The 144179-nt window shown below is 42.7% G+C and overlaps 3 protein-coding genes across 4 annotated transcripts in view; 2 read left to right on the top strand and 1 right to left on the bottom strand.

The window, feature by feature from the left end:
- Positions 1-12082, top strand: part of LOC106584472 (pseudouridylate synthase 7 homolog) — a 15766-nt gene extending 3684 nt beyond the window's left edge. Inside the window, exons 6-17 of one of the 2 annotated variants that reach the window (XM_014169839.3) lie at positions 3276-3293; positions 3842-3953; positions 4057-4134; positions 4779-4907; positions 5056-5181; positions 5469-5530; positions 5661-5821; positions 6083-6209; positions 6473-6574; positions 6781-6910; positions 8461-8552; positions 8738-12082. In XM_014169839.3, coding sequence (XP_014025314.1) covers positions 3276-3293; positions 3842-3953; positions 4057-4134; positions 4779-4907; positions 5056-5181; positions 5469-5530; positions 5661-5821; positions 6083-6209; positions 6473-6574; positions 6781-6910; positions 8461-8552; positions 8738-8874 — 1274 coding nt within the window. In that variant the 3' untranslated portion in view covers positions 8875-12082. The remainder of the gene's footprint in view (positions 1-3275; positions 3294-3841; positions 3954-4056; positions 4135-4778; positions 4908-5055; positions 5182-5468; positions 5531-5660; positions 5822-6082; positions 6210-6472; positions 6575-6780; positions 6911-8460; positions 8553-8737) is intronic. The other variant, XM_014169840.3, reaches the window with a different exon arrangement.
- Positions 12083-12774: 692 nt separating this feature from the next.
- On the top strand, positions 12775-31998 carry LOC106584454 (beta-parvin). Its single transcript, XM_082968248.1, is given in 18 exon segments — positions 12775-12810; positions 12939-13004; positions 20579-20635; positions 20871-20993; positions 21109-21268; positions 26596-26638; positions 26640-26664; positions 26747-26849; positions 27103-27243; positions 27532-27647; positions 27911-27978; positions 28094-28117; positions 28223-28244; positions 28247-28282; positions 28941-29030; positions 29558-29630; positions 30405-30437; positions 30440-31998. Coding segments are annotated over 18 exon segments (1257 nt in total). The 3' UTR covers positions 30481-31998.
- Positions 31999-47783: 15785 nt separating this feature from the next.
- shisal1a (shisa like 1a) lies at positions 47784-91289 on the bottom strand. The gene is made up of 5 exons (XM_014169841.3): positions 90930-91289; positions 68550-68735; positions 65679-65892; positions 62083-62394; positions 47784-51393 (listed from the first exon to the last, which is right to left on the bottom strand). Coding segments are annotated over exons 2-5 (594 nt in total). The 5' UTR covers positions 68617-68735; positions 90930-91289; the 3' UTR covers positions 47784-51392.
- Positions 91290-144179: the final 52890 nt, after the last annotated feature.

Here is a 144179-nt window from a genome sequence, read left to right as displayed (position 1 = left end):
ACAAGTATATATTTTTAAACCTGCATATTTAGATAATATTGCCTGATAACATGAATTTATTTTAACTAGGGAAATTGTGTCACTTATCTTGCGTTCTGTGCAACAGAGTCAGGGTATATGCAGCAGTTTGGGTCGCCTTGCTCGTTGCGAACTATGTGAAGACTTTCTTCCTAACAAATGATGATTTTACAAAAGTGCATTTGTGAAAAAAGCACAATCGTGGCACGAATGTACCTAACCATAAACATCAATGCCTTTCTTAAAATCAATACACAGAAGTATATATTTTTAAACCTGCATATTTAGTTAAAAGAGATTCATGTTAGCAGGCAATATTAAACGAGGGAAATTGTGTCACTTCTCTTGCGTTCGTTGCTCGCAGAGTCAGGGTATATGCAACAGTTTGGGCCGCCTGGCTCCTTGCAAACTAATTTGCCAGAATTGTACGTAATTATGACATAACATTGAAGGTTGTGCAATGTAACAGCAATATTTAGACTTATTGATGCCACCCGTTAGATAAAATACGGAACGGTTCCGTATTTCACTGAAAGAATAAACGTTTTGTTTTCAAACTTATATACTGCTCAAAAAAATAAAGGGAACACTTAAACAACACATCCTAGATCTGAATGAAAGAAATAATCTTATTAAATACTTTTTTCTTTACATAGTTGAATGTGCTGACAACAAAATCACACAAAAATAATCAATGGGAATCCAATTTATCAACCCATGGAGGTCTGGATTTGGAGTCACACTCAAAATTAAAGTGGAAAACAACACTACAGGCTGATCCAACTTTGATGTAATGTCCTTAAAACAAGTCAAAATGAGGCTCAGTAGTGTGTGTGTGGCCTCCACGTGCCTGTATGACCTCCCTACAACGCCTGGCCATGCTCCTGATGAGGTGGCGGATGGTCTCCTGAGGGATCTCCTCCCAGACCTGGACTAAAGCATCCGCCAACTCCTGGACAGTCTGTGGTGCAACGTGGCGTTGGTGGATGGAGCGAAACATGATGTCCAAGATGTGCTCAATTGGATTCAGGTCTGGGGAACGGGCGGGCCAGTCCATAGCATCAATGCCTTCCTCTTGCAGGAACTGCTGACACACTCCAGCCACATGAGGTCAGGCATTGTCTTGCATTAGGAGGAACCCAGGGCCAACCGCACCAGCATATGGTCTCACAAGGGGTCTGAGGATCTCATCTTGGTACGTAATGGCAGTCAGGCTACCTCTGGCGAGCACATGGAGGGCTGTGCGGCCCCCCAAAGAAATGCCACCCCACACCATGACTGACCCACCGCCAAACCGGTCATGCTGGAGGATGTTGCAGGCAGCAGAACATTCTCCACGGCGTCTCCAGACTCTGTCACATGCTCAGTGTGAACCTGCTTTCATCTGTGAAGAGCACAGGGCACCAGTGGCGAATTTGCCAATCTTGGTGTTCTCTGGCAAATGCCAAACGTCCTGCACGGTGTTGGGCTGTAAGCACAACCCCCACCTGTGGACGTCGGGCCCTCATACCACCATCATGGAGTCTGTTTCTGACCGTTTGAGCAGACACATGCACATTTGTGGCTTGCTGGAGGTCATTTTGCAGGGCTCTGGCAGTGCTTCTCCTGCTCCTCCTTGCACAAAGGCGGAGGTAGCAGTCCTGCTGCTGGGTTGTTGCCCTCCTACGGCCTCCTCCACGTCTCCTGATGTACTGGCCTGTCTCCTGGTAGCGCCTCCATGCTCTGGACACTACGCTGACAGACACAGCAAACCTTCTGTCCACAGCTCGCATTGATGTGCCATCCTGGATGAGCTGCACTACCTGAGCCACTTGTGTGGGTTGTAGACTCCGTCTCATGCTACCACTAGAGTGAAAGCACCGCCAGCATTCAAAAGTGACCAAAACATCAGCCAGGAAGCATAGGAACTGAGAAGTGGTCTGTGGTTACCACCTGCAGAACCACTCCTTTATTGGGGGTGTCTTGCTAATTGCATATAATTTCCACCTGTTGTCTATTCCATTTGCACAACAGCATGTGAAATATATTGTCAATCAGTGTTGCTTCCTAAGTGGACAGTTTGATTTCACAGAAGTGTGATTGACTTGGAGTTACATTGTGTTGTTTAAGTGTTCCCTTTATTTTTTTTGAGCAGTGTAGTTTCCTGATTTGACCATATTAATGACCTAAGGCTCATATTTCTGTGTGTTATTTTAATTAAGTCTAGGATTTGATATTTGATAGAGCAGTCTGACTGAGCGGTGGTAGGCAGCAGCAGGCTCGTAAGCATTCATTCAAACAGCACTTTCCTGCGTTTTCCAGCAGCTCTTCGCAATGCTTGAAGCACAGCGCTGTTTATGACTTCAACTCCCGAGATTAGGCTGGCAATATTATAGTGCCTATAAGAACATCCAATAGTCAAAAGTTTATGAAATACAAATGGTATAGTGAGAAATTGTCCTATAATAACTACAACCTAAAACTTCTTAACTGGGAATATTGAAGACTCATGTTAAAAGGAACCACCAGCTTTCATGTTCTGAGCTTAAACGTTAGCTTTTTTTATGGCACATATTGCACTTTTACTTTCTTCTCCAACTATCGGCGTTGAAAAATCATAGTCGGTCGACCTCTACTCTCAAGTTTGTGTCTCTTGCTTCAATAAAGAGTTTACATTTCAGAATGGGACAAGTTATTATTGAATGGTTGGAAAGGGTTGTGCTGCATGCCCTTGTTCAGCTTGGCCTCTTGGCTCTCACTGCATGTGGTTCTCTCTGAGCCGAGTAGCTACTGCCTAGTTATGGGATAAAATGCAGGCTGCATGAATGAACAGGTGCATGTTCAAGGTCAACACAACAAACCTGCATGATGATACTGTATGAAGATCCTGACCAGGCCTGTGGCCTGTGAGAGAGCACATGGATCTTGACTTTATCCAAATTTTTGTGAACTTTTAGGCCCAACAAATCAGCAGAATCTCCTCGACTGGCCTATTTTGAAATCAGTTAAGACGTTGACATTATTCACATCAATAATTTCCTGTGAATTCCGTAGCTTATGCAAAAAGACCACAGCACGGTTGTCATCAAATAATTGCTTTGTCATGCCCATGGCACACGACTTGCTGCACAGAAACGGTTTGACACAGCAGCACTCCAAACCTGCATGCTGATTCGCCACCCCTGTTGGTCTGTCTGCCTAACGGTCCGTCAACTTCTTTTAGTAACAGTCTTTTATCGTTTATATTCTATTCCTTTTGCTCTTCTCTCTGTGGACAGAGGTCAAAATCGCTGCAGGTAAGAATTCCTTGTCCACACTGCTCAGAAAAAGCGAGAGGTACAGGCAATTTAAAGGTTTCAGGAGACTCCAGTCCGTAAATGTTGGTAGCCTCACATCTGATTAAATATGAACTCCTTATCTGTCATGGCATCATCAGTCTTGCACGATTGTCTGTATGGTAAATAAATAGTCATGACTATTTTCAGGGTGTGATGAACTGTTATCTTATTGTTCAGGCTAAGGGAACAGAACCTCCGTTCGTTAGTTTATACTTTAGAGCAATGGGGAATGAGTGTTCAAGTGCAGCATTTAAATTATTCTGACATCTTGGGACATGCAGGATGCTCCCGGCATAATTTGTTAGAGAAGTGGTTAATGCTGTATGTGTTGGGGCCCGTAACAATGCTGCTTCCACCCAAACAGATAAAGGAGCCAGATAGTATTTTAAATAACTTATCAAAGGCCTGAACAGTGATGAGGATGTATTCTCTGGTGACAGAAGGTGTTAGATATCTGATTCTCTGCCTGTGTCTCCACCACTTACTCCTTCTGTGTCCCTGGACAGCCCCCAGGAAACACTCCTGGCCTAAGAGCCGTGGGGCCTTCTGCCACTTTGTCCTTTACAAAGAGAACAAGGACACCATGGAGGCCATCAACGTGCTGTCCAAGTTCCTCAGGTAGAACAGTTGTGTTTTTTTCATAGCATTTCTCACAGGATGTGTAAGAGAAATGTCTACTAAACTGTACAACTCCTGACTTTGTGCGGCTGCTTTTCTCTAGGATGAGGCCTAATGTGTTCTCCTACATGGGGACCAAGGACAAGAGAGCCATCACTGTGCAGGAGATTGCAGTTCTCAAGTGAGTGGTGGCCTGCCACTCATCAAACTAACAAACATGTAATTATGTTCTTATTAATTAAAAGTCCAACTCGACTGTTTCTGGGTAACAATTACGTACATTAAGGACTCTACATAGTCTATGCAATGGAACTGCAACAGATCTAACGGAGGTTTATTTACGTAGCTCTACATACTTTTGTGATGCAGGATCTTTGGAACCCGGCACAAACGGAGCTCTGTAGCTCTATTTGCATAGACTATGAAATCACTGTGGAGAGCCTTTACTGTCATTGTTTTCAATGAAAAAGTTGTTTAGATATTTATATATATAAAACCAAAAAAATTGAGCAATTTCTCAAGCAAGAATTTTACTAGGACTGTCTGGGAGTGGTCTGAGTGAGGGGCCTAATTGGAGGGATATTTAACCTGAAATCGATCTTATTGGTCTATGAACTTATACTGCCTGGTGATTGTTGCCAGCCATGCCAAAACTCCACCCATGCAAAACAAGCGGAAATTTCAGGCACTCTTTTCAAACACCTCTTACACTATAAAAGCATTATCATAATTTTCACAGTATTATTCTAGCCTGGAATTGTATATAGAACATGGGGAAATCCTGTTTTTGACTGCACTGGGCCTTTATGTTGCCTGTGACTTCAGGGTCACAGCAGAAAGACTGTCTCACCTCAACAAGTGCCTCAATAACTTCAAGCTGGGAAACTTCTGCTACAAGAAACACCCTCTGAAGCTGGGGGAACTACAGGGAAATCATTTCACTGTGGTCATCAGGTCAGTGGATACTAGCTGCGTGTGATGTCTGTCTTTGCTATAACATTCTTTGTAACTCAAACTACTCTCCAATCCCCATCATTCAAATAGCAATACTTTTTTATCTACTCTGTGTTGCTATTCATTACTGGCTGGTTGTCTCCCACAGGAACATCACCGGGACAGATGACCAGGTCCAGCAGGCCATGACCTCCCTCAGAGAGACAGGCTTTATCAACTACTACGGCATGCAGCGCTTTGGCACCACCGCCGTGCCCACACACCAGGTTGGCAAGTAAGGACAGACACACGCGTACATCACCGGTGGCTGGTGGCACCTTAATTGGGGAGGACGGGCTCATAGTAATGGCTGGTATGAAATATGTGGAATGGTATCGAACACTAACATTCCATCCACTCCATTCCAGAAATTATTATGAGCTGTCCTCCCTTCAGCAGCCTCCTGTGACATGTATAGGGTCAGCAGGCAAGAACATGACTACTCTGTGCATCGTGTAACTGGCCCACGGGTATGGGGTAGGCAGGGGATAGGTGATTTGACTGTTGTTGTGTCTGGACCAGGGCCATCCTGCAAGACAACTGGAATGAAGTGATAGATCTGATCCTGAAGCCTCGCCCTGGAGGTAAACAGCCACTCTCCTTCCTTTGACTCGGTTTTGAATGCTTTTCATGTAATGTCAGCTACCAGATGGCCAGAGCATCATTGCATGATCATGTGTTCGACTTAATTTGCCGTGACCTTTCTCTCTGCAGCGGAGAAAGGTTACATGGTGAAGTGTCGTGAGGAGTGGGCCCAGTCCCAGGACCCAGAGGCAGCGCTTAAGAAGCTACCTGTGAAACGCTGTGTGGAGGGACAGCTGCTCCGAGGCCTCTCCATGTACGGCAAGAAGAACATCATCACTGCATTCGCCATGGTGAGCTGAGCCAGCTTTTACAAACTTACTGGCAAATGCACTGTTATGACTAATCAGGAAGTAATGGGTGACTTTCCAAACATCATGTACATGATTTATTTATCCCTGTGTGTTTCCAATAGATTGTATGTTATTAAATGTAAAGGTGAGAAACAAACTTGGTCACACGGGTCCACTGTTGATTTGTTTGATTAATTCAGTCTGTTTTCATCAGGTTTACTTACGGTGGGTTAACTCCCTGTGTTGGCCCTCATCTTCTAGATCCCTCGTAACAACCGGCTGATGTACATCCACAGCTACCAGAGCTTTATGTGGAACACCATGGTCAGCAGACGCATTGAGGCCTTCGGGCTGAAGGCTGTGGAGGGAGACCTCGTGCTCAGAGGAGGTGGGTCCTATCTGTTTGTCTTGTGTGCATTCGTGTGGGTGTATTTGGGGACAACTCTTTGAGTTTTAAATCCTTTGTTAAATCTTCTGTAGAGGACGAGCACACAGCCCAGAGTGCCTGTCTCACAGATGGCTCTAAAGTGTGATAATCCATGTCGAACAGAGGGCTTCAGACCACCTGCTAGGCTGGACTGAGTTGGTGTTTATTCTATGTAGGGGCTCAAACCAACTAATGTACACATCCTATTCGCCCTCTATCTCCAGGCACTGCGTCCGTGCTGTCTGCAGCCGAGGCGGAGACCCACTCTATTCAGGACGTGGTGATGCCCCTACCAGGGTTTGATGTCATCTACCCCACTCACCACGGTAAGAGAGCATCCTCCCAGCATGTCAGGGCACAGTCCCCACACAACTGCTGTTCTGATGCCTGTTGTCTGTGGGGTTAGAAGCAGAGGAGAAGAAGAATTTCAATCCCTGGACTACTATATCTCTGGAGTAGACTATTCTATTTAGATATGTGGGTGAGGTGTGTTTCAGATGTGATTGTGTCTTTTCCTCCTGTTGTGTAACAGTGGGGAAGGGCTACAGGGAGAAGCTGAGTGCAGATAACCTGGACATTGACAACATGAGACACAGGGTGAGGGACTACTCTCTGGCCGGGGCCTACCGACGCATCCTCATCAAACCCAGTGACGTCAGCTGGTCTGTAACACTCACTATCACCTCAGTATCAAGTAATATAACAATTTTTTGTCATAGCGAACTAGTAAAGAGATATCTAATAGTATTATGCAAAATGTCGTTACACATTCCAAAGACATAAAAAGGAGCTGAGGATTGCTTTATTTAAATTATTTTGGTGCATGAGTGTGATATACAGTACCACTCAAAAGTTTGTACACACCTAATCATTCAAGGGTTTTATTTATTTTTATTATTTTCTACATTGTAGAATAATGGTGAAGACATCAAAACTATGAAACGGCACATGGAGTCATGTAGTAGCCAAAAAAGTGTTAAACGAATCAAAATATATTTGAGATTCTTCAAAGTAGCCACCCTTCGCCTTGATGACAGCTTTGCACACACTTGGCATTCTCTCAACCTGCTTTACCTGGAATGCTTTTCCAACAGTCTTGAAGGAGGTCCCACATGTTGAGTGCTTGTTGGCTGCTTTTTCTTCACTTTGCGGTCTAACTCATCCCAAACCATCTCAATTGGATTTAGGATGGGTGATTGTGGAGGCCAGGTCATCTGAACTCTGTGAAGCATTTATTTGGGCTGCAATCTATAATGACCTTATCCTCTGCAGCAGAGGTAACCCGGTCTTCCTTTCCTGTGGCGGTCCTCATTCAGAGCCAGATTCATCATAGCACTTGATGGTTTTTGCAACTGCACTTGAAGAAACTTTCTTGACATTTTCCAGATTGACTGACCTCCATGTCTTAAAATAATGGACTGTTGTTTCTCTTTGCTTATTTGAGCTGTTCTTGCCATAATATGGACTTGGTCTTTGACCAAATAGGGCTTTCTTCTGTATACCAACCCTACCTTGTCACAACACAACTGATTGGCTCAGCTGATTCCACAAATGAACAAGGCACACCTGTTAATTGAAATGCATTCCAGGTGACTACCTCATGAAGCTGGTTGAGAGGGAAGATTCTCAAATGTAAAATATATTTTGATTTGTTTAACACTTTTTTGGTTACTACATGATTCCGTATGTGTTATTTCATAGTTTTGATGTCTTCAGTTTTATTCTACAATGTAGAAAACAGTCAAAATATAGAAAAACCCTGGAATGAGTAGGTGTCAACTTTCGACTGGTACTATGTATTTTATTTATTTATTAGGGTGACGGGTAGCTTGGTGGTTAGATCGTTGGGCCAGTAACTGAAAGGTTGCTCGTTTGAATCCCAGAGCCAACACGGTGACAGATTCTTCAATGTGCCCTTGAGCAAGGAACTTAACCCTAATTGCTCCTGGGTTGCCACTGATAATGGCTGACCCTGGCCGTGACCCCGCTCGCCGCGGGTGTCTCGGAGTTGGGATATGCAAAAAACACATGTCCAATTCACATGTATATAATGCACACTTGTACATGTGTGATACTGGACAAATATAAGCACCCACCTAATAATTATTGAGGCTTTTGTTAAATGCACTTTAAATAAATTATTTGATAATATGTCCTCAATTTCTTCAGCTGCAATGTTGAGTTGTATTTCTTGTATTGTCTCCTTGTGTAGGGAGGTGATTAACTATGATGACCCTCGGATCTCTCTGGTTCACACTGATGTGGAGAAGCTAGAGGACCAACCTCCTCCGGTCTTCAACAAAGGTCTGTTCTAGCTTCATGTTGCTGTACATTGATCACTCTGTGTTCCTCATCGGCTTGGCTTGTATGTGTACCCCCATTTTAAGTGGTAGAGGAAAAACAAAGAATTCTTGATAGCCCTCTTTCTGGTGAAGTTTCTGCCTCTCACTCTTTTATTTTAATCATCCTTCTCTTCCTCCCACCTCCAGAGGGGAAGTACAGGGCTTTGAGGATGGAGTTCTCTCTGCCTCCCTCCACCTACGCCACCATGGCCATCAGAGAGGTGCTCAAGATGGACACCAGCATCAAGAACCAGACCCAGCTCAACACCACCTGGCTCAACTAACACACACACACACACGGAACAACATTTAACTGAGCTGTATTCAGCGATGTCGAACGTTGCAGATAGAAATTGAATGAATAGAGCTGACACGATTCCTCTATTCGATATGACGATCATATCTGGTCTACACAATACATTTCTATCTGAACGTTCAGTATCGTTACTTTCTCCTCAATAGGCCCTTGAACTGCATATAGGCCTAGACTACTGGGCTGTTTTTATAGGCTGCAGAGCATTCCATACTGTATGTGCGAGTATCTGTAGACTGTGGGAGTGTGTTTGGTACTTTGCCAAGCCAAAACTCATTCCTCTAAAGGTGTCATAGTGATGATGGAAATCATCAGAGCCACCCACACAACCAAGAGCAACATCTCTATGTTGTTATTTCATTTCTTTTAATCAGGAGGTTTTAAAGCGTTCCTGCACTGGCGGAGTTCAGAGATATGATCTTGAAATGAGTGTAGTGCTGCCTTAAGCACTTACAGGTGACGTCTAGGAGTTTCTGAGTAACCCATGGGGGTGTTCTGAGGTAGGGCTGGGACGATAAACCTAAAATGATGATACGGCCACTTTTGCATGCAGCATTTTGCTGATACCATTCATTACCGTAATAGTAGCCTATACTAGAGAAATGAAATGTGCTAATATGGGTGATGGCTACAACAAACTAGTAGTAATACAAAACAGTGGTGCACATTACTGTTCTAATCGTAGTGTTCTATGTATTGTTATCGTATCAATTCAGGCAATCTATTGCAATATCTATTCTCTGGGACTCTGGTAGGAAGATTTCATTTTAAGGGCTACCACTTCGACTCTGTCACTCACTTCCCCAAAGACAAATCAAAAAACTTGAGGCCCCTGCTACTTCCCACAGTACTACGATGAACTGTCCCTGATTGTACAGAATTATCGTTTGCTTTGTTTAACTAAAATGTTTCGTTTATTTTTAGAAACGAGCTCTTTTACAGAGCGAGAATTAAAATGTTGCGTGAAAAGACTGTTGGAGAAGGTTTGTTTCATCAGACATTTGAGATACAGCATTCTGTGTCAACCTGTGCCACTTTCAGAGAATCATGTTGCCTATAGTAACTATTCAGCCCAAGAAGATCAACCCTATGAATTACAGTTCCATCGTCAAACAATGGGAGCATCTACTGTCATAAAACTAATGTTGCTTGACTAAAACACTTTTATTCAATAGGCAATGACATTTATAGTAGTGTTGTGCTTTGGGGGCACTTATTTCTGGTTGGTGGCAGTAAAGATGCATCTTGGCAATGACAGATCAGTTTTCTGTTTTGGGTTCCAGTCGGCACCGAGACAATGCCCCGGTTGCTGCTGGTCATGGCAGGTGCTGTGGAGCTTACCGTCCGGCAGGGTGGCTCTTGCCAGCTTGCTGTAGTTATTGTAGGGATTGCCTGCCATCAGTGCCATGGCTCCAATCTGTGTTTGACTGGATCCAGTCACCAGCCAGTTACCCTGGTATACTGAGAAGGATCTCATGCAGTTTTACTCTATTTTCTGTTATGTCATGCTCTGAAAATAAATCTCGGTAACGGCGCACTTCAGATTTGTTTATATATTTGAATCCGTGTTAGGGGATATGGAAGAAAATCACACTAGCGCATTATTTTTTAGCAGAACTGGTGTAACCTTGTGAGTGACCACCATATTTTGTTTTGTTACATGGCCTAAGTAAGATAATATACCAACTCATACCACAAGGGAGAGAAGTTTTGACTTTTTATCTTTATTACCTCAACATCTGCACGGCACACCATTTATTATTCAATTTCAACCTTAACAAAATTCAAAATGTGTAAATGTCCATGTTCCTTGATATGAAAACCAATCAAAACTGTCCTGTGGTCAGGTGACACAGACATCTGCAATAAATACACAATAAATGTGTTCCTCTAAATCCAATATAAAGTTGTATTGCTCTGCAGCATGTTGTACAGGTATAGCTATTTATATTCCTCAACTTTGCTTTAAAGTTGTGTTCCCGTCCTTCTGTTATTGAAATCCTGACTACTTTGTTGAAAGATGTCTGGAACTGCGTTGATTTATGAGCAGATGACCTGCTACAAACTCCTATGTGAGTCTCCATCCTTATTATAGATTGTTGTTCTATACACTGTGCACTATGGATACTTCTAACCGGTGAGATGAAATGGACTATCAATAATTATCTTTATTGTCCCAATTGATTGTGTAGTGCTGTCAGTGTAAAAAAAACAAACAAGACTGAAACTGACAAGCAGAGGCTAGCTGAAGTGTGAAACCCATGCTCAGCTTTCTTGGTCAACTGTAGAATGTCTACCACTGTGTCAAGCTGACGATAGGGGCCACTCTCCAGCTGGTGGACAGTGTGACTGTAGAACGTCTACCACTGTGTCAAGCTGACGATAGGGGCCACTCTCCAGCTGGTGGACAGTGTGATGACTGTAGAACATCTACCACTGTGTCAAGCTGACGATAGGGGCCACTCTCCAGCTGGTGGACAGTGTGATGACTGTAGAACATCTACCACTGTGTCAAGCTGACGATAGGGGCCACTCTCCAGCTGGTGGACAGTGTGATGACTGTAGAACGTCTACCACTGTGTCAAGCTGACGATAGGGGCCACTCTCCAGCTGGTGGACAGTGTGATGACTGTAGAACGTCTACCACTGTGTCAAGCTGACGATAGGGGCCACTCTCCAGCTGGTGGACAGTGTGATGACTGTAGAACATCTACCACTGTGTCAAGCTGACGATAGGGGCCACTCTCCAGCTGGTGGACAGTGTGATGACTGTAGAACATCTACCACTGTGTCAAGCTGACGATAGGGGCCACTCTCCAGCTGGTGGACTGTGTGATGACTGGGAAAGTGAGGAACGGTAGGGCTCTGGTCAGGTGGGTTTGTATTATGAAGGGACAGGGAACAGAATGTGGGGTGAGCTGTTGTAACTTCTCAAGGGATATGTTCTGTGTTGGACTGTGATGTTATGCCTTTCATAGACTCCTGTTATGTCTGCACCCTAACACAAAGCCATTGTGTTCTGGAACTGTTGCTTGTATAAAATAACTTGTGTAAATAATATGATTGTGTTATCACCTCCCACTATATAAGGGACATGGAACCATTTACTCCTGAGTTCTTCCCTGTGAAATCAGATCTCCCCCCTGCAGTTGCTTGATTAAAGTTATTATTCAATTGAATAGTTTCTGCCTTAATCTTTGGATCAAATTTTCCACAATAATAGGTTAATATAATTTTGGGGGTAAAAAAACATACAGCAGCATGTACAATGTATTCTCAGAGGATAGCACTTACAATTCCCAATTAAAACACTTGTTTCCAAAGTGGTCCTCGATTTTTATAAAGAGATGAGCCGTCAGCTGTTATATTTACAATGCCCCTCGAGGTGTCATGGACTTCATGTATGTCAGTTAACAGTATCTGGTAGTTGGTATTCTCTCCCTCCTCTATCAGACCCCCAAGACACCACAGTCAGCACAGTGCTGCCAAAGGCTTCTGTGTTTTTACAACATAAGCCATCGCTGCCCACTATGCCAAGAAACACTACAATGTCAAGAGGTGAGCAGGACCTGGATAGAACCCACTCCTAACAGATTCCAGTGTATGCCTTTGAAAATAGAATTAGAAATAGAATGTGTGTTTTTCTAAGAGTGCTGTTGTTTTGCCCAGGGTGTTGATAGTAGCCTGGGACGTGCATCACGGACAGAGCTTCCTGTTCTCTTCCGAGTGTCTTCTTTATCCTAACAGGATCTTTTGGCTGCTAATCCATCTTGACTGACACCCCTTTTTGTCTTCCATTGTGCTCTACTTCTGGCACCGCTATGAGCACCAAGGCTTCTGGCCCAACTTGAGGGAGTCTGACTATGACAGTATGGGCAAAGAGAAGGGCGCTGGCTTCAACAGCAACGTAACCTGGAACAAGGTCAATGCCATAGAAGTAGAATTCTAGAAGTCATTTCAATTCTAAGAAGCCCTTGTTTCTTCCTCCGTAGCATTATGCCTTCAGTTCTCATTTGATCTCTTGACTGGTTACAGGTGGGGATGGAGAACAGTGATTACCTTTCCGTCTTCTTCCATGTTCTCCTGCCTGTCGCATATGAGGTGAGGCATTCTCCTGCATCTGCAGCACTCACAAAACATGTCTGATGATCAATCTCTTTACATTTCAATCTCAAATGATGACTGAATTAAATCAATGCTCTTTGTTTCAGTTCAGCCCAGGTTTGGTATTTGTTTGTGCTGGCATTGACTCTGCCATTGGAGACCCAGAGGTAAGGCATTTAACCTTTCTATGAATAACCAATCGAGTGTAGAGGGATTGTAATTTTATTATAATGAATCTGTCTTTCATGTTTTGTCCCAGGGTCACATGTGTGCCACCCCAGACGTTTGTGCCCACCATACCCACCTCCCGATGTCCCTGGCTGGAGGGGAAATGTCTACAGTCCTGGTGGTGACTGTCACTCATAGACTGTGATATTTAACAGTGTCTCTCTCTTAGGAATTGACTGACATAAACATGAACATAACAGGAACTGTTTCTAACTGCTACTGTTCTTAACTCCTCTTTACACTTTAAACTGTTTCAGGGAGGGTACAACTTGACCTCATTAGCCTAATCAGTGTGCCAGACCGTCCAAACCTTACTTGGAGATCCTGCCCCCCAAACAACAGAACTGAACGGCCCATGTGAGAGGTTGGCTAGTTTCTCAATCAAGGCATTTCTTAAACTTTAAAACTGCTATAACATAAGTACCACTTATAAGTAGGATGCTAGACTGTAAGTCGCACTGGAGAAAAGTGTCTGCTAAATGACATAAATGTAAAAATGATGTAGCTTGTACCGTTACAGCACTGCATTGTATCTCTGTATCTTTCTATTTGTCCCTGCAGCGTTTTGGAGTGTGTCATATCCACTCTCAAACACACAGGTACTATATGACATTAGGGCTGTGACGGACATGGAATTTTGGATGACGGTAATTGGCCAGCAAAATGACTGCGATCTCTAATATCCGTTCTAATTGCAAAAATAAATATATATTTTTTTTACGCACATTTTCTCCTTTCCTCCTCTCCTGACTGCATGTTCTGCCACAGAAATAGAATGAATAGAACAGGCGTTCGCATTTCAAGTCAATGATGGCATAATGGGTGAACTGGCGATCATTGCGAGTGCACCCATAGGCAGTGGCGGAGCTAGAGTTTTATACATGGGGTGGCCAAGGCTACTTCAGGGGGTCCATAGACCATGACAAAAATTAGTGTGTAACCCTAACTTGGCATCTAAGGAGCATGAATGAATCCTATGATTGCTGATTAGAGGTAAAGTGATAATTCACTTAACCCGGAGTTCTTCAATGTGGCAGATGGTGTGGTCCAAAAAGGTTACTTCACTAGAATTATGTAACATACTATGAATAGTCAGTGTCTCTACCTTAGATCTGCAGCCTGATTTCTCTCTCTCTCTCTCACACACAGGGACCGTCTAAGTGCCAAATTATCCTTGTTAGATATAAAACAGCATAATTCTGCAGTTCTGGTGAGAACTGGCTAAATGTTTCACAAACTCATCCATGTTGAGGGAGCGTTCCCTCCTTGACTCAACACTGAGAATTCCGAGGTGACAACCTGTCATCAACCATTGTTGTCCTAAGGTGGGTTTTAATCAGTTTTAAAGCTGAGAAGCTTCTCTCGCAAGAAGCACTGCTGACTGGTGTAACAACAGAAATCTTTCTAAGTCAAAATAGTTCATGGAAGACCTCTTTATAAGGTTCTAGAAACACAACAAAGTCAAGGAGAGTAGACGGTCTGTCCCTTCCACTTTTCTCTCTCCTATCAAGAAGCCGCTTGGTTTGATGAACCTTATGTTTGAGGTCCTCTAAATCTGACTCAAAGGTCTGAGAAAAGGCAAACAGATGCTCCTTATTCAAGAATGTTGTATTGTTTGGGTTGAGAAATTGGAACCCTTGCGTTATCTCGCAATTCTTCTTTGAAAAATGCCTCTGTAGCTCAGCTGTGAGTGAGACTGTCAATCACCTGATAATAGATTGATCTTTGGAAGCTCTCACCTTCACTTTGGTCACTATTTTTCTGTCCTACAGTGCTCATCATCAATGAGTCGTGAAATCTTAAGCTTGTTTTAGGCTGTCTTTTACACGCTGTTTGTACACTTATTTTGCAGTGCCCTGCAATCTCTTCAACCTCTTTCCATAGTTCTCCAAAGTAACCCCCACTTCTGTAGTCCTGTAACTTGTATGTAAGGCCACCTACTAGATCCACAGCCCTTGCTAGGTCAAGAGAGCTTGATTGGAGCATGTCAGAAAGACAATTGGCATCACCAAGCACTTTACAAAAGCACTCTCAGAACTGCTGGAAGCCTGTCCCTCAGATTACGGCACGCCATGTATCTGCATGCCCACCTTACATCCGTAAGTCTCTGTAGTTCCCTGGGCTGCTGCTGCTGTGGATACAGCTCTTTCTGAACTGCAAGCCACTTGAGATGAACGTACGAGCTAGATACGAAGTTATAAAGCTTCTGCAGGAGAGCAAAAAAGTTAACTGCCTCAGGCACTGATTTTACAGCATTGACAAGAACCAAATTCAAACAATGTACATTACAGTGCACATAAAATGCAAATCTTGCACTGTTTTTAATCCGTGCAGATACACCAGAATGCTTTACGCTCATGACGGATGCACTGTCATAGCCTTGCCCCACAAGATTATTTCTGTAGACCAGACCTGTCACAGGCGTCGTAGTGAACAGACCAAGGCGCAGCATGTTGAGTGCTCATCTTTTACTTTTAATGAAGGCACTTCACAAAGAAAAAACAAACGACAGCCAAACAGTTCTGTCAGGTATCCTAACATACTAAACAGATTGCAACCACCCACAAAACCCAAAGGAAAACAGGCTGCCTAAGTATGGCTTCCAATCAGAGACAACGAAAGACACCTGCCTCTGATTGGAAACCATACTCGGCCAAACATGGAAAACTAAACATAGAAATAGAAAACTAGAACAAATTCCCCTAGAAACAAACAAACCCCAAAACACACAAAACAACCCCCTGACCATTCTACTATGGCAAATGACCCTTTTCACTGGTCAGGACGTGACAAGACCATGTTTTTCAAGGCAATCAATTATCATTTTTGTGAGACCTGCTGTATCGAAGCTTTCAGCTGACCAAAAGTGTAAAAAGCTTTTGTGGATGGCCACGTTGTAATAGTACCTCACAACTAAAGACATTTGTTATTTTTTCTTTAAATCTTTGATTTCATCTGCAATTACACTATGCTAAAAACTTCACTTTCTTTTACTTCTAAGCCCTAAAGAACTTCGTTCTGGATTTGGTGGCTTGTGTACTTACCATTGCCACATGCATTCATCCTTTTCTCTATGAGAGGGTCATGCTTTCCTATTTCTTCTAAGATTGTCAAAAAATGACCCTTGTTGTGAGAGTCATCAGACTCTCGATGACCTCTGTGCTATATTTTGAGTGGCAGTTAATAGGAGCACATCTGCAATTGTTTTAATGTAAGTACAGGTTTTCCTCCACTTTATTTTTCCAATCCTCATTTATGACAACTAACATTGATAAGTTGCTGTCAATAGCACTTTTATGCTGATTCCAAACATATGATGCTCTGCCTTCGATTGGAGCTTAAACCCAGAATCTTTAAAACAGTGCCTTTTTCCTGTTACAAAAACCTGACTGTGATGTGAAGGCAGATTCAGGTGTATTGGGCAGAGAAAAATGCCTACAGGCGAAACAATAAGTTGAATTTTGACTGACAGAATATTCAAGCCATGAATTGTCCTTATACATTTACATTTACATTTAAGTCATTTAGCAGACGCTCTTATCCAGAGCGACTTACAAATTGGTGCATTCACCTTATGATATCCAGTGGAACAACCACTTTACAATAGTGCATCTAAATCTTTTAGGGGGGGGGGGGATTAGAAGGATTACTTTATCCTATCCTAGGTATTCTTTAAAGAGGTGGGGTTTCAGGTGTCTCCGGAAGGTGATGATTGACTCCGCTGTCCTGGCGTCGTGAGGGAGCTTGTTCCACCATAGGGGTGCCAGAGCAGCGAACAGTTTTGACTGGGCTGAGCGGGAACTGTGCTTCCTCAGAGGTAGGGGGGCCAGCAGGCCAGCGGTGGATGAGCGCAGTGCCCTCGTTTGGGTGTAGGGACTGATCAGAGCCTGAAGGTACGGAGGTGCCGTTCCCCTCACAGCTCCGTAGGCAAGCACCATGGTCTTGTAGCGGATGCGAGCTTCAACTGGAAGCCAGTGGAGAGAGCGGAGGAGCGGGGTGACGTGAGAGAACTTGGGAAGGTTGAACACCAGACGGGCTGCGGCGTTCTGGATGAGTTGTAGGGGTTTAATGGCACAGGCAGGGAGCCCAGCCAACAGCGAGTTGCAGTAATCCAGACGGGAGATGACAAGTGCCTGGATTAGGACCTGCGCCGCTTCCTGTGTGAGGCAGGGAGCTGTTGAAAGCCCTTTTCCTAGTACCATGCTGAGTTCTGGGAAATGTTTTCAAACACGGCTGTACAGGACCCTCTTCTCTGGATCTTGAAATGTCTGAAATACACTTTAAATAGTGTGTCATATCTCTATGGAAATGTATAATTAAGGGATACACAAGATTAGATACTAACAGCTGCTAACTAAAATGTGTAATTTAAAGTATAGGCCTACCGTTGGGTCCTTTTGGAACAACATATCTGGTGCTTGATGCAGTTGGGAGGGGCTCGATGACATCTCCTGGCAGCTCTGGCTCACTGTCTTGCTCAGAGGTCTCTGTGTCATCCCTTGATACATCTATTACAATAAAATAACACAAGAACCATTCATGCCACAGCCATCAAAACAAGAACACACATGAATCAACAACCAACATTTTAAAGTTAGGCTTAATCTGACAAAATCATCTATTACAGGCTGAAGCTAAATTTATATTCTGAACTGGGCATGTAACTTACTGCCTGGCAGATGCTCTGACCTGGTGGTGGTAGACTGGGTCCTTGTGAAGTCTGACCACACTGACTCTGACTAGCCTCAGGTAGGGAGCTGCTCTGGGGTCCGGTGGTGATGCAAGGGTTGGGGTCTGTTTGCACCTGATCTGCCTGTTTGTGCTTCTTTAAAAAGAAGTCTGATATCTCTCCCTTTCTTTTCATGTTTATTGGACCCAATGCAAAAAGAAGACAGTCTATGGTTACATCTAAGCATCCAATTACCCACATTTTAGTCCAATCTCAATCTTAATTACAAATCTCCATTATCATAACTGTACCTTAAAATCAACTACCAGCCTAGGTTGATAGTTAGATCATGGCTAGCCCTACTCTGCAGTAAGTAACTTAGCTAGCTATAATTTCTTACACCTTTACGATAGCAACAGGCTATCTGCAAATTGTGGTAATCTTTTGAGTAACGTTAACAGATTGATAATAATAATTGTTCGTTTTGAGTTCAAGTACGAACATCTGAGTTAATGGATTTCAAATTGCTGAATGTTAACTTTCTGAACACTGTTAACTTACACAGCAACTCAACTTTCGTAAAAGTTGTTCAGGAAACCTAAACCTGTTGCTAAACCTTAACTTACTTCAAATATTATGCTTTTGCCAATCGTGAAAAAAGCTTGTGGAGCTGTGGAAATATTCTCTCTTATTCTTCTTTTGTATGTTCTTCTTATTCTTCTGTATCTTGCAACCAACGTTAATATATTCTCTTACTCGTCCTCGATTTCAAAACGTGAAAATAAATGCTTCTTTCAACGAGGTGAAATGAGAATGAATGAAATTTTGGGGTGGCACCCGAGGTGGCCAATCAGTGTCCAGCGCCGGACACCCCTCTGGCTCCGCCCCTGCCCATAGGAGCAAAGATAGGTTGAAGATGACAAAGGTTAAGACAACAAGATTCTAATATCCCATAAATCTTTGCAACAATTGGACCACAGTCGTCCCAAATTTGTGACGACGTTGTCTTAACCTGTATATGTGTTGTGATTTGTTGATTCAACTCAACTGACATTACAAAAAATACATTCCATTGCATGAGCGACATCAGTTAATATCATTTGAATGAACATTCTACATGACCAATCATGGAAATTATTGCATCACAATACCAGGCAGCCATTGCGAGTGCACCCATGAGTTTACCAGTCAAAATGCCATGGTTAGAGGTTCCCAAAACCATTCTATTCAGCATTTGCTACAACACCTTGCTTGCAAGTTGTTAAGAGCTCAAGTTAAGGCAGAAACGAACTCAACTGCATGATTGCCCAGCCTTCCCGTCTTCAGTCAGCTGCTCCCCCCCCCCAATTATTACTTTTTTATAATGGTTATTTTCTTTTTATCCATAACCGTCTGTTATACGGTAATTGTGCCAGCCCTATATGGAATCACCCTTGGATCACTCTGATCTCATCACTCCATTTACAACATATCAACCTGCATTGCCTGACTGGAACTATTCATCGTTTCTTTCTTCACTCCCTCCTTCTCTCCCTCCCTTCACTTCCTCCTCTCTTCTCTCGCAGGCTGATGAGAATCAGAAAGATGAAGAGGAGGATGGTCAGAAAAAGGAGGAAGAGGAGGTGCAGGCTGATGAGGGTCAGAAAGATGAAGAGGAGGATGGTCAGAAAAAGGAGGAAGAGGAGGTGCAGGCTGATGAGGGTCAGAAAGAAGAGGGGGATTGTCAGAAAAACGAGGAGGAGGATGTGCAGGCTGATGAGGGTCAGAAAGAAGAGGGGGATGGCCAGAAAAAATTAGTAAGAGGTGGTGGTGTGTATGTCACAAATTTATGGCAACAAATACGAGTATAGGACGAGTCAACAAGATTATTTAAGTTAAGACTATGAACCTCTACGTGAGATTTTCACTGGACAGTTACTTTATGATCATAGTTCCTGTTCAAATCACTTTCTATGCTTTTCTTGATAATATGATAATTGATTGTATGAAACATTTGACATTTTTGGTGAAGCTGTCTTGTTTTACAAACCAAGCTTAACTTTTTCGAAGAGCCAGAGGATGAGGAAGCTGTCATGTTTCGCTGCAGTGTCAATGCTGTCTTTGCAAAGATGAAGGAACAAGCGGGGATATATAGCTGTTGATAGCAGTGTTGTGAAGATGACAGTGCTTCATGGTACTGATTCTAAGTAACTTGCATAATACTACAAATGGCATTAATTGTTATTTGTTGCAGATTACACAGTATATTTGCCAATGTTTCTTTAGTACTAATACATCTTCTGTAGCCTCTGTTTGCTTGTGATAAATGTGCCACATTGTTTATTCCTCATGCTCCAGGAATACCAGAGGTTATTGTGTGTGTATTTATTCTCAGCACCACAAGGAGTAGAGAAAGACGGCATCGTGGTCTCTTTGGTTTGGTCTCTGTGGTGTTGTTTTAGCTAACTTGTAACTGTGATGTTAACTGTCTGTCAGATTCATAATGGTCTGGCACTGGTGCCTGACTTCACCGTGATCATGCTGTGTGCCGTGTAGCATGCTGGGATGTTTCTCACCAAACGGTACACAACGTTTATGACCTTTGACCTTGAGTCCTTTCTCAATACTGGACATGCACAAGCCAGCAGGGATATTGGTGGAGAACACTCAGTTGGTGTGTGATTTCTCTTCACAGGTTATTGGTGGTGTTCCTGGGGGATGGGCAGATCCCGGCATACATCACAGAGAACGGGTGAGAATGTTTGTACAGTATGTTGAGTAATAAACACCCTTCTTAACAATAAACAGCTCCTTCATTTCTCTCCTTTAGGAAAGTACTAATGGTGCAGATCAGTAAGGAGCCAGAGGATCAGAAACCCAGATATCATGTTTCTGTTTGTCTAAAAAATGTACAGTAAATTATCCTGAGAAGTAGTCTTACAGTACTCTGAATATATGATTGTCATGTTGCTGGGTCTGCTCATCAGTATGACCCTGGGCTGGTGCTGCTAGCACGGGAGCCGAGCTGCGGGTTTGGGGAGGCAGCCTGGGCACAGATCATCAGCCTGCTCCAGGGACTGGCACAGGGCCACACACTGGCACTCCTACAGGTGAGAGGGACACTCAGAGAGGGCACTGAGGGGCATATTTAGACTTTGCAAAAAAACATGAGAAGACAGATTATGACAGTGGCCCTCAAAGTCTTAACACTCTGTTATATCTCAGGAGGGTGAGGAGGGGGATGTAGGGGCCACGGCAGCCTCTCCACTGGGGGATCCTGCCCTCTCTCTGCGGCCCCTGGGTACCCCTCTCCCTGAGAACGTGGAGGCCATGGAGAGACTGAGACAGAGGCTGCAGACACACTGGGGACTACTGCAGACCGCAGGTGAACAGATGATCACACCCTCTAGGGGAACCTGTTCAGTGACTCCAATGGATAATAGAAATGTAGAAAACTGAAATAGTCCTTATTATTGACACCTTAAGAAGAAACTGATCACTGGTTGTTAATGTATTTTTGTCATTTTAAAGATGCTCTGGGGAAAGAGGCAAAGAACAAAGGACAGAACCAGAACCAGTACTGAAGTAATCCAGGAACTGAAGTGATCTCCACACCAGTTGGGCTTGTAACTAGGGGAGAAGATCCATCTCCCAGCCTTCCACGATTCAACCATCTGTTGGCTATTTCACTATCTCTTCATTGAAAATGTCTGGAACTTGCAGCAATGTGTAATCTCCATATATGATTATCATGGTTACTGTCTGTTTTCAACCCTTCCATGTGTGATGGAAGTTGAGAGAACTTCCTGGTTGCACAACTAAACTTCCTAGTTGCACAACTTACACAACACACTCATGGGGTCATTAAGTATTAATACAGAGGATGCTGTTGGTCAGAAAATATATAGCCTACTGATAGAGCTGTGATGTCTGTAGAAGTTATAGAAATGTGCCTAAAGCAAAACCTATTTTCTATGGCCAACTAGAGCAAGGAGCAAAGGAAGTAGACTGGCTAGTGGTGTTTCTCATGATGTAATAAACATATAGAAATCTAATTCTCTATCACAAGAATGCAAGGTTATTAAGATAAGGAATACAATATTTACTTTCTCTTTTGTTTTGATTAACCTTTGGTCTCCGCTAGTTGTGCAGTTCCACTTTTTTATTTATTTTACCAAGCTATGTTGAAGCCCCTTTCCTAGCTCTGTCTAGTATGGACAGCTGCAAGGTTTGGCTCCTGTCTTTTTTTGTGTATGTGTCCCTCCCAGCCTAGCCTAAGGCTCTGTAAAAGCAGGAGATGGAGGCTAGTCTCAAGACAACACTGATGAATGCAGAAAACAAATACAATTGGTTTTCGCCTGACATGTTGGGACCCATGTCGCCCAAAAAGTCAACTCAAGTTTACCAAAAATCACCTGGAAGCACCGAGAGGATCATCAAGACTCCTACGACTTTGCCATCATTGAATTCTGCTCTGTATCATAGAATTCTACAAGAGAATGTCAGGCCATCTGTCTGTGAGCTGAAGCGCAGCTTGGTCAGGGAACAAGACAATAATTCAAAACACACAAGCAAATCTAAATTAGAATGGCCGAAAAGTAAAATATTTAAGGTTTTGGAATGGCCTAGTCAAAGTCCAGACCTAAACCCAATTGAGACGTTGTGGCAGGACCTGAAACAAGAAGTTCATGCTCGAAAACTCACATGTCACTGATTAAAGCAGTCCTGCATGGAAGAGTGGGCCAACGTTCATCCACATTGATGTTAGAGCCAGGTGAACATCTACAGGATGTGTTTGGTTGCAGTCCCTGCGGCTAAAGGTAGCACAACCAGTTGTTGTCTGTAAGGGGGAAATAACTTTTCACACAGGAGCATTGGGTGTTGCATAAATTGTTTATTAAATCAAATAAGTATAACTTTTTTTGTTATTTGTTCACTCAGTGTTCCCTTTATCTAATGTTAGGTTTTGGTTGAAGATCTGAAAAAAATCACAAATAGAGAAAATCAGAAAGGGGGCAAATATCTTTTCATGGCACTGTAGATTAAGAGAAATACATTTACTGCAGGATTCATTGTTCAATGCATCAGAACAGATTAAGAGCTGAAAGCAATGTTTATAGCATAAGGATGAAGTGGTACACCACATAGTACTATGATAAACATGTCTAACCTAGAATGATAGCCATTTACTGTAGGTTTCGTATGTAGCCTACCTCTGATTATCATGTCAACAAAAAACTGGAACATCACATTGCTGTCAATGTATTCAGCAATAGACTGTTCTCTTATACAGTATAATAGTTTGATCATATTGTGTTTCCATGCATCTTATGCAATACTGATGTTGCTAGATTGGGTACACAAACACAACATGGTACCTGTCAGTGCAGTAGTTAGGAGAATCCATGCTCTCCTTCAAGTCCTGTCCACTGCTGGCCAGTGTTGTCCCTGTAGAGTACTAGGGGTAGTTAGATGGGGTTCTGCTACTATGGCTGGAGTCCTCGTCCTGTCCTGCAACCCCCTCCACACCACTCACACTTCCTTAACTGGACCGTGGGGGGGTTGACAGATATAAACACGTGATGACGCCTCTCCCACTGCCCTCAGCCACACCGGTGGCACATCACACACACTCTCTACCTTTCTACCTTCACTACCTGCTACTCAGCTCTGGGATCCTAGGGGTAATTAAGAGGAAGAAACAAGGTAGTTATATTTGAAATGCAGGGATTGGTTGGGAGGTTTGCTTGTGGCGGGCTTTAAGGAACTCTGATTTATGAACGCTTGCACGGTACCATATGTACATTTTTGGTAGGCCTACTGTGTTGTGAGTTCTGCTTGTGTGTTGCTGTTTAGGAACCTGTTAATGTCTGTATTGTGATATGAGAAACGTATGCTGGATTTTGTCTCTAGTGTTTCAGGACTAACTGGGGACTTATCCAGATTTAGCGTTGGTTATGATCTATTGACACATATTACATCTCTACGGCAGGATTATTGGGCTATATTATTGTTTGGGAGGGCTTTGCCTTAATTGTCGCAAAATCCTTAACACTATATTTCACTCATTGAATTGTAGCACAGAGTCATGTGAAGAAAGATGTACTGGACAGAGGGAGGAAATATTAGCCAGATTGTTCAGCCTGATTGTTAACCTCTGTTCAGCTATTACGTTCCACTCCGTGCCACTCCTGTCATTTGCTAAAGACAGGAGTAGCAAGTATTGGAATGTTAGCTAAAAAGACTGGTACCCAGACTAAATAGCACAATTATGATGAAACGCAGGACTGTAATTATGAAGGAAATGCTGATCTGGTGTGCGATGTGGGCAGCAGAGGAGGCATACTGTACCCTGATGGCTATGGTTTGTGGTTGAGCTCTACACCAGGGAATATCAGATAGGACATCTATACAGAATACAGAGGACTCCTCCTCTCTCCAACATCAACAACATCCCTTTTCTGCATACCTTAAATGTACTGTCTGCTGCCATTTAGTGCGCTGGAAGATAAAAGGAATGTTGCCATTAGGGTTAGCCTAAATGTAGACCCTAGCCATCAAATCCCAGAGGTATAGTCAGTGTGTGTTGTCAGTGAAAGGGAATCGAAGCTCAGCACAGCAACAGAGGGACTTGGCTTCATCTTGTTAGTTGTTTACATCCTAATATCAGAACCAGGTACTGTACAGTGCATTCGGAAAGTATTCAGACCCCTTGACTTTTTCCACATTTTGTGACATTTCAGCCTTATTCTAAAATAGATTTTTTTTTAAATCCCTCATAAATCTACACACAATACCCCATAATGACAAAATAAAAACAGTTATATTTTTGTTTTAATTTTTGCAAATTTATAAAAAATATTAATAAATAAAACTGAAATATAACATTTACATAAGTATTCAGACCCTTTACTCAGTACTTTGTTGAAGCACCTTTGGCAGCGATGACAGCCTTGATTATTTTTGGCTATGACGCTACAAGCTTGGCACACCTGTATTTGGGCAGTTTCTCCCATTCTTCTCTGTAGATCCTCTCAAGCTCTGTCAGGTTGGATGCTGAGCGTCGCTGCACAGATATTTTCAGGTCTCTCCAGAGATGTTCGATTGGGTTCAAGTCCAGGCTCTAGCTCGGCCATATGGATATTCAGCGACTTGTCCCGAAGCCACTCCTGCATTGTCCTGGCTGTGTGCTTAGGGTTGTTGTCCTGTTGGAAGGTGAACTTTCACCCCAATCTGAGGCCCTGAGCGCTTTGGAGCAGGTTTTCATCATGGATCTCTCTGTACTTTGCTCCGCTCATCTTTCCCTCGATCCTGACTAATCACCCAGTCCCTGCCGCTGAAAAACATCCCCACAGCAAGATGCTGCCACCATGCTTCACCGTAGGGATGGTGCCAGGTTTCCTCCAGACCTGACGCTTGGCATTCAGGCCAAAGAGTTCAATCTTAGCTTCATCAGACCAGAGAATCTTGTTTCTCATGGTCTGAGAGTCCTTTAGGTGCCTTTGGGCAAACACCAATGGGGCTGTCGTGCCTTTTACTAAGGAGTGGCTTCCGTCTGGCCACTCTACCATAAAGGCCTGATTGGTGGAGTACTGCAGAGATGGTTGTCCTTCTGGAAGGTTCTCCCATCTCCACAGAGGAACTCTGGAGCTCTGTCAGAATGAACATCGGGTTCTTGGTCACCTCCCCGACCAAGGCCCTTCTCTCCCAATTGCTCAGTTTGGCCGGGCAGCCAGCTCTAGGAAGAGTCTTGGTGGTTCCAAACTTCTTCCATTTAAGAATGATCGAGGCCGCTGTGTTCTTGGGGACCTTCAATGCCACAGAAATGGTTTGGTACCCTTCTCCAGATCTGTGCCTTGACACAATCCTGTCTCGTAGCTCAACAGACAATTCCTTCGACCTCATGGCTTGGTTTTTGCTCTGACATGGACTGTCAACTGTGGGACCTTATATAGACAGGTGTGTGCCTTTCTAAATCATGTCCAATCATTTGAATTTACCACGGGTGAACTCCAATCGAGTCTCATAGCAAAGGGTCTGAATTCCTATGTAAATATGGTATTTCTGTTTTTTATTTTTAATACATTTTCAAACATTTCTAAAAACCTATTTTCGCTTTGTCATTATGGGGTATTGTGTGTAGATTGATGCTGGGAAAAATGCATTTAATCCATTTTAGAATAAGGCTGTAACGTAACAAAATGTGAAAAAAGTCAAGGGGTCTGAAAACTTTCCGAATGCATTGTACAATATGCCTCTGTTGCTGGGTAACAGCAACTCAAACTGTTGGTTGACTTGATGACACTTCTGACCTTCGGGGACGATTGTACTTGTCTTTGCCTCTTTCTGACTGGGGTGATTCCCAGTGACTGGGGGTTACAACTGGGGGTTACGAAAGCTCATTAAGGGTGACTTCTGGGGGACTAACTGTGACTGTGAGTGACCTTTGGTGGATGAGGAAATGAAAGAGCAACGTGCAGAGTACAACACCCTGTGTCTTAGTTCCACTCATTGTCTGAATCATTCTTACGATCCAAGATGAGTATACACTAGTATAGTAGTACACAGGAGAAGTGTACTCTGTGTGTGTGGGATGTTTGTGTAGAGTATAGCACTCTTCGAATGTAGAAGATGATATGTACTACTTCTATGTGTATCAGTTGTAGCCCTCTGGCTTTGCCATTGAGTGTATTCTTCCAATGTCTTTCTTAGAAGAGAATGCTGAGAGGAACATGCTGAACCCAACTCCCAGAGAATACTACATTGAAAGATCTTCAGAGAGTAGGTGACTGATCTCTCAGTAGTGTGTATCCCTTTATTTTGAAGAACAAACACTGATGCTAATAGATGCTGTTGTGTCCAGGTGTTAATAGACTGGATCAACAATGAGCTGGAGGAGGACAGGATCATCTTCAAAGACTTGGAGGAGGATTGCTATGATGGACAGGTGCTCTAGAAGTTATCTGGTAAGGAATAATTAGTTTGGACTCTGTGTAGTGTCTGTGGCTGAGCTTGGTGTTTTTCTGATGAACTATATAATATTTTTGATGCTATCAACATCACTGTTTTCACAGTTTCTTTGATTCTGATAAATTTGTGTAACAGTTTAGGGTGAGTGTTTATAATGCATTTGCTGTGTGTATGTGTGTTTGTGTTTATTATGATGCTCTGAGCGACTGCTTTATAAGTCCCTGTCTGTCTCTTCTCTGCTGGTGACAGAGAAGCTGTCGGGTTGGAAGCTAAATGTGGCTGAGGTGACCCAATCAGAGAGAGGACAGAAGCAGATGCTCCAAACTGTACTGGAGTCTGTCAACCAGCTGCTCAGGCCTCACGGCTGGTCCAATGAGTAGAGCGTTGACTGTGAGTTGTATTTTACAGTCTAAGACCAAACATTGATAGGTGCCATTCAATTGCCAGTCCGAGTGGCTAACACAACATTGAACACACTTAATAATATATTCTGTATTGTGATCAGTTATCTTTGATATCATGCTAACAAAGTATTTAATATAAATCCTAATTTTACCATTGAAGTGTAAATTTACCTCTAGAAAGCACTGCATTAAACAACATTTTACCTTAGTAGTCCCAATTTAAACCTGGTGAATGCTGACAGCTCCCAATGCTGGTCCCCTCCTCCATCCACAGCTATCTATACTAAGAACCTGGTGGCCATACTGTACCTGCTGGTGGCTCTGGCCATGCACTATCTGTCCCTCATCAGATTGCTTGAACACATGTCTGTACAGGTGGTGATGGTCAAGGTAAGGAGACACAGCACATATCTATTATCTGTTGCACATCATGATTGTAAATGAGAACTTGTTCTCAACTGGCCTACCTGGTTAAATAAAGATGAAATAAAAGAAAAAATTATGATCACTCATTGGGAGAATCTCAATTGCATTCATCCTCACATCCTCGCTTGGGAGGGACCTCTGGCTTTCTCATCCAATGGGTTTTGAGAAGGAGACGTGGAGAGAGGACGCGATTCAGATTCTTCCACTGACCTGAATAGATTGTTTAGTTTGTTTTAGAAAAGGAGGGCATACTGCAGACATGTCACGTAACCAAGGAGCTGACGAGCACTACAGAGTAAGTACTATTGTTCACTTTTTGTTAGGTTTCTTTTTTGGGGGGAGAGGGGGGGAATCCTTATTGTATACATAGGTATAACAATAACATTTCTGTTTTCTATTATTTTTTCTAGAATGATGATAGGTAGATTTGGTGAGTAGATGTTGGTTGAACATTGAGGCCTGTTGTAAAATGTGATTAATGCAGAGTTTTGTTATGATCTTGATTTTTTAAAATATTTTTTTTACTGTATCTCTGAAAGGGATGCATTTGACACACTCCTGGAGATCACATACCTGACAAGCTCAATGTTATGAAGGAGGTCAAATATTTCAAGAGAGATTTAAAAGTGCGTTCCTTTACACTTTAGGGATTCGCGGCTTAAGTTGAGCCGTAGGGCTAAGATAAGCCAACCTTGTTTCTAGGAAACCACACACAAAATGAATCATTTGACCAGGAAGCGGTCGTCATTTCATGGAGTCTGTGAAGGAAGAAACCACATGGAAAAAGTGGTAACCAAGTTAGTTCCAAAAAGTAGATTAAACTTTCTAGCTCTCCCTGTAGATTTTGCAGTGACCTAGTGTCCCCATGAGTGACAGAACACTGAGCCAATCACGGCTCAACTACAGAAGATTATCAACCCCTACGCTCTGTACTTTCCGCTGGGCCGCTGAGCTAGGCTGAAACACCTGCATTTTGGAGCTGCCTCACTCAAGAAAGCAAAAAATAGACCATGTTTGTATGCAGCTTTGTTAACTCAATACGTTTTTTTTTTTACATTGTTGCAAACTGATATGTGACACGTATTAGTGCTAAAATAACAAGCAAGTAAATATTACTATAATATTTATTTTGCTAAACCGGTGGGGTTCATAACAGGAGGGGCTCTGCCCCACTGGCTCTGAATGATGGGTCGCCACTGCTTCTTCCATATCCTCATGTGTTGCCAATGTTTGACAACCCCTTGTCTTTGTGTCCAGTTTGCTGATGGTGTGTATCTGGTTCTGCTGGAGGACTATTTTGTCCTCCTCTACAACTTCTTCCTCACACAGGAGAACTTTGAGCAGAAGGTAGGTAGGACTTTTAGAAGTGGTGTTTCTCTGTGAGAGGTGGACTTGTAGAAGTGGTGTTTCTCTGTGAGAGGTGGACTTGTAGAAGTGGTGTTTCTCTGTGAGAGGTGGACTTGTAGAAGTGGTGTTTCTCTGTGAGAGGTGGACTTGTAGAAGTGGTGTTTCTCTGTGAGAGGTGGACTTGTAGAAGTGGTGTTTCTCTGTGAGAGGTGGACTTGTAGAAGTGGTGTTTCTCTGTGAGAGGTGGACTTGTAGAAGTGGTGTTTCTCTGTGAGAGGTGGACTTGTAGAAGTGGTGTTTCTCTGTGAGAGGTGGACTTGTAGAAGTGGTGTTTCTCTGTGAGAGGTGGACTTGTAGAAGTGGTGTTTCTCTGTGAGAGGTGGACTTGTAGAAGTGGTGTTTCTCTGTGACAGGTGGACTTGTAGAAGTGGTGTTTCTCTGTGAGAGGTGGACTTGTAGAAGTGGTGTTTCTTTGGTCGACTGCTAGCAGGTTCATCTTGTTCATTCTCTCCCCTGGTTCCCCTCAGGTCCACAATGTGGCGTTTGCCTTTGAGCTGATGCAGGACGAAGGCCTGAATAAACCCAAAGCCAAATCAGACGGTACAGTACTGACACAATATATTACATCAGTGTTTCCCAAACTAGGGGTTGCGACCCCATGTGTTTTTGCCTGATTTAAAATGGGTTTGTGAGAGAAAATGTGCAATGATGATGTTCTTTTCTGCACAGAATATCATACAACATTATTGCCTGATGATCTTCTGAACTTCCCAATAACTTCCTAATGCATTTCAGTCACTTCAAACCATACTTCCTTCAGATTGAAATACTGTCAAAAGTACTGTCAGACTGACTTGTAATAGACTGTCATAGCCCAAATTAAAAAAGTAAACATTGGCTGTAAATTACAAAAAAAGTTTGGGAACCCCTGCATTAGACGAACAGGGAGGGCGGTAACACATGGGGAATGCAGGCAGTGAACATTCAGTAGAAGAGGGAAGCTTGCTGAAGGTAGACTATCATCGGAATACTCATGATGCTTGAGTATCTTTAATGCCTTAGGTGTCCAGTAGGTGGAGCTCTTGCCTCACTTTAGATACTTGAAAATTGATATACGTCTAAGCCAGCATCTGACCCAAACACACCCAACCTCACCCCGACAGCTTTTGTCTTCCTGAATATAAAGTCTCACAGGATGAATTGTCGAAACAAAAGTGTTCATATTTGTATGTTTGTATACCAATATCACCCAGAATCAGTCAAGCAGCATGCACTTTTCTTTGTGTTTGTGATTTTCCCTCTCAGAGAGAAGTTTGTTATTTTTGTTTTTATAAATAATGAATTACTTCTTTTGGGTGCATTGTTTGGTTCGAGGCATTGTGAACCTGAACCTGAAGTCCACCTTGAGGTGTTGTACAACATTTTCACCAAATACAAGAACTCTGAGTGACGTCTGCCTGCCAGACACAGTCACACGCAGTCACACACACAGCTACAGTGTGAGGAGAATGAAGGCACTGTGCCTGTGCCCACTTTAAGCCTAAACAATGATGGAACCCACGGAATATAGACTAAATTCACCCCTTGTATCAGTGCCGTGGGACTTACAGATACCCCCCGAGGACTAGCCTGAAGAGACAGATTGTTTGTATTTAATCTCCCCCAATGTCAGTATTTAATTCCTCCTTTATGCTAACCACAACCCATAATCCAGCACACTTAGCTGTTAATACTCAGTCAACACTGGAGAATGTATTATGCAATTGGAAAACATGGACAGCAAATTCTCCAGCGTTAAAAACAAAACAAAAATATCACTGAGAGTGTTAAATCCACACTGAAAGTGTTGAGTCTGTGGACCAATATAGACAGCGGAACAGTGTTAAATTAACACACTGTTTTGTGTAAAACCTTGTTCAAATATTTCCCAGAGTTACTTGCATTTCGAGTAAATTTGAGTTACCACCCATGACTGTATTTGTTAGTGACAGAGACATGGTTGTTGCATTCATCCATTTTCAGTCCAATGAACTTAACCAAGTGAGAGCCTAAGTGAGTATGTATCATAAAAAAAAAGCTTTTTAACAAAATAGAATAAGTATTACACAAGGCCTTATTTTGAGGGCCTATTTTTACCCTAATCCACGGGCCAGAAACTCATACAAATCACTTTGAACCAAAACCATCATTATCATATTTCCCAGCATTTTTTTTACTTTACAGGGTACCATTACAGTTGCAAGTGTTTGTACCCCTTTAGGAACAAATCAAAGTAATACAATGGCCTGAAACTCACGCAATGTGTTAATTTAACACTGTTCCAATGTCTATATGGGTACACAGACTCAACACTTTCAATGTTGATTTAACACTCTGTGTTCATTTTGTTTGTTTTTTACACTGGAGAATTTGCTGTGTGGGTGTGTATTTTATGCAAAAAGCCTCTACTGCTTTATAAGAAGATATTTATGTGTGAGGAAAATGCTGTATATTCTATCTCATAAAGCTTTATACAGTATATTATTATTGATGTACTTCTATTGTTCTATTGTATCTATCCTGCCAATGACTGGAATGAATTGCAAAAATCACTGAAGCTGGAGACTTATATCTCCCTCTCTAACTTTAAGCATCAGCTGTCAGAGCAGCTTACCGATCACTGTACCTGTACACAGCCCATCTGTGATTAGCACACCCAACTACCTCATCCCCATATTGTTATTTATTCTTTTGCTCTTTTGCACCCCAGTATCACTACTTGCACATCATCATCTGCACATCTATCACTCCAGTGTTAATGCTAAATTGTAATTATTTCGCCACATTGGCCTATTTATTGACTTACCTCCCTAACCTTACTACATTTGCACAGACTGTACATAGATTTTTCTATTGTGTTTTTGACTGTACGTTTAATTTTCCTGTAACTCTGTGTTGTTGTTTTTGTCGCACTGCTTTGCTTTATCTTGGCCAGGTCGCAGTTGTAGATGAGAACTTGTTCTCAACTGGCCTACCTGGTTAACTAAAGGTGAAATAAAAAAATAAAAAAATCAATTTTAAAAGATTAATTAATTGTAACAGTGCTATTTTAGTATTCTCTGACTGACTATATGGACAGGTTCAAGCCATATTTCTTGATGCCGACCCTGTTGCCTTTCACCTTAAGCGCAATATTATTTATTCTCCTTCTGTACCACAGAGCATCATTGTGTTGACCTGCCCTTCAGATGAGAGAGAGAGCTGAATGTACAGGAGTCCACTCATGCATTTTAGACCATGGGTAAATTATTAAGTGGTCAAGTCTGGATCGCCAAGAGACAGGCTGTTCAATGGAAACAACTCGCCTCCCTTCTTGTATGTATCTGCCTGGACGTGTCTGTCTATCAAGAAATAAATGTTTGAATTCAGAAAGCTGGTGAATGTGTTTAATTATACACTTCACACCAGTGGAGGCTGCTGAGGGGAGGACGGCTCATAATAATGGCTGGAACGGAGTGAATGGAATGGCATTTTACATATGGGAACCATGTATATGATACCGTTCCACTGATTCCACTCCAGTCATTACCACAAGCCCGTCCTCCCCAATTAAGGTGCCACCAACCTCCTGTGCTTTCTTTGTCTTCACAAGTGAATCAGAAGTGTGGCGGAGATTGGAACTCACAACACAAGCCTTCTGGTTTTGGTTTAGCCAAAGGAATGATGGGGTTTATTTTAGGACTGTCTTTATTTTCTTGTCTATGGTAACCATGACTACTTCTCCTTTTCCCTTTTTGCCCTTTCCTCTTCAGGTTGATGGAGTGTGCGTGTTTCCTCTGCTCCTCTGACGTAGAGATGGTGCACATGCAGTGTGTTGTCTCTTCTCTCTCTGTATATGATTGGGGAGTGCTGGAGGACAGACATCACACATGATACAGCCACTGGGCACAGACGTCAATTCAACGTCTATTCCACGTTGTTTCAATGTAATTTCATTGAAATGATGTGTAAACAATGTTGATTCAACCAGTGTGTGCCCAGTGGGATGTTTGTTTTGACCTCCTGTGGTGTGGTTGCCACTTCTATTAGGTGAAGTGACCTCACTTTCACCTCTAAGCAGTTGTCTCTATCCAAATGCTCTAAACTATAAGTCTGGACCACTTGGCTTCATATACATGGTCTCTCCTCAGAACACACTGTGTGTAACACGTTTCTGGAGAAGTGCTTGTCAGATTGGGTGTATTTTTCTCTGTCGCAATGCTATTTTGATTGATTCAGTGTTGACGTTAGTCAGGAAGCAGAGTACAACAGCGTTGTTTCCTTATTCTATCTGTTTGCTGCTACTGCTCTGAAGGTATGATTATTCAATTTGCCTTTTGTTGTCAACCTCATACAGAGAAGAGTACATCACAAAGACAGATATGGTACAGCGAAGCTACACTCTAGTCTCAGGCAGACACTTTGACATATTGTTGGTCACATTAAATCCCAGTCAGGTTAGTTTAGAGTCGGAATGCATTCCTCTGAGTTTGTTGTTGTTGCGTGTTGTTTTGGGGCCCAGAATCCCCAAAAAGCATTCAGAGGGACATGATGTTATGGGGTTATAGCCATTTTGCTCTATTCATGCTGTTTGTGTGTGCTCAGCTAATGCAGAAGTGCACTCACAGAGAAGGAAGAGATCAAATACTGAAGTTTGAAGTGGTCCCTCACATTAATTGAATATATTTGAATTTGAACTATTACTGAAAGCGTAAGCTACACTGATACCAGGTACAGTCACTTGATATCTGGCTCAGAAGAGGGGATATGAAGGATTTTCCTGATATGCAGAAGGGCAAAGACCCTGAGGATGTTGAATCTTTCTAGGGTAAGTCTACATTCAACTGTATTCCAGCTCAGGTCATCTTCTGGATATCATATTTTCCCTCCAAAATGGTTGTCAAGTAGTGGGCTTTTCAACTTAAAACGTATGTGTTGAAACAGGTGAGTGGAAGAACATTGTTCAGCCAACATCTTTGAAAGATCCCAAACTTGAGAAGTTGAAAGTGATAAGATTGACCCTTGTTTTACATTTCACTTCCCACCACCAGCCTAGTTATTATCCTCAAATGATCATATTATTATATTATTATTATACTACTCTACTATACCAATGATAACACATTATTATACTACTCTACTATACCAATGATAACACATTATTATACTACTATACCAATGATAACACATTATTATACTACTATACCAATGATAACACATTATTATACTACTCTACTATACCAATGATAACACATTATTATACTACTCTACTATACCAATGATAACACATTATTATACTACTATACCAATGATAACACATTATTATATTTATCTACTATACCAATGATAACACATTATTATACTACCCTACTATACCAATGATAACACATTATTATACTACTCTACTATACCAATGATAACACATTATTATACTACTCTACTATACCAATGATAACACATTATTATACTACTATACCAATGATAGCACATTATTATACTACTCTACCAATGATAACACATTATTATATTTATCTACTATACCAATGATAACACATTATTATACTTCTCTACTATACCAATGATAACACATTATTATACTACTCTACTATACCAATGATAACACATTATTATACTACTCTACTATACCAATGATAGCACATTATTATACTACTCTACTATACCAATGATAACACATTATTATACTACTCTACTATACCAATGATAACACATTATTATACTACTATACCAATGATAACACATTATTATACTTCTCTACTATACCAATGATAACACATTATTATACTACTCTACTATACCAATGATAACACATTATTATACTACTCTACTATACCAATGATAACACATTATTATACTACTCTACTATACCAATGATAACACATTATTATACTACTATACCAATGATAACACATTATTATACTTCTCTACTATACCAATGATAACACATTATTATACTACTCTACTATACCAATGATAACACATTATTATACTACTCTACTATACCAATGATAACACATTATTATACTACTATACCAATGATAACACATTATTATACTACTATACCAATGATAACACATTATTATACTACTCTACTATACCAATGATAACACATTATTATACTACTATACCAATGATAGCACATTATTATACTACTCTACCAATGATAACACATTATTATACTACTCTACTATACCAATGATAACACATTATTATACTACTATACCAATGATAACACATTATTATACTACTCTACTATACCAATGATAACACATTATTATACTACTATACCAATGATAACACATTATTATACTACTATACCAATGATAACACATTATTATACTACTCTACCAATGATAACACATTATTATACTACTCTACTATACCAATGATAACACATTATTATACTACTCTACTATACCAATGATAGCACATTATTATACTACTATACCAATGATAACACATTATTATACTACTATACCAATGATAACACATTATTATACTACTATACCAATGATAGCACATTATTATACTACTATACCAATGATAACACAATATTATACTACTATACTAATGATAGCACATTATTATACTACTATACTAATGATAGCACATTATTATACTACTATACTAATGATAGCACATTATTATACTACTTTACCAATGATAGCACATTATATTACTATACCAATGATACCACATTATAATACTACTATACCAATGATAACACAATATTATACTACTATACTAATGATAGCACATTATTATACTATAATACCAATGATACCACATTATAATACTACTATACCAATGATAACACATTATTATGCTTCTATACTATACTATACCAATGATACCAATGATAACACATTATTATACTACTATTCTGTAGGACCATGATACTTTTGGGTGATATGGGCAGAAGATAATTGCTACACAGAAAATACCTTACAAATAAAAGAATAATGAAAGTATCAGAGAGGATGGTGGACAGATCAGAAAGTCATTGCTAGGGCAAGGCAGTAGTTGTGGATGCAAACATTCTCCCTAGACCCTCAAAGAGGATTTGAAATAGAAAATATATTTCTGGAATAAATTAAAGTAAAATCAAATTATTGCTGTGTTTATCCATTAGATAAGTATGACACAGTATAGGCCTAAATGGCTGTGTTTACACAGGCAGCTAAATTCGGATATTTTTTTCCACTAATCGGTCTTTTGACCTATCACATAAGATCTTTTCACATCAAATCTTTTCCTGAGCTGATCTGATTGGTCAAAATCTGCCTCTGTAAACACAGAAGGTATGGAAAACAAAAACACCCCTGCAAATTCTATGGCCGTGTCACGTCCTGACCTTAGAAAGCTGTTATTTTCTATGGTAGAGTAGGTCAGGGCGTGACGGGGGGTTTTCTAGTTTAGTTTTCTATGTTGTCCGGTACTAGTTTTGTATTTCTATGTTGGGTTTTGTTTGGGATGATCTCCAATTAGAGGCAGCTGGCCCTTGTTGTCTCTAATTGGAGATCATACTTAATTAGGGTTTTTTCCACCTGGGTTTGTGGGAGATTGTTTCTGAGTTAGTGTATGTTTCTACTCTGCGTCACGGTTTGTTGTTTTGTTCGTTCAGTTTATTGTGTATGTATTGCAACGTTTCACAGTGAAAATAAAATATGGAACGACACACACGCTGTACTTTGGTCCGCTCCTTCCTACGACAACCATGACAGAATCTCCCACCACAAAAGGACCAAGCAGCGTGCCCACGAGGAGCAGGGATCCTGGGCCCGGTAGAGGAAAGAGTGGAGGACGTCCTGGACCTGGGAGGAGGTAATGGCAGGGGACAAGACCCTGCCATGGAAGCAGGTGGAGACAGCGAGGGAGGAACTGCAACGTTACGAGGAACTAGCACAGCAACGACGGAAGCACAAGAGGCACCCCCATATTATTTTTTGGGGGGGCACACGGGGAGATTGGCAGAGTCAGGGTGGAGACCTGAGCCAACTGAGCCCTGTTCCTGCTCCCCGCACTCGCCCTGAGGTGCGTGTTACCAGTCTGGCACCACCTGTGCCAGCCCCACGCATCAGGCCTCCAGTGCGCCTGCCCAGTCCGGGGTGTCCTGTTCGTGCTCCCCGCACTCGCCCTGAGGTGCGTGTCACCAGTCTGGCGCCACCTGTGCCAGCCCCACGCATCAGGCCTCCAGTGCGCCTGCCCAGTCCAAGGTGTCCTGTTCCTGCTCCCCGCACTCGCCCTGAGGTGCGTGTCACCAGTCTGGCGCCACCTGTGCCAGCCCCACACATCAGGCCTCCAGTGCGCCTGCCCAGTCCGGGGGTGTCCTGTTCCTGCTCCCCGCACTCGCCCTGAGGTGCGTGTTACCAGTCTGGCGCCACCTGTGCCAGCCCCACGCATCAGGCCTCCAGTGCGCCTGCCCAGTCCGGGGTGTCCTGTTCCTGCTCCCCGCACTCGCCCTGAGGTGCGTGTTACCAGTCTAGCGCCACCTGTGCCAGCCCCACGCATCAGGCCTCCAGTGCGCATTCCCAGTCCAGAGGTTCCGGCGACGGTTCCCAGTCCAGAGGTTCCGGCGACGGTTCCCAGTCCAGAGGTTCCGGCGACGGTTCCCAGTCCAGAGCTTCCGGCGACGGTTCCCAGTCCAGAGCTTCCGGCGATGGCCTGCGGCCCAGAACCTCCGGCGGCGGCCTGCGGCCCAGAGCCTCCGGCGGCGGCCTGCGGCCCAGAGCCTCCGGCGGCGGTCTGCGGCCCAGAGCCTCCGGTGATGATCTGCGGTCCGGTTACTCTGACGATGATCCACGGTCCGGTTTGTTTCTACTCTGCGTCACGGTTTGTTTTGTTCATTCAGTTTATTTTGTATGTATTGCAAAGTTTCACAGTGAAAATAAAATGTGGATGACACACACGCTGCACTTTGGTCCGCTCCTTCCTACGACAACCGTGACAGGCCGTCTATGCTTGACACTTACACGCAACTTCTACTATCAGAATACAAATATCGCATTGAAAAGACACACACACACACACACACACACACACACACACACACACACACACACACACACACACTAACTAACTACCCGGAGTCGCCTCTTCGTTGTTGACGTTGAGACTGGTGTTTTGCGGGAACGATTCATGAAGCTGCCAGTTGAGGACTTGTGAGGCGTCTATTTCTCAAACTAGACACTCTAATGTACTTGTCCTCTTACTGAGTTGTGCACCGGGGCCTCCCACTCCTCTTTCTATTCTGGTTAGGGCCAGTTTGCGCTGTTCTGTGACGGGAATAGTACACGGCGTTGTACGAGATCTTCAGTTTCTTGGCAATTTCTCACATGGAATAGCCTTCATTTCTCAGAATAAGAATAGACTGACGAGTTTCAGAAAAAAGTTATTTGTTTCTAGCCATTTTGAGCCTGTAATCGAACCCACAAATGCTGATGCTCCAGATACTCAACTAGTCTAAAGAAGGCCAGTTTTATTGCTTCTTTAATCAGAACAACAGTTTTCAGCTGTGCTAACATAATTGCAAAAGGTTGTCTGACGATCAATTAGCCTTTTAAAATGTTAAACTTGGATTATCAGGGTTGCCATTGGAACACAGGAGTGATGGTTGCTGATAATGGTTCTCTGTACGCTTATGTAGATTTTCCATAAAAAATCTGCCGTTTCCAGCTACAATAGTCATTTACAAAATTAACAATGTCTACACTGTATTTCTGATCAATTTGATGTTATTTTAATGGACAAAAAATTTGCTTTTCTTTCAAAAAGGACATTTCTAAGTGACCCCGAACTTTTAGGTCAACAGAAATGGAATAAAATCAGAAAAAGAAATTGAGATTCTTACAGATGAAAGGTTGGTAAATAATTTCTGATTATGATGTGTGCATGTTCTTCAGAAAATGTATTCTGTTTCAGAATATTGAATGTTCACATACTTTGCTCTTTATTTCAACAGTGATTCAACTACAGACTGGCTGAGCAGTTCAGACAGTGAGTAAGATATTCACGGTCATCGTTGAAGTACTGTACTGGGTTTTATCCAGAACATTGCACAGATAAACGCTCTTCTCCCTGTCTCTTCATCCAGTTGAGGATTCCGTTGAGCAGCTGCTGAAGCTGGACTCCCACAAGGTTAACACAGTTAAGCAGGTAATAGAGAGAAAAGATGGGTCCTCCATTCCTGCTGATCTGTTGTGTAAGGTGGACCACTGCATTATTAGACAGCGTTAGGATTGATTATAGGACAATCGTATATTGTCTAGATTTGGCATGGGCCCTCAGATCCTCAAAAAATTCTACAGCTGCACCATCGAGAGCATCTTGATTGGCTGCATCACCGCTTGGTACGGCAACTGCAAGGCACCCGTCCGAAAGGGGCTACAGAGGTTGGCGAGTACGGCCCAGTATATCACTGGGGCCGAGGTCCCGGCTATCCAGGACCTCTATACCAGGTGGTGTCAGAGAAAGGTCCAGACAATTGTCGAAGACTCCAGCCACCCTAGTCATAGACTGTTCTCTCTGCTACCGCACAGCAAGCAGTACCAGTGCACCAAGTCTGGAACCAACAGGACCCATAACAGCTTCTACCCCCAAGCCATAAGACTGCTAAACCAGACTGCTAAATAGCTTATCTAAAGGCTACCTGCTGCTGCTACTGTCTGTTATCTATCCTGTTGCCTAGTCACTTTAACCCTCCCTACAGTACATGTACATAGCTACCTTAATGACCTCTTACCTCAGCACATCGATTCGGTACTGGTACTCCCTGTATATAACCACATTATTTTTACTCATCATAGTTATTCGTTATTCACTGTGAATTTATTTCTTGTGTCACTATTTCTACTTTATTTAAATGTTTTATCTTTAACTTTGCATTGTTGAAAACGGTAAGTAAGCATTTCACTGTTAGTCTACACCTGTTGTTACGAAGCATGTGAAAAATACATTTTATTTCATTTTATTTCTATACTGGTTCTGATTCAGGGCGAGGCTGATTTGTGTGCAAGGGTGCTATGTAGATGAGATGTGACAGCATGAATAATACATATAAATGCCCCTTATCACTCTTACCGTGTCTGACTGACTGAGCATTGCACAACTTCAATATGTTCTCATTAGAGTCTGTCAAAATAGTGACTTTGAATGTTGTTGTTATGGTTAAATGCCAACATATTTCTAATGAGATATGTCTGTAATATTAGATCTTTCTATTTTAGGCCATCATGCACTTTGTCAACAAGGTAATGTCAACCCTGGGACTACAGGTGACAGACGTGGAGAAACAGGTATGTTTACTGTGGAAAGGCTTTGGCCATTCTGTTTGGATGGGTATTGATCACTACCAATGGCGTGAATTAAAAAGGAATCAATACATTTCCTTTCTGTTGTGTAACACCACACCCACTTGGGTAAGATCAACAAATGGTGTTCTTTCTTTATCAATGTAGTTTGCAGACGGTGTGATTCTCCTCCTGCTGATTGGACAGTTGGAGCAGTTCTTTGTTCCACTCCATGACGTCAACCTCACCCCAGTCTGTAACAATGAGATGGATAGGATCTCATACATGTTCTCGGACTCAGAGGCAGAATGACATTTTTAGGGGATGAATCTGGAGGCAGCTTGTGCTTCAAAGGAAGTATTTATGTGATTGTTTGACTCAATGGTAAGGGCAGAGCTGACATATGATACAGTGAATGGAACAAATATCCCATTTGGTCCTACAATAATGCTCTACACCTTTACTCTATTGAAGATGACAGCAGTAGAACAATGACTTGAGATCCAATTTGTTAATCATCTCAAATCCATACAGAGGAATACATGGCTCTGCCCTATAGTATGCATCAGGTTATTGATTTTACTCAATTGTGAGATTGAGAAGCTACACATGAGTGCATTTACATTGCCCAGGTGTCAGTCATCTGAATATGTCATGGTGTGCTGTGCCACTCATGTCATTATGTGGCTCAGATGGTAGAGAATGACGCTTGCAATGCCGGGATCGTGGTTTCCATTCCCACTGGGTGCCACCCATGTGGAAAATGTATGAACGCATTACTCACTTTGGGAAAAAGCGTCAGCTAAATGGTGTATGATTATCCCTCTCTGTGGTTTAGCTGCACAATCTGGACCTCCTGAATGACATTGAGCTACCCATGCCCAATGTTGACCCCGAAGGTACAGTAAGTGTGTTCATATTCTGTGGCACCCATAGTTGACCTACATATATCCTCACACCAACTTGGAGCAAAATTGGTCTTGTGACAGTGTACTTACAGTAGGAGCCTAAGGAGAATAACAAAAATACCACAGCCACATGTACTCTAAGTTGATATATCTTTGAAATAGGAATTTGACCAAGATTGCTCAGGGCTGTAATTTCCACAGCACAGAAATGGCGCTGTGAGACAGTAATGTCAAACTAATTCAGAAGATTTCCTGAATCAAAGGCATTTATCAAGGACGATAGTGATATGCCACAGACTGTTCATATGGCAAGTTGAAGCCAAAATAAGTACTGATAGTTTAAATTAAGCCCCATCACTACACACTAAAAACAAATAGTTCTATGTAGTGCCAAATAAGCCTTATTTGGCTTGTAACCATGGTGCTATATAAAACCTTTTTTTAAGGTTCTATAAAGAACAATGCTCATAAGGTTCTAAATGAAACCTGTATGGTGCTATAAAGAACCCTTTTCTAAGGTTCAATAAAGAACCCTTTTGGGGGCTATATAGAACCCTTTTTTATGGGGAATGCTTCTATAAAGAACCTTTCTCAATCTCAAGCTTCTTTGTATATCCTTTTCAAGAACATTATAGGTTTTTAATTCTGGTTAGCCATATTATATTGTTAAAATTCCTTAGGTGTTATTATTGTGTTAATTGACAAGTTGAATCAGGTATGAAAGCTCTGGAAAAGCTGGGGGTTGCTGAGGAGAGAATTGAGAAATCACTGATTTAGACAACTGTTCTCAAGGCCATATGTGTTTTTCACAAGACACTACTCATAGTCATATACAACATGTAATGGCATTAAACAACAGATAGAATAATCTGGATTGACACTCTCACTCACGCTTACACAAAAAGAACTGTGCGCAAACCACTCCCCAAAATATTTGAATGAACCGCCGCCCCTGTAACGGTTGTCGTTGGGAATGGAGGACCAAAGCGTTGCAGGTATGTGGATGCTCATCTTGTATTTTATTTTAAATAAAGTGGACACCAAAATAACAAAACGAGAACGAACGAACAACCAAACAGTCTTGTAAGGCTCACACAGGCAAAACAAGAAACAATCTCCCACAAACACTAAACCAAACACATACCCATATATAGGACTCTCAATCAGAGGCAACGAGAAAACACCTGCCTCCAATTGAGCCCAACCCCAATAAACCAGACATAGAAATACAAAAGACCAGAGACCACATAGAAATACAAACATAGAACATTACCCAAAAACAATAAATCAAACGCCCTACTAAATAAACCACCACCCCGAACCACATAAAACAAATACCCTCTGCCACGTCCTGACCAAACTACAATAACAAATAACCCTTATACTGGTCAGGACGTGACAGCCCTTCCATCTCCTTCGGTGCCATTATATTTACTGTACCTTTTAATTGTCACTAAAAGAGCAAAGAACCCCTTTGTGAACGGCAAAGAACCATTGCAGGGCTCAAATGGTTCTTTGATTCCCAAAGAACCCTTAAGGACCCCTCTTTTCTTAGTGTGTATGCATGGTGATATGAGTAGTGTTCTGAGGGAGAGCTGGGATTCCGTTGGAATATGAATGAATATGATGATTATTGCTCTGGATGATTGGCTAAAGGGTTTGTCCAAAATGGCACCCTATTCCCTATATACTGCACTACTTTAGTCCAGAGCCATGTGGGCCCTGATTAAAAGTAGTACACTACATAGGGAGTAAGGTGCCATTTGGGACTGAGACCCACTCTGAGGTCATAATCATTCATATCGAGGCTCTCTCAGGCTTGAAACCTCAAAGGGAGAATGTCACTCTATCTGTTGGCTGTTGCTAGACACTGGGAGTTAACCTTTCTCCACCATACACTGCAATGCCGAGAGAGAGAGAGTTACTGTTGTCCTGTTGACAATATTGATTATTAATTATGTTCATATATTAAATGTCCAAAGTAAGCTTTGGCAATATGTACATTGTTATGTCATGCCAATAAAGCTATTTGAATTGAGTTGAGAGGATTAAGAAAGAGAGAAAGATAGAGAAAGGGAAATAGTGGAAGAAAGATAGATAGAGGCTGAGTTCACAAACCTGTTCTACTATCACACTGAAGCCTCAGGACCAGAACATCCAATCAATCCGAATTAACCAAATTACAACACAGTCAAAACCAAACTACATTACCTATTGGGAAACACAAGCACAAAGCAAAATGCAGTGCTATCTGGCCCTAAATCGACAGCACACCGTGGCAAACTATTTGAACATGGTTACTGATCAAAACCTTTGAAAAATCCTTACAAAGTACAGGCTCAGTGAGCACAGTCTTGCCATTGAGAAGGGTAGACACAGGAAAACCTGGCTCCCTGTAGAAGAAAGGCTGTGCAACCACTGCACCACAGCAGAACCTGAGACAGAGCCGCATTTCCTGGCAAAATGTTAAAAAAAAAATAATACAATTAAAGAGTGTCAGACCTCTCTGATGAGTATAGGCGACCCGTCCTGATGGGGGAGGACGCATAGAGCTGTGGGTTGGCAGCACACTACATTGCTGCCTGCCACAAAATGAGAGACAGTGTCTGACAGACCAACCGACCTGCACATGTCCCTCATGCTTATTGTTATTGTTCAATGTCTGGTTATTTTGACCCTTGATTAATGTTGTTACTGTTGTCCCGTTGACAATATTGATCATTATTATTTTATTTATATTAATATTGTACATCTCCAAAGTAAGTTTTGGCAATATGTACATTGTTACATCATGCCAATAAAGCAAATTGAATTGAGAGAGAGAGAGAGAGAGAGAGAGAGAGAGAGAGAGAGAGAGAGAGAGAGAGAGAGAGAGAGAGAGAGAGAGAGAGAGAGAGAGAGAGAGAGAGAGAGAGAGAGAGAGAGAGAGAGAGAGAGAGAGAGAGAGAGAGAGAGAGAGAGAGAGAGAGAGAGAGAGAGAGAGAGAGAGAGAGAGAGAGAGAGAGAGAGAGAGAGAGAGAGAGAGAGAGAGCTAATCAAGATATTGATACTTTGAGCCAGGCTACTGGAACTATGCCATCACTGGAAGGGAGTGAGAGAGAGACAAATATAAAACAATTAGAGAGTGTCATTTCCCCAAATTTGAAATCCTTATTCAAGATTTCAAAGATCTCTCTGATGAGAATAGGCGACCCGTCCTGTTGGGGGAGGACACAGAGAGCTGTGGGTTGGCAGCGCACACATTGCTGTCTGCCACAAAATGAGAGACAGTGTCTGACAGACCAACCGACCTGCACATGTCCCTCATGCTTATTGTTATTGTTCAATGTATGGTTATTTTGACCCTTGATTAATGTTGTTACTGTTGTCCCGTTGACAATATTGATCATTATTCTTTTATTTATATTAATATTGTAAATTTCCAAAGTAAGCTTTGGCAATATGTTCATTGTTACGAGAGAGAGAGAGAGAGAGAGAGAGAGAGAGAGAGAGAGAGAGAGAGAGAGAGAGAGAGAGAGAAATATATAGAGTTTTTTCTTGATTTTGCTTCTGGAAAAAATGTAAATAAAGAAGCTCTGAGCGTTTACTTTCTTTGTAATAATACAATAAGCTGGTTAATTTGCTTGGCAGCATAACCTGTCATTTAAAAGTAAAGCTTTGAGTTGATAACTGTAAATGGTTGGACTGGCACAATTCATTCAACCCAGGAATAAATGGCTGATTTAATTAGTTTTTTAGCATCCTTTTAATTATGGGCTAATCTCTGTAATGGAAAACGGAATCCCACTGCTCCAGGTCTACAGGTACACACCAGTGTGTGCATTAATTAGGTTAGCAGGAGCTTGAGTCCATCTTCATACTGCATTCATTTAATTATTGTGCATTTATATCTACTGAATAATTACCACAGAGGGAAGAGGGATATCTTTGGTTAGATTTTATCTAATGTTGTTTGTGGTTAAATTTTGTGACCCACTTTTAAAGGAAAACTCCAGTGAAAAAACTATATTTTGGTATTTGTTTCGTTAGTCCATTGTTGATATAGTCCCAAAATGTTTTGCATGTCAGCGATCAAGTTTTCAAGATGTGTAACTTTCAAAATACAGAAATACAACTGGTATGATGCTGCATTTGACTTTTTGTGCCAATGTCGCTAATTGCACCCACCTGACCCCCATTATCAATGTTCTAGTGGTTGTAGGTGCTGTCAAAGCATAAATCAATGACTCTAATCACTTCATGTGTCACTGACTGCATCTCTCCTAGATATATAGGAGGTCCAATATGCTCTGTTTAAGAGCAGATGAGAATGGACAGAATGTGGAGGAGGATGTAACAAGGTGAAAACATGGGAAGTCCTTTGTCTCAGCTCTTTTCTTACTTGGCCAAAATAAAGATATACATCTTTTTTATCTGAATTATTTTCTATATAAAGCCTTGTGAACTGTTTCAATAAAGTTATAGTTTCAATAAAGTTATGAATTCCTGTAGTATTGTAGCTAGCTGGACTGAAATAGTGAACGTATGTGTGAGTGTTTGAGTGAGTGAGTATCCTATTGTGTTGTAAGATTCTGAGACTGATGCTCAGGCACACGTTCATTACAGCTCAATGTCACACTTCTCAGAGGGCAGACAGAGAGAGAGTGGTCCTGGCCTGGTTTGAGTTCCCCCTCTTCATCATGTAAATATCCCGTTTCAGCAGACAGTTTAAGTGTGCTGTCAGGTCACCAGAATGGTTTCTCTTCACTCAATGTTTTTGGGCCAGCCTTCCAATGTACTGCCCTTGAACTCCCCCATCTCAGGGGATTGGCAGTTAGATTTGCCTGATGAAAATTGTGGACATTCAAAACATTTAAGACAGGCATAGCAAATGGATTATCTGATCAGAGGTCAGATCCTTGAGGATTCTCAGCACTTAGTGGTAGATACAAAGGTCTGAAATTACAATAAATGGAATAGTGAATAAGGGCTGTCAGTCTTGTTTAAGGCTGAGTTCAGTTGGCAGGAAAAAAGGTAGTTTGGCATTTGGCTGACCTGGAGGCAGCTAGGCAGAGTGGTCACTAGTAGGCACAGCCACTAAGTCAAAAAATCTATTTTTAAACCTAGCCCTAACCATAACCACACTGCTAACCTTAATGCCTAACTCTAACCTTAAAATAAGACCAAAAGTGACATTTCGTATAATATAGCCAATTTGGACTTTTCAGCTGGCCCATCTAGCAGAAATCGCTCAGTTCTGCCTCCAGGGCAAGATTCATGATAATAAACGTCAAACTGTGGAAAATGGGGCTGACTGTGGAGGCAGTGCAAAGATAGCTACAATATTTATTGTTTATGCTTGGTGCTATTATAAAGATATTCATCTACACATGAAAGTTATCTGAGTAAGGGAGACAATTTGACTAGTTTACCGAAATTCACAATTGGCTACTTCAGCTCTCCTCTCTTCTGCTCTTCTCCCCTTCCTCTCCCCTCTCCCCCTACACTCTTCTCTATTCTCCACCCCTGTGGGTGTCTCTCTCTTTGAGTGACATCTGATCACCAATGGCACTGTAATGATAATCTGATAACAGTGGGCCGGATAGGGCCATCCAAATGGGCTTTATCACATTACATTTAGACAAATGGCATGAAATGGCAACATTAAGATCCACTTAACGTGGGCTCTGCGCCACAGAAGGGCTCTCTGCCTGCCTCAGAGAGGGCTGAGTGGGCAGGGTGGTAGATGCTAGTGATGGGACGGTCTAATGGGGTTTTGATAGATGGATGCCATCATGCCAGCAGCCAGAGTGATGCTTTTCCCTGCTCCTCTGGAACAGTGGGAGATCTAAGAAATGTTTTGTTTTTCATAGTGATGAATGGGATTAACTAGCTTACACTGTTTATTATAAAGTCTTTGTCCCTCTGGTCTTTTTCCACAATAATTATATCATAGCAATGAAACAGAGAGGGAGGAAGGTCTGGGAAAATGTGGAAGTGATGAGGAGCAAGGCAGATGGATGTGTTTAGGAGAAGAAAAGGAAGAAAGGAAGAGAGTGAAGGACAGACTGGTGGGATGAGGAGAGAAGAGAAAAGGCGTATTGAACAGAGTCGGAGGTAAAAAAGTGAGAATTTTGGAGAGAGAGAAAGCTGATTAATGAAAAAGCTGAATAGACTTCTTGCTAACAAACCTTGACATCTCCTTGGATACTCTGGCATCTGAGACCCTCCTTCAGCTGTGGCAGACAGGATTCTAATTTAGAACAAGGTATTTAGGCGTGACATGACTGTCTGTGTCTCCGTCTGTCTGCTTCTGTCTGGTCTGTCATCTCCTGGCCTTAATGATGTCTCAGGTCCTAGTCTGGCTGCCTGGGTCGTGTGATTCACCAGGCTATGGGTGGCAGCTACAGGCCACTGCATTGACTCAGACAGAATGCTCTGGCCAAACACAACGTCTGAAACAAACTTTATTCAACTTTTATGTTTTGGGCTTTGAGATTCTGAGTTTAAAAAGGAGCAGCATACACACAGAAATGTTTAAACACACTGGAAAAGATACAACTTTATTTCTCCCTGGTGGAACAATACAAAGTTAACAAGTGCAGAAACAATTCAACTCATAACTCTACATTGTAGTGGATTACAAGGACAGAATGTGGTGCACGTTATCATCATCACCACCACCACACCCACAGTGAGGTACCGACAAATCACTACAAAGCTTCTTTGTACAGGTGGAGATTTACTCTACGGCAACCTCAAGCAAGCGCTACCGATACACCAAGTGTGGAACCAACAGCACCCTGAACAGCTTCTACCACCAAGCCGTAAGACTGCTAAACAGTTAGTCCTGGTAGCTATTTGGTTAACTACTTATTAACTATCTGCATTGACCCTTTTTGCACTCACTGTTTTGACTCATTACATACGTTGCTGCTACTGTTCACTATGTCACTTTATTCCTAGTTATATGTACATATCTACCTCAATTACCTCGTACCCCTACACATTAACTCAGTACTGGTACTCCTTGTATATAGTCAAGTTATTGTTACTCATTATGTATCTATTATTACTTTTAATATTACGTGTTTTACATTTGTATTATTTCTCTATTTTCTTTCTCTCTGCACTGTTGGGAAGGGACCATAAGTATGCATTTCACTGTTAGTCCACAGCTGCTGTTTACTAGACGTTTAACTGAAGTCTGTGCCCAGTGGGTTGCTAGGGAAAGGGGCATTTCCCTATTTATCACGACTACATATTGTTGATGGAAAAGGAACTCCCTGCTCACAGTAGCTTTGCTTTGTTACAGCAGCACAGCACTATGGCTCCAGAGGAGACGTGTGTTCCCTAGCATATCTGATCTCTGCCATTTCCCCTGCTTTGAGCCCAATTAAATCCCCTTTGTATTGCAGCAGCTGTTTAAAATTCCTGCTCCTCCCAGTTTCCTAGCTGCTGCCACTGCTCTCTCTCACTTTCTGCAGGAAGGAGGGAGGTAGGGAAGGAGGCGGATGGAAGAAAGGAGCGGGGGAGAGAGAAGAGAGAGAGGGGGAGAGAGTGGGAGAGAGGGAAAGGGAGGGAGAGAGAGATAGGAGAGGGAGTGACAGAAAGAGAGAGGTAGTGACAGAAAGAGAGAGAGAGAGATGAGAGAGAGAGAGAGCGAGGGAAGAAATGAAGGAAGGAAAGAGAGGGGGAGGAAGAGAAAAAGAGAGAGTGCCAGTCCAGTCCAACCCAATTATTTCAGTTGGTCACATCTTATCTCAGCACTAGGTACAAGTCAACTTATATCGCACTTCTTGTGTTTTAAAAATGATATATTTCTATGATTATCTATATTATTAGTACTGCACTGTTGGGAAAGAGCTCTTAAGTAAGAATGTCTCTGTACTGTTGTATCCTGTGCACATGGCGAATAAACGTTGAAACTTTAAACATGTCAGCACAGGGTACAAGTTAACTCAAACTGACCAAATCTGAACTTTATTGCTGATTACAACAGATTATAATGTCAGCAAGGGTCATTCTTAAAACAGAAATGTGTAAAATGGTTGTACAAATCCAATGCATTTTTTGGGGCCTGCAGACTTCAGTGAACATATGAATCCAGATAATGACCAAACTATTTTTTCAGTATTGCTCTTTTAGAATTTGGGGGATAGCTGTGCTGCTCCTCCTGCCTACTGGCTGGTCAGGAGTGTTGGTGGAAATTCCAGTAACTCCCAAACAGAAGTGTGTATAGTTCTGCCCTTTTTATTGGCTCCTACCAAGGACACTGCAGTGTACTGCCTGCTGCATGGTTGGTACGGTCCAGGAATTCTCTGTACGTAATGTACTGGCTGTGCAGCTGCCAGATAGCCAGGTTACAGCTGCAGAATCGGGGAAGAGTGAAGAGAGACACACCCCTGTACTACACTGTATACGCTCTTAGAAAAAAGTGATATCTAGAACCAAAAAGGGTTCTTCGGCTGTCTCCATCGGAGAACCCTTGAAGAACCCCTTTTGGTTCCAGGTAGAATCCTTTCTATTCCAGGTACAACCGTTTTGGGTTCGATGTAGAACCCTTTCCACAGAGGGTTCTACATGGAACCCAAAAGTGTTCCTCCTGGAACCAAAAAGGGTTCTCCTATGGAGACAGCTGCAGAACCCTTTTGGAACCCTTTTCTCTACGAGCGGGCCTCCTGGTCTTCCTCCATCACAATCCTTCCCCCTCCCAGCCTGCTGACACAAACATATGCTTTATTCTCTCTCCCCCCTCCCAACACAACAAGGCTGTACTTTATGTATCAATCAGAAAGTACAGTATATGTCAGCAATTAGTTAAGCGCTGAGCACAGCTTTATTCCATCCCTGTGCGGATGCTAACACCTTTCTTTTTCACTGAAGTGATTATTTTGTCTGCACTCCACTCTTGCTCATTGCTAAGCTGACAAGGTTGCTTGAAGGGGAAGACCACTGTGTTCAGTAAGGTTTTATTATGTTGACATATGTCTTTTCCATAGACTTCACCTTGCGATTAAATCTATCCTGCAGAGAGAGCCTGGGTTTGCATCCCAAATGGCACCCTATTCCCTATATAGTGCATTACTTTTGACCTGAGCCCTACCAAATGTAGTGCACTATATAGGGAATAGGATGCCATTTGGGATGCAGACCTCAGATTCATTTCAGTGATTGCTCTGTGTGTGAGATGGTCTATGTTCTCATTTAGGTCAGGTCTCTCAATGCTGTACATTATTGCTGATAAGATTGGCTATTACCGGTATGGTACATTGGTGCTTATAATTTAAGTGAACCAAATTAATATACATTTTTATCATTATTCCTAATGGGTCTCTTTAACTAAAGCCTGGACAGGAAAAGGACTGGACATCAATTTGTGAAGGTTGTAGTAGAGGAAACTTCACCAACTTATGTTTAATTAGAAAAATAATAAGATCACAAAATACACACAAAGGCCTTTTCTGAAGACAGGGTGACACTGTAGAATATAGATATCTCTCGATTCAGGTGAGTCACTTGTCGCTGAAGCAAAATAGTGCAGTCCGTCTTCAAGATGCTCAGCGTCAACCTCCATGGTGAATCGCGTAGGATGTTTACCACTCATAGAGAGTCCCTGACTAGTTTACTTTAAATAAATCCCCAATAGATACAGTACTCCCACAACTTCTTCTGACTACTACTGAATTTAACCCCACACAGCAACCAAGTGCAATCAACACTCAAACACACAAATCAAACAAAGCCTCCTCGTTTGCAACCACATTTTATCCAGTTCACTTCAAGTCTCCATTGGTTTCTTATTAGAACAGTCCCAGCCCATGCAGGGGTATACATGGTCAGTTTCAGTGCCTGTGGCCTGTTCCTTAGCAGTGTTTGGGTAGCAGCAGCTCCATCCACCTGGGCCTTCTGTCGTAGTCTAGACGTCTCGTCATACTCTATCCTCCATAGCCCTGTGTGTAGGAGCTCAGAGGAATGGAGGTGAGCAGGAACTGCTAGCTAGCCGCTAGCGTCCGTAGGGCCAGCCACCCTGTGGTACGGTACTGTGTCAATAATCCAGCCAGACAGAGACAGGTGCCTGAGCCGTGCTATCCTCTGCCCGGCGTCGCTGCTCTCTACTCTTCTACTCATTCATCCTCTTGCAGCTTCACTCTGAATGGAAAAAAAGACAGTGATACACTATTAAAACTCTTACAACGATGGTATTGACAGTACAACCAATGCCCAGCTAAATGAATTAGACATACGCTGTATACTCTAGTTTCAGCGTTCTGCTCTGTTGTATGTTTGCATTGAACAAGGCCAGCGGGGGAAAGGCAATTCATCATTATTGTTGTTATCTTTTTTTCAATTGCAATGGAGTGAACAATAAAAGCAACAACCATTCCTCTCCATGGTGCTTCCTCTCTACCCGGCTGTCTTTAGTTTTTTTATAATATATGTATTAACATTTGTTACAATTTAACAATCATCAGCAGACTTCACCCCCAGACATGCTGCTCCACACACACACACACACACACACACACACACACACACACACACACACACACACACACACACACACACACACACACACACACACACACACACACACACAGACACACACACACACACACACACACACACACACACACACACACACACACACACACACACACACACACACACACACACACACACACACACACACACAAGGCAGACTTCACTTGATTGAATTTATTTACCACCCAAACGTTACCACGCAAACCCATTCAGCTGCAGTTGGGGTTGAAAGATACCATGTGAATATGCAGGAAATAGACACGCTTTGGAGACAAAAGAAATGACATGAAAGCTATTTGAAGCACCCAAGCTTATTTCTGGAGAGAATCTGGCATTAGTAAGTGGTATCTTTATCAGATTATTGTGTCACACTGCTCAGGTAGACTGGCAGGCAGATGACTGCTTTTAGTGTGTATGTTGCTGTATGGTCAAGTTTGGTCAAAGCAGTGCACCTACCATACATTGACCATCTGATGAATCAGAAACCAGACTGCCAGGCGATAGACTTGCTGATATGATACACTACATGACAAAAGTATGTGGACACCTGCCTGTCAAATATCTAATTCCAGAAACATGGGCATTAATATGGAGTTGGTTCCCCCCTTTGATGCTATAACAGCCTCCACTCCTCTGGGAAGGCTTTCCACTAGATGTTGGAACATTGCTGCGGTGACTTGCTTCCATTCAGCCACAAGAGCATTAGTGAGGTCGAACACTGATGTTGGGCGATTAGGCCTGGCTCGCAGTCGGCGTTCCAATTCAACCCAAAGGTGTTCGATGGGGTTGAGGTCAGAGCTCTGTGCAGGCCAGTCAAGTTCTTCCACGCCAAACTCTACAAAACTTTTCTGTATGGACCTCACTTTGTGCACGGGGGCATTGTCATGTTGAAACAGGAAAGGGCCTACTCAAAACTGTTGCAACAAAGTTGAAAGCACAGAATTGTCTAGAATATAATTGTATGCTGTAGCATTAAGATTTCCAATCACTGGAAATAAGGGGCCTAGCCCGAACCATGAAAAACAGCCCCAGACCATTATTCCTCCTCCACCAAATGTTACGGATGGCACTATGCATTCGGGCAGGTAGCAATCTCCTGGCATCTGCCAAACCCAGATTTATCGGCCTGCCAGATGGTGAAGCGTAATTCATCATTCCAGAGAATGCATTTCCAATGCTCCAGAGCCCAATGGCTGCTAAATTTACACCACTCCACTGACTTGGCATTACGCATGATGATCTTAGGCTTGTGCGTGGCTGCTCGGCCATGGAAACCCATTTCATGAAGCTCCTGATGAACAGTTCTTGTGCTGACGTTGCTTCCAGAGACAGTTTGGAACTCAGTAGTGAGTTTTGCAACCGAGGACAGCCGACTGTGAGCTTGTGAGGCCTTCCACTTCGCGACTGAGCCGTTGTTGCTCCTAGATGTTTCCACTTCACAGTAACAGCACTTACAGTTGACTGGGGCAACTCTAGCAGGGCAGAAATTTGATGAAATGACTTGTTGGAAAGATGGCACCCTATGACAGTGCCACGTTGAAAGTCACTGAGCTCTTCAGTAAGGCCATTCTACTGCCAATGTTTGTCTATGGAGAATGCATAACTGTGTGCTTGATTTTATAAACCTGTCAGCAATGGGTGTGGCTGAAATAGCCAAATCCACCTATTTTTTAGGGGTGTCCACATACTTTTGTGTATCTTAGCCACAGAGGCCTGACTGGAAATGGCTGTCAGGTGACGGTCAGGCAGACGGCTCAGCTCTGAGTCAGGGCCTATGACTGTGGAGGCAGATGCTACCTCGTTTGGTCGACTCTGCTATAGATGACCCTAGCTGGCCTGGTGAGGCAGCCTGGCATGCAGGCAGGCATCACCCAGGAGGTGGGTGGTCCATATGGCACCGGGCCTGGTTGCTGTGATCCGATACCAAATGTTCTGGTGATAATCACCATGGAGATAGAGCTTCATCTCTCGCTATGGTTAACATGCATTAATATGATATGAAATGCTGCTGGCTGCCTATTCAGTTTTCACACTGTCGATGCTACAGTAGTTTGCATTTCCTGCCGTACAGGAAAATTCTCAGCAACTAAAGAGTGATCAAATTAAGATCCTACATCTGTGCACACCAAGCCCTGAGCAGCTTGATTGTTGCTCACATACTGTATTATAAAGCCTAAAACCTAGTATCTGACCTAAATGATATTGCAGTTCAGCTATTTTTTATGATGCTCTGAGGCATCATACTAAGTTAGTATCAGTATGGGAACACGAGGAATCCAAAGAGCAGCACTAATCATAGAGAAGGGAAGGCTCAATCTGCCAACATCCCAAAACTGAATCCAGGACCTCTCTCTGGTACGGGGTCCATCAGACATGTGCAATTCAATGGTATCAAGAGAGTTAAGGGTTATCACCCCACCCCTGGGCAGAGACAACTGGCCTTGAGGCCAGGCACCACACCCTCATAGGGTAATTTTTCCCCCTTAATCATACCACAATCAACTTTTCCCAGTTGAATTTTGTATACATTTTTTATATGTACCCATTGATTCTTGAAGAATATAACTTATAAATGCCTCATGAGCTTAATTCCCTATCATAAATGAAATTATAAGCGTGTTTTACTACAATGTTTGTAAACAAGGTAAATGTAAACAAACATTATATAGCATCAAAACATGGTTAAAACTATACATTTTATATCATGGACCGTCAGTCCTTAGCACTCTCTATGAATTTGAAAGTGGTTCAATTTCTCCAGCCCCATCCCTTAGCTTTTTATAAAAACCGGGGCAGAGAAAACGCTTTATTATTGTTTCAACTGCTGATTGGCCCTTTAATGTAGTGAGCTTTGAAATTATTGGTGTATGTTAATTTTAAAGTGATTCAAATGCATTAAAATGTTCAATGACGGTAGTATGATAAACTAAAGAAGATATACATTTTTTTCACGTTTTTGACATTTTTATGTTTACTTTTTGAAAATACTAATATTAATGGCCCAAAATACCAACAAATATAAATACTGACAGGTAGATGCAAAAATGTAATTTCAGCCTGTGGTGCTTGGCCTTAATATGACCAGACATTCTAACCAGATCTGAGACTTTGTACAGATGTAGGATCTTAATTAAAGACAGTTTGCTGTAGCAGGAAAATAATCCTACAGCAACAGAAAATGTGAATTATTATGTGCATTATAATGAATGATTTTTGTAGGGGTTGATACATTTTTTGTAAGGGGAAATCAAGTTACATTTCTAAATGGAAATTACAAACGTCAGAAGCCTTTTTAAACCTAAAATACACTGCAAGTTTTCAAATTTCCTGAAAGTTATCCTGCAACAGGGTGATCAAATTAAGATCCTACATCTGTAACTGTCAGGAGGAGATCCCGTTTCATTATTGAGCTCTGAGTGTTTTTTATTTGCGCTGTGCTGGGAGCTTCCAGGAACAGCTGTGTGTGTTTACTGCTGTGTAAAGGCTTGCTACAGGGCCCCAGTGGACCACAATGTCAAAAATATATCAGTTATGTGGCCATGTGCTCATGTGTTCTCCATGCACAAATTGTCAAAGAAAGCATACTAAAGCCTTGGATCTTTTTCTGTTATGAGCCAATATAGTCCACAGCTTCTTATCAATCATGGCATACTTGATACTGTCATGATCCCACTGTGCATATTATTTGTTCCACTTAACCAACAGGGACTTGTTGTCTGTTGAACTCATCGGTTCCTGTAAATACATGGCTGTGCATGAATAACTGATTGTGACTCTTCCTTTTAGCTAGAACATACAGTACCTGGTTAAACATTCTGTATTTGTTAAGGCAGACTTCAATACCTGAACAGCAGAATTTTTATAAATCTATCCACGGAGAGAAAGTAATATCAGATTCCCAGACCGCCTACGCTGAGCCAATAACAGATTTAAGTCTGTGCACACATAACAGCCTTCTCAAGTAGAATCCCAGCTAGAAAATGTGGTTCCTTCGAAGTTGTAGGAACGTACATTTTTGGTTTCCCATTGATTCTGGGAATGAAGCCATACGTTTCCTGACTGAACGTTTTTAAACTTTCTGAGAACCGAAGTGAACATTTTGCCTGTTCTGGTAACGTTAATCTTTAGGTTGCAGGGAGGTTCTGAGAACGTTTTACTATGGTTCCCTGAAAGTGTTCCTGGGATGTTTTATTAACGTTCTGAGAATGGAAATTATAGGGTATTTGAAGGTAATTAAATAACGTTCTCAGAACATGTTTCAGAAAGACTTTTAGTAAAACTGTTAACTTAGTTTGTGTTGAACTACAATCACAGAAAGGACACATGGAATTTTATCTGCTTAATCTTTAATCATGCAAACACATTTATTTTTTTATTGTGGCATGGTGTCAGTGAGATTCAAACCACTGCTCTTCTGTTCTCTATCCATGGAATTAGTCCACTGAGCCCCCAGGATGGAGCTAGCATGCCATGTTTTTTTTAACTCATACAAAGCTGTTAATTTTTGTCTATTCAAGCAGACCCCATTTCAAAGGAAACAAGCACTCAATAAGATCACACACTTAACAAGATAGAGGATAGAGATAGTTTTGTTGACACTGCGAATGGAATGTATATGTTTTTAAATAACATTCTTAGAACGTTATTTGAACATTACTAATGTTTTCTTGTGGTTTTTGTGGAACGTTTTCTTAATTTTCTGAAAACTTGACTTTAAATAGAACCATGAGAAAACCTGTAGAAAACCATTATGCTGAAGTACTGAAATTCCCACAGAACATTGTTTCTTAATACTCTCTAAATGTTCTGAGATCATGACTTTAAATAGAACCATGGGGAAACCTGTAGAAAATGATGTAAATGATGTATGTTACGTTATGTACTGAAATTCCCACCTAAGAAACATGGATCTCAGAAAGTTATGTGCTAGCTGGGTATCCTGCACCATTCCCATAACGTTGTGGGAAGGTTGTATGCAAGATAACCGTACGACCACCATGCTCTCACCAAGCTCTAAGAAATATATGGTTCTCACAACGTTATGTGCTAGCTGGGATTATGGTAAACAGTGTTCCCACACATTAACTTGCCATGCTGCAATTCCTCCCCACAAAGAAATAGATGCAGAGAAATGATCTGATACTTTTGCTGAAGTATTGTTGTGGCAGGTAGCCTAGTGGTTAGAGCGTTGAACTAGTAACTGGAAGGTTGCAAGATTGAATCCCTGAGCTGACAAGGTAAAAATCTGTCGTTCTGCCACTGAACAAGGCAGTGTTCGTCATTGAAAATAAGAATTTGCTTTTAACTGACCTGCCTAGTTAAATAAAGGTTTAAAAAAAAATTTTTTGTAGATTATGCTCCAGTTTGGTGACCTTTGACCCCTATTTCTGTTGGTTTACATCCGACTAACAAACAGATGTTCCTCTAAGTATGAATCTAATTCTCAGCCATTACCCATCATCCTCCCTGTTCCTGGGGTTACGGCTCTGTCACTTGCAACTTAACTCAAGACCATCTGATGATGACGCATTGTTTGTGTATATATTTGGACAACAAACTTTGGATCCTATTCAGTCACAACCGACTACAGAATTTGCAGTGTAAGACAATAACAATGTGATTTTCATCTCGTACCAGAAAAACAGCTTGTGATTGGACAGAGTCTTTAGCCTCAGTCTTTGAGATGGTATCATCTCAACGTTTGTATCATTTGGAACTTGTACAGATTATGAAAATGTCATAACAAATGAATGCTTACTGAAAGCACTCGCTTTGAACTTCCTAAGCCAAACTCAGCTTACTCAAAACAATAAAATGTTTTGTCAAATATTACATCTTTATTTTCAGAACAAGATCATACTGTTGCTAACACATCCATAACAACCTTACGGAGTCATAATGCAGTCTTCACTACCAATCATCTATTACAACAGTATGTACCTTCCTATAGGCCTACTTTGTCTTTTATCCACAATGTGAATCCTGACCCAAACCTAATCCATTTTCAAAGACCCTATGTTCTGTGTGAAGCTGGCCTGTTTCCAGTAGGAGTCAAGCATCCCTGACTGAGACTGATGAGGCCTCTCAGACTGAACTGACTGCTCTCTCTAACAAGGTGCCTCTGTGGACATGTCTGGTGGCACAGGTGTAGGATCTTTATAATGATTTGACCAGTATTGTCACAGCAAAATAGTCATGCAGCAACAGGATTTGAACATTTAGTCAATATTGTTGCTTGATCGGTGCTTAGCCTTTTAGCTGGCCAAAATTAGGCTACATGCAATACTGTTAATATAACCATGTGCTAGTGCAGGTTTTCAGGGAATTTATGTAAATAATTAAGCTAATCTTATTCTAAGAAAATAAGAGTGGTACAGAAATGAACATTAAATTATCTGGCAACAGCTCTTGTGGACATTCCTGCAGTCAGCATGCCAATTGCACGCTCCCTCAAAACTTGATATATTTGTGGCATTGTGTTGTGTGGCACTTATTACAGTGGCCTTTTATGGTCCCCAGCACAAGGTGCACCTGTGTAATGATCATGCTGTTTAATCTTCTTGATATGCCACACCTGTCAGGTGGATGGATTATCTTGGCAAATGAGAAATGCTCACTAACAGGGCCACTGTTTGCTCACTAACAAAAACACATTTGTGCACACAATTTGAGAGAAATAAGCTTTTTGTGCGTATGGAACATTTCTGGTATCTTTTATTTCAGCTCATGAAACATGGGACCAACACTTTACATGTTGCATTTATATTTTGTTCAGTATAATTACGCATATATTCATCAATAGGACAGGGTCTATGGACAGGTGTTTCTGTGAACATGTCCCACTGGTAGTTACTAGGAATGTGTTCACCGCTAGCACAGATTCTGTCTCAGCTCAAAACCCTGACTCTGACGGTCTGGCACGGCCAACAAACCCATTTGTCATATCTCTGCTCTCATTAACTTATCATAGACAGTCAGAGAGATGGCTTGGCCAAAGGACTGATGTCTGTCTGTCTGCCGTTCTGGCTGTCTGGCTCGTAGTGAGAGCTCTGTGTTTTGAGTACAAGCCAGCTCCTCGACACCAAGAGAATGTCTGAGGCAGAGATTGATCCAATCCTTTGATGAAGATTGAGGTTATTCTGACTGTGTTGATCCAATCCTTTGATGAAGATTGAGTTTGTTCTGATTGACATAACTTTTTTTTTGATTGAGGTTATTCTTCCAGTTGTTCTTTGAATTCCTTGAAGACAGATATACAGTGCATTCGAAAAGTATTCATACCCCTTGACTTTTTAAACATGTTGTTATGTAACAGCCTTATTCTAAAATTGATCAAATATTTTTTTCCTTCATGAATCTACACACAATATCCCATAATGACAAAGTGAAAACAGGTGTTTAGACATTTTTGCTAATTTATATATATATATATATAAAATAGAAATACCTTATTTAAATAAGAATTCAGACCCTTTGCTATGAGATTTGAAATTGAGCTCAGGCACATCCTTCTTCCATTGATCATCCTTGAGATGTTTCTATAACTTGATTGGAGTCCACCTGTGGTAAATTCAATTGATTGGACATGATTTGGAAAGGCACACACCTGTCTATATAAGGTCCCACAGATGACAGTGCATTTCAGAACAAAAACCAAGCCATGAGGTCGAAGGAATTGTTCGTAGTGCTCCAATTGTGTTGAGGCACAAGGTTACCAAAACATTCCTGCAGCATTGGAGCCACCAAGACTCTTCCTAGAGCTGACCGCCAAGCCAAACTGAGCAATCGGGGGAGAAGGGCCTTGGTCAGGGAGGTGACCAAGAACATGATGGTCACTCTGACAGAGCTCCAGAGTTCCTCTGTGGAGAAGGGAGAACCTTCCAGTAGAACAACCATCTCTTCAGCATTCCACCATCAGGTCTTTATGATAGTGTCCAGACAGATGCCACTCCTCAGTAAAAGGCACATGGAGTTTGTCAAATGTACCTAAACGACTCTCAGACCATGAGAAACAAGATTCTCTGGTCTGATGAAACCAAGATTGAACTCTTTGGCCTGAATGCCAAGCATCACGTCTGGAGAAACCCTTGCACCACCCCTACGGTGAAGCATGGTGGTGGCAGCATCATGCTGTGGGGATGTTGTTCAGCGGCAGGGACAGGGAGACTAGTCAGGATCAAGGGAAAGATGAACGGAGCAAAGTACTGAGAGATCCTGATGAAAACCTGCTCCAGAGCGCTCAGGACCTCTGAGTGGGGCGAAGGTTCACCTTCCAACAGGACAATGACCCTAAGCACACAGTCAAGACAACGCAGGAGTAGCTTCAGGACAAGTCTCTGAATGTTATTGAGTGGCAAGACAGACCCCGGACTTTAAATCGACCTAATATCTGGAGAGACCTGAAAATAGCTGTGCAGCGACACTCCCCTTCCAACCCGACAGAGCTTGAGAGAATCTGCAGAGAAGAATAGGAGAAACTCCCCAAATACAGATTTGTCAAGCTTGTAGTGTCATACCCAAGAAGACTCAAAGCTGTAATCGCTGGCAAAGGTGCTTCAACAAAGTACTGAGTAAAGGGTCTGAATAGTTATGTAAATGTTATATTTCCGTTTTAAAATTTTAATCAATTTGCAAACATTTCTAAAAACCTGCTATTGCTTTATCATTATGGGGTATTGTGATGAGGACTTATTATTATTTTTATCCATTTTAGAATAAGGCTGTAACATAACAAATTGTGGAAAAAGTAAAAGGGTCTGAATACTTTCAAAATGCAGTGTATATGTGGGTCGAGGCTGGATGTGTCTCTCCAAGATACCATTGGTTGTCTCTCACTTTCCTCCTCTAAGTGGTGCGAGTGACTGAAGGAGCATGTTGAGACATGATATGGTATTGAGTAGGTGACTGCATGTGTGTGTGGGAAGATGTGACACAAGTGAGTATGTGTGTGTGTGTGTGTAAGGTTAGAACAGGTGAGGGCATGAGAGTGTGGCGAGGCTCAGTGTTTCTGATTCCCATCATCCTACGAAGTGTTTGGTGGCAATCAAATCAAAGTTTATTGGTCGCTTACACAGTTTAGCAGATGTTGTAGAGGGTGCAGCAAAATGCTTATGTTACTAGCGCTAAACAATGCAGTAAAATGTAAACTGTACGCAATAATAACAAATTCTACAAATCAAGAAATGTCAGTATGAATCCAATTAACAACCAAATAGCACTGTAACAGTAATGAAATGGTAAATAATGTTTTGTGTCATTTTGGACCACCAACATTTCTTGTCTAGCGTATTTAGTTTTGTCAACATATGGAAAGTTTACAGACAAATTAGCTGTTCCCATCAGGCCTGTTGGGAATTGTTTTATCCAACATGGAGGCTACTTTACTTGCATAAAACGGTTAGATGGAAACCTGGTTACAAACATGAAGTTTGTTAACAATTCCAAGAGGCATGAGGGGAAAATTCTACCTTCTCCTGTCCTACAGCCTAGGCTATTTTCCTATCCAATCCCACTTATAACCAAAATCCTGACTCCTGTCCCACATGAACATTCCTAACTTTATTCTGTAATCCATAGGTTGCATTATAAAAACACCTCTCTCGCCTATGCATGACAAGATACCTCTATAACATTTCCCCGCTACTCTGCGCGGGCTCATACTTGCTTAGAGCTTCAGTAAAGAATGTGTGATCAACAAATGGTATGAGAGTTTTTAAAACTGAGTTGGTATTTAAACTATTTCCACTCCCCGTTATTCATTATCTTATCTGCTATCTGAAAAGGAGATGGGAGATATTCTGTCATTCGTTGAAGGAGGTTATCTAGCAAGCTTAGCAACTTTGGTCATTTGGCTTTTGTTATACAGTTACAAAGTTTGTATGATTCGACAACGTTTTGTGTGTCCTGGAGCGCTCTCTGTGTTTTAAATGCTTCAAATGTATCCCGGGACTCTAGGTATAAATCTGAATTATTCCCGGTATTGAAACTTGGTCTATGCTGGAGATGCCAAATCTCTTCTTAGGGAGAAATATTGTGCTGATGGTTTGCTATGGTAACTTTCACTTAGCAACATTGTAACATTCAACGAGACAGAGAGCAAGACAACATGAGGTGATGAACCCTGAGGGAGAATATGCTAGGCTCCCTTGTGCTTTCTGCTGTATATAATTAAATCATGAGCACCAAATGGCATTTGAAAAGTGTTACTTTCCTGATCCTGACAACTCTATACAAGTCCATACAGTATAATGCACAATGAGTCTGAATGGACATCCACTGTGTGACGGGGTGACTCACCAGACGGTGGGTGTGTGGTAGGGGAGGAGCGTGGGGCTCTGGCCCTCGCCTCTGAGGCTGTGTCTGGGGTGGTGGTGGCTGAGGGCCATGGGGTGACCCTGGGCCTGGTTCTGGGTCTCACTCTCCTCTCCTGGGACCGGCCGGTGCCACTGGCTCCTAGCCTTCTTCAGCCAGCGTCCTCCAAGACCCCACTTCTCCAGGTAAACCCGACACAGCTCATAGTTCATGGCAGAGTAGTAGAGGAAGTCCAGGGCTAGCAGCACCATGACGAAGAAGCCATAGATCCACACTCCTACCAGGGCTGTGTAGTTACTGTAGAGAACAGATAGGTGAAGAGAGAGACGGAGTGAGAATGGCATGAAATATAATTCAAAATATTTTTATGTTGCATTTCAAGCATATTTTTTTGTAATTTGATATTACGATAAAGGAAGTACTTTACTGAGATGTAAAGGGGACTCTCATAGCCTATCCATTTTAATAACTTCATCACTCTTCAATATTTTGTCCCAGTATTCAACACCAACACATTTAATGTATTTCACATGCCATAAGGATTTATGTGGTGCATTAAACCATTTGCGGGATTCACTCTCCAACCCATAAATCGCTGCAAGGTAAAAATGAGTGCAAATAGTTTCCAATTACACTCTACCTCCACGGACAGCATTATGAATGAGTCTTGTAATAAATGTCTCGAGGATGTTAGTAAGATGATGATTTTACGGAGCAGAGCTGTGCATTACAAAAGGGACTACCCAGGAAGATACTACCCATTCCTATTAGAATGCAAAACCCCAAAGTCGACTTAAAATGATCATTCTGACCAAGAAAGACAGATGAGACAGAGGATGTTACGGCCAAAGTGAGGTTTATCATATGGAGGGAACACCAAAGCTTGATGATTAGTTGATTATTATCAGCTGTGTATTGCTAGGGTAAAACCAAAACGTGCAACCCTTGGGGTCCCGAAGTCCGAGTTTGGGAAACCCTGGTCTAATACATAACATGCTGACCAAATAGCTCCTTGGATGGCGTTGTAGATATTTCACAACACCAGGAATAATAACCCCACCATGGTCACTAAGCTTTGCAACTGCACTCAAACAAACCCAAATAAAACCCCTGTTTACCTTGTCTCACTTCCCTCGCCGGGCCTGTGTGACATATAGCTGACTGTTTGCATAGCTTAGCAGTCTATGGTGATGTGTAAATCTGTCTGTTTAAGGCCAGCGGGGCCATTCAGGAGTGTATTTAAGTGAACCTAGAGTAAGCAAAGGGGACTGTTTGGACAGCTGTCTGTGTGGAGAGATTGATGAGATCAGACTCACCACACAGCAACAACAAATGTTAGATAACGTTAAACAAGGCAAATTTCCTAATGCATACACATGAAGTCATCACCTGCTAATACCAGTACATGGTGCAATCATAAGCTACAATAATAGACTAGCTCATGCTCCTAACAGTAGACAGAACGCTCAGAGTCTCAGACCCAGTGCTATTGCCAGTTTAACCTGGGGCCAGTGGTAAATATCACCACTTCAGCTGTGTAGTCCAGAGCGGAGGAGGATGAAATGGCCTCCCATTATGTTATCAGCCACTAGATGTAATATCCTGACCTGCCAGAGGGGCTGTGTAACTGGCCATAGAGAGCACACGCTGAGAGGGTATTAGAGGAGAGGGTAGAGAGAGAAAGAGAGAGTGCGCGAGAGAGAGCACTCTATGTTTCTGTTTGTCACTGAGCTTCTTCACACTCTGGGAGGTCATTCCTCCCTGTCTGTTCTCTTACTGAGCTCCTTCACAGTCTGGGAGGTCATTCCTCCCTGACTGTTCTCTCACTGAGCTCCTTCACACTCTGGGAGGTCATTCCTCCCTGTCTGTTCTCTCACTGAGCTCCTTCACAGTCTGGGAGGTCATTCCTCCCTGACTGTTCTCTCACTGAGCTCCTTCACACTCTGGGAGGTCATTCCTCCCTGTCTGTTCTCTTACTGAGCTCCTTCACAGTCTGGGAGGTCATTCCTCCCTGTCTGTTCTCTTACTGAGCTCCTTCACACTCTGGGAGGTCATTCCTCCCTGTCTGTTCTCTCACTGAGCTCCTTCACAGTCTGGGAGGTCATTCCTCCCTGACTGTTCTCTCACTGAGCTCCTTCACAGTCTGGGAGGTCATTCCTCCCTGTCTGTTCTCTCACTGATCTCTACCCGGTTGCTGCAGACGGAGCTGTTGGCTACATAGAGAAAGATTTCTATTTAAGTCTGTCATAGTACTGTGTAGTATAGTGTAGTGCAGTGTAGTAGTGTAGTGCATTGCAGTGTAGTCAAATCAAATTTAATTTGTCACATGCGCCAAATACAACGGGTGTAGACTTCACTGTGAAACGCTTGCTTACGAGCCCTTCCCAACAATGCAGTTAAAAATAATAATAAAAAGAAAAATAGTAACACAAGAGGAATAAAATACACAATAATGAAGCTATGTTCAGGGAGCACCAGTACCAGATCAATGTGCAGGGGTATGAAGTATTTGAGGTAGATATGTACTTGAAGGCAGGGTAAAGTACCTAGGCATCAGGATAGATTATAATAAGAGTAAAATAAAGAACAGAGTAGCAACTGCAGCATATGATCAGTGTAAAAGTATGTAAGTATGTGTTTGTGTGTGTGAGTGAGCGTGTGTATAGTGTGTGTAATGTATATAGTCTTGTGAGTGTGCATAGAGTCAGTGCAGATAGTCCGGCTAACCATGTAATTAACTATTTAGCATTCGTATGGCTATTTAGCAGTCTTATGGCTTGGGGATAGATGCCGTCTCGGAGTCTGTTGGTCCGAGAGCCAATGCTCTGGTACTGTTTGCCGGACGGTAGCAGAGTGAACAGTCTATGGCTTGGGTGGCTGGAGCAATTTTTCACGACTGTGCAGGTGTGTGTGGACCATGTTAAGTCCTTAGTGATGTGGACATCAATGAACTTGAAGCCCTCGACCCGCTCCACTACAGCCCTGTTCGATGTGGATGGAGGCATGGTCTCTGCTCTTTCTCCTGTAGTCCACAATCAGCTTCTTGGTCTTACCGACATTTGTAGTGTAGTGCAGTATTATAGTATACTATAGAATATTATACTATAGTACAGTATAGTAAGATACAGTACACTAAAGCACTTTATTAAACTTTGCTGAGCGATGGCATCCGCAGGCAGCCCACCCACTCACTCAGTAACAAAGCCTCAGCTCTTCACTGCTGTGGTTCTGATTCTCTCTGTAGGTGTAGATCAATGTCAATGTGCCCTTTGAGCACCAGTCAAATGGTGTCAATGAGTGGGATATTGTCAAGGGAGCTAACAGCTTATCAATCACTAACATTTAAAGGCCAGGGCTTTTTTCTCTGTGGAAATGTCTCAATTGTGAGTGAGAAGCTAATGGCTGTTTCCTTGCAGATAACTTTTTCTATGTTCTTAAGGTATCCGCTCAACCTAATGTAAGTAGCCTAGCATTTTATAATAACAGTACACTGTATAATAGAATCACAATAATTAGCCTACTAACAGACAAAGAACAGCACCACTCCATATATGCACTGCGAAAACCTGAATTGGACTCACTTGTGTTTGAAGCCGTCTGTGGTGGTGGTGAGGTTGACCTGCATGACCGTCTGGAACTCAGTCTCCTTACAGCAGTACTTGAAGGCAGTGTTGTTGTGGTGACAGCAGAACATGTAGGTCTTGTTGTCAGAGAGACGAGGGCAGTGGAAACCAAAGTGGTAGCGCCCCTTGTGGTCGGAATATGGTTCACACACTCTGAAATTAGCTGATAGAGCTGTGGAAGAGAGAGAGACAGAGAGTGAGAGCAAGACAGAGAGAGAGAGCGAGAGAGCGAGAGCGAGAGAGAGAGAGAGAGAGAGAGAGAGAGAGAGAGAGTTTAATACTGTAGTCTTCTTGGAAAGCACTTACACTTTGTGAGGTAAAATATTTTTCAGAATTGTTTTACAAATCTGATAAATGGATTATAATGATTGGGAACATCATGATTCAGCTTGTTGTGATTTCAATTACGTTGTAAATGATGGAAAACCATGCAGAAATCAACAGACATTTACTAATCTCTGTAGAAGGATAATAAATGTGAAGGATTGAGTCAACCAGAGAGGTGTTTCTCTTTGATGGGAGTCATGGAAACATAATTTGGCAGCCTGGACTCATGTAGACAATCACCAATTACCAATCTGTCATTGTAACAGACCAGAGATAATGATCAAGGCTGTATCATATGTCATTGTGTACCAAGACAAAACCACGTGTTAGACAGACACCATCACAACCAATCAGGATTGACAATTTGGCATCTTTTCATATTTTATTACCATTAATAACACATAATATAATAACAGGTAAAAGCGTCCCCCATAGCATAGCTGGGGAAAGCCCTTCTAGCATTAGGGAATGAGTGCTGCCTGCAGTAGCAATGACAGAGGACGAGAACTGTAACAAGGTCATGTCTTTGTATCTTCCTCTTAATGATGGGGGGGGGGGGAATTATATATTTCTGCTGCTGATGGTAAAGGTATTATCTAATCCTATGCAGGCCAAGCAGGAACAGATTGGTCATTTGAAAGGGGAGAACACTCAGATCTAATGAGCTTGGCTTATTGCCTCACTCCAGGCCGGCTGACTGAATGGCTGACTGACTGGCTGGCTGGATAGCTAGAATTGACTTCCCTCCGACTCTCTCTAATTGTCAGGCTTTTGCGTCCATGCTGAACAGGGAAGTAGAATGAGGAGTGAGGAAGCTGTAATGAAGCCTTACTCCAGAGGTTTAAAGTCAGAGATTGATTTGAGAGACAGAAATTGGCTCTTTATTCTACCTTGTATCTTTGCTAGGAAATAAGAAAGATTTGATTGTATTTGATGAGAATAGCAAAACTTCATCTTGAGGTTTAATAGTATGCAGACTCTCACAAAAGTGTGTGCACTCAAACACACTCACAGCAGTACATTGTCTTCTATCTCATTACCCTTCTTTATCTGTGAAATAACCTCTCACAAATAGATATAAGCCACTTAAGCTTCTGAAATACAATTTTTGTCAGCACTCAAATCAGGAATTCATATACTGTACTGAACTGATAGAAAAGAGGAGCTGGCAGATGTCACAGAAAAATATAGAAATGTCATATGTGTACATTTTCAGGGACAATTTCTCAAACATGTACAGACCTGTAACTGTATACTGCAATGTAAAGGTAAATGTGAAGATGATATATAAATCAAACCAGTGACTTCTAAAAGGTCAAATATCAATCCCAAACTGACATTGGAAAGACAGCTTTATTTATTCAAAAATATTCCCATCTAACTCCGCCTCTGGTATTCTGATCCTATAGCTAATCTCATAATTGACAGGATATAAAGGAAGGGTCAGCGGTAATAGCAGGGTGAATTGGCAATAAGGAAGCAGAGCAGCTCGGGATCAGAAGTGGACCATAAAGTCCTCTAATGATGCAAGACTTAAAGAGTTAGGGAGAGGAGAGGCAGAACAGGGGGAAGGCAGTTTCAGTCTTATTAGAGGGAAAACATCTGGATCTGGTTAGGGAATCATCGTAAACGTTGCCATGTTGTTAATTACATTAACACCTTTACAATTTTAGCATACTACAGTAAGCAGTTTGGCTCAATTGTTACGTTTACAACCTCAACCTGTGAGCTGAAAAACAAAAAAACAAGATAAAGTTTGTAGGTTACCGACAGAGTTTCACAAATGCAGTAATCAACATTGATGTTTTACCATGCAGAATACTGTTCCTGAGACAGTCATACACCAGTCTCGCTTGCCAGACTCACAGGCAACTATGGGAAAAGAGTACACACTTAAACACAAACACTGTGACGGAGCTGGCCATACCCTGTGCACATCAAGAGGTTCAAATAATAACTGAACTGATAAAAACGGTCAGAATTCAATAAATATTTATTAGGATATAAAACAGATGTTTTTAAAGAGGTTAAAACCCAGACCATGCTAAAAGGTTCTTAAAACTAAAACTTTTCCTGCAGAGAATATAGCAAGTCTACCTCTTCCAATAATTCTTTCCCCACTGTTCAAACAGACCACCTTTCAAGACACAAACCAACACACCTGAAAACACTGAAATTGACAAGGCAAACTACTGAAATGTTGAGGATGAAGTTGATGTTAAATGTAGAAATATGTCATGGCTTGATTAATGTCTGTTTTGGGCCCAATTAGCACACAAGTAACAAAATCACACATTTAAAACAGGTGAAAGTGAAGATACATTGAATGGAATAAAATGCATTCACACACACACACACACACACACACACACACACACACACACACACACACACACACACACACACACACACACACACACACACACACACACACACACACACACACACACACACACACACACACACACACACACACAAAGAAGTGTATTAAACCGCACTGACCTGCGGTGGACAGCAGGAGGAAGATGACCGTCAGGACATTGAAGGACTGCCGGCTGGTGACAGTCATCTTCGGGTCCTCATATAGGACAGAGGACAGGAGGGGAGATTCTCTGCTTTAGCTGTACCAGGACATCATCTGCTCTTTGACCCAAACAATCACATTGCTGCTGCTGTCCGGTGAGCCACCTGGATGCAACAAGACAACCAATGAATCACTTAATTAGATGAAATGTATGTTATAAAGCCTGTTGTGGAAGAACTATATCAACAGCTGTCGAAAAAAGGGCTACAGAAACTAAGAGTATAGAAGCTTTGGATCAAATAACATAAATGTAATCACAGGTTATTTTCTCTGATTGGACAATTGCGCCTTGCAGCATTCACCATGGACCAAAACGATTTGAAAAAGTGTTTCTCACCCTTCTAAAAGTTGTGATCAATAGGAGTGCTTGTGTTGTTAAATCTGGGACTCTCTCACCTAGTGATAAATCATACAAAGTGAGAAGAGGACCCTGTCTGGCTACAGAGGTGTTCTCGATGAGTCTGCTTGTAGTGATGCATCACAGCAGTTCATGGAGGAAATCTCTCGTTTAAATACTGAGTGTCCCTGCGAGGCCTGTGTCGTGGCTGCCATTAGCATCGTACCACTCTATCAAACCTGTCCAACATCCGCACACTGTGGCTTAGTGAGATAAATGGCTTAGGAGGCACACTTTTTTTTAATCTTAGTGAGGGTTGAGGACTGTTTCTGCTCTTGGACAAGTTTTAGCCTCTTGTTTATGCTTAAATTAAGGATGAAGTGCAATTGGTAACTGTGTGTTCCTGTGGATTTGATGTTAATCTGAGATTGTGAAATTTAAAATGTATGTTCATTGTAGTGTGCGCCACAGACTTTGTCATCAAACACTCTGAATAACCATGAAGGGTTTTAGTTTATGCAAAAGTTAGTGTGACAATCTCCTCTTGCTCATCTGAGATACAGATACAGAAACACTAATCAGCAGTGTTGCTACATCTGTCAGAGCTAGGAGGAATCCTACATCTCCCAGGGGGAAGAGGAGAAAGCCTGGTGAGGCTGGTTCCTGCTTCATAACATTGACGATGCAGAAAATGTGGATGTCTGTCTGCTGAGGCTGTTGGTCTCTATCCCTCTGTGTGATTTCTGTCAATCTACCCATACCTGGTCCTGTTTGGTGCAGTATATCTAGCCCTGGCCTGTATGTCCCTGACAAGAAAGGGTCAATAGGTACTGTTGGAACACAACCAAAACCAGATGGCCGCCATACTGTATAGTGCAGTGTGGAGAGAGAGAGAGAGAGAGAGAGAGAGAGAGAGAGAGTGAGAGAGAGGATGAAGGTATCGTGTCCAGGGATTCCCATCCTGTGAAAGAACCTCCTTCCTCCTCCCCAGGCTGTCTTTCACATGGTTTTACATGAATTCTGCCTTTTGAATCTTTTTTTAAAATGTGGAATCTCCCCTTTTTGTCATCGGCTGTCCTATTTAAGTCTACATGGTGTAAACAGACATTTATTCTGATAAACAAAGAATCTGATGTGGAGACAGAAAGTTTACATAATGAGCTTAATGTACAGTGGGGGAAAAAAATAATTTGATCCCCTGCTGATTTTGTACGTTTGCCCACTGATAAAGAAAGGATCAGTCTATAATTTTAATGGTAGGTTTATTTGAACAGTGAGAGACAGAATAACAACAAAAATATCCAGAAAAATGCATCAAAAATGTTATAAATTGATTTGCATTTTAATGAGGGAAATAAGTATTTGACCCCCCTCTCAATCAGAAAGATTTCTGGCTCCCAGGTGTCTTTTATACAGGTAACGAGCTGAGATTAGGAGCACACTGTTAAAGGGAGTGCTCCTAACCGCAGCTTGTTACCTGTAAAAAAGACACCTGTCCACAGAAGCAATCAATCAATCAGATTACAAACTCTCCACCATGGCCAAGACCAAAGAGCTCTCCAAGGATGTCAGGGACAAGATTGTAGACCTACACAAGGCTGGAATGGGCTACAAGACCATCACCAAGCAGCTTGGTGAGAAGGTGACAACATTTGGTGCGATTATTCGCAAATGGAAGAAACACAAAAGAACTGTCAATATCCCTCGGGCTGGGGCTCCATGCAAGATCTCACCTCGTGGGGTTGCAATGATCATGAGAACGGTGAGGAATCAGCCCAGAACTACACGGGAGGATCTTGTCAATGATCTCAAGGCAGCTGGGACCATAGTCACCAAGAAAACAATTGGTAACACACTACGCCGTGAAGGACTGAAATCCTGCAGCGCCCGCAAGGTCCCCCTGCTCAAGAATACATATACATGCCCATCTGAAGTTTGCCAATGAACATCTGAATGATTCAGAGGACAACTGGTGAAAGTGTTGTGGTCAGATGAGACCAAAATGGAGCTCTTTGGCATCAACTCAACTCGGCGTGTTTGGAGGAGGAGGAATGCTGTCTATGACCCCAAGAACACCATCTCCACCGTCAAACATGGAGGTGGAAACATTATGCTTTGGGGGTGTTTTTCTGCTAAGGGGACAGGACACTGCATCAAAGGGATGATGGACGGGGCCATGTACCGTCAAATCTTGGGTGAGAACCTGCTTCCCTCAGCCAGGGCATTGAAAATGGGTCGTGGATGGGTATTCCAGTATCACAATGACCCAAAACGCACGGCCAAGGCAACAAAGGAGTGGCTCAAGAAGAAGCACATTAAGGTCCTGGAGTGGCCTAGCCAGTCTCCAGACCTTAATCCCATAGAAAATCTGTGGAGAGAGCTGAAGGTTCGAGTTGCCAAACGTCAGCCTCGAAACCTTAATGACTTGGAGAATATCTGCAAAGAGGAGTGGGACAAAATCCCTCCTGAGATGTGTGCAAACCTGGTGGCCAACTGCAAGAAACATCTGACCTCTGTGATTGCCAACAAGGGTTTTGCCACCAAGTACTAAGTCATGTTTTGCAGAGGGGTCAAATACTTATTTCCCTCATTAAAATGCAAATCATTTTATAACATTTTTGTTGCGTTTTTTGTTGCGTTTTTCTGGATTTTTGTTGTTATTCTGTCTCTCACTGTTCAAATAAACCTACCATTACAATTATAGACTGATAATTTCTTTGTAAGTGGGCAAACGTACAAAATCAGCAGGGGATCAAATACTTTTTTCCCCCACTGTAAGTGAAGCAGAACCCCTATTCCCAACACACACACAGAATATAATCTCCGGAGTTGAACACATGTACTGCACATGTGAACAGACATGTTACACAGATGAATGGGCAGCAGGCTGTTTGCAGCATGTTAAAGACTGTCCTAAGATGTAACACAAAGTGACAGAATATTCTAGCCATTCTTTCTAAAAACAACAACAAAAACTTAACAAATATTATGCAATGTAAGCATAATTTTCTAAGGTGAAGCACAAATTAAGGCAGCACACCATATTCAATCTATTACAGTATTATGCACAAATTGCATTTTTTTCTGGGCTGGACAGAGAATCAAACAGGAGCAGGAAATGTTACCAATTACTCCTGCATGCTGTCATGGTTCCACCTGTCACCAGAGGGCGACAGAGACCATTCTAGAGACATTAACGACACTCAGCTGTGTCCTATTTAGAGGTGTGCTTTCTGTTGTCCTTTGTATTAGCTTGTATTATGTGCCGGGTTCGTTTGTCTCTTGAGTGAGTTTATTCAAGACTTAGTGTTTGTTGTTTTCCCAGTGATCCTTCCATTACCATTTCTCAGTAAAGTATTATGTTTATCCAACCTGTTGGGGCTAGGGGGCAGTATTTGCACGACCGGATAAAAAACGTACCCAATTTAATCTGGTTACTACTCCTGCCCAGTAACTAGAATATGCATATAGTAGATTTGGATAGAAAACACTCTAAAGTTTCTATAACTGTTTGAATGGTGTCTGTGAGTATAACAGAACTCATATGGCAGGCCAAAACCTGAGAAGATTCCATGCAGGAAGTGGAAATCTGATTTGTGGAATCACCTTCAACACTTTGCCTATGAAACACAAAGTGGTTTGAGTCTTCTCCGGTAAAAACTGACCGAACGAGAGGCCTGGAAAGTTGGTTATAGGGGGAGGGCCATTACTACTATGATGCAGGAGCCCATGGGTACCCTTTCGTTCCGAAACGTTTAGTAAGACAATGCAATCGTCCGCCTTGAATATTATTGAAGCTCTGATTGAAAAAGGCCCTAAAGATTTATGTTCTACAACGTTTGACATGTTTGAATGAAAGTAAATATATATTTTTTGCACATTCGTGACGACAAGTCCCACGCGCTTCAGTACATTATGAGTAGCCTTCGGAACGCGCTAACAAGAAGGAGCTATTGGGACATAAATTATTAACATTTTCGAACAAAACTACATTTGTTGTGGACCTGGGATCCCTGGAAGTGCCTTCTGATGAAGATAATCAAAGGTAAGGGAATATTTACAATAGTATATTTCATTTTAGATGGTTCCAAGATGGCGCTAACCTGTATCGCCTAGCCTATTTTTCTGAGCATAGCACCTCGTTTATTGCAAAGTGTGATTTCCCAGTAAAGTTATTTTTAAATCTGGCAATGCGGTTGCATTCACGAGATGTTAATCTATAATTCTTTGAATGACAATATTACATTTTAACAATGTTTTCGAATAGTAATTTTGTAAATTGTAGCGCTGATTCACCGGAAGCATTTGAGGGAAAATATTTTCTGAACGTCACGCGCCGATGTAAAATGCAGTTTTTTTATATAAATATGAACTTTATCGAACAAAAAATGCATGTATTGTGTAACATGATGTCCCAGGAGTGTCATCTGATGAAGATTGTTAAAGGTTAGTGCTGCATTTAGCTGTGTTTTGGGTATTTGTGATGCATGCTAGTTGCTTTGAAAATGGCAGTGTGATTATTTTGGGCTGGGTACTCTCCTAACATAATCTAATGTTTTGCTTTTGCTGTAAAGCCTTTTTGAAATCGGACAACGTGGTTCGATTCAGGAGAGGTGTATCTGTAAAATGGTGTAAAATAGTCATATGTTTGAGAAATTGAAGTTATAGCATTTATGAGGTATTTGTATTTCGTGCGACGCGATTCCACTGGCTGTTGACTAGGGTGGGACGCAAGCGTCCCAGGTTCCCAGACAGGTTAATCACTGATTCCTTGCCTGGTCTCTTCTCTGCACCTGGGTCCAACCTCACCATGTCACAGCAAGCTTCAGCCCACAACACAGAACCAGCAGAGATCACCCAGATCAAGAATGTTGTAAACCACCAAGAAGCACTACTGGGGCGGCAGCAAGAACAATTCCTCCAGATATCAGAAACCCTCCGGGCGCTTACCAACTCCCTCCAACCACAGTCCAACCCAACCCAGGAGGAGCCAATGCCCAAGTCTCATCACCCAGTGCTACAGGCGTCACCGTAGTTCCGCCAGGGAACCTGCACCGGGAACCCAAGATCCCAGCCCCCGAGCAGTATGATGGCCACCCGGGAGAATGCAAGGGGGTCCTTACCCAGTGCTCTCTGGTGTTCGAGCTACAGTCATCCTCGTTCCACACCAATCGGGCCATGAATGCCTACATAATCGCTCTACTCTCAGGCAAGGCCCTGGCATGGGCAACGGCGGTGTGGGAACAGCAGCCACCATCCTGCAGCTCCATATTAGCTTTCACTGCAGAGCTTCGACCACCCAGTCGGAGGACGAGAAGCGGCCAGCCGACTGTTCAACATCCGCCAAAGGGCCAGACCAGTGTATGACTTCGCCATTGAGTTCCGCACCCTTGCCGCCAGGCACTGGTCACCGCTTTCCACCAGGGGTTGTCTAACTCCATCAAGGATGAACTGGCCTCTCGGGAACTGGGAGAGGACCTCGAGTCCCTGATAACGCTGGGAATCAGGATCAACAACCACCTTTGAGAACGTGTGAGACAGCGCTTTTTTGACACTATCCTGGTTTCCGGAGCACCCCAAGCCCCCCGAACCCAGCATTGAGGAGCCCATGCAGCTGGGACGCACATGTCTGAGCCCACAGGAGCGTGACAGGCGCAAGCTGCTGACTCTACTGCGGCGGTCTCGGCCATCTCCATGCTACATGTCCAGAACTAACGGGAAACGCCAGGGCTTGCCAGGACAAGGGGAGACCCTGGCGAGCTGTGCAGTTACCCCTGGCTACCCAGTCACTGTCTGTCACTACCCGCAACCCTCCACTGGGACAACCGTCAGCACCAGATTCAAGCTTTTGTGGAGTCCGAGGCCGCAGATAATTTCATTGATCAAGACTTCGCCAGAGAATTTCAAATCCCCTGCGTGAAATGTCCCATCACTCTGCAGATTCAAGCCCTCGATGGATTCCCGATAGGCTCCGGCCAGGTGGAATATCAGACCAAGCCCATTCTACTGAAGGTAGGGGTGAATCACTCTTAGTTCTCTTTTGATCATGGCTCCCGAGAACCCCCTTATCCTAGGGTACCCCTGGCTTGCGCTACATAACCCACTACTTTCCTAGTCCACGGGACACCTACTAGACTGGGGTAAAAACTGCCAGACTAAATGTCTAAGAGCCCCACCTAGAACCTCGCTGTGTCCCCCTGCATACATTGAAGACCAGGACTTCTCCGCTCTCCCTCCCGAATACTTCGACCTCTGGGAGGTCTTCGGTAAGAGGCAAACCGCCACCCTCTCTCCTCATCATCCATATGACTGCACCATAGAACTCCTACCCGGCTCCAACCCTCCCCAGGGCTGTCTTTACTCCCCCTCAATTCCTGAAGCTGCAGTAATTGACAGTTACATCCGGGAGTCGCTGGTGGCAGGTTTCGTTTGCTCCTCAACATCCCCAGCTGGTGCAGGTTTCTTCTTGGTGGGAAAGAAGGATGGAGGTCTGGGTCCCTGCATAGGCTATGGAGGAGGGCAGAACAGGATCATGATTAAGAACCGTTACCCCCTACCCCTGATGTGCCCACCTTGGAGCTGGCCCAGGGGGCCCAATTCTTTACCAAACTGGACCTCCACAAAGTTTACAATCTAGTGAAAATCAGGGAGGGAGATGAATGGAAAACTGCCTTTAATGCACCTAGTGGCCACTACGAGTATTTAGTCATGCCATTCGGATTATCAAATTCACCGGCAGTCTTCCAAGCATTGGTCAATGACACTCTTAGGGATATGTTGAATCGGTTAGTTTTTGTTTACCTCAACAAGGTATCGATCCTGATGCTACTCATCCCTTTGTAGTAGAGGTGTACGCCTCGGACACCGGAGCAGAGGCGGTCCTTTCACAGCGGATCGACGGGGACAAGAGAATGCACCCATGTGCCTTTCTTTCCAAGAGGTTCTCGCCAGCGGAACACAACTATGATGTAGGCAACCAGGAGCTCTTGGCAGTCAAGTGGGGTCTTGAGGGGTGGAGACACTGGTTAGAGGGAGCACCTCATCCTTTCATGATCTGGACAGACCATAAGAACTTGGTCTCCATTCAAGAAGCCAGGAGGTTGAACGCTTGCGAGGCTAGGTGGGCTCTGTTTTTTAACAGGTTCAACTTCACTCTAGCCTATCTCCCAGGATCCAAGAATCAGAAAGCAGATGCCCTGTCCTGCCAACACGATGTCTCTAATGAGGAGAGGGGACTCCGAGCCCGTCATCCCCAGCTCCCGCATTGTGGCTCCTGTGTTATGACAAGCCCAGACCCAAGAACCTGACGCTGGTGGGGTCCCACTAACAGACTTTATGATCTGCAATCAGCCCATTCTCGAGTGCTACAATGGAAACACTCCTCTAAATTAACTGGGCATCCAGGGGTTAATCAGACACTGGAGTTCCTGAGGCGAAGATTCTGGTGGCCCAACATGATTGAGGATGTGAGATCCTTTGTTGCGGCCTGTTCCACCTGTGCCCAAAGCAAGTCATGACAGCTCCAACCTCTGCCCATCCCCAGCCAGTCCTGATCCCACCTGTCCGTAGACTTTATCACAGGGTTACCTCCATCCCAAGGTCTTACCACTATCCTAGTGGTCATTGATCGATTCTCCAAGGCAGCCCATTTCATTGCCTTACCCAAGTTGCCCTCAGTGAAGGAGACCGCTGATCTCATGATTACCCTTGTCTTTTGACTACACAGACTTCCCCAGGACATTGTCTCGGATTGTGGGCCCCAGTTCATTAAAGGTGGACTCATGGAAGCTCGTAACTGGTGGCCTGAGAGGGCTACAGCCCCGAGGAGCGGGCGTGGGTACCTGCCCGGGACATCCTGGATCCGGGACTCGTTCGGGACTTCAACCAACTATGTGGTGGTCGCCCTTGCTCCGCGGCTGGATCCACTCCTAGAAGGGAGGATACTGTCATGCTTCCACCTGTCATCAGAGGGCGGCAGAGACTGCCCTTGAGACATTAACAACACTCAGGTGTGTCCTATTTACTCATTATGATTTCCCTGTTAAAAGACGTGTGTTTTCTGTAGTCCTTTGCTGTAGCTTGATTTATGTGCCGGGTGCGTTTGTCTCCTGAGTGAGTTTTCGAGACTTAGTGTTTGTTTTTCCCAGTGTTACTGTGATCCTTCTGTTACCATTTCTCAGTGAAGTATTATGTTTATCCTTAACCGCTGATTCCTCATCTGATCTCTTCTCTGCACCTGGGTCCAACCTCACCATGTCACACATGCACTATGAAGTCTGCATTACTACCAGACAGGAGAACCAGATCTGTCAGTCGGTTGATAAGAAACTACTGAAGGTTTCGGTCTGTTTGCAAATTCCGACGAGATAGAGAGAAAGACACACTCTTATTGCATTCTTACGCTGTCTTGTTTTTAATCCAACATTTGCTTCCAGCCAGTAACACATTTTGCTTCCTAAAAATGCTGTTTTGTTTGCTCTTGAGTATTGTTCATCTAATGAGTTTGCATCTTTTGCGGGGCTAGACAGAATATTCCCTTCTGGATATAGATTTCTATTTGATTTATTGTTGATTGGCTGTTCAGCTGTTACATTCAAGGCAATGGCTTCAACCCCTTTGACCCATTTACCATATTGTCAGCCTAGGAATTGCAGCATGTAGGGCATCACTGACTTTTCATCTGTATTTGTCTCTTTGAAATACCTGCATGGAGCGCTAGCCTTGATGTCTCCTCATTTCTTATAGCCATACAAATAGCCTTTTTGGTTGTCCATCTATCCTAATGTACAATACTTCTGTGCCAATCTGTCCCCCGAGTTTGTGGGGAAATAAGATTAGCTGTCCGCACACAGGAGATTGAGCATTCCGGTCAGCTATCGTCTCCAGGCATCAGGTCCCATTCCTGGTCTCATTGATGGTCTGATTGATGCTCTTTATGAATTTATATCCGAATGAATTGGATTTTATTCCAGTTTTATGACTTTAGAGTTTCAGCTAGAGACTGTGCTGTGGTCCGTTATGAGCCAACATTTGATAGCTGTAGTAACGCTGGAATCTAATGACTGTAATTGACACACAAGCCTCGACAGCAGATCATGATCAAATATCTTAACGGGGACCGTCCGGTGCTGTGCTTTCATGCTCTGGTCTTTGTGTGTGTGTGTGCATGCATATATTCGTGTGTGTGTGTAGAAACGTATAAGACTCTTTCCTTTGTAGCGGGGGCATTATTTGATTAAGTATATCCTTCCTTTAGCTTGAGTGTATTTTGTTGTTCAGTCTAAATTCCCCCCCAAAATTCGAGGTGCCTTGTGTACATCATACCTGCTGTTCCCGTAGTGACGCCTCTGAAGATCATGTAGTTCTGTCCTTTTTCTAAAAAGATTAAAATCCTCAAAATAAACATAAGGTAGTAGGGTGCAAATGCAAGTGGACTTGCGGCTTGAGGTTGCCTGGGAAACCTCACAAAAGAGACGGGGGGAAGAGTGGTTATTGCTCTATCTAGTGAGTAATTAGCATCTGTGGTAGTGAACAGGAAATGTAAAAAAAATAAAACAACATGGCAGGGTTACCATGCCAGGGAGCGTGTTGTGTTTGTGATGAGTGTGGCCCATGCTACTTTAATGGGCTGCTGTATTATGTGCCTGCCTGCATGGGAGACTTGTTTTTGGCTTGTAACACTTTGTTAATTAAAGCTAGAATCCTTAGTTGCTACATACATTTTTTGGACTTATACATTAATTATATATACTAATTGACTCTTGAAGAATATAACTTATAAATGCCTCATGAGCTTAGTTTAACTGTCCCACCACATCAGAACCCCAAATATATGTAAACAATATATGTAAACAAAGTGAACTATAATTTTGATATCATGGATACCTTACATTTCTCCAGGCCCATCCCTCAGCTATTCACTAAAACACAGGCAGGGTGTCCGCTCCATTATTGTTTCAATTAAGAATTACAGTTTTAAGTTGACAAAATCAGAGGAAGCAGCACTGTAATCAAACTCAATTCAGCTGGAGGCCTGTTGAGATATGTCTGTGGGGAGAAAACGCTGCCCCTCCCCCATCCCACACACTGCTCATTCTTCTCTCGTCAGAATCCTCAAGGGCAGATATGAAAAGTGTGTATCTTGTTAGAATTATGTCTCGTTAAAATGAAAGATTTCACTGAGCACCAAAATGTGTTGTAGACTAGATGTACTCACACTAAGCCATTCTCATAACAGCATTGTTGTCTACTGATGTGTTCATTGAGAGTGTTGATGTAATAAATCACTAGGGAATGATTAAGATCATCCAGTCGTTATGGATGATTCTTATTTTCATTAATGTTGCATTAATGTCTCTATGATGTTGCATTCCATATTTGAAATTCCTATCTGGCTATTTTGTCCATGAGGTTATTGGGGTAGGAGTATATTTAGAGGCTAGGGTCAGAGGATGATGTGGTGGCAGTCCAAGAGAAATTAGTTCAGCCCAAAGCACAGTGTCAGAGAATCCAAACAAACAGTCTGGTTGTGTCTGGGAGATACTGTCTTGTCTGCCCATATCAAAGATCACATACAGGGATAGGACATCTCTCTGGAGGACATTTTTCTGGGTACCCATAGCCTTAGTCCTGCTGTTGTGGTTGTCAGACTACTTTCCCAAACTATAAATACTGTAACTGAATTTAACAATAAACATATTGACTGAGATGAATGACTTGACATCAATCTCCCTTAATCTACAGGATCGGTGTCCCTATCCCGGGACGGTTGAGCTAACATGCGCTAATGTGATTAGCATGACAGTTGTAAATAACAGCAAACTTACCAGGACATAGACATGTCTTATATGGGCAGAAAGCTTAAGAGTATCAAGTCCCTAACAAGCCCAAAAAGGGTACTACATCCTGTTATCAGAAGTGTATGTAGAGGAGTGTTGGGTTTGGCACAGCAGATAACCCTCCTTAAACCAAGATACAGAGACACCGCAGAAGATATACACCCAGAGAGCTGAGACTCCACCAGGTTACAGAGGTCACTGGGCAAAGGTCACACACATGCTTCACACACTGGGAATCACTCTTGCTCTGAGAGAATGTAATATCCACTTTCTATCACTCTACTCTGGGTTTCAAACACCAATGGTGTTTTGGCAGGTGGTTTATATGGACTGTTAAACACCAAAAAGTGGAGAGTTGAGGAGAGCTCTTCCAGCTAGAGCTTGTTTCCAGAGATTGTCATGTGAAGTGTTGGGTGGCTGGGCCTTTACTGAGGAATCCCACCTCGTTACTGAGCCTGTGTAACGGTCGTCGTACGTAGTGGACCAAGGCGCAGCGGGTTGAGTGCTCATGGTGACTTTATTTAACACTGAACAAACAAAACAAGAAAACAATCGAACGAACAGGATTGCAGGCTAAACACACAGCTATGCAACAACAACTTCCCACAAAGGGACAGGTGAAAACAGGCTACCTAAGTATCACTCTCAATCAGCAACAACGATGTACAGCTGTTCCTGATTGAGAGCCATACCAGGCCAACAAAGAAATACACAACATAGACAGAGCATAGAAAGACGAAATATAGAACATAACCCAAAAACCCTGGAATACTCTAACCAAACACCCCTCTACATAAACGCATATACTAACAAACCCCAAAACACTCTAAACAAATACCCCCTGCCACGTCCTGACCAAACTAATATAACAAATAACCCCTTTACTGGTCAGGACATGACAGCCTGTCTGTCCTCTTAACCCTGTTGCGTACGTTTCATGTTAATTAATTCTGTGTTCCTGGTCCAAAATGACCGCCCCATTATAGCTGATTATAAATCCAATAATAATACATATCTTATCACCTAATGTTGTGTTAGATCTTTTTATCAACTTAAGTTCTTGTGAACATTACACGTTTTGAACTTGTATTTGCTATTTCATGGCCATTGACCTGAGCTCATACAACTCGTTTTTGAGTAAAAAAAAGTATGGATAAGTATGCATAATGTATGGATTATTTTGACTATAACAAATACTCAGATGAAACATATTGTGCTATTTATAACAGACTACTTTGTGTCAAAGTTTAACAATGACTCTCCTCCTCACCAGTGTCATGATCAAAGATATGATCAAGAGCCTCACATACAGTATATCGTTTGGTTATTGTGCTGCCACAGAATGAATAGTGAGCAAGGCCTCAAAAAAGCTTTATATACCAGAACTGCGAGAAAAGTTCTCTATATTATTGAAACAATGTTGCAATTGTTTGTGAGAATGTCAACAGGTGTGGTTCCCATGGGGGAAAAAATTATATTGGGGAAAGGTTCCCGTGGGGGTTGCCATGGAAGCCAAGAAGGGGAGTGAGGTGTGTGTGTGTCTGTGTGCTCAAACACACATGCATGTGGGGTCTGGGAGAGGGAGTGTGTCCATCTGATGAATGGGCATGTGCCTAAACTCAATTTTATACACTAATTGTAGACTTACCCATTAATTTCTAATGACCGGTAATTTTTGACCGGGAACACCACAGGTGTACAAAAGTTAAATAAAGCCCCCAAAATGTAATGAACATCATCTAAATGTATTTTGTGTTCAGATGCCCTGTGTGGACAAAGTCATGGAACAATCAGATTACATTAACTACCTTTTTCAGAGAAAGAACTTATAAATCGGTCCAATTCGACCGGAACACAGCAGGAGGGTTAATGACCAGAGACACAGCCACAGTGCCTTCAGAAAGTATTCATACCCTTTGACTTATTCAACATTTTGTTGTGTTACAGACTGAATTCAAAATGGATTGAATATATTTTGAATATATTTTCTCACCCATCTAACACAATACCCCACAATAACAAAGTTAAAACATGTTTTTTTAAATGTTTCCAAATTTATTGCAAGTGAAATACAGAAATATCTCACTTACACACCCCTGAGTTAACACATGTTAGAATACCCTTTGGCAGCGATTACAGCTGTGAGTCTTATGGGTAAGTCTCTAAGAGCTTTGCTTACCTGGATTGTACAATATTTTCCCATTATTCTTTTCAAAATTTTTCAAGCTCTGTCAAATTGGTTGTTGATAATTGCTAGACAACCATTTTCAAGTCTTGCCATAGATTTTCAAGCAGATATAAGTCAAAACTGTAACTCAGCCACCCAGGAACATTCACTGTCTTCTCGGTAAGCAACTCCAGTGTACTGTAGGTTTGGCCTTCTGTTTTAGGTTATTGTCCTGCTGAAAGGTGATCTCATCTCCCAGTGTCTGGTGGAAAGCAGGCTGAACCAGGTTTTGCTCTAGGATTTTTCCTGTTCTTAGCTCCATTCTGTTTATTTTTTATCCTGAAAAACGCCCCAGTCCTTAACGATTACAAGCATACCCATAGCATGATGCAGCTAACACTATGCTTGAAAATATGGAGAGTGGTACTCAGTAATGTGTTGTACTGGATTTGCCCCAAACATAACACTTTGTGTTCAGGACAAAAAGTTTATTGCTTTGCCACATTTTTTGCAGTATTGTTGCAAACAAGATGGATGTTTTGGAATATTTTTTATTCTGTACAGGCTTCCTTCTTTTCACTCTGTCATTTAGGTTAGTGTTGTGCAGTGACTACAATGTTGTTGATCCATCTCCAGTTTTTTCCAATCACAGCCATTAAATTCTGTAACTGTTTTAGTCACCATTGGCCTCATGGTGAAATCCCTGGGCAGTTTCCTTCCTCTCTGGCAACTGAGTTAGAAAGGACGCCTGTTTCTTTGTAGTGACTGATTACACCATCCAAGTGTAATTAATAACTTCACCATACTCAAAGGGATATTCAATGTTTGTTTTTTACCCATCTTCCAATAGGTGCCCTTCTTTGTGAGGCATTGGAAGACCTCCCTGGTCTTTGTGGTTGAATCTGTGTTTGAAATTCACTGCTCAGCTGAGGAACCTTACAGATAATTGTATGTGTGGGGTACAGAGATGAGGTAGTCATTCAAAAATCATGTTAAACTCTATTATTGCAGACAGTGATTCCATGCAACTTATGTGACTTGTTAAACAAATGTTGTCTCCTGAACCTAGTTAGGCTTGCCATAACAAAGGGGTTGAATACTTATTGACTGAAGACATTTCAGCTTTCCATTTTTTATTAATTTGAAAAAATAAATACATTGAAAAACATAATTCCACTTTGACATGGGGTACTGTGCATAGGCAAATGACCAAAAATATAAATTTAATCAATTTCAAAATCAGGCTGTAAGACAACAAAATGTGGAAAAAGTCAAGGGATGTGATAACTTTCTGAAGGCACTGTATGTCACATCCTGACCAGTGAAAAGGGTCATTTTGCCATAGTAGTATGGTCAGGGCGTGGCAGGGGGGTTGTTTTGTGTGTTTTGGGGTTGGTTTGTTTCTAGGGGAATTTGTTCTAGTTTTCTATTTCTATGTTTCATTTTCCATGTGTGGCCGAGTATGGTTTCCAATCAGAGACAGGTGTCTTTTGTTGTCTCTGATTGGAAGCCATACTTAGGCAGCCTGTTTTCCTTTGGGTTTTGTGGGTCTTTGCTTTCTGTTTAGTATGTTAGGATACCTGACAGAACTGTTTGGCTGTCGTTTGTTTTTTCTTTGTGAAGTGCTTTTTCATTCTAAAATAAAAGATGAGCACTCACAACGTGCCTTGGTCTGTTCACTACGACGCCTGTGACACTGTAGTTCACCTTCTCAGTCAAGGTGAGCTGATGGAACTTCATAGAAAATGAACGTATTGTGATTTTTTAAAAACTTCTGACACCATATATTAATAAGAAGATGGGACAACATAGTGTTAGCTTTATGAACGTATTTAGTAAGATAAACCGGATATACTTACAGAGCATTATAGATACTGTATTTCATCATACTACAGTGATGAAGCACACTGACCCATTCCATTCTGGCATGCTCTCTAAAAAATAAAATCTATCTCATTATAACTAAAATTCTGTCCCTTCTCAAAATATTATTTGAAATATACACTTGGCTCTCCAACCCTGTTCCTGGAGAGCTACTGTCCTCTAGGTTTTTGCTCCAACCGTAATCTAGCGTACCTGATTTGAATATTTAACTAGTTGATAAGCTGAATCAGGTTAGTTACAACTGGGGTTGGAGTGAAAAGCTACAGGATGGTAGCTCTCCATGAATATGGTTGGAGAGCCCTGCACAAGGCACTTAGATAGTAGCTGAATTCCATTGTGATTACTTTTTGCAGGATTTCATACAAAATGGGTGTGAGATCTCATCGTTGTGAGGTAAAACCTGAAATCTCATTACATTAACATTTTGTGAATATGGCTGATTGAAATAGTAGAATACATGAGGTGCAATTTCGAAACTTGGTTGTGCATCAGCAGTTTTCCTCTTGTCATATGTCACACACTGACAGTCACTCAATTAGCCCCATGTCAGTAAAACTATTTTTGATTGGTAAATGAGTCTAGACAGCGATCTAAACTTCTAGTAATCATGGCTGAATTACTGACCTGGGCATGCAGGGCACATGCTCAGGGGCCCTGACCACCAAGGGGCCCCCACTGATGTTGTTAGTTACTCTCACTCAGATATCATATTAAAATAGCATAAGTCATGGCAAAATGTGTAGAATTGCAGGATGTACTTTTAAAACTGTAAAAAAAAAAAGTGTTATTATAAATATTTTTTCTGCTAACAGATCCATCTGTTCGTATACAATTATAGTTTGTGATCCCAGTGCTGCGTTAATGTGACTTACTGTGTAGCGGTTAACTGTTTAGCTAATATGCTAAGTGTTTGTGGCAATTTTTTATTTTTTTTGCTGTTCTCCGACAGTATTTTGGAGTTTTTAAATTGTATAGAAATGCAGTAAATGAGCTTCAACTTTCTTTAAGAACAATTAAAGTTCTTCTTTACTTCAGTGTAAAACTAACTGGATTCTGCAACAATTATGGATGATAACGCTCCGAAGGTGTATCAGGGGGAGTTGGGATATGCAATAAACACATTTCCAATTCACACATGCATATTAATTCACACTTGTAAATGTGCGAAATAGGACAAATATAAGCACCCACCAAAAATGATTCATATTATTATTCATATTACTATTATTAACTGTGGGGAAGATGGCTCATTATAATACTGTCTGTTCCAGATATCAGGAGTCATAAATAACAGATCTTATAATGAATCACATTCCCTCGATCATTATCCCAGACAACAAGGCCAATACACACAACTACAGTCATTACTACAGACATTACTACAGCAGAAATATCACATGTTCTGTTTAATGCACAGACATCTCAGTGTCATTTTATGCATTTTGCCATGAATATCATTTGATTATGAAAAGCAGCTGCCAGCTACATCAGTGGATCTGGATCAGAAAGAGACAAAAATCGACTCTCTTATGGAGGTACCTTTTTCATCTGTGGTTCCCTCTGTCCCTGTGCCATCCTGTCTGTCAGTGTACGTTCACACCAGGTCTGGTGTGAAGCTAGAGAGATGTGAACATTGTCAAAGAAGGAAAGTACACCTTGCTCCACTTCTAACCCTGAGAACTATATACTAATCTATAGTTCCAGTCCCACTGCTCCGGTGTGTCACTCTGCCGCCAGTCAACGGACACTTAGAGGGAATAGCAGGAAGTCCTGAATATGCCTCATGCATTGGAATCTAAACTGCAGATATGAACAGCTTGGGTAAAAAGATGATGTTACCCACTGAACATCAATGAACAAACAATGAGAGAAATGTTGTCCCTCTGAGCAAGGACAGTGAGTTATGGGTGATATTTGCATCCACTCTCTCATGGTTTGTTTAAACCCAAACCTTGGATATTACTACTCGTGTTCTGAGTGATGTTGACTTAGAGGTCAGTCCATTTTCTCCAATATATATAATGATATTCTTGGGAATGAGCTGGCACCTTTCATAATGGACGTGAGGTGAGGTCACATATTCCCTTCGGTCACCTGGCTGCCACACTGCATGTGGACAGACGCTAGAGAGGCATCAGGGTCACAGCTTTGACATTATCCTTTTATCTGGGGTGAAAAGTTCATCCTGTCCTGACGCTTGGTCAAGTTGAGACAAAGAGGCAGCTAGGGGGACTTCATGCCGTAATGCTAACACATTCACCTGTAATCACGAACAGCAGGTGTAAGACATTGACATTCCTCCCTCATTCACTTTTAATTCGATCTGGTGGCATTCCCCTCTGTATACACCTACTGGCTGAGCATAGGTCAGTGAACCTTAAGTCTATTATATGGACAGTCACACCCCTGCCTCCCCACTCTCCCCTCCTTACTGGTCTGTCATTATCTGTTTTCTAATACATGTATAGGGTGCACTGTGACACTGGTCTGTCAAAGGTCAGATCCACTAGTCCAGCAATTGGTCACAGGCAGGTAGAGCAAGTAATGAGTATTGACGACGGGGAGCTGAGCCATTCATTACAGTATGATTCAGACATCGGGCTTTTCAGAACATTGAGTTCCTGTTCCTGTGGATCCATAAAATTGTTTGTAGTATGGATCAAGACATTTTGCCAATGGTAGGAGAGGAGCATGATGAGTGGCATGCTGATTCCATGGCGTCACAGATTAATTGCTTTCTCGGTCTGATTGTGTTATAATGCAGAGAAGGCTTCAATAGTACCAATATTAGCACAGTTTATATGCGCCATTTAGCAAAGTGCAGCCATTATTGTAATTCTAAATCTTGTTTATCAATAGGTCAATACTTCCATAGCCAGGTAGTGTAGGATTTAAAAATGTGATGCATGTTCTGTTGACCCAAAGATGCACTTCTGTACACAGAGCATTAACACAGAAGCACACAGCATATTAGTATTCAAAACTGCCAGTGGGTGAAAATGTCTCTGAATTTCAACATCATGTTCTTTATTTTATTATTCCTGCTTCTCATTTCAGTAAGGCTTAGATACACAATGAGAGAGAGAGAGAGAGAGAGAGAGAGCTCTACCCTCGTGTTGGGTGACAAAGCAACCACCCACAAATAATGTTAATGTGTATACTGATGGAATGACATTGTAGTGAAGGGTGACTACAAACAAATCAACACAATTGACATTTCAGTTTAATGAATGCATTTAATGGATTAATGGAATGTGGTTTTATATGGAGTAAACAACAACGACAAGCTTTTAATGTGCATTGTTTTATCCATTGAGCAGACACGGTAATACACAGCAGTAAACGGGGTCTGAATGCATAGAGTTCTCTATTCCTAGTATCAGATATTACACTTGACAGTGTAACAGGGGAGACTGCTGGCTTACTGCGTCTGGCGTCTAATGGTTTTAAATACCAGGCCCAGCGGGCCCACAGACACAGAGGATACACAATACAGCTGATGAGTGGATCAGATGAGATGAGAGTCTATTATACATATATTCCTGCTAGGTTCCTGCTAGAGATGATCATCTGTTGAGTGGAATTGGATACGGGGGAGCATCAAAGGCAACGTCAAGGAACCGACTGCTGTATATGAACTGAGGCCGCCTGCCTGGCTCCGTCAGTCACACAGAGAGAGACAGAGAGAGAGACTCATAGACCCAGCCCAGAAATGGGGAACTCCGTATGAACTTGATGCAGAGATAACTTGATAAGACTGATATTCTATATGGTATTCTGCGAATTTCAACTACAGATGTTTATTAAAAGTAATTGACAGTTTTTTTCTTAGCTAACCATCTAAATGGTTCGTTTGTAGACTTGGCATGCTGATAACTTGTCTGTGTTATCTTAAATAAGACATCTCATTTTTATCCCCCCCACCATAAAAAGCCATGAAATAAACCTTTCACTTTTCTTTGCTGATAGGGGATAAGTGGTTGTCTCACCTAGCTATCTTAAGATGAATGTACTAACTGTAAGTTGCTCTGTACAAGAGCGTCTGCTAAATGACAAAAATGTCAAATGAAAAACATTTGTTGATATAGCCCTATTGGATTGAGGCTATGTTTAGTGCTTTTAATTGACACCTCCCTTTGTAGGGCTCAACAGCTGCCCAGACAGACAGTGTTAGACGTGTGACAGCCTGTGAGACACTAACAGAGTCATGACACTCCAAGCTTTTTTTAGCCTTTATCAGACCTACTTCCTCCAGTTCTTTCATGTTTCAGCCTGAGAAGTACATCTGCTGGATCTGCTTCTGGCACTGTCTACTGCCACCTATTCTGCATTTTGTTTTACATCAGTTTAATCATCGTCATTGACCCAGAATTAGAACACACTCATAATTATTTTTGTGCAAAATTAAAGATTCTGCTAAGCAACTGGCCACAGCATCTCTTCTTCTCTTCCATCCCCTGATTTAGGCTACTCTATGTGTCAGGTTGGCTTTAAAACCATCTCAGTCAAAGATGTCCCACACTGACCCCCACACCGACCCATTTTATTCGTACACCCAATCAAAGGATCAGAGAATGAATCTATTACTGAAAGCATAAGCTACAGCTGGCTAGCACTGCAGTGCATTAAATGTGGTGAGTAGTTGACTCAAAGAGAGAGAAAGACAATAGTTAAACAGTTTTGAACAAATATATTTCTTCCAAAATTAAGGAGAAGCAAGAGAGAGAGAGCTAGCTACATTTGGTTGTCTTTTTTTAACTTTCAAATTCACTTAGCTAGCTGAATACAGTTAGCTAGTTTAGCCTACTCAAACACCTGGCTCAAACAGAGAGGGATGTTATGTTAGCTAGCTGGCTATTGCTATCCAACACTGGAACTCTTCCAAGTCAAGGTAAGCTTTTGGTTTAATAAATGTATTGCCGCCAGGGCCCGCCGGTGCAACTGCTAATTCTGACTGTACATTGTACTGCATGTTTGTAGCGGGTTTACTAGTGTGTTAGAACCAGTAGCTATGTTGACTATGAGGTGACAACGATGTAGGCTGTGCGTAGCGGTTAGCAGTCATGATATGGTTTGGCTTGGAAAGGTTTTTTCGCCTGGTCACAGACAGCTGATGTGTTGTGCACTGAAGTTCCACAAGCGAAGGGAAAAGGTGGGAGGAGGAGAGTACACAGATAGTTGCAAGGAGCAAAGTGAGCAAAGTGGAGCAAAGGGATCATGCTGTTTGTATGTGGCTGCTATGAAAGTGAACTGTGTTTGTGTGTGATCAGGGGTGTATTCATTCTGCAGATTCTGTTGAAAGACTGTCCTTAAATGGAAGCAAACGGAACGAAACGGGGATAAACATACCTGAATTTGTCCAATGGAAACTCTCATTTGCAACTGTTGGACTAATTATTACACCTTAGATCAGCTAGATGCAGGCAAGAGTTTGCAAGGTGGTATTGAATGTGTCACTGTCTGTCACCTTGATTACTCAAAATTCTCGACCTGTGCACCTGCGATGTAAACTTTAATTCATAGGCTACGTTGTAGCAACCTCATGATGGGTACAGGGAAAATTTGAGTAACATGCAGGAGTATAAACCTATCGATGTTACATTGAACTGGGTGAATGGAATATGAATGACAGTTACCCAATATGCTGTAATAGAAATAAGGCGAAGCTCATAACAAAAAAGAATCTTTCTCCCTCATCTTAAACGGTAACGACCGCCACTGGTTTACACTGAGAAAAACTGCCCCATGTTCCAACCGAATGTGTGTTCCTATATATCCTCTCCCTTGTTTAATTAAAACGAGTGAATTCATAATCACTTATAACACAGACCCCTCAGAGCATTTAATTTAAACATTTCCATTCACTAAATCACTTTCCCTACGTCAGAGAACAGTGTTCTCAGAGAAGGACCCACGGGCGAGCTACTGTGTAAAGCCACCCTGTAGGCATGCTGAAATGCATCCATCAACTAAAATACAAGAGGGAATATGCTACATGTTCTCAGTGCTATGCCTGAATCAATTCTCAGTTTGCAGTCATTAAAAGTGAAGGCTCAGCACTGTGTGCATTAGCATTAGCCCTAATGGACACATTACCTCAAAATACTCCAAAGGCCACTGTGTCACCCACATAGTGTACGCAGACACAATCACAGACATGCACACGTGCACACACAGACACACGCACACACAAGATGCCTCTGGCCACGTTTACTCAAACAAAAACCCACTGGGCACAGACATCATTTCAACATCTATTCCACGTTGGCTCAACGCAATTTCATTAAAATGACGTGGAAACAACGTCTATTCAACCAGTGTATGCCCAATGGGAAACAAAGCCCATAGGTTTTTTTAAACTAATTTCTTTACACACAAGAGTGTGAATTCTAAATCATTAGTCAGTGAGAAGACGGCTTTATGTGATGTACAAAGGGATTCTCCCTCTCCACACGCCTGATTCCAAGTTACCCACCGACAGCCACTGCCAATCTGCCTTAATTGCCTCACATGTAAAGGGAGAGCTGAGAGACAGAACTCGCTGCCCTCGCCTTTCTTACACTGAGCTCAAACAGCTACCATGGTAGAGAGAAAACACTCCACCTGGATATCAGAAAAGAAGAGAGCACACCGTGTTTACAACCCAACCTAGAATGTAACTTCTCTCCTCAGTCCTCACAACAAAAGAGGCAGGCATCCCTCAAAGATGAAAACAGTGTGTCGTTTGACGTAGTAAGTGTGAACTTTCTCATCCTTCAGTCTCTTGACTGTAGATCTACTCAACATGATGATGTTGTTTTTAAATTGCTTGCTTTTTGTTGTTGTTTACTTTACAGTTCTTTGAGATTTCTTTATATAATGAATAGTGCTATTAAATCTGAATAAATGATTAATATTATAATAAACTATCACACAAAACCATACAAGCTCATGTGTGTCTTCCTGCATGACTATGGAAAGGACAATGTAAGGATATAAATACACACTTTTAAAGTGAAAAAAAGAGGTCCACACAGAGCAGAAAGAGAGAAAGAGAGAACTACTAGTTATAAGACCAGCTTTTTCAACTCACCTTTTTTGAGCCTGTAAAGGAGGGTCTTTCCCGTTCCTCCGTTCAGTCAATGTTTACTCTTTGTTTACTCTTCCTTTGTTGCAGCTTGACACAAATACATCCTCACCCTAAGGACCTGATCTAAATCAACAGCGCGTGAGGGAGAGAGGCAGGAAGGAAATGCCAAAGAAGAAGAAAAGAGCACTCTCCTCAAGTCCTCTGCACTGTATCCAACTGGTTAGAGCTCAGCGATAGTGTGTGAGAGAGAGAGAGAGAGAGAGAGAGAGAGAGAGAGAGAGAGAGAGAGAGAGAGAGAGAGAGAGAGGGAGAGAGGGAGAGAGCTAGAGAGATGAAGCGATACTGCGTGAGTGAGTGAGTGAGTGAGTGAGAGAGCGAGCGGCGAGCGAGTAAGAGAGAGAGGAGGGTAGCAAGCAGTGTTCACACTAGGGTGACTCTTTAGCCCCGTTTATACCTGACATTTACATGCGTCCTTCGTCCTGATCTTTTCTTGATCTAGTCTGTTTACACTTGTGAAATTGGGATCACAATCAGTTCACAATGCGTATTTTAATCGTCTACACGTGTCTGAAAATGTGATTGAAATCGAATGTGGACATTTTCCAGACACGGCACGCATGTTAGCACCAGGTATAAACAGGGCTTCTGTCTTGCGTTGCGTGTGTGTGTGTTTCCTTGTTTTTGTGTGTGTGTTTCATTTTGCGAGCTATGGCATTTCTCACATGTTGTCTGAAACAGAAGCCACAGGGTCAGCTGCTGTCACCGCTGTCTCTGTCTCTTATCCCATTCATACCAAGACAAAAAAACGGCAACTTTAGCATGCCGTCTTCTTTTTACTGCCTTTTCTTTGTATCAGAAAGATATTGCCAGTAACAAAGCCTGTACTTTTATTTCCACCGAACGAGGTAGTCATGAATGCGGTATTATGTTTTAAAGTCCTGTCAACGGCTCAGTATAAAATGTAAATCATCTTACCGGCTTTGGCACACATTAAATCATGAACATTCTATTGTTGTCCGACATCGTCCTTGTCAGTATGTAAAAGTATAAACAAATAAATGGGGGATTATATAAACATTGCCCAGCTTCTTTTTTTTCTTCTTCAGGCAACATACTGTGAATCCTGTGTGAATTAGTTATCTGTTTCTATATTTCACTCTCTATCACAGCTGTCTCTCTCTCTCTCTTTCCCCTCTCATTCTTTATCTCTGGCTCTCTCTCCCCGCACCCTCGCTCTCCCTCTCTCTTCTCCTCCTCCTCGATTCCCCACAGTTCATTTGCATCCCAGAGAGAGTTATAATCTAATCTCCGTTGCAAATGGAAATGAATCACACACAACACACATACGTGCAGTCACACATGCACACACACCTGCACACACATGCAATGGATGGCTTTGGATTGAATCTCAGAAGCAGTGGATGTTGTTCCCACCCCACCATGAGAGGTCCTTGCTGTCTGTTTAACTGGGCGGGGAATGGCATGGGCATTGTAAATAGCACTCTGTCATCTCTCTACAGGTCTCTGATTTATGATGTGACACATGTGCCCTGTAACAGAATTGAGGCTGTAAGTGCTTCTCTTCCCAGGATAGTTAATGTAATGCACAGCACCATGCTACAGAATGCACAGAAAGCCCCTTGCCATCCATATTAGACGTCAAGTGGAAGGTGATTTAGATGCCACCCAACAGACATGGTTGTACAGATGTAGGATCTTCATTTGAGCCAGTTTGCTACAGAAGGAAAATAATCCTGCAGTTTTCAGGAAATGTGAATTATTATTAGGATTATAATTAATGGACATTTTTATAGGGGTTGATACATTTTTTGTAAGGGAAAATCGGGTCAGAAATGTGGAAGTGACAAACTTCAGAAGCCTTTTTAAACCTCAAATACACTACAAGTTTAAATTGTCCGGCATTGCAGGATCGTTTTCCTGCAACAGGGTGATCAAATTAAGATCCTACATCTGTACATATACACTGTGTGTTGATAAAGTGCCATAATTCCCCCTATGCCACACACACAGCACCCGAAGATGAAGTGAAGGGGGAACTTTTTAAAGAGGAAAGATGGGAACATATGGCACTGCTATCATCTTGATGTGTGCATAAAAGTGGTTTGGCGTGTGGGTGGCACCTGCACACTGACTGAGAGACGAGACACTACAGGCAAAGCGTCAATACAGGACTAAGATCGAATCGTACTACACCAGCTCCGACGCTCATCGGATGTGGCAGGGCCTGCAAACTAATACAGATTACAAAGGGAAGCACAGCCGAGAGCTGCCCAGTGACAAGAGCCTACCAGACGAGCTAGATAACTTCTATGCTCGCTTCGAGGCAAGTAACACTGAAACATGCATGTTCCGGACGACTGTGTGATCACGCTCTCCGCAGCCGATGTAAGTAAGACCTTTAAACAGGTAAACATTCACAACGACGCAGGGCCAGACGGATTATCAGACATGTACTCCGAGCATGCGCTGACCAACTAGCAAGTGTCTTCACTGACATTTTCAACCTCTCCCTGTCCGAGTCTGTAATACCAACATGTTTTAAGCAGACCACCATAGTCCCTGTGCCCAAGAACACTAAGGTAACCTGGCTAAAGGACTACCGACCCGTAGCACTCACATCTGTAGCCATGAAATGCTTTGAAAGGCTGGTCAAGTCTCACATCAACACCATTATCCCAGAAACCTTAGACCCACTCCAATTTGCATACCGCACCAACAGATCCACAGATGATGCAGTCTCTATTGCACTCCACACTGCCCTTTCCCACCTGGACAAAAGGAACACCTACAGAGTTCCCGCTCAGCCCAGTCAAAACTGTTCGATGCTCTGGCACCCCAAAGGTGGAACAAGCTCCCACACGACGCTAGGACTGCGGAGTCAATCACCACCTTCCGTAGACACCTGAAACCCCACCTCTTTAAGGAATACCTGGGATAGGATATAGTAATCCTTCTAACCCCCCCCCCCCCCCAAAAAAAAGATATAGATGTACTATTGTAAAGTGGTTGTTCCACTGGATATCATAAGGTGAATGCACCAATTTGTAAGTCGCTCTGGATAAGAGCGTCTGCTAAATGACGTAAATGTAAATGTAAAAATGTGAGAATGCTATTAATTGACTACAGGTCAGCATTTAACACCATAGTGCCCTCAAAGCTCATCACTGGGACCCTGGGACTAAACACCTCCCACTGCAACTGGATCCTGGACTTCCTGACAGGCCTGACAGGCCGACCTCAGGTGGTAAGGTTAGGTAACAACACATCCACCCCACTGATCCTCAACACAGGGGCCCCTCAGGGGTGTGTGCTCAGTTCCCTCCTGTACTCCCTGTTCACTCATGCCTGCACGGCCAGGCACGACTCCAACACCATCATTGCGTTTGCTGATGACACAACAGTGGTACAGTAGGCCTAATCACAGACAATGATGAGACAGCCTATAGGGAGGACAGCAACCTCACCTTCAACGTGATCAAGACAAAGGAGATGATTGTGGACTACAGGAAAAGGAGGACCGAGCACACCCCCATTCTCATCGACGGGGCTGTAGTGGAGCAGGTTGAGAGCTTCAATTTCCATGGCGTCCACATCACCAACAAACAAACATGGTCCAAGCACACCAAGACAGTCGTGAAGAGGGCACGACAAAACCTATTCCCCCTCAGGAGACAGAAAAGATATGGCATGGGTCCTCAGATCCTCAAAAGGTTTTACAGCTGCACAATTGAGAGGATCCTGACGGGTTGCATCATTGCCTGGTATGGCAACTGCTCGGCCTCCGACCGCAAGGCACTACAGAGGGTAGTGTGTACGGCCCAGTACATCATACTTCCTTCCATCCAGGACCTCTATACAAGGCGGTGTAAGAGGAAAGCCCTAAACATTGTCAAAGACTCCAGCCACCCAAGTCATAGACTGTCCGCTCTGCTACTGCACGACAAGCGGTACCTGAGTGCCAAGTCTAAGTCCAAGAGGCTCCAAGAGCTTATACCCCCAAGCCATAAGACTCCTGAACAGCTAATCAAATGGCTACCCAGACTATTTGCATTGCCCTCCCTGATAAAGGCCAGTGTCAGTCAGAGAGAGGCAAGAGGCAGGACCAGACCAGAGCATGTAGGGAGCCCTACAGGGAATGGACGCTACTGTAATGCATGTTTAAAAAAAATTGTATTTCACCTTTATCTAACCAGGTAGGCCAGTTGAGTACAAGTTCTCATTTACAACTGCGACCTGGTCAAGATCAAGCAAAGCAGTGCAACACAAACAACAACATAGAGTTACACATGGAATAACCTGTTAGGGCTAGGGGGCAGTATTTACACCGCCGGATAAAAAACGTACCCGATTTAATCTGGTTACCACTCCTACCCAGTAACTAGAATATGCATATACTTATTACATATGGATAGAAAACACCCTAAAGTTTCTAAAACTGTTTGAATGGTGTCTGTGAGTATAACAGAACTCAAATGGCAGGTCAAAACCTGAGAGATTCCTTTACAGGAAGTGGCCTGTCTGACCATTTCTGGAACTTCTTTGCCATCTCTATCTTTTACTAAGGATCTCTGCTCTAACGTGACACTTCCTACGTCGTCCATAGGCGCTCAGAGCCCGGGAAAAACCTGAATGTCGTCATCCCAGCCCCAGGCTGAAACACATTATCGCCTTTCTCAAGTGGCCGATCAAGGGACTCTGGGCTTAGGCGCGTGACCTGACCGCCCCCGTCTTTGTGATTTTTTCCTCTGTTTGCCGAAAAGGAGATTCCCGGTCGGAATATTATCGCTTTTCTACGAGAAAAATGGCATAAAAATTGATTTTAACCTGTTGGGGCTCGGGGGCAGTATTGAGACATTTTGAAAAAAATATGTGCCCATTTTTAACTGCCTCCTACACCAACTCAGAAGCTAGGATATGCATATTATTAACACATTCGGATAGAAAACACTCTGAATTTTCTAAAACAGTTTGAATGGTGTCTGTAAGTATAACAAAACTCATATTGCAGGCAAAAACCTGTGAAAAATAGATTAAAAAAAATGTGAATTTTGTGACTGTACTATTTAGTGTCATTGTTTTATAGATACCATAGTGAGAAAGGATTCATTTCGCAACACCTACGGCTTCCACTAGATGTCAACGATCTTTATAAAGTTGTTTGAAGCGTCTATGATAAACAGAGAGCAAATTAGAATCCAAGGAAGTTGACATGTCATCACTTCATTTTTTTGCGCCTGCGCATAAATCTGAGAAACGTGAGTTTTGTCTTCATTGTTTATCTCGACATAGGATAGGTTGTGTGAAAATATTACTGATGTTTAACGTTAAAAATGGACCAAAAGATTAATGCTAAACAACATTTGACATGTTTGAACGAACATAAATAGATTATTTACTAGGTTTTTTTAGCTTTTCGGCGTGATTTTACAGTCCCCCACCACGTTTTGTGGGAGCATAATGAACGCTAAGTACTTGGTGTTATTTGGACATAAATTATGAACTTTGTCAAAAGAAACCACATTTGTTCCGGACCTGTGATGCCTTCCGGACCTGGGATGCCAGTCTTCTGATGGAGATAATCAAAGGTAAGGGGATATTTACAATGTTATTATCGATTTTAGATGATGCTAACTGTATAGCATAGCCTGTTGTTCTTAGCATAGCACCCCGTTTATTGCAAAATGTGATTTCCCAGTAAAGTTATTTTGAGATCTGGCCATTCGGTAGCAATTACGAGATGATAATATATTATTCTTTGAATGACAATATTATAATTTACCAATGTTTTCGAATAGTAATTTTGTTATGTTCACCGGAAGCATTTCAGAGAAGAAAAAAATCTGAATTTCACGCTACTGTAAAATGCTGTTTTTGGATATAAATATGAACTTGATGGAACAAAAAATGCATGTATTGTATAACATAATGTCCTAGGAGTGTCATCTGATGGAGATTGACAAAAGTTAGTGCATAATTCAAGCTGGTTTCTGCTTTTGGTGACGCCTGACCTTGAATTGAAAATGGATGTTTGTACTTTTGTGGCTATGTACTGTCCTAACATAATCTAACTTTATGCTTTTGCCGTAAAGCCTCTTTGAATATCGAACAATGTGGTTAGATTAAGGAGATGTTTATCATTTAAATTGTGTAAAATAGTTGATTGTTTGAGAAATTGAAATTATTAGATTTTTGATGTTTTGAATTTCCAGCCTTGTTAGCAATCCCGGCTCGGGGTTCATTGCTAACCTGTAAACAGCGGTTGACATGCTTCGAAGTACGGTAATGGAATATTTAGATTTTTTTTGTCACGAATTGCGCCATGCGCGTGACCCTTCTTTACCATTTCGGATAGTGTCTGGAACGCACGAACAAAACGCCGCTATTCGGATATGACGATGGATTATTTTCGACCAAACCAACATTTGTTATTGAAGTAGCAGTCCTGGGAGTGCATTCTGACGAAGTCAACAAAAGGTAATCAAACTTTTATAATAGTAAATATGATTATGGTGAGTGCTAAACTTGCCGGGTGTCTAAATAGCTAGCCCGTGATGCCTGGGCTATGTACTTAGAATATTGCAAAATGTGCTTTCACCAAAAAGCTATTTTAAAATCGGACATATCGAGTGCATAGAGGAGGTCTGTATCTATAATTCTTAAAATAATTGTTATGCTTTTTGTGAACGTTTATCGTGAGTAATTTAGTAAAATGTTAGCGAATTCCCCGGAAGTTTGCGGGGGGTATGCTAGTTCTGAACGTCACATGCTAATGTAAAAAGCTGTTTTTTTATATAAATATGAACTTGATTGAACAAAACATGCATGTATTGTATAACATAATGTCCTAGGGTTGTCATCTGATGAAGATCATCAAAGGTTAGTGCTGCATTTAGCTGTCTTCTGGGTTTTTGTGACATTATATGCTAGCTTGAAAAATGGGTGTCTGATTATTTCTGGCTTGGTACTCTGCTGACATAATCTAATGTTTTGTTTTCGTTGTAAAGCCTTTTTGAAATCGGACAGTGTGGTTAGATTAACGAGAGTCTTGTCTTTAACCTGTTAGGGCTAGGGGGCAGTATTTGCACGGCTGGATAAAAAAATGTACCCGATTTAATCTGGTTACTAATCCTACCCAGTAACTAGAATATGCATATACTTATTATATATGGATAGAAAACACCCTAAAGTTTCTAAAACTGTTTGAATGGTGTCTGTGAGTATAACAGAACTCATTTGGCAGGCAAAACCCTGAGACAGATTCTGACAGGAAGTGGATACCTGATGTGTTGTATTACCTTTAAACCTATGCCATTGAAAAACACAGGGGCTGAGGAATATTTTGGCACTTCCTATTGCTTCCACTAGATGTCACCAGCCTTTACAAAGTGTTTTGAGTCTTCTGGAGGGAGATCTGACCGAACAAGAGCCATGGAACGATGATGGCCCATTAGACACCTGGCGCGCGAGTTCATGTTGGGTACCCTCGTTCCAATACGTTATAAAAGAGAATGCATTCGTCCACCTTGAATATTATTCATGTTCTGGTTAAAAAAGGCCCTAATCATTTATGCTATACAACGTTTGACATGTTTGAACGAACGTAAATATATTTTTTCCCCTCGTTCATGAAGTGAAGTCCGGCGGGCTTAGATCATGTGCTAACAAGACGGAGATTTTTGGACATAAATGATGAGCTTTTTTGAACAAAACTACATTCGTTATGGACCTGTGATACCTGGAAGTGACATCTGATGAAGAGAATCAAAGGTAATGGATTATTTACATAGTATTTTCGATTTTAGATCTCCCCAACATGGCGGCTAGTCTGTATCGCAACGCGTATTTTTCTGGGCGCAGTGCTCAGATTATTGCAAAGTGTGATTTCCCAGTAAGGTTATTTTTAAATCTGGCAAGTTGATTGCGTTCAAGAGATGTAAATCTATAATTCTTTAAATGACAATATAATATTTTACCAATGTTTTCTAATTTTAATTATTTAATTTGTGGTGCTGACTTGAATGCCGGTTATTGGAGGGAAACGATTTCCTGAACATCAACGCCACAGTAAAATGCTGTTTTTGGATATAAATATGAACTTGATAGAACTAAAAATGCATGCATTGTCTAACACAATGTCCTAGGAGTGTCATCTGTTGGAGATTGTAAAAGGTTAGTGCATAATTTTAGCTGATTTTATGGTTTTGGTGACGCCTGTCTTTGAATTGACACAACATTACACACAACTCTTGTAAATGTACTGTCCTAACATACTCTAAATTTATGCTTTCGCCGTAAAACCTTTTTGAAATCGTAAAACGTGGTTAGATTAAGGAGATGTTTATCTCAACAGCACCTGCTGTTGATGGAGTGCACCACGGGTGGGACGCTTGCGTCCCACCTAGCCCATAGAGGTTAAATAGCTGTAAAATAGTCATATGTTTGAGAAATTGAAGTAATAGGATTTTTAAGGTTTTGAAAATCGCGCCACAGGCTTCAACTGGCTGTTACGTAGGTGGGACGAATTCGTCCCGCCTAGCCCAGAGAGGATAAACAACCATACAGTCAATAACACAATAGAAAAGTCTATATACTGTAAGGGGTGCGTAACCGGTGGCAGGGAAGTCAGACGCAGGAGAGCAGAACTAAGTAATAGCCAAAGCAGTTTAATAGCAAAACCAACGGCATCAAGAGTAACAAGACATGGGTACAAAACCCGTCATGCATCAGTCAGCATGTGCAGAAGCACTTACAATAAACAATACCACACAAAGACATGGGGGGAACAGAGGGTTAAATACACAACATGTAATGAGGGAATGAAAACCAGGTGTGTGGGAAAACAAGACAAAACAAATGGAAAATGAAAAAGGGATCGTCGATGGCTAGAAGACCGGTGACGTCGACCGCCGAACACCGCCCGAACAAGGAGAGGAACCGACTTCGGTAGAAGTCATGACAGTACCCACCCCTTGAAGCGCAGCTCCAGCAGCGCGCCGACACCGGCCTCGGGGACGACCCGGAGGGCGAGGCGCAGGGCGATCTTGATGGAGACGGTGGAACTCCCTCAGGCACCCCGTAGTGCCGGAAGACGTGTGTAAACAAGGACTCCGCAGTCTGTAGGGCCGTAGGGAGACCAGGCAGCGGGAGGAGACGGCAGGACTTAGAAAAATGGTCCACATCGACCAGGATCGTGGTGTTACCCTGTGAGGGAGGTAGATCGGTAAGGAAATCCCCCGACAGGTGCGACCAAGGCCGTTGTGGAACGGGTAAGGGGTGTAACTTACCTCTGGGCAGGTGCCTAGAAGCTTTACACTGGGCACACACCGAGCAGGAAGAAACAAACCCTCACGTCCTTAGCCAAGGTGGGCCACCAGTACTTCCCACTCAGACAGCGCACCGTCCGACCGATGCCTGGATGACCAGAGGAGGGTGACGTGTGGGCCCAATAGATCAGCCGGTCACGGACAGCTAACGGAACGTACAGATGCCCAGCGGGACACTGGAGGGGAGTGGGCTCTGCACGTAGCACCCGCTCAATGTCCGCGTTCAGCTCCCACACTAACGGCGCCACCAGGCAGGAGGCCGGGAGTATAGGGGTAGGATCCATGGGCTGCTCCTCTGTGTCATACAACCAGGATAGTTCGTCTGCCTTAGCGTTCTGGGAACCTGGTCTGTAAGAGAGGGTGAAAACAAAACGGGTGAAAAACATGGCCCACCTTGCCTGGCGAGGGTTCAGTCTCCTCGCCGCCTGGATGTACTCCAGGTTGCGGTGGTCAGTCCAGATGAGAAAAGGGTGTTTAGCCCCCTCAAGCCAATGTCTCCACGCCTTCAAATCCTTGATGACAGCCAACAGCTCCCGGTCCCCCACGTCATAGTTTCGCTCCGCCGGGCTGAGCTTCCTCGAGAAGAAGGCACAGGGGCGGAGCTTTGGTGGCGTACCCGAGCGCTGAGAGAGCACGGCTCCTATCCCAGCCTCGGACGCGTCCACCTCGACAATGAACGCCATAGAGGGATCCAGATGGGCCAGCATGGGAGCCGAGGTAAACAGAGCACTCAGGTGACCAAAGGCCCTGTCCGCCTCAGCCGAACACTGCAAACGTACCGGTCCCTCCTTCAGCAGTGAGGTAATGGGAGCCGCTACCTGACCAAAACCCCGGATAAACCTCCGGTAGTAATTGGCAAACCCTAGAAACCACTGCACCTCCTTTACCGTGGTGGGAGTTGGCCAATTATGCACGGCTGAGATGCGGTCACTCTCCATCTCCACCCTGAGGTGGAAATGCAGTACCCTAGGAAGGAAACGGACTGTTGGAAGAACAGGCATTTCTCAGCCTTGGCCTACAGGTCATGCTCCAACAGTCGACCAAGCACCTTGCGCGCCAGGGACACATGCTCGGCCCGTGTAGCGGAGTATATCAGAATGTCATCAATATACACCACTACACCCTGCCTGTGCAGGTCCCTGAAAATCTCATCTACAAAGGCTTGGAAGACTGATGGAGCATTCATCAACCCGTACGGCATGACGAAGTACTCATAATGCCCTGAGGTTGTACTGAACGCCGTCTTCCACTCGTCTCCCTCCCGGATACGCACCAGGTTGTAAGCACTCCGGAGATCAAGTTTGGTGAAGAAGCGCGCCCCGTGCATTGGCGATAAGAGGTAGCGGGTAACTGTACCTCACAGTTATCTGATTAAGACCTCGATAGTCAATACACGAGCGCAGACCTCCCTCCTTCTTCACAAAAAAGAAACTCAAGGAGGCGGGTGAAGTGGAGGACCGAATGTACCCCTGACGCAGGGATTCGGAGACATATGTTTCCATAGCCACCGTCTCCGCCTGTGACAGGGGATACACGTGACTCCTGGGAAGTGCGACGTCTACCAGGAGATTTATCGCACAATCCCCCCGTCGATGGGGTGGTAATTGAGTCACCTTCTTTTTGGAGAAGGTGAGAGCCAAATCGACATATTCGGTGGGAATGCGCACGGTGGAGACCTGGTCTGGACTTTCCACCGTAGTAGCACCACTCATCCAAGATGGCATAGCAGTCAGACGTCCTTTGTCCTCCTCTTGTCGTGTCCCGTGTATATATATATATTTACATATTTTCTTCGCATATCTTTTTACATATTTTTTTTCTTCTAAAAACTCAACCTCAAAACACTCTTCTGCAACCGCCTCACCAATTTTTAAAAAAGTATTATTTACCTCAAATCTGAAATCCACAACAGAAGCTAGCCAGTTCACTGGCTAACGTTGGAGTTCAGCTAGCCACGGTTAGCGGTCATCAGCTATCCATTAGCTCGGAAAGCTATCGCCAGTTTTGTACAGTGCGACTCAGACCAGAGCATACCAGAACCATTCTCTCTCCATATCCCCGGATTTCTACTGCAGGCTCTGGACATTTACACCTGGATCTTGCAGCTACCTAGCTGCTACCTGAGTGACTATTGGCAAACGTCGGTCCCGGAGCTAACATAAATTATTCCGGAGCTAGCCAGCTGAAGAGTTCCATCAGCCACTCCTGGGTTACAATCACCTATCCGGACCCGTTTTACTGCCGATGTGGAGCCCCATCGGGCCTTCACGACTGGACTACCGACGTTATCTGCCCGAGGCAGTTATCCAACTGTCCCCTCTGTCGCGACGTAACCTGAACGCCCATCTGCGGCCCGCTAATCGTTAGCTGTCTTATCGGCTGCTATCTGAATAGGTCTATCGGACAATTTTCTTGGCCACTATAAACTATTTTGCCAATTGAACTGGTCCCCCCTACCACACGGAACCCCACTAATCTACAGACGGAAACGCACGAGGTGGCTAAACACAGACCTCCCTCCATCTTCTACCAGCTTGCTACCTATGGCTCGGCTAGCTGTCTAATTCTCACTGGACCCTTTGATCACTCAGCTAAGCATGCCTCTCCTTAATGTCAATATGCCTTGTCCATTGCTGTTCTGGTTAGTGTTTATTGGCTTATTTCACTGCAGAGCTTCTAGCCCTGCTCATTATACCTTATCCAACATTTCAGTTCCTCCACCCACACATGCTATGACATCTTCTGGTTTCAATGATGTTTCTAGAGACAATATCTCTCTCATCATCACTCAATGCCTAGGTTAACCTCCACTGTATTCACATCCTACCATACCTTTGTCTGTACATTATACCTTGAAGCTATTTTATCGCCCCCAGAAACCTGCTCCTTTTACTCTCTTTCCGGACGTCACAGACGACCAATCCTCATACCTTTTAGCCGTACCCTTATCCTCCTCCTCCTCTGTTCCTCTGGTGATGTAGAGGTGAATCCAGGCCCTGCAGTGCCTAGCTCCACTCCTATTCCCCAGGCGCTCTCTTTTGATGACTTCTGTAACCGTAATAGCCTTGGTTTCATGCATGTTAACATTAGAAGCCTCCTCCCTAAGTTTGTTTTATTCACTGCTTTAGCACACTCTGCCAACCCGGATGTCCTAGCCGTGTCTGAATCCTGGCTTAGGAAGTCCACCAAAAACTCTGAAATCTTCATTCCTAAATACAACATTTTCCGACAAGATAGAACGCCAAAGGGGCCGGTGTTGCAATCTACTGCAGAGATAGGACAGAACTCTGCAGGCTACTATCCAGGTCTGTACCCAAACAATTTGAACTTCTACTTTTAAAAATCCATCTCTCTAAAAACAAGTCTCTCACAGTTGCCGCCTGCTATAGACCACCCTCGGCCCCCAGCCGTGCTCTGGACACCATATGTGAACTGATTGCCCCCCATCTATCTTCAGAGCTCGTGCTGCTAGGTGACCTAAACTGGGACATGCTTAACACCCCAGCCATCCTACAATCCAAGCTTGATGCCCTCAATCTCACACAAATTATTAATGAACCCACCAGGTACCACCCCAAAGCCGTAAACACGGGCACCCTCATAGATATCATCCTAACCAACTTGCTCTCTAAATACACCTCTGCTGTTTTCAACCAAGATCTCAGCGATCACTGCCTCATTGCCTGCATCCGTAATGGGTCAGCGGTCAAACGACCTCCACTCATCACTGTCAAACGCTCCCTGAAACATTTCAGCGAGCAAGCCTTTCTAATCGACCTGGCACGGGTATCCTGGAAGGATATTGACCTCATCCCGTCAGTAGAGGATGCCTGCTTATTTTTTTTAAATGCCTTCCTCTCCATCTTAAATAAGCATGCCCCATTCAAGAAATGTAGAACCAGGAACAGATATAGCCCTTGGTTCTCTCCAGACCTGACTGCCCTTAACCAACACAAAAACATCCTGTGGCATTCTGCATTAGCATCGAACAGCCCCCGTGATATACAACTTTTCAGGGAAGTTAGAAACCAACATACACAGGCAGTTAGAAATGCCAAGGCTAGCTTTTTCAAGCAGAAATTTGCTTCCTGCAACACAAACTCAAAAAAGTTCTGGGACAATGTAAAGTCCATGGAGAATAAGAACACCTCCTCCCAGCTGCCCACTGCACTGAGGATAGGAAACTCTATCACCACCGATAAACCCACTATAATTGAGAATTTCAATAAGCATTTTTCTACGGCTGGCCATGCTTTCCACCTGGCTACCCCTACCGCAGTCAACAGCACTGCACCCCCCACAGCTACTCGCCCAAGCCTTCCCCATTTCTCCTTCTCCCAAATCCATTCAGCTGATGTTCTAAAAGAGCTGCAAAATCTGGAACCCTACAAATCAGCCGGGCTTGACAATCTTGACCCTTTCTTTCTAAAATTATCTGCCGAAATTGTTGCAACCCCTATTACTAGCCTGTTCAACCTCTCTTTCGTGTTGTCTGAGATTCCCAAAGATTAGAAAGCAGCTGCTGGCATCCCCTCTCTTCAAAGGAGGGGACACTCTTGACCCAAACCGCTACAGTCCTATATCTATCCTACCATGCCTTTCTAAGGTCTTCGAAAGCCAAGTCAACAAACAGATTACCGACCATTTCGAATCCCACCACACCTTCTCCGCTATGCAATCTGGTTTCAGAGCTGGTCATGGGTGCACCTCCGCCACGCTCAAGGTCCTAAATGATATCGTAACCGCCATCGATAAGAAACAATACGGCTAGGACATCCGGAATGGCAGCGTGTGCTAAAGCAGTGAATAAAACAAACTTAGGGAGGAGGCTTCTAATGTTAACATGCATGAAACCAAGGCTTTTACGGTTACAGAAGTCATCAAATGAGAGCTCCTGGGGAATAGGAGTGGTGCTAGGCATTGCAGGGCCTGGATTAACCTCTACATCACCAGAGGGACAGAGGCGGAGTAGGATAAGGGTACGGCTAAAGGCTATAAGAACTGGTCGTCTAGCGCGTTCGGAACAGAGAGTAAAAGGAGCAGGTTTCTGGGCACGGAAGAATAGATTCTAGGCATAATGTACAGACAAGGGTATGGTAGGATGTGAATACAGTGGAGGTGAAGCTAGGCATTGAATGATGATGAGAGAGCTATTGTCTCTAGAGACACCATTTAAACCAGGCGAGGTCACCGCATGTGTAGGAGGTGGAAGAAAGTGTTAGCTAAGGCATATTGAGCAGGGCTGGAGGCTCTACAGTGAAATAAGACAATAATCACTAATCAAAACAGCAACGGTCAAGGCATATTGACATTAGGGAGAGGCATGTGTGGCCGAGTGATCATGGGGTCTAGTGAGAAGCTAGGCGGGCTGGAGACACGGCGATTCAGACAGCTAGCGGGCCGGGTCTAGCAGGCTAGCAGATGGGCATTCAGGGAATGTCGTGAAAACCCCCTCGGGCTGATTACGTTGGTAGACCAGTCGTGAAGGATCGGCGGGGCTCCGTATCGGCAGTAAAGGGATCCAGGCCAATTGGCAAAATAGGTATTGTAGCCCAAGGAGTGGCTGATGGACGTCTTCAGCTAGCCGGGAGATGGGCCTAGCATAGGCTAGCTCCAGACAGAGACGTTAGCCAGGAGTAGCCACTCGGATAGCAGCTAGCTAGCTCCGATGATCCAGGTGAAAAGGTTCAGAGCTTGAGGAGGGATTCCGGAGAAGTGGGGAAAAAGAGTCCAGTATGCTCTGGGTTGAATCGCGCTGTGCAGACTGACAGGAGTTGTCCAGGCTTTAGGTTAGCTGATAACCGCTAGCAGTTGCTAGCTGACTACTAGCTAGTAGCTAGTTAGCTGGCTAGCTTCTGTTGGGGGTTACGGTTATAAAGTAAAGAAAATAGCATATCCATACCACATTGGGTGAAGTGTGTTGCAGGAGAGTATGTTGGAGTTGAGGTTTAAAAAATATATATATATATACGAAATATATGCAAAGAAAGAATATATATACATGGGACACGACAAGACAAAGACAAAGACGCCTGACTGCTACACCATCTTGGATTCAAGGGAAGTACAGTAAACTCAGCAACAAAAGAAACGTCCCTTTTTCAGGACACTGTCTTTCAAAGATAATTCGTAAAAATCCAAATAACTTCACAGATCTTCATTGTAAAGGGTTTAAACACTGTTTCCCATGCTTGTTCAATGAACCATAAACAATTAATGAACATGCACCTGTGGAACGATCGTTAAGACACTAACAGCTTACAGACGGTAGGCAATTAAGGTCACAGTTATGAAAACACTAAAGAGGACACTAAAGAGGCCTTTCTACAGACTCTGAAAAACACCAAAAGAAAGATGCCCAGGGTCCCTGCTCATCTGCGTGAACGTGCCTTAGGCATGCTGCAAGGAGGCATGAGGACTGCAGATGTGGCCAGGGCAATAAATTGCAATGTCCACACTGTGAGACACCTAAAACATCGCTACAGGGAGACAGGATGGACAGCTGATCGTCCTCGCAGTGGCAGACCACGTGTAACAATACCTGCACAGGATCGGTACATCCGAACATCACACCTGCGGGACAGGTACAGGATGGCAACAACAACTGCTCGAGTTACACCAGGAATGCACAATCCCTCCATCAGTGCTCAGACTGTTCTCAATAGGCTGACAGAGGCTGGACTGAGGGCTTGTAGGCCTGTTGTAAGGCAGGTCCTCACCAGACATCACCGACAACAACGTCGCCTATGGGCACAGACCCACCGTCGCTGGACCAGACAGGACTGGCAAAAGGTGCTCTTCACTGATGAGTCGCGGTTTTGTCTCACCAGGGGTGATGGTCGGATTCGCGTTTATCGTCTAAGGAATGAGAGTTACACAGAGGCCTGTACTCTGGAGCGGGATCGATTTGGAGGTGGAGGGTCCATCATGGTCTGGGGCGGTGTGTCATAGCATCATTGGACTGAGCTTGTTGTTATTGCAGGCAATCTCACCGCTGTACGTTACAGGGAAGACATCCTCCTCCCTCATGTTGTACCCTTCCTGCAGGCTCATCCTCCAGCATGAAAATGCCACCAGCCATACTGCTCGATCTGTGCGTGATTTCCTGCAAGACAGGAATGTCAGTGTTCTGCCATGGCCAGCGAAGAGCCCGGATCTCACCCAGAGGGTGAGGGCTAGGGCCATTCCCCCCAGAAATGTCCGGGAACTTTCAGGTGCCTTGGTGGAACAGTGGGGTAACATCTCACAGCAAGAACTGGCAGATCTGGTGCAGTTCATGAGGAGGAGATGCACTGCAGTACTTAATGCAGCTGGTGGCTACACCAGATACTGACTGTTACTTTTGATGTTGACCCCCCCCTCCCCCCCCTCCAACAGGAAATGCTGGAGGAGGATAACTGGAGAAGCTTTATCAAGAGATGTATGCTGTTTCTGCTGTAATGTTACTCAGCCATGAGAGAGAACATTTATTTATCATCTGTCTAGAGTTTTTCACCCTTATTATTACAGTTCTTGTCCTTTGCAGAGTGGCAATTGTCATTGCTGGGAAGAAATGGTACCACTTAACAGGGAGGCTAAACAGTCTGACCCCTCCAACTATAAGCCAAACAAAGAGAGCAGAAACACAGTCTACTCTTGATAGTTAAAGTTTATTACTCACATGTACAGGGTCGCAGTTGTAATTGCAGGGTACAGTGAAAATCTTATGCTCTGGGTTCCAACAGAGCAGATCATTGAAAAAGTAAAATAAATAAAAGAGAAGTGAATGAGACAAAATAAAGATAGTAATTATTATAATAATAGTAATAATCTATGCACATTTACAACTGCGGGGGCAGGGTAAGAGTCCGTTGGGGAATGTCCATAGGGGGAGCAGCAAGGGGGACGTAAGAAGTGAATGAAACAGTAATCATTTTTATTTATTTAACTAGGCAAGTCAGTTAAGAAAAAATTCTTATTTTCAATGATGGCCTAGTAACTGCCTTGTTCAGGGGCAGAAAGACAGATTTTATTTACCTTGTCAGCTCGGGGATTTGAACTTGCAACCTTTCGGTTACTAGTCCAACGCGCTAACCACTAGGCTACCTGTCACCCCATAATAATGAATACTATATACATATTTATGCTGGTGGGGGACATGTGCTATGTGAAATATAACAGGACAACATCATAACAACAAGTCATCAAAATGATAAAGAAATATTTGTCTCCTAATACAACTAAATGCAAAGCAGCACTTTTTGTTTGTTTCTACATCAGGCTTTTACCCAGCACCATTGCAATATTGTAAATATGTCTCTCTGATCCTCTCTTACAACTCTCGTGAAATATTGACTGTTTCGAAATGTGCTGGGAAAATCAGGTCATGTTAAATGAATGCAAAACAGAGAAGCTTTTGGATTGTTTCCTACATGTTGAAGTAAACCCTTTGATGACTATCAGATAACAAGCTTCTCACATGGATGTCCATTGATAATGAGTGTGATTGTAATATTTACTGTTCATTTTTATTGTTTATTTCACTTTTGTTTATTATCTACTTCACTTGCTATGGTAATGTTAACATATGTTTCCCATGCCAATAAAGCCCTTGAATTGGTTGGTAACTCTTTGATTCCACTGTGGGTATTAAAGAGTTTCATCGTACTGTGCCTTCTCAACAGGGGAGATGCCCAGTGTAGTGAGTTTCCCACTGGCACAGAATGTTGACAACAACACCTCCTCCACACTGACTTTTAACACAGGGGCCCCCGAGGAGTGTGTCCTTAGCCCTCTGCTGTACTCCCTGTTCACCCACGACTGCGTGGGTTTGCATGACACCAACTCCATTATCAAGTTGCTGACAACACCACGGTTGAAGGCCTAATAACCAACAATGACGAGTCAGCCTATAGGGAAGAGGTAAGTGAACTGTCATTGTGGTGCCAGGACAACAACCTCTCCTTCAACGTCAGCAAAACAAAGGAGTTGATTGTTGACTTCAGGAAGCAGAGGAGGGAACACACCCCAATCCACATCAACGGGACTGCAGTAGAGAGAGTCATCAGTTTTAAGTTCCTCTGCGTCCACATCACTGAGGACTTGTCATTGACCATCAACTCTTGTCAAGAGGCCGCAAAGGCGCCTCGACTTCCTAAGGCGGCTGAAGAAATTCTGCCAATTCCTCTCCAAATACTAACGCTGCACGATCAAGAGCGTCCTGACCAGCCGCATCACGGCCTGTTATAGAAGTTGCTCCATCCACGACCGCAAGGCTCTCCAGCGGGTTGGTAAAGATGGCCCAGTGCATCACTGGGGCTGTGTTCCCCCCCATCCAGGACATCTACTTAAAAAGGTGCCAGAGGAAGTCACACGGTATCATCAAGGATCCCACACACCCCAGCCATGAGCTGTTCTCTTCCTTACCGTTGGGAAGACGCTATTGGAGCATGAGGTCTGATATACAACAGGATCAGAGACAGTTTTTGTCTACAAGCCATTAGACTGCTGAACACTGGAACTGGACTGAACACCTGCACTCACTCACTCACTCACTCACTCACTCACTCACTCACTCACTCACTCACTCACTCACTCACTCACTCACTCACTCACTCACTCACTCACTCACTCACTCACTCACTCACTCACTCACTCACTCACTCACTCACTCACTCACTCACTCACTCACTCACTCAAACTGCTGCTATCAGACTCTAGTTTGATATTGCTAATACTACACAATTTAAACTTTTGCACCCAATCCCCCCTTCATGATAGATGTGCAAATATTGCACTACAAATTGTTCCTTCCTGTATTATACTTATGCTAAAATATTTATTATATTCTACTGAGCCATTTACTTTATGTTCATATTCTCATCTTTTATTATTTCTTATTGTTGTTGCATTATCGAGAAGGAACCTGCAATAAGTTTTGTTGGACGGTGTATACTGTACATACGACTAATAAAAACTTGAAATGTGAAACTATGTCATGCCCTGTCCATTTCTGTGTTGGTCATGCAGCTGATTTCATTCATACTTCAAAGCTGTGTGTGTACAGCAATGTCCATCGATCATTTTACTCATTGAATTGCTGTGCCTTCGCTTTTGATCAGGATCTACATTTAACTGAACAGGACATTTTGTCCAACTTGCTCATCTTTGTTTGTAAATCCCTCCATCCTTCGGCGAGTGGAGAGATCCAACTGACACAGTGTATATTTTCTGAAGTGCAACCTTCCCTGCGTTAGTCTGGCTCAAGGAGATTTCTTTGAATCCTTTTAGGAGAGACCATAAATGCAGTGTATCAGCTTACATAGCCAGCCATTAAAACCAGGAGGGTATTTGATACAGATGGGACTTCCAATCTTTAAAAAGCTCAGTTCCACATGATATTTTCAGTCTGCAAAGGAAACTTATTTTTCAGATGTTTTGTGTGTGTTGTGTTATATATGATCACCACTTCTTAGAAAGGAAATAGCCTCACAGAAGAAAAAAAACATAACTTGTGCTGTGACCCGTTCTGGCCGTATGGGTTCTTGGGTGGGATTATCAAATCAATACTCATGCCTCTAGAAGCAATAGCCTTACCATGAATCACTGACTGACCGGCCCCCGCTGCCATGAAGTCCTCCAGCAACATGGAGGAGAGTGAATCTTCTTGTCAAGCCCCCTCAGGGGCATTGGTGAGGGGGATAATGTGGAGATCAGAGGGGGAGCATGGAGAGATGTGTGAAGACTTACTCTATCTATTTACAGAGACTTCACACAGCACGCCTGGTGGACTGGGGTTATAAAGAACTGATAATAACAGCTCTACCTCACTTGATTTGTCCTCTGATGAATCGTTAGCCGACCTCCGTACTGTGCAGGTCAACGGGTTGATTCCTGGATTCCTGAATGTAAGTACAACTCGTGGGTGGCCCTACACTAGGAGGCCCTCCACATGGATCCCTCAATAGTAATTTAGTTAGGCACAGGCCCCATATTTGGAAAGTCGTTCACAACATCGTCATCCTCTCCAGCAGGAGCAGCTCCCCTGAAGGCTTGGTTTCAGAGTGTCTCTCCCCACCCTGATGGGTTGGTTTCAGAGGGTCTCTCCCCACCCTGATGGGTTGGTTTCAGAGGGTCTCTCCCCACCCTGAAGGTTTGGTTTCAGAGCGTCTCTCCCCACCCTGATGGATTGGTTTCAGAGGGTCTCTCCCCACCCTAAAGGTTTGGTTGCAGAGCATCTCGCTGTTGAACATAACGCTGTTGAACATAGTTTTACCACCCTCTTTGAAAGCTTTTTATCCCAGCAGCTGCATCCCTTAAAACCTCTCTGGCGCAGGCGTTCCGCTAGCGACCCACCACGACAACATCCAGTGAAATTGCAGAGCACCAAATTCAAAATACAGAAATAGTCATAATAAACATTCATAAAAAATACAAGTGTTATATATCAGTTTAAAGATTAACTTCTTGTTAACTTTTTAAAGTATAGGGGGCAGTATTTTCACGGCCGGATGAAAAACGTACCCAAATTAAACTGGTTACTACTCTGGCCCAGAAACTAGAATATGCATATTATTAGTAGATTTGGATAGAAAACACTCTGAAGCTTCTAAAACTGTTTGAATGGTGTCTGTGAGTATAACAGAACTCATATGGCAGGAAAAAACCTGAGAAAAATTCAACCAGGAAGTGGGAGATCTGAGAATTGTAGTTCTTCTTTCTAATCCCTATCGAAACTACAGTGTTTGTGGGGTCACGTTGCACTTCCTAAGGCTTCCATTGGCTGTCAAAAGCCTTCAGAAAGTTTTTTCATCCGTCTCCTGTAACCGTGGAAGCAATAGGAAGCTATTTTTAAATCTGAACTTGGCGGGTGTCTGTATCGCGTGCTTTGATTGTGAGCTATGTACTCAGAATATTGAAAAATGTGCTTTCGCCAAAAAGCTATTTTTAAATCTGACACAGCGGTTACATAAAGGAGTACTGTATCTATAATTCTTAAAATAATTGTTATTTATTTTGTCAACGTTTATGATGAGTATTTTTGTAAATTGATGTGGTCATTCACCGGAAGTTTTGGTGGGAATACATTTTCTGAACATCACGCGCCAATGTAAAATGCTGTTTTTGGATATAAATATGAACTTTATCGAACAAAACATACATGTATTGTGTAACATGATGTCCTCGGAGTGTCATCTGATGAAGATCGTCAAAGGTTAGTGCTTCATTTAGCTGTGTTTAGGGTTTTTGTGACATATATCCTTGCTTGGAAAATGGCTGTGTGGTTATTTTTGTCTATGTACTCTCCTTACATAATCTAAAGTTTTGCTTTTGCTGTAAAGCCTTTTTGAAATTGGACAATGTGGTTACATTAAGGAGAAGTGTATCTTTAAAATGGTGTAAAATAGTCGTATATTTGAGAAATTGAAATTATGATATTTTTGCTGTTTTGTATTTTGCGCCATGCTATTTCACTGGCTGTTGAATAGTGTGGGACGGTCACGTCCCACCTTGCCCAGAGAACTTAATCCAGCCGCTTTGGCAGATTTTAAAAAGGCTTTACGGCGAAAGCATACCATGCGATTATCTGAGGACAGCGCCCAGCACACAAAAGCATACAAACATTTTACAACCAAGTAAAGGAATTACAAAAGTCAGAAATAGCGATAAAATTAATCACTTACCTTTGAAGATCTTCATATGGATGCAGTCACAAGAGTCCCAGCTACACAATAAATGTTCATTTTGTTCAATAAAGTCCCCCTTTATATCCCAAAAACTCTGTTTTGTTGGCGCGTTTTGTTCAGTAATCCACTGGCTCAAAGGCGGTCAAAACATGCAGACGAATACATCCTAATAGTACCAGTAAAGTTAGTTGAAACATGTCAAACGATGTTTATAATTAATCCTCAGGTTGTCAATTGTCTAAATAATTGATAATATTTCAACCGGACAATAGTGTATTCAATAGAAAGGTAAAACAACGAAGGGCACGCGCAAACCAGCACTGCATGATTCTAAAGTCCACTGACAGAAAGGTCTCATTCCTCTTCATTTTTCAGAAAACAAGCCTGAAACAATGTCTAAAGACTGTTGACATCTAGTGGAAGCCATAGTAACTGAAATCTGGGTCCTAGCCCTTTAGATACTCTATAGGCATTCAATTGAAAACTACCCACATCAAAAAAATTCCACTTCCTGGATGGATTTTCCTCAGGTTTTCGCCTGCCATATCAGTTCTGTTATACTCACAGACATTATTTTAACAGTTTTGGAAAGTTTAGAGTGTTTTCTATCCAAATCAATTATATGCATATCCTAGCTTCTGGGCCTGAGTAACAGGCAGTTTACTTTGGGCAGGCTTCTCATCCAGACTCTTGAAATACTGCCCCCAAGCCATAAGAAGGTTTTAAGACTGATTTGGTCATCTGGAGCAAATTAAAAAGTGAGATTAAGTACATATTCATATGGAGCACAAAAAAAGATCATCACCTAGTCTACAAACGGATTTTAAAGTGCCTTTGTTACTGCAATAATTCAGAAGCATGACACACTCATTGTATAGATTTTAGAACATAGAGTGCCTTCAGAAAGTATTCATGCCTCTTGACTTATTTCACATTTTGTTGTCTTACAGCCTGAATTTCTCACCCATCTACACACAATACCCCATAATGACAAAGTGAAAACATGTTTTTAGATTCAATACATGCTAGTCAATACATGCTAGAATCACTTTTGGCAGCGATTACAGCTGTGAGTCTTTCTAGGTAAGTCTCTAAAAGCTTTGCACACCTGGATTGTATTCTTTTAAAAGAATGTTGGTTGTTGAAAAACAAATTTGGTTGTTGATCATTGTTAGACCTTTTTAAGCCTTGCCTTAGATTTTCAACCCAATTTAACCTCTTGACGTTACCCTACGATAGGGGGCGCCACAGCGCATTTTGGAAAAAATTCGTGCCGATTTTCAACGGCCTACTAATCAGACTCAGAAGCTAGGATATGCATATAATTAATACCTGTGGATAGAAAACACCCTAACGTTTCTAAAACTGTTTGAATGGTGTCTGTGAGTATAACATAACTCATATGGCAGTCAAAACCCCGAGACCGATTGAACCAGGAAGTGGAATTCTGAATTGTGGACTCAACTTCACGTCGTCGCCTATTATTCGTCGTCGCCTATTATTCACACCGTGAGATATCGTTCAGTCTTTATAAAGTGTTTTGAGCCTTCTACTGTCGAAACTCAGTGAATGAGACGCGTTGGAAATTGGTCACAGGGGGAGGGCCATCACCATTATGACGCCCTGTCTACCCCCACCTTTGGAAACGTTTTGAAACACAATGAAATCATCCCCCTCGAATCTTATTGGCTCTCTTGTTGAAACAGGCCCTGAAGATTTATGTTATACAACGTTTGACATGTTTGAACGAACCTAAATGGGAAAAAAAAGTTTTATTTCGAAACTGCTGTGGCGCGCTCGGCAGAGTAGTTGGATACACCCTTCGGACGCGCTAACAACAGCAAGCTAATGGAACATAAAGGATGGACTTTTTCGACCGAAAATACATCTGTTGTGGACCCGGGATTCCTGGAAGTGCTTTCTGATGAAGACAACTAAAGGTAAGGGATTATTGACAATATTATACAACATTAGATGTGATATGCGATTGTTCCAAGATGGCGCCGAGCTGTATTTACTAGCTCATTTTCTGAGTATCGCATCCCCTTTTATCGCTAAGTGTGATTACCCAGTAAAGTTATTTTTAAATCTGGTATGACAGGTGCTTTCAAGAGATATTCATCTATAAATCTTAGAATGACAATATTACATTTTAAACATGTTTTCAAATAGTAATTCAGTAAATTGTAGCTCTGTTTCCCCGGATTGCATATGACGGGAAAATAGTTAGTCAACGTTACGCACCGATGTAAAATGCTGTTTTCATATATAAATATGAACTTTATTGAACAAAAGAATGCATGCATTGTGTAACATGATGTCCTAGGTGTGTCATCTGATGAAGTTTGTAAAAGGTTAGTGCTGCATTTAGCTGTTTTTTGGTTATTTGTGATGCATGTGGTTGGTCGGAAAATGGCTATGTTGCTGCTTTTTACGATGGACTCCTCTAACATAATCTAATGATTTGCTTTTCCTGTAAAACCTTTTTGAAATCGGACGACGTGGGTCGATTCAGGAGAGGTGTATCTATAAAACAATATAATTTCAAAAAATAAAAAAAATTACAAATTAAATTTTGCTATGCTAATGGCGATATGATTTTTCGCTGGATTTTGATCCCGCTGACGGGACGAGACGCTGAAGAGGTTTAAGTAAAAACTGTAACTAGGCCACTCAGGAACCTTCAAAGTTGTCTTAGTATGCAACGCCAGTGTATATTTGGCCTTGTATTTTAGGTTATTGTTCTGCTGTAAGGTAAATTAATCTCCCAGTGTCTGTTGGAAAGCAGACTGAACCAGTTTTTCCCTCAAGGATTTTCCTGTGCTAAGCTCTATTCAGTTTATTTACATCTTAAATATAACTCTAGTTCTTGCCGATTGCAAGCATACCCATAACATGATGCAGCCACCACCATGCTTGAAAATATGAAGAGTGATACTCAGTGATGTGTTGTGTTGGAATTGCCCCAAACATCAGGGTTTGTATTCAGGACATAAAGTTAATGACTTTGCTGCAGTTTTACTTAAGTGGCATATTGCAAAAAGGATGCATGTTTTGGAATATTTGTATTATGTACAGGCTTCCTTCTTTTCACTCTGTCATTTAGGTTAGTATTGTGGAGTAACTACAATGTTGTTGATTCAAGATCAGTTTTCTCCTATCACAGCCGTTAAACTTTGTAACTGTTTTAAAGTCACCATTGGCATCTTGGTAAAATCCCTGACCAGTTTCCTTCCTCTCCGGCAACTGAGTTAGGAAGGACGCCTTTTTCTTTGTAGTGACTGGGTGTATTAATAAACCATCCAAAGTGTATTTAACAACTTCACCATGCTCAAAGGGATATTCAATGTCTGCTTTAATTTTTTTCTCCATCTACCAATAGATGCCCTTCTTTGCAAGGCATTGGAAAACCTCCCTGGTCTTTGTGGTTGAATCAGTGTTTGAAATTCACTGCTCGACTGAGGGACCTTACAGATAATTGTATGTGTGGGGTACAGAGAAGAGGTAGCCATTCAAAAATCATGTTAAACTCTATTATTGCACACAGAGTGAGTACATGCAACTTATGTGACTTGTTAAGCAAATGTTTACTCCTGAACTTATTTAGGCTTGCCATAAAAAAGTGGTTGAGTACTTATTGACTAAAGACATTTCAGCTTTTAAAATTTGAATTCCTTTGTTCAAAATATTTTTTTAACAGAATTCCACTTTGACGTTATGGGGTATTGTGTGTAGACCAGTGTAATGCTCCCCAGCAAAAGAAAAATAAATAATGTCGCTCAAACAGAAGGGGGAACTAACAAAGAGTCACTGACAACAACCAAACGAAACAGGTGGGGTTTTAGGAGGGATTCTGAAAGACACTCATGAGGTGTCCACTGAAAGTTGACTAGCAACAACAACTGGAACCTAAAAAAACACCCACAATGAGCACCCACCAAATTTGCCCAAGAAGATGCAAACAAAATTAAAAACCACACAAAACTGAAAGACAGGAAGCAAACCAAAAAGTTAAGCAAAACGAAAACATGGAAAATCAAAGGCAACCAGCACAGGTGTAACACATACTGACTAAGGAGGTGACATCAATTGGAGCGCCCTATTTACTAACTTGCTATACGTGCTAAAAGTCCAACCTCAAAACATAAATGGAAAAGACAAAACCTGTAACAGCCAGTGGCATAAAATCTAAATTAATCTAAATTCAGGCTGTAACACCACAAAATGTGGAAAAAGTCAAGGGGTGTGAATACTTTCTGAATGCACTGTAGATATGCCATATGTTCTATATAAATGTTTTAGAATAACAATGGGCTAGTTTTATTAAATTGTCTTTCTCTTTGTTCTGTCTTATGCTATTGAGAAAGTAAACCCAGCATGTGGAATTTATTTTCTATCTACCCCAGACTATTTTTAACTTTGTCACCACAATAAGTCATTCATGTAGACAGATTTGGAAGTACACATCAATCTCTGTTGTGCTTACTGTGAGCCAGTAGCATGTCTAATCAATAACTGTACCCTACTACCCACTGTTCATGGATCTGCGGTGACAGAAAAGTACTGGCGCTCTATTGAAATGGCTATGTTCCCTTAGTTCCCTTCACTTTGTCCTGACTTGGTTTTTTACTGTTCTGTCAGCTGTTACTGCACCTCAGGGCCGTTCTGTCTCATTAGTTTATCTATTGTACCTTTTGCTTACTCTCAGAGCGACTCGTCACACTGATGCAGTGACAGTGGCATCACAAACAACACAAACCCCTTCCTGCTTTCCACATGACTGGACAATATATTCTGCTGCACAGCATCTACAGTTCATTCAGCTGGTATTCTAGGTATGCACATATGTTGTTATGGGTAAAATTGCCTTACAAAAGATACCCAATTTCAAACCAGGCAGACAATGTACATAGAATGTGCATTGTGCCATAATGGCACTCTCCTATCTGTAGTGCAAATCTAAAATGTGTAGAGGACCAAGTGAAGACGTGAGATAAAAGGACAGGTCTATCTAATATTTACTACCTGTCTATGGTTTACCTGCTCTAACCTACCCCATCAGTGAGGAAAAAAACATTACAGCCTTAGAAGTGTGTAACTATCATCTTTCTGCCTTTTTATCCTTTGAGCGATCCTTGGAGGAAAGGGACTGTCCATCAAACTCTGGGTAGATTCCATACCTCAGGGGGATAATACCTTTTTACACTCATCTGGAGATTCAGAGGAGCTTGGAGAGTCTTTGGTATGACTACGGTGTTCAAAATGAAACAACTAGACTTGCTGAAGTTCTACTACCGTCCTAAAACACAAACATAACTTTTATGAATATGGGTGTGTATCTTGTCATTCACCGTGTGGATGAAGTTGTTTAGGAGGTGAGAGTGTAAGTAGCACTTTGCAGAGAGAAATCACGCCTGCAATGGTCAATGCTAGGATCAATTTGATTCAACCAGAGATAGAACTGCATGGATTTCTCTCGATTCATTCAGCATCGGTGGAAATATAAAATGGAGCCTTGGGACTCCATTTTAGCACCATTGCATGACTTATTAGCAGTGAGGATGTAAATTAGAGACATAGCTGAATACATTATCTGTTTTATCTTGTGCAATGGCATTTCACACCTAAATGGAGAGCACAAGAGCGAGGGGGAGTTGGGGTGAGGAGGGGATGGGGGTGTGGTGAGGGGAAGAGAGTTGCAGTAAATGGTGAGTGATGAGGGGTAGGGAGGCATAGTTCTGTAGATTCAAGTGATGGTCCAGAGCAAATTTTATAATTTCAGCAAGTCATTTAGAGTGTAGTGTTCAGAAGCCTAAACGAGTACACAAAAATTGTGAACAATTGTGTACTATGTAATCCATTTCGTATGATATTGTATGTTATGTCCTGCAAAACTACTAAATAAAGTATAATATTTTTTTGCAATTCATATAATATAGATATAGGATTTTAATTTGATCACACTGCAGGAAATGTAACACTTGTTGTGTATTTTAAGTTTAGAAATGCTTCTGAAGTTTGTAATTTCAGACTTAATTTTCCCTTATGAAAAATGTATCAACCTCCATTAATTATAATACACATAATAATTCACATTTTCTGGCTCAAATTTAGATCCTATGTTACAAATTCCAATTTGTACAATGTTCCGAATTTGTAAGTGCTTAAAATCCCAGACTGCATCTTTAATCTCGTTGAGGGCTTTTACACGGATTGCTAATAAGAGAGCTGTTCATCAATCAGCTCTGTAAAATCAACAGCTTTCTGTCAACCAACCATGACACCCTCTTCTATCAGTTCTCTCCTTCTATTTCCCTTATTTTTCTTGCCTTTTGAGTTTTAACTTGAGGTGGATAGTCAGATACCCTTTTCATGGAAAATATATGAGGCCCTACATCAAGGGATAAAATATAAATCTATTCCAGTTTACCTCTTAAGCCTTGCACTGCCCAGTTTACCTCCTTGGCCTGTGGTACCTTTCAGAATAACTTCAGATATGTGGTGTAATGAATTACAAACAGAGCAAAGAAGAAAACAGGAGACCATCCAAGACGATAGAAAACGGTTGAATTACAACCCGTGTTGGCAGTCACACAAAAATGTCTAATAGCAACATTAGGCTACAAATCAGAGGTAAAGTTCTTTGTTTTGTCTGCCGGAGTCAAATCTAATACACCTGGACGTCTAGCTCTTGTCTTGGCCGAAGCCTCCTCACTGATTCATGGCCGCCCTGAGACATCTAGTGAAATGTGTGCTCTCGTAGAGGAAGAATAGATCTTCCTCTCAGTGAAATGACCTGCTATATCACCCTTTGATCAGGATGAGCCGATCTGGAACGGCCACAAAGGTATCAGGGCCAGCGCTCAACCAGGGGTGGAAGCAATGAGGGAGCTTCTGATGCTTCTGATGTCATTATCTCCCCTGATATATCATATTATATACCAGGTACATTGCATATTCAAGGATGCCAGTCCAACTCTAATGATAGGAGTATCTAAACGTGTGGCTCAAGATAGGGTCAACGAGTACAACATGGCTCAAAAGGCAAAACAATGGAACATTGAGAAGTTTTTAGAAGAAGCTAAGAGCAAGGTATCATTCCAAAGTGTGTTGGCTGATAGATGTCAATTTTTAAGAGCTGATGAGCAAAATAAATATAGAAATAAATCAGGCTAAAAGCTCTCAGTGAGATTGTGATGGCTTGTTAGCCTGCCACACTGACACGTTTAGGAGGCCAGAATGGAGCTGTCGAGGTAAATTTGTCTGTTCAGAATGCGTATTTGGTCACTCTCAATCTCACACACTAATCAGTAATGTTGAGATCAAATCAAATCAAATGTTATTGGTCACATACACGTAATTAGCAGATATTACATTCGGTGTAGTGAAATGCTTGTGCTTCTAGCTCCGACAGTGCAGTAATATCTAACAAGTAATTTCTAACAAATTACCCAACATATACCCAACGTGTGTGTGTGTGTGTGTGTGTGTGTGTGTGTGTGTGTGTGTGTGTGTGTGTGTGTGTGTGTGTGTGTGTGTGTGTGTGTGTGTGTGTGTGTGTGTGTGTGTGTGTGTGTGTGTGTAGGGCTAATGCTGGATGTCCTTTCTAGCCAGGGGTGTTGCTAATGTGCCCCAGGCCTATACATATTAATGGACCAGCCTGGTGCATGCCTGATGGTTTATCTGCGTCGGTTGCCAATCAAACTGACAAGAGAGAGCAAGTTTGACCTTCGAAAGACACCAGGGAGCCTTTGGTTTGGTGTTGGAATGTTTTACCATAATCCGTTGACCAATCCTAAAATCAATGATTTATTCTAAGGTAGTTATTATTAGGAATGCTCAGCTCCTCAGCAAGAAGACAGTTGTAGTTTATATTTATTCAAGCAAATCAAAGAACGTTTCAGTGTAATTCCACCAGCAATTTGAAATAGGACATTTTGACAAGTGTTTGAACCACAGTCGCAGTTTTCACTACAGTTCTCTCTCTTTCCTTTGATAGAAATTACCAGCTCTGTGACAGGAGATGTAAAACAAATGTAGATTCTGTAAGAGTCTGGATGTTCAGGGAACATTTCATAATCCACATACAGTGAGGGAAAAAAGTATTTGATCCCCTGCTGATTTTGTACGTTTGCCCACTGACAAAGAAATGATCAGTCTATAATTTTAATGCTAGGTTTATTTGAACAGTGAGAGACAGAATAACAACAACAAAAAATCCAGAAAAACACATGTCAAAAATGTTATAAATTGATTTGCATTTTAATGAGGGAAATAAGTATTTGACCCCCTCTCAATCAGAAAGATTTCTGGCTCCCAGGTGTCTTTTATACAGGTAACGAGCTGAGATTAGGAGCACACTCTTAAAGGGATTGCTCCTAATCTCAGTTTGTTACCTGTATAAAAGACACCTGTCCACAGAAGCAATCAATCAATCAGATTCCAAACTCTCCACCATGGCCAAGACCAAAGAGCTCTCCAAGGATGTCAGGGACAAGATTGTAGACCTACACAAGGCTGGAATGGGCTACAAGACCATCGCCAAGCAGCTTGGTGAGAAGGTGACAACAGTTGGTGCGATTATTCGCAAATGGAACGGTGAGGAATCAGCCCAGAACTACACGGGAGGATCTTGTCAATGATCACAAGGCAGCTGGGACCATAGTCACCAAGAAAACAATTGGTAACACACTACGCCATGAAGGACTGAAATCCTGCAGCGCCCGCAAGGTCCCTCTGCTCAAGAAAGCACATATACATGCCTGTATGAAGTTTGCCAATGAACATCTGAATGATTCAGATGATAACTGGGTGAAAGTGTTGTGGTCAGATGAGACCAAAATGGAGCTCTTTGGCATCAACTCAACTCGCTGTGTTTGAAGGAGGAGGAATGCTGCCTATGACCCCAAGAACACCATCCACAGCATCAAACATGGAGGTGGAAACATTATGCTTTGGGGGTGTTTTTCTGCTAAGGGGACAGGACAACTTCACCGCATCAAAGGGACGATGGACAGGGCCATGTACCATCAAATCTTGGGTGAGAACCTCCTTCCCTCAGCCAGGGCATTGAAAATGGGTCGTGGATGGGTATTCCAGCATGACAATGACCCAAAACACACGGCCAAGGCAACAAAGGAGTGTCTCAAGAAGAAGCACATTAAGGTCCTGGAGTGGCCTAGCCAGTCTCCAGACCTTAATTCCATAGAAAATCTGTGGAGGGTGCTGAAGGTTTGAGTTGCCAAACGTCAGCCTCGAAACCTTAATGACTTGGAGAAGATCTGAAAAGAGGAGTGGGACAAAATCCCTCCTGAGATGTGTGGAAACCTGGCGGCCAACTACAAGTGTCACGCCCTGGCCATAGAGAGGGTTTGATTCTCTATTTTGGTTAGGCCAGGGTGTGACTAGGGTGGGCATTCTATGTCCTTTTTTCTATGTTTTTGTATTTCTTTGTTTTGGCCTGGTATGGCTTTCAATCAGGGACAGCTTTACATCGTTGTCGCTGATTGGGAGCCATACTTAGGTAGCCTGTTTTCCTTTGGGTTTTGTGGGTGGTTAATTTCTGTTTTGTGTTGTTACCTGTCTGAACTGTTTTGGCTGTCGTTCGTTTCTTGTTTTGTTTAAAGTGTTCCATAAAAAAATTATGATGAGCACTAACCACGCTGCACCTTGGTCTACTCCATTCAACAGCCGTTACAACAAGAAACGTCTGACCTCTGTGATTGCCTACAAGGGTTTTGCCACCAAGTACTAAGTCATGTTTTGCAGAGGGGTCAAATACTTATTTCCCTCATTAAAATGCAAATAATTTTATAACATTTTTGACATGCATTTTTCTGGATTTTTTTGTTGTTATTCTGTCTCTCACTGTTCAAATAAACCTACCACTAAAATTATAGACTGATCATTTCTTTGTCAGTGGGCAAACGTACAAAATCAGCAGGGGATCAAATACTTTTTCCCCTCACTGTAAAACATAGCTGATAACCATGTCTACTGCAAAATCAAAGTCATCAATATCAAGCTATTTTACCTTTTAAAATACCTTTTAGAGCAAATTATATGACCTAAGGTCCTCATAGGCATACAGGAAAGACCTTTACCTGTACCTGTAGGGCTCAAGGGTTACAACCAATGATTTACATATACACTAGATGCCTGTAAGGGGTCTCTCTCTTGAAGCCCCAAGCTCCCATCTTGGCACTCTCCCACCATTGAAAAACAAATTTTCGAAGCAATTGAAATGCATTTATTGATGTCTATATTCATTTTTGCCACGTATATACTAATACAGACACCTTAATGCATGCTTTAAATTATATTATGTGAGCTAAACAAACAACAACAAAAAAAGATATACACCATTTTCCTAAAATACAATGTTTTGAGATTACTAATGCAACTGTCCCCACTACAACTGGAAAATACTTAAATACATGTAATTTTGTCATTGAAACAATTCATTTAAATATTGTATTCATTCCTATGGAGCACTCCTACTGGGGAGTGCCAATATGGCCGGCCGGTTGCTTCAAAGCCTCCGAATGGCCAATACATCGCATCAGCAATCCATGGTTAATATACAGTTGAAGTCGGAAGTTAACATACACTTAGGTTGGAGTCATTAAAACTTGTTTTTCAACCACTCCACAAATTTCTTGTTCACAAACTATAGTTTTGGCAAGTCGGTTAGGACATCTACTTTGTGCATGAGACAAGATATTTTTCCAACAATTGTTTACAGACAGATTATTTCACTTATAACTCACATTATCACAATTCCAGTGGGTCAGAAGTTTACATACACTAAGTTGACTGTGCCTTTAAACAGCTTGGAAAATTCCAGAAAATGATGTCATGGCTTTAGAAGCTTCTGATAGGCGAATTGACATCATTTGAGTCAATTGGAGGTGTACCTGTGGATGTATTTCAAGGCCTACCTTCAAACTCAGTGCCCCTTTGCTTGACATCATGGGAAAATCAAAAGAAATCAGCCAAGACCTCAGCAAAAAATTGTACACCTCCATAAGTCTGGTTCATCCTTGGGAGCAATTTCCAAACCCTTGAAGGTACTATGTTCATCTGTACAAATAATAGTACGCAACACCATGGGACCATGCAGCCGTCATACCGCTCAGGAAGGAGACGCGTTCTGTCTCCTAGAGATGAACATACTTTGGTGCAGAACTGCAAATCAGTCCCAGAACAACAGCAAAGGACCTTGTGAAGATGCTGGAGGAATCAGGTACAAAAGTATCTATATCCACAGTAAAACGAGTTCTATAATAACCTATAATAACCTGAAAGGCCACTCAGCAAGGAAGAAGCCACTGCTCCAAAACCATCATAAAAAAGCCAGACTACCATTTGCAACTGCACATGGGAACAAAGATCACACTTTTTAGAGAAATGTCCTCTAGTCTGATGAAACAAAAATATTACTGTTTGGCCATAATGACCATCGTTATGTTTGGAGGAAAAAGGGGTATGCTTGCAAGCCGAAGAACACCATCCCAACCGTGAAGCATGGGGGTGGCAGCATCATGTTGCGGGGGTGCTTTGCTGCTGGAGGGACTGGTGCACTTCACAAAATAGATGGCATCATGAGGTAGGAAAATTATGTGGATGGAAAATTACGTGGATATTATGAAGCAACATCTCAAGATATCAGTCAGGAAGTTAAAGCTTGGTTGCAAATGGGTCTTCCAAATGGACAATGACCCCAAGCATACTTCCAAAGTTGTGGAAAAATGGCTTAAGGACAACAAAGTCAAGGTATTGGAGTGGCCATCACAAAGCCCTGACCTCAAATCCTATAGAAAATTTGTGGGCAGAACTGAAAAAGCGTGTGCGAGCAAGGAGGCCTACAAACCTGCTTCAGTTACACCCGCTCTGTCAGGAGGAATGGGCCAAAATTCACTCAACTTGTTGTGGGAAGCTTGTGGATGGCTACCTGAAACGTTTGACCAAAGTTAAACTATTTAAAGGAAATGCTACCTAATACTAATTGAGTGTATGTAAACTTCTGACCCACTGGGAATGTGATGAAAGAAATAAAAGCTGAAATAAATCATTCTCTGTACTATTATTCTGACACATTCTTAAAATAAAGTGAGAATCCTAACTAACCTAATACATGGAATTTTACTAGGATTAAATGTCAGGAATTGTGAAAAACTAAGTTTAAATGTATTTGGTTAAGGTCTATGTTAACTTCCGACTTCAACTGTACATCATTGGTTGCAGTGTACTGTACTGTAACATCAGTCAATTTTGTGCTGGAGGACAATGTATGGATTTTTACCATTATTCATTACTATTGACTCAGGAGACTTGCTTGGCCTTATTGGTCTGTCTCCTCAAGGTGCCTATGTGTGCCTGGCTAGTCAACATGCGTCAGTAACATCAGTTTGTGATCTGATTGGTGTCACATGGCATTTGAGATGTCTCATCGTGTCACTTACTGATTGAGTGCTGCTGGTCTGTTAAATCCTTTCGTTGAGTCAAATCACTAATAATCCAATTACTGTCATTTTAACACTTGAGTCAATTAATTCTCAGTCACATGAGACAAATTGAATGACATCCACAATACACAATAACGACAATTTGTAATGACACGTGGGAAAATGTTCTGGTACATTTCTGGATCAAAAAGCAAACCTTGCCAAACACTCAGAAAGCACTCAACATGTTGTAGGGCACTGTCACACTCGTTATTTTTTTTATGCGCACACCCACACACACACACACCACACACACACACACACACACACACACACACACACACCACACACACACACACACACACACACACACACACACACACACACACACACACAGTATTTGAAATTCCATCCAGGACCTGGCTGCCAAAGGTGAGGAAATTAAATTGACAAAACATCAAAGGCATGCCTGTCAAACAACAAGGAAATCAATAATGGAAACGACAATACAATTGTATTGTAGTTGGGAATAGAACAGAGAACAGGGAAAGCAATTAAACAATATTTTCCAAGGAAGAAGAGAACAAAGAACAATTACAAGCAACAAAATGGAGTCTCCATTGTTAGTCCAGAGCTACTTATCAATAGAAAACAAGTGAGTGTAGTATAGATGACAGTATAGGTATACAGTGCATTCGGAAAGTATTCAGATCCCCTGACTTTTTCCATATTTTGTTACGTTACAGGTGTCATGACTTTACTTTCATTAATCTGAAGACTGTTATTTATCTAATCAACTAACTATGTTTAATTATTACCCGATTAAATTAATCTTGTAACAATTAACTCATTAGGATTTGGGGCACCACGAGATCAGTTCTTTACCATCTCCCAAATATAACTCTAAAGGTCTTTACCTATCACATCCATAAACAGTCAACTCATTAACTTCTCTAGGCTAGGGGGCGGTATTTTCACGTCCGGATGAAAACATGCCCAAAGTAAACTGCCTGCTGCTCAGGCCCAGAAGCTAGGATATGCATATCATTAGCAGATCTGGATAGGAAACACTCTGAAGTTTCTAAAACTGTTTGAATGATGTCTGTGAGTATAACAGAACTTATTTGGCAGGCGAAAACCCGAGGACAAACCGTCCAGGAAAAACAAATGTTGAGGTCACTCTCTTTTCAGTGGGGTTTCAATGGGAATCTAGAATTCTAAGGCACTTGCTTGCAGTTCCTATCACTTCCACTGGATGTCAACAGTCTTTAGAAATTGGTTGATGTTTTTCCTTTGTGTAATGAAGAAGTAGCCATGTTCAGAACGAGGGTCGAGTGTACTGTTGTGGTTGAGGCGCGTGACCTGAAAGCACGCTGTACATTGTTTTCCTCCGGTATTGAATGCAGTTTATCCCGTCTTTAATTTTATCGATTATTTACGTAAAAAAAATACCTAAAGTTGTATTAGGAAAGTTGTTTGAAATGGTTTGGACAAAGATTACAGGTAACTTATGAGATATTTTGTAGTCGTGTTGCGCGAGTTGGTACCGATGTTTTTCTGGATCAAATGCGCCAAATAAATGGACATTTTGGATATATAACGAAGGAATTAATCGAACAAAAGGACCATTTGTGATGTTTATGGGACATATTGGAGTGCCAACAGAAGAAGCTCGTCAAAGGTAAGGTATGAATTATATCTTTATTTCTGAGTTTCGTGTCGCACCTGCCGGGTTGAATTATGATTGTCTGTGTTTGTTTGGTGGGGTGCTATCCTCAGATAATCGCATGGTTCGCTTTCGCCATAAAGCCTTTTTGAAATCTGACACGTTGGCTGGATTAACAACAAGTGTAGCTTTAATTTGGTGTATTGCATGTGTGATTTCATGAAAGTTTAATATTTATAGTAATATTAATTTGTATTTGGCGCTCTGCCATTTCACCGGATGTTGTCAAATCGATCCCATTAACGGGATTTGAGCCATAAGTTTTTAATCATAACCTTATACCATGTCGTCATTCTGAACAGTCGTAACCTCCTGCATCTGCAAAAACTAGAGCCTTACTTAACCTGTTGGGGATAGGGGGCAGTATTGACACGGCTGGATAAAAAACGTACCCGATTTAATCTGGTTACTACTCCTGCCCAGTAACTAGAATATGCATATAATTATTGGCTTTGGATAGAAAATACCCTAAAGTTTCTAAAACTGTTTGAATGGTGTCTGTGAGTATAACAGAACTCATATGGCAGGCAAAAACCTGAGAAGATTTCATGCAGGAAGTGGCCTGTCTGACAAGGTGTCGTTCTTCTTGTCTCTGTTTATGGAAGAGTGAGGATCTTAGCTGTACCGTGACACTTCCTACGGCTGCCATAGGCTCTCAGAAGGTGGCAAAATGCTGAATCGTGGCTTTGCAGGCTCTGGCTGAAACAAAGTAGCGTGTTTGGGTAGTGGCTGGTTACAGTACTGTGAGACTCAGGCTCGTGCCCGCGTCGACCGAAAGCTTTGTTTTCTTTCCTCTGTTTAGCTAAATGGACATTCCCGGTCGGAATATTATCGCTTTTTTTACGAGAAAAATGGCATAAAAATGGATTTTAAACAGCGGTTGACATGCTTCAAAGTACGGTAATGGAATATTTAGATTTTTTTTGTCACGAATTGCGCCATGCGCGCGACCCTGATTTACCATTTCGGATAGTTTCTGGAACGCACGAACAAAACGCCGCTATTCGGATATAACGATGGATTATTTTGGACCAAACCAACATTTGTTATTGAAGTAGCAGTCCTGGGAGTGCATTCTGACGAAGACAACAAAAGGTAATCAAACTTTTGTAATAGTAAATCTGAAATTGGTGAGTGCTAAACTTGCCGGGTGTCTAAATAGCTAGCCCGTGATGGCTGGGCTATGTACTTAGAATATTGCAAAATGTGCTTTCACCAAAAAGCTATTTTAAAATCGGACATATCGAGTGCATAGAGGAGTTCTGTATCTATAATTCTTAAAATAATTGTTATGCTTTTTGTGAACGTTTATCGTGAGTAATTTAGTAAATTGTTAGTAAATTCCCCGGAGGTTTGCGGGGGGTATGCTAGTTCTGAACGTCACATGCCAATGTAAAAAGCAGTTTTTTGATATAAATATGAACTTGATTGAACAAAACATGCATGTATTGTATAACATAATGTCCTAGGGTTGTCATCTGATGAAGATCATCAAAGGTTAGTGCTGCATTTAGCTGTCTTCTGGGTTTTTGTGACATTATATGCTAGCTTGAAAAATGGGTGTCTGATTATTTCTGGCTTGGTACTCTGCTGACATAATCTAATGTTTTGCTTTCGTTGTAAAGCCTTTTTGAAATCGGACAGTGTGGTTAGATTAACGAGAGTATTGTCTTTAAATAGCTGTAAAATAGTCATATGTTTGAGAAATTGAAGTAATAGCATTTCTAAGGTATTTGAAAATCGCGCCACTGGTTTAGACTGGCTGTTGCGTAGGTGGGACGAATTCGTCCCGCCTAGCCCAGAGAGGTTATGAATCAGTACTACACAAATTGGTTTAATCATTTATTTACTAACTAACTAAATGGCAACACAGGATAAACATACAAATTTAATACATTAAAAACAGGTCCATAGCGGACTGACACAATATGGAGGTTTGTTACAAAAGAGATGGAGGGGGGACAGAGACATAAAACTTTGTTATATTTAGAAACTACTCTCATAGTAATCATATACTTTGCACACGAACTGCTGCCCATTTGGAGTAAGAAATCATGAATGTATTTACGTGTAAATGTCTTGGTTCTTCGTATATTTCTGTCAGAACCAGGCCTTCTTGGAAAGGGTGTTGGGCCTTTGTATGGCACAGTTGTCATTGTCTCTCATTGTCCAAAAGGGTTCCCCACCCGTCTTCTACTGTTGTTCTCTACTGTAGTCCAGTATCTGGTGACTTGTCATTATCATGTCATAGGGAACACCCAGATGCAGACAATGTTGAAGTAACAAAAGTTTATTACTAGAACAGGGAGCAGGTAAAACGACAGGTCAAGGGCAGGCAGAGGTCAGTAATCCAGATCAGAGTCCAAACGGTACAGAATGGCAGGCAGTCTCAGGTTCAGGGCAGGCAGAGGTCAATAATCCAGTGTGATGTGACAAGGTACAGAATGGCAGGCAGGCTCAGGGTCAGGGCAGGCAGAATGGTCAAAACCGGGAAACTAGAAACAGACACTGGGAAAAAGGGAAAACGCTGGAAGGTTGACAAAAAAAACGAACTGGCAACAGACAAACAGAGAACACAGGTGTAAATACACTGGGGATAATGGCGTCCTACCTGGGCACGTACCTGGTTGACCGGGGTGCCGGCATTGGAAATCAACGATGAGGCCTGGGTTCAGGATGTCCCTGGCGGGGACCCAGCACTTCTCCTCAGGGCCATACCTTCTGCCCAAGATGATACCGGGTACCAGGGTCCGGTGGTGGTCCGCTTGTCGTCGATACCTGGAGGTGGTCTTGAGAAGGGCCAACCGGGCTCTCTTCCAGGTACAACGACAGTGGCAGACAAACATCTGGGAAGAGCAGGAGCTGATAACCCAGGGAACACTCAAAAGGCGAGAGACCCATGGCAGAGCAAGGAAGGGTCTTGCAGGTATATTTGACCCACACTAGTTGCTGGCTCCAGGTGGTGGGGTTGGCGGAGACCAGGTTGCGAAGAGTCATCTCCAGGTCTTGGTTGTCTCACTCCAACTGGCTGTTGGACTGGAGGTGGAACCCGGAGGACAGGCTGGCTGATGACTCAATGAGTGTGCAGAATGCCCTCCAGAACCGGGACAAGAACTGAGGACCCCAGTCAGAGACCATGTCCACTGGGAGTCCATGGATCTGGAAGACGTGCTTCACCACAAGCTGGGTCGTCTCTTTGGCAAAGGGTAGCTTGGGGAGAGGAATGAATTGGGTGGCTTTGGAAAACTGGTCCACTACTGTCAGGATGGTGGTGTTGCCATCAGCTGGGGGAGACCACTGGCAAAGTCCAGGGATATGTGAGACCAGGGATGGTGAGGGACAGGCAGAGGTAGAAGGAGACCAGCCGGAGCTTGCCGAGGAGTCGTGTTCTGAGCTAAGATCGTGCATGCGGAGATGTCAGGAACCATGGTAGGCCACCAAAAGCATTGTCACACAAAGGCCAGGGCCCACTCCAGGACCTAGGATCAAACGGCATCAGGAACAAACATCTGGTTACCTAGCTAGGGAGTCCTCAGTGTAGGTCTCCATAGCCTTGGTCTCCGGACCTGACAGAAAAGGGCTTGAAAAGGGCTGCAAGTAAGGGGAGAGGAAAGGTTGTCTGTATGGCCCACCAGAGTACTTGCTTCTACCGCTGAGCCTGGTCTTTTAGTGGACAGGTTGATAGGAAATGACCAGTAGTCCCGCAATACAGGTGTATCTTAGTGTGAAGCCTGTATAGCCATTTGGCTGGGGTCAGGGCAGGCAGAATGGTCAAAACTGGGAAAACTAGAAAACAGGAACTAGAAACAGACAGGAGCAAGGGGAAAAATGCTTGTAGGCTTGACGATCAAAACAAACTGGCAACAGACAAACAGAGAACACAGGTATAAATACACTGAGGATAATGGGGAAGATGGGCGACACCTGGAGAGGGGTGGAGACAAGCACAAAAACAGGTGAAACAGACAGGGTGTGACAATCATGTAGTCCTGAACAGAACTAAGTTTATTGTTCTTCCATTCGCTCTGGAAGATGTTTATTTGTCAATGGTTCTCAGTGGGGTGATGAGAGTAAGGTACTACGGTGATTTGAGAAAAGTAGCAAAATGGTCCCGCTTAAGTTTACTTTTCTAGATACTTTACTTAGGTAAGGCCTGGCTATTTTGTTTTTACTTACCACACACACGCCAGCACTCACACAGAACCCACTTGTTAATCAACATCTCTTAGCGGTTAATACTCTGCTTGATTTATTGTGTAGGTTTTTTATTTGTTTTGGTTTTAGTGGGTTAGAAAGGATGCTGTATACAAATTACATTTTCTGACGTTTTTATTGTCAGAGTTTTGGTTGCACACGTAAAGTCTGTTGATAAGAAATGTACTGAAAAACCCAATGTAAACCTGATACACAAAATGTTTGAAATGTTTGACATATCTTTAAATTATGTCTGAGGCACTTGAAAACAAACACTCACTTAATAGGGCTGACTGACCTCTGACTTCTGTTCTGACTTCCTGGTGAGGCCTGATCACCCTCACATTGGGTGAGATTTAAATGGGCTATGTAAACACTAATAATTAAGAATTTGTTTATAATTTATCAATAGTCCTATGTGTGATTCGAACCACGAGAAGGACAGAGAGAGTGCTAGAGACACCTGTCTCTAGTCTATTTTACTATTAGTTATCAAGAGTTGTAATTATAATTTGACTTGTTATTGTAACTTGTTTTAAAGTAACTAACGCCTTCCTCACACTGACTGCAAGAGAGACTTAGGGTTTGATATTTATTAGACAGCCATGTCCTGTAACCTAGAATACAAAATTATACAACGGGTGGGTCTAATCCTGAATGCTGATTGGTTGAAAACCCCATTCCAGCCGGTGCCTATTCCACAAGTTACCACTGGCTAAATCTATGATGTTAAAATGCCTATTTACTCTGTTCCACCTGACTGCGCAATACACTCTCTCGTCAGCCCAGCCAGTCAATTTATAAACGTAATCTCCACTATAAAATCATCTCCGACATTTGCAACATTGTTTCAATATTTAAATTCGAGTCAGGAGTCGGGATGAGACAGACAGGTAGGAAGCTTTTCGCAGCCAGTCGAAATCATGAATCAGCATAATTTTTATGGATATATACAAAGAAATATCAATAGAAAATAGGTAAACTAAATAAAGTGCTGCTAGTTGACAGTCTTTCCAGCCTCAGTTTGAAGTGATTGTGTTAGCTGTGTTGTTGGCTAGCTCCTCTGAAAAACAGTGTCCTGACGCAAGAGCACATTCTCTATGCCAGGTTTCTATGCCAAAACAGCAAATGCAAATGGAGCAACTTTGTTGTTATTCTGGCTGTACTGTTTGACGCGACTGTAAATTAGCCGCAGTTGGATAGCTAGCAAGTAAGGGATAAGAACGTTGCCAGCCAGTTTGAATGACTGAGTCGCGTCCATAGATACGGAACAAAAATACTTAACGACTGGATCGTGTCTCTGGCAACAGAACCGATAGAACCAACGACCAGCCGGCTAAATTTGTGTTGGTACTATATCTTGTAGAATTATTCAATAGTGTGAATAAATTAACCTCTTGAGGACCCCTTCGAGATAAAATCCCGTTAACGGGATTGGTTGAACAACAACCAGTGAGATAGCACGGCGCGAAATTCAAAAAAAGAAATCTCAAAATTAAAATTCAAGTATTATACGCCATTTTAAAGATACTCTTCTTGTTAATCCAACCACATTGTCCGATTTCAAAAAGGCTTTACGGTGAAAACAAAACATTAGATTATTATAGGATAGCACCTTAGCAAAAAAAAAAGCCATTTTCCAAGCACGGATAGCCGTCACAAAACCAGATATACAGCTAAAATTAAGTACTAATCTTTGACAATCTTCATCAGATGACACTCCTAGGACATCATGTTAGACAATACATGCATTTTTTGTTCGATCAAGTTCATATTTATATCCAAAAACGCCATTTTACATTGGCGCGTGACGTTCAGAAAATGTTTTCTCCCCATACCCTCCGGTGAATGTGCACATCAATTTACAGAAAAACTCATCATAAACGTTGACAAAATGTATAACAATTATTTAAAGGATTATAGATAATCTACTCCTTTATGCAACCACTTTGTCAGATTTCAAAATAACTTTACGGAGAAAGCACATTGTTCAATATTCTGATTACAGAACTTAGCCTTCAATGCTAAGCTATACAGTCAGCCTACAACCACGGCGTCGACAAATCTTTAAAATATGTTCGAAATATTTTCTTACCTTTGCTGATCTTCGGCGGATTGCACTCGGAAGGACTCCCACTTCCACAAGAAATGTTCATTTGTTCTGCAAAGTCCATCATTTATGTCCAAATACCTCCGTTTTGTTGGCCCATCCAGAACACTTTACAATGCCATGAGGCGTGGGCGCAAATCCATAGACGAAAAGTTCAATAGTTCCATTACCGTTTGTAGAAACATGTCAAACGATGTTTACAATCAATCTTTAGGGTATTTTTTAACGTAAAATTGCGATAATTTTCCAACCGGACAATAGGTATTCATCCCAGAAGAAAAATAACGAACAGCGAACTCGCGTGCAAGCGCGTCATAAGACACCTGTCCTCAGACTGGCCACTGATTGACAGAGCTACAATTTTCTGCCCGGTAACAGGAGACGGATGAAACCAGTTTCTAAAGATTGTTGACAGCCAATGGAAGCCTTAGGAGGTGCAACGTAAACCATATGTCACTGTAGTTTCTCAAGGGATTCAAAAGAAGAACTACATTTCTCATTTCTCCCACTTCCTGGTTCAATTTTTCTCAGGGTTTTGCCTGCCATATGAGTTATGTTATACTCACAGACACCATTCAAACAGTTTTAGAAACTTCAGAGTGTTTTCTATCAAAATCTACTAATAATATGCATATTCTATTTTCTGGTAACCTGTTTAAATTGGGTACGTTTTTCATCCGGCCGTGAAAATACTGCCCCCTAGCCCCAAGAGGTTTTAATCAAAATACATCTTTTCATGAAAATACGTAAATCATTATTTTAATATGTTGGTAACCCATTGTATAAAAGAGATAATGCCCTCAAAGCCGGTGTTTGGAGGATCTATTAGCACAGTTTGCCGGCCCGCGATTTTGTCTCAGGCTTAACAACACCCATGCCAATATATCCTTCAAACACCGGGTTCTCTGCCATTATCACTTAAATGTCATGTACCGACATCCTGTAAATCCTCTGTAAACACCCCCTGTTTAATTATACATGTCGATACCTCTCATCCAGAGTTCTACAATCTCAGGGTGTGTGTGTGTGTGTGTGTGTGTGTGTGTGTGTGTGTGTGTGTGTGTGTGTGCACGTGCGTGTGCGCATGAGCAAACTTGTTCCAGGTGGAAGAGAGCCCTGGGAAAGATTGTGTATTTGATGTGATTTGTCATGTTGAATTGCAAATCCTCGACACAACAGAGAGCACTGGAACATCTGGAGGTAACTATATCCGTGAAGTAGAGAAGAAGATAGCTACGTAACACAGTGCCACAATATCCTTTGTAGAAGTGATGACATAAGAAGGTAGACAGAACACATATGGGGATCCATCTCAAAGTTACAGTATGAGGTTGGCATTATAATGGTTTCTGGTGATCTGTTATATAAATAGATTTTTGGTATAGAAAATAATTTGTGGACATTCAACATGTGACTTGAAATGGATATGGTGGCATTATATTACATTCTCTTCAAGCAGCATGTTGTCATTATTCAGGAAGAATCCATAATCACAACCCATAATCTCATAATCCATAATATAATTGAGCAGCATACAGTCCCAGTTAATATCTTAATTCAATTCCACAAGACCTCACATGGCTTCCTATACCCTTACATGGCTTAATTGATAAACCGGGACTTGTATCAGGGAGAAATTTATGCTAATTGTGTGTGTGTGTGTGTGCCTGCACTTGTGTGTGTGTGTGTGCGGGTGTTTATTGGCAAACAGAATGTAATTAGTGATGGTGCTTGATGGCTCTTTGATGTTAATGAAGAAAAAGGTTTGAAGACGCAGGGGCGGTGTCATCAGACTAGCCGGGTTGTCATGGCGAGGTTGACGTAGAGCGGGCCACACAGAGCACACCTGCTGTTATTTTGAGCACTGACCGACCGTTAATTTGGGAGCTCCGGTTTCTACTCTCTGTCACTCAGGGCAGATGGAGGGGGAGAATTAGCCTGGAGGTTGCTGGTGATGGTGTGTGTGTGTGTGTGTGTGTGTGTGTGTGTGTGTGTGTGTGTGTGTGTGTGTGTGTGTGTGTGTGTGTGTGTGTGTGTGTGTGTGGAACAAGGCCCAATGGCAGAGGATGAGGGGCCACTCTAACTAGTCACACCCCCTTTCAACCCCTGACAAATGTCCACCTGCATCCAACAACTCGTTCTGCGGTCCAGCAACATTAAGGCAGTCATATACAATTTAAAATATTACTTGACATTACATTTCATAACACTTTACCCAATACATTTAGTGTGTTTCCTCAGGCTGATGTTTTTCCTGGAGAGAAGTGGCTTCTTTGCTGCCCTTCTTGACACCAGGCCATCCTCCAAAAGTCTTCGCCTCACTGTGCGTGCAGATGCACTCACACCAGCCTGCTGCCATTCCTGAGCAAGCTCTGTATTGGTGGTGCCCCGATCCTTCAGCTAAATCAACTTTAGGAGACGGGCCTGGCACTTGCTGGACTTTCTTGGGTGCCCTGAAGCCTTCTTCACAACAATTGAACCACTCTCCTTGAAGTTCTTGATGGTTCGATAAATGGTTGATTTAGGTGCAATCTTACTGGCAGCAATATCCTTGCCTGTGAAGCCCTTTTTGTACAAAGCAAGGATGACGGCACGTGTTTCATTGCAGGTAACCATGGTTGACAGAGGAAGAACAATGATTCCAAGCACCACCCTCCTTTTGAAGCTTCCAGTCTGTTATTCGAACTCAATCAGCATGACAGAGCGATCTCCAGCCTTGTCCTCATCAACACTCACACCTGTGTTAACGAGAGAGTCACTGACATGATGTCAGCTGGTCCTTTTGATTAATATTTGTGTCATTCCAAAACCTTTGGCCACTGTATGTTTTGACAAATCCAGGGTTACTCCAAGTAGTTTAGTAACCTCAACTTGCTCAATTTCCACATTATTTATTACAAGATTTAGTTGAGGTTTATGGTTTAGTGAATGATTTGTCCCAAATATAATGCTTTTAATTTTTGAAATATTTAGGACTAACTCTTTGCCACCCATTCTGAAACTAACTGTAGCTCTTCGAAAAGTTTTGCAGTGTAGTAGCTGACGTGTATAGTGTTGAGTCATCCACATACATAGATACACTGGCTTTATTCAAGGAAGAAAAAAATAAGGGGCCTAGACAGCTGCCCTGGGGAATTCCTGATTTTATCTGGATTATGTTGGCTTCCATTAAGGAACACCCTCTGTGTTCTGTTAGACAGGTAACTCTTTATCCACATTATAGCAGGGGGTGTAAAGCCATAACACATGTTTTTCCATCAGCAAACTATGATCAATAATGTCAAAAGCTGCACTGAAGTCTAACGAAACAGCTCCCACAATCTTTTTATCATCAATTTCTCTCAGCCAATCATTAGTAATTTGTGTATGTAAGTGCCATGCTTGTTGAATGTCCTTCCCTATAAGCGTGCTGAAAGTCTTTTGTAAAAAATGTTTTACAGTAAAATAGAATTGTATCTGGTCAAACAATTTTTTCAAAAGTTTACTAAGGGTTGGTAACAGGCTGATATTTTAGCCAGTAAAGGGGGCTTTACTATTCTTGGGTAGGGGAATTACTTTTGCTTCCCTCCAGGCATGAGTGCATACACTTTCTAGTAGGCTTAGATTGATGATATGGCAAATATTATCCTCAGTAATTTTCCATCCAAGTTGTCAGACCCCAGTGGCTTGTCATTGTTGATAGACAACAATCATTTTTCCACTTCGTCCACATTCACGTTACGGAATTCAAAATTACAATTGTTGTCTTTCATAATTTGATCAGTTATACTTGGATGTGTAGCGTCAGCGTTTGTTGCTGGCATGTCATGCCTGGGTTTGCTTATCTTGCCAATTAAAAAAGTATTAAAGTAATTGACAATATCAGTGGGTTTTGTGATGAATGAGCCATCTGATTCAATGAATTTTGCACAACATTTAATTTATCAAATCAAATTTGGAATTGCCGAAGGGAGGGCGGGGGAGGGCTTTGTATGCATCGCGGAAGTTAGAGTAGCAGTGGTCGAGGGTATTGCGCATGCATGTAGCGCAATCAATATGCTGGAAGAATTTAGGTAGACTTGTTCACAAATTTGCTTTGTTAAAATCCCCAGCTACAATAAATACAGCCTCAGGATATATGGTTTCCAGTTTGCATATGGCCGTCTTGGTGTCTGCTTGAGGGGGAATGTACACAGCGGTGACTATAACTGACCAGAATTCTCTTGGCAGGTAAAATGGCCGGCACTTGATTGTAAGGAAGTGTAGATCGGGTGAGTGCCTGTATATTATTATGATTACATCATGAGTCGTTAATCATAAAGCATACATTTCCTTTTACCAGAGAGGTGTTTATCTCTGTCAGCGTGAAGCATGGAGAAGCCCAGTGGCTGAACAGATTCCGACAACATATCCCGAGAGAGTCATGTTTCCGTGAAACAGAGAATGTTACAATCTCTGATATCTCTCTGGAAGGCAACCCTTGCTCGAAATTCGTCTACCGTGTTGTCAAGAGACTGGACATTGGCTAGTAGTATACTCGGGAGCGGTGTGCGATGTGCACGTCTATGGAGCCTGGCCAGGTGGCCGCTTCGTCTGCCCCCTCTGCGGTGCCGTTGTTTTGGATTGCCTACTGGAATTAGCTCCATTGTCCTGGGTGGTGGTCGAACAGAGGATCCGCTTCGGGAAAGTCGTATTCCTGGTCGTAATGTTGGTAAGTTGAAGTTGCTCTTATATCCAATAGTTCTTCCTGGCTGTATGTAGTAAGACTTAATATTTCCTGGGGTAACAATGTAAGAATACGGAATACGGAAATAAACAAAATACTGCACAGTTTCCTAAGAGCTCGAAGTGAGGCGACCATCTCTGTCGGCGCCATCTCCCCTGCTCCAAAGCTTTTTACTATCATTTTTTATGTCATTGAGCTTTGCTTCATAGTATAGTTTCTTCTACTTTTTAATTCAGTTTAGTCACATGATTTCTCAATTTGCAGTACGTCTGCCAATCGATTGTGCAGCTAGACTTATTTGCCATTCCTTTTGCCTCATCCCTCTCAACCATACAACTTTTCAATTCCTCATCAATCCATAGGGATTTAACAGTTTTTACAGTCATTTTTTTAATGGGTGCGTGCTTATTAGTAACTGGAATAAGCAATAAATGTGTCAAGTGCAGCGTCTGTTGCTCCTCATGACACGCCACAGACCACCAAATATTCTTTACATCAACAACATAGGAATCACTACAAAATGTATTGTATTACCTCTTATACACTGTATTAGGCCAAGCCTTTGGAACTTTGGTTTTCCTAGATATGGCTACTATATTGTGATCACTACATCCGATGGATTTGGATAATGCTTTGAAGCAAATTTCTGCAGCATTAGTAAAGATGTGATCAATACATGTTGATGATTTCATTCCTAAGCTCTTTGTAACTACCCTGGTAGGTTGACTCATAACCTGAACCAGGTTGCAGGCACTAGTTACAGTTGACTGGCTTTCATCAAGCTGCTTTCATCAAGCTGCCCACTCAAGCTTTTTATTGAGTGGGCAGCTTGATGAAAGCCAGTCAATATTTAAATCATGAAGAAAATATACCTCTCTGTTGATATCACATACATTATCAAGCATTTCCCAAATGTTATCCAGATACTTACTGTTAGCACTTGGTGTTCTATAGCAGGGACGCAGGCCCCCATCCTTCTTTCCCACAAAGAAGAAGCCTGCGCCAGCTGGGGAGGGTGATGAATGAAGCCTGCCTCCAGCGACTCCCGTGGACATAGTCGTCCATGGCTGCTGCTTCAGGGGCTGAAAGGGAGTAAAGACGGCCCCGGGGAGGGGTGGAGCCGGGTAGGAGCTCTATGGCGCAGTTGTATGGTCGATGAGGAGGGAGGGTGGCAGCTTGCTTCTTACTGAAGGCTTTCTGAACGTCGAAGTATTTGGGAGGGAGAGCAGAGAAGTCTGCAGGGGGACGTGGCGAGGCTCTTGGTGGGGGTCTTAGGCATTTAGTCTGGCAGTCCTTTGCCCAGTCTAGTAGGTGTCCCGTGGACCAGGAGAATAGTGGGATACGCTGCACTAACCAGGTGTACCGTAGGATAAGGGGATTCTTGGGAGCAGTGATCAGAAAAAAACTAAGAGTCTCTGAGTGGTTCACCCTAAGCTGAAGTTGAATGGTTTTGGTCTGATATTCCTCCAGGCCGGAGCCAATGGGGCTCCGAGGACTTTAATCTGCAGAGGGATGGGGTATTTCCTTCAGGGAATTTGTAATTCTCTGGGGCAGTGGATAATTTCGTAGATCAGAACCTCGCCAGAGAATTACAAATTCCCTGAAGGAAATACCCCATCCCTCTGCAGATTAAAGCCCTCGGAGCCCCATTGGCTGATCACTGATCAACGAAGGCTTGAATTTGGTGCTGACGGTTGTCCCTGTGGAGGGTGCCGGGTAGTGACAAGCGGTGACTGGGCAGTCTGGGGGTCACTGCACAGCTCGTCAGGGTCTCCCCCTGTCCTGGCGAGCCCCGGCGTTTCTTGTCGGTTCTGGGCATGTAGAGCGGAGATGGCCAAGACTTCCGTAGTAGAGGCAGCAGCCTTTGTGCATGAGCCTTTCGCGTTTATGTATGCTCAGACGTGTGCGTCCCAGCTGCATGGGCTCCTCAGTGCTTGGCTCGGGGATACTGGAGTGCTGTCTCACTTGTTCTCGGATGTGGATGTCAATTTTGATTGCCAGTGTTTTCAGGGACTCGAGGTCCTCTCCCAGTTCCTGAGAGGCCAGTTCATCCCTGATAGAGTTAGACAGACCTTGGTGGAAGGCGGTGACCAGCGCCTCTGTACTCCACCCACTCTCGGTGGCGAGGGTGCGGAAATCAATGGCGAAGTCGGCCACTGGTTTGGCCCCTTGGCGAAGGTTGAATAGCCGACTCTATGCTTCTCATTCGCCGACTGGGTGGTCAAAAACTTGTTGCAACTTGGAAGTGAAGGCTGATATGCAGCTGCAAGATGTTGGTTGCTATTCCCAGACTGCCGTTGCCCACACCAGGGCTTTGCCCGAGAGTAGGGAAATGATGTAGGCGATCTTGGCCCAATCGGTGTGAAACGAGGAGGGCTGTAGCTCAAACACCAGCAAGCACTGAGTGAGGAACCCCTTGCATCTTCAAGGGTGGCCGTCATGCCTCTCAGGGGCTGGAATCTTGGTTTCCCGGTGCCGGTTCCCTGGGGGAGCTATGACTGGAGCTCTGGGCACTGAGACTTGGACAGTGGGTCCTCCTGGGTTGGGGGTGCGCAGTGGTCGGAGGGAGTTGGTAAGTGCAAGAGAGTCTCAGATATTTGGAAGAGTTGTTTTTGCTGCCACCCCATCAGTGTTCCTTGGTGGGCTATGAGGTTCTTGATCTGGTCAATCTCTGCTGGGTTCTTGTTGGAGGCGGAAGCTTACTGCGATGTGATGTGGTAGAACCCAGGAGCAGAGAAGAGAACCAGACGAGGAACCAGTGGTTTAGGAAAAAACGTAAATACTTTACTGGAAAAAGTTCAACAGAAAGTACAAAGTAAAACTGGGAAAACAACAAACACTAAGACTCGAACTCACTCAGGAGACAACGCACAAAGCTTGCAAATCAAGCTTCTGCAAATGGTAACAGAAAAAATACCTCTATGAAAAGGAAATGATAATTAGTAACTGAAAACACCTGAGTGCCATAATAGTCTCTAGGGAGGTCTCTGCTGCACTCTGGTGACAGGTGGAACCATGCCAACAACAACTACAATACGGTCTACAGTGTTGCAGTGTGATTGCAGAGCATGTGTGAAATGTTCTGTTTTTGTTCCCTCTACTTCTCACAAGGCAAATATGTTGATATACTATTACGATTAACAACAACTGTTTCTGGATGTTGTGCAATTTTACTGGCTTGGCATTACTGTTGTTGATTGGTGTCCATTGTAGCTAAAATAAGTATGTGTATTGTTTTGAACCATTCATGTGTTTGTTAAGCCTTGCTCACACTGGCAGTTTGAAGTGACTCAAATCCTATTTGTTTGCATTAAATATAGAATCTGATATTTTTCTTGCAGTCTGAACAGCCACATTTCAAACCACCTTCGTAGGTGGATTGAAATCAGATATAAATCTGATTCCTGGCCATGAGACTTGTGTCTGAATGGTCAAATCTGATTTATTTGCCTTCAAGTGGTTTTTAGACTTATTTGGCATATCTTGTGGCTTGCTAGCAACTTTGTTGACAGTTTGACAAGAACAAGTAATAGATAACTAGCTTGTTAATTGTTTACAAACAAATAAGTGAACGTGCTAGCAAGCTAAACAGCTAGTTGACTGCTGTGGCTAGCCAAAAATGACTTGTTTTGAAAGTTGGATCATTTTTATTTTACCAGGTAAATTGACTGAGAACACATTCTCATTAACAGCAACAACCTGGGGAATAGTTACAGGGGAGAGGGATGAATGAGCCAATTGTAAGCTGGGGATGATTAGGTGGCTGTGATGGTATGAGGGCAAGATTGGGAATTTAGCCAGGACACAAGGGTTAACACCCCTACTCTTACGATAAGTGCAATGGGATCTTTAATGACCTCAGAGAGTCAGAACACCCGTTTAACGTCCCATCCGAAAGACGGCACCCTACACAGGGCAGTGTCCCCAATCACTGCCTTGGGGCATTGTTTAGACCAGAGGAAAGAGTGCCTCCTACTGGCCCTCAAACACCACTTCCAGCAGCATCTGGTCTCCCATCCAGGGACTGACCAGGACCAACCCTGCTTAGCTTCAGAAGCAAGCCAGCAGTGGGATGCAGGGTGGTATGCTGCTGGCAATCTTATCCTTTGAGGTTTTAAAAGTGTTCTTCTACTATGATTCCGAACACTCAAAGCAACTGGGAGACATCCATGGCTGACATTGTTGTCACCTTAGCTTGCTACACAACAACTTCTGAGTGATAAGAAGCACAAGCACTATCACCAATCACCCTACACGACATGCACACACGCCCACCCACCCACCATTACCATGACAAGTAGCGTAGCCATGTCAGAAAATTACTACATTCTGAACATACACAAATCCAACTTGCTGTTTGGACAGTCAGTATTACAAAACTGATTTGTAAAACAAACTGATTTGACCATTAAGGCCTGCAGTGTGAACAAGGCTTTAGTTACTTGGGAAGACCTTTGGCTGCAACCAGCCATTGTAACAGCCGTTGAAAGGATGGGACCAAGGTGCAGCGGAGAATGTATTCATCTTGACTTTTAATAGAAAGAATGAACACTTTACAAAATAAACAAAAAAACGACTAGCAACAGTTCTGTCAGGTTATCAAGAACTAAACCCCAACGGAAAAACAGGCTGCCTAAGTATGGCTCCCAATCAGAGACAACGATAGACAGCTGTCCCTGATTGAGAACCACACCCGGCCAAAACAAAGAAATGCAAACACATAGGAAAATCGACATAGAATGCCCACCAAAATCACACCCTTACCAAACCTAATTAGAGACATAAAAAGGCTCTCTCAGGTCAGGGCGTGACAGTACCCCCCCCAAAGGTGCGGACTCCGGCCGCAAAACCTGAACCTATATTGGCGGGTCTGGGTGGGCATTTCTCTGCGATGGTGGCTCTGGAGCGGGACGCAGACCCCGCTCCACCACTGGTTCACCCACTTTGGTGGCGCCTCTAGAGCGGGGTCCCTCGCTGCGGGCCCCGTACTGGAGGGTGACTCTGGCAGCGCCGGACAGGCGGGCGACTCTGGCAGCGCCGGACTGGCGGGCGACTCTGGCAGCGCCGGACTGGCGGGCGACTCTGGCAGCGCCGGACTGGCGGGCGACTCTGGCTCAGGACGCACCAGGGGGGAGACATGCAGGAGGCCTGGCTCTGGGAGCAGGCACAGGACTCACCAGGCTGGGGAGACTTGCAGGAGACCTGGCTCTAGGAGCAGGCACAGGACTCACCCGGCTGGAGAGACATACAAGAGGCCTGGCTCTGGGAGCAGGCACAGGACTCACCAGGCTGGGGAGACTTGCAGGAGACCTGGCTCTAGGAGCAGGCACAGGACTCACCAGGCTGGAGAGACATGCAGGAGGCCTGGCTCTGGGAGCAGGCACAGGACTCACCAGGCTGGAGAGACTTGCAGGAGGCCTGGCTCTGGGAGCAGGCACCAGATACACTGGGCCGTGGAGGTGCTCTGGCGGTCTTGAGCGCAGGACTGGCACCACCCGTACTGGCTGGGTGCCCGCTTCCCCCCGCCAAATGCAGGACGCTGGCACCAAGCACACCGGCCTGTGGATGCTCGGCCTCGACACCGTGCGCATCACCCCATAGCACGGGGCCTGACCAGTGAAATGCTCGCCACGGTAAGCACGGGGAGTTGGCTCAAGCCGCACTGGGTTCTCCAGGCGAACTGGGGAAACCGTGCGTAGAGCGGGCGCAGGACTCACAGGGCTGTGGAGGCGCACTGGAGGTCTGGAGTGCCAAGCTGGCACAAGACATGCAGGGCTGGGGAGGCGCACAGGAGGCCTGGTGCGTGGGGCTGGCACAGTCTTCACCAGACGGCTAGCACGCACCTCAGGACGAGTATGGAGAGCTGACTCAGGTGACATCAATTTGAGGACACGCTCCGTAGGGCGAATGTTGTGCCTTATGCACGAACACAGCAGCTCTCTCATAGCTCTCTCCTCCAATCTCCCCATCAACTCCTTCACTGTCTCTGCTTCGCTCCCTTCGCTCACCTCCAATTTCACCCCGACTGGCTCTGGTTCCATCCTTGGCTCCGCCGACCGTCCC

Source organism: Salmo salar, chromosome 23 (genome assembly GCF_965601325.2).
Source record: "Salmo salar chromosome 23, fSalSal1, whole genome shotgun sequence".
Taxonomy (NCBI): Eukaryota; Metazoa; Chordata; class Actinopteri; order Salmoniformes; family Salmonidae; genus Salmo; species Salmo salar.
Note: the sequence above shows the minus strand (reverse complement) of the source record. Positions and strands in the feature narration are given on the sequence as shown.

Coding starts and splice junctions, on each gene's coding strand:
- shisal1a (XM_014169841.3), bottom strand. CDS start 68,616: ATGACTGTCACCAGCCGGCAGTCCTTCAATGTCCTGACGGTCATCTTC. Junction 65,893..68,549: donor CCTCCTGCTGTCCACCGCAG/GTCAGTGCGGTT, acceptor TCTCTTCCACAG/CTCTATCAGCTAATTTCAGA. Junction 62,395..65,678: donor ACAGACGGCTTCAAACACAA/GTGAGTCCAATT, acceptor TGTTCTCTACAG/TAACTACACAGCCCTGGTAG.